General features: G+C 37.0%; 1 protein-coding gene across 1 annotated transcript; it reads right to left on the bottom strand.

Annotated features, from left to right (window-relative positions):
- Positions 1–65,296: 65,296 nt before the first annotated feature.
- TMEM168 (transmembrane protein 168) lies at positions 65,297–124,521 on the bottom strand. Its single transcript, XM_043969023.1, has 5 exons — positions 124,297–124,521; positions 114,662–115,914; positions 80,040–80,182; positions 74,254–74,528; positions 65,297–68,940 (listed from the first exon to the last, which is right to left on the bottom strand). Exons 2-5 carry the CDS (start codon positions 115,787–115,789, stop codon positions 68,384–68,386), a joined length of 2,103 nt encoding a protein of 700 aa, XP_043824958.1. The 5' UTR covers positions 115,790–115,914; positions 124,297–124,521; the 3' UTR covers positions 65,297–68,383.
- Positions 124,522–144,179: the final 19,658 nt, after the last annotated feature.

The following is a 144,179-nucleotide window of genomic DNA, read 5'->3' as shown; positions in this document are numbered from 1 at the left end:
TGCAAGCAGTCACAAAGAAACAATTCACATATTGTGGAGTCAATCAGGATAACACAAGATTTAGCAGCTTCTATATTAAAGGATTGGAGGACTTGGAATATGATGTTCCAGAGGGTAAAGGAACTGGTATTGCAACCAAGAATCACCTGCCCAGCAAAATGGAATATAATTGCAGGGTGGGGAATTGGTGGGGAAAGGACAGTCAATGAAAGAGAGGACTTTCAGGCATTCTTGATGAAAACATTTGAATAGAAAATTTGACTTTGAGAAACATTAAAAGGTAAACAGGAAAAAAGGAATCATAAGGGATTTTTAAAAGGTTAAACTGTTTACATTCTTACATGGGAAGATGGTCCTTCTAACTCTCATTATTAGGTCTGTTGGATGGAACATATATAGACAGAAGGCACAGGTGTGGGTTGAATATGAAGCGATGATAACTAAAAATAACAAAATTAAAGGGTGAGAGAAGAATGCACTGGGGGCAAGGGAAACGTGGAATGGGGTAAATTATCTCACAAAAAAGAAGAAATAAAAAGCTTATATAGTGGAGGGGAAGATGGGGGAGTAAGGGAGAGTGAATAAACCTTACTCATCAGAATTGGCTCAAAGAGGAAATAACATACACACTCAATTGGATATAGAAATCTATTTTACCATGCAGGAAAGTAGGAGGGGAAAAAGATAAGGGGGAAGGGGAAATGATAGAAGGGAGGGCAGATTGGGGGAGGGAGTAGTCAGAAGCAAAACACTTTTGAGGAGGGACAGGGTGAAAGGAGATAGAGAATAGAATAAATGGTGTGGGAAGAGAATAGGATGGAGAGAAATATAGCAATAGTAACTGTGAAAAGAAATGATGAGCAGGATGCTCTCAGAAAAACCTGGAAAGACTTATATGAACTTATACAAAATGAAATGTACTGTTACAAAGTAACATCAAGGTTATAAGATGATCAGCTGTGAACGACTTGGCTATTTTCAGCAATGTGATGATACAGGACAACTTGGAAAGGTTTATGATAAAAAATTCTATCCATCCCCAGAGAAAAAGCTAGTGATGTCTGAATGCAGATTGAAACATACTTTTCTTTTACTTAGTTTTTCTGCTTTCTTTCACAACATGACTAATATGAAAATGTTTTGGATGAATACACATGTATAACATGTTGAATTGCTTGCCTTCTCAAAGTGGGGGTGGAATGGAGGAAGGGAAATAATTTAGAACATAAAGTTTGAAAAATTGATGTTAAAATCATTTTACATGCTAGTGGGGGAAATAAAATGCTAAATAAATAAAAACATTTTAAAAAGAGTTTTTAGAGTTATAATTACACTCAAAAGGTTAAAAAAACTTACAAGTCACTTCCCAGTTAAATTTTGATAGTTCACAAGGGTTTGAACATGTAAAATATATGTATAGGACCATATCATGTCAACTTCTTATTTGTTAATGGTTTTTCTCCAACAGGAATCATTTAATTTTAAAATCTTGTTGAGCATTTGCAGAAAACATCACAAAAGAATGAAGTGATTAACTTAAATATCCATTGTCATTTTTCTCACTTTTTTCTCAATTATATGTAAAAAATGTAATATTCACTTTTTTAAAATTTTGAGTTCCAAATTCTCTTTCTTCATCTGTTCCCTGTCCCCTTCTTGAGAAGACAAGAAGTTTGATACAAATCATGCATGTGAAGTCATGCAAAACATGTTTCCATATATGCCAATGTTACAAAAGAAAACAGTAAAAACACAAGCAGAAATGAAAAATGGGGTTTAAAAATATGCTTCAATCCGCATAAAATACATAGACTTGATCAGTTCTTTCTCTGGAGGTGGATAGCATTTTTCATCATAAATCCTTTAAAATTGTCTTGGATTACTGCAGAACTGAAAATAGCTAAGTCATTCACAGTTCTTCTTCATACAGAATTTCTATTACTATGTACAAGGTTCTCCTGGTTTTGATCACATCATTTTGCATCAGTTCATATAAGTCTTCCCAGGTTTTCCTGAAAGTATCCTGCTTGTCATTTCTTCTACCACAATGGTATTCCATCACAATAATATACTACTACAATTTATATAGTTATTCCTGAATTTATAAGTATCCCCTCAATTTCCAATTCTTTGCTACCACAAAAAGAGCTGTTATAAGGTGTTTTTTGGTACACATAAGTCATTTGCTTTTTTTCTTTGATCTCTTTGGGATACAGTGGTATTGCTGGGTCAAAGGGTATCCACAGCTTTATAGCCCTTTGGGCATAGTTTCAATTTCTCTCCAGAATGGTTGGATCAATTCACAACTCCACCAAGGGTACATTAATGTCCCCATTTTTTCATATCCCCTCCAACATTTATCATTTTCCTTTTCTGTCATATTAGTCAATCTGATGGGTGTGAGGTGGTACCTCAGAGTTATTTTAATCTGCATTTCTCTAATCATAGTGATTTAGAGCATTTTCATATGACCATAAATAGCTTTGATTCCTTTTTTTTCTGAAAACTACTTGTTTTCATATCTGATGGCCATTTAACTATTGGGGAATTATTCATATTCTTCTAAATTTGACTCTGTTCTCCATATATTTGAGAAATGGGGCCTTTATCAGAGAAACTTGCTATAAAACTTTCCCCATTTTCCTGCTTTCCTTCTAATATTGGCATCATTGGTTTTCTTTGTGCAAAACCTTTTTAATTTAATACAGTGAAAATTATCCATTTTATATCTCCTAATACTTTCTGTCTTTTGGTTGGCCATAAATTCTTCCCTTATTCCTATATTTGACGAGTAAAATTTTTCATGCTTCCTGAATTTGCTTATGATATCACTCATTATGTCTAATCATGTACCCATTTTGACTATATTTTACTATATGGTGTAAGATGCTGGTCTATACCTAATTTTTGCTTTCCAGATTTCTTGGAAAGTGTTGTCAAATAGTGAGTTCTTGTACCAAAAGCTTGGATCTTTAAGTTTATTAAACAAGAGATTACTATGGTCATTTATTACTGTGTATTGTGTATCTAATCTATTCCACTGATTCACCACTCTATTTGTTAGCTAGTACCAGATTGTTTTTATGATTACCACTTTGCAATACAATTTGAGGTTTGCTACTATGAGGCCACTTTCCTTCACATGTTTTTCTTATTGATTTCATTGATATTCTTGACTTTCTGTCCTTTCAGATAAATCTTATTATTTTCCCTAGCTCTATAAAACAATTTTAGTAGTCTAATTGGTATAGCACTGAATAAGTAAGTTAATTTAGGCAGAATTGTCATGTTTACCATACTAGCTCGGCCTACCCATGAGCAACTAATATTTCTTCAGTTCATATCTGACTTTATTTGTTTGAAGTGTTTTATAATTGTTTCATGTAGTTTCTGGGACTCCCAAGTATTTTATATTGTCCACAGTTATTTTAGATAGAATTTTTCTTCTTGATGGACTTTGTTGGTAACAAATAGAAATGCTGATGATTTATGTGGGTTTATTTTATATCCTGAAACTTTGCTGAAGTTGTTGTGTCAAATAGCTTTTTAGTTGATTTCTAGGATTCTCTAAGTATACTATCATATTATCTGCAAAGAATGATAGTTTTGTTTCATCATTGTCTATTCTAATTCCTTCATTTCTTTTTAGTTAGCATTTCTAGTACAATATTGAATTAAAGTGGTGATAATAGGCATCCTTGCTTCACCCCTGATCTCACTGGGAAGGTTTCTAGCTTATTCCCATTACAGATAATTATTTCTGGTGGTTTTAGATAAAAACTACTTATCATTTTAAGGAAATTACCATTTATTCCTTTGCTCCCTATTGTTTGTAAAAGGAATAAATATTCTATTTTGTCAAAAGCTTTTTTTGCATCTATTGAGACAATCATATGATTTTTGTTGTTTTTGTTATTGATATGGTCAATTATGCTGATAGTTTTTCTTTTTTCTTTTTTTTTTTTTTAGTGAGGCAATTTGGGTTAAGTGACTTGCCCAGGGTCACACAGCTAGTAAGTGTTATGTGTCTGAGGCCGGATTTGAACTCAGGTACTCCTGACTCCAGGGCTGGTGCTGTATCCACTGTACCACCTAGCTGCCCCCTAGTTTTTCTAATATTAAACTGCATTCCAGGCATAAATCCCACCTGGTAATAGCGTATGATCTTTCTGATATATTGCTATAATTTCCTTGCTAGTATTTCATTTAAAGTTTTTACATAAATATTAATTAGGGAAATTGGTATATAGTTTTCTTTTTCTGTTTTTGCTCTTCCCGGTTTAGCTATCCATACAATATTTATATCATAAAAGGAATTTGGTAGTACTTCTTTTGCCTATTTTTCCAAATAGTTTATATAGTATTGGAATTAATTATTCTTTAAATGTTTGGTGTAGGAATATTTTAACTGACTGGGGATAATTTGGGGGGACGAATCTGACTGGAAGACTAATCTGCAGCCTCTTGACTCACTGGCTAGCTGATTGCTATTAATTTAATACGAGCTGTTTATAAAGTTCCATCACACCGCTCCACAACCAAAAATGATAAGCAAAAGATTAAGAAACCTCTTCCATTTTAACAGCAGAGGGTTTATTTATGAGATACAATTTAAAATTAAGAATACAGGGAAATAAAATGTACAACCTGACTGTGTTCTGGAGCTTCTCTTTCCACCTGCTGTGCCTGGAAATTTTTTAGCCTCCTCCTGTGTACCAATGGACCTTCTTCTAGCATTCTCCTAGTGCTCCAGTGATCCCCAGTCTCCTTGCTTTCTCCAACCTGTACCCTGTGCTGACCCCTTCTGTGCTCTCCGCTGCCTCCTCTTCCTCTGGCGCCCCCATGTTCTGTCTCTCTGCTCTGTCAGTCCATCCCCCACCCAGTCCTCTGGTGTCCCCCTTTCTGTCTAACTCCCCTGTATATATATCTTCCTTCTAACCCCTCAAATCTCAGGCTCCCTGTGCCCCCACATACACCAAGCTAATCAGCCAGCCACACTAGGGCTGCGGCTGGGGGGGCTGCTCGAGCATCCCGTGAGTACCACACCCAGGCTCCAGGGGCCCGTGCCCTGTGCTGTGTGCCCAGGGACCTCTGCACAGGCTATGCCAGAGGCCGGCCTGGGAGCCCAGGATCTCTCAGATAGATCCACTCAGGGTGGAGGGAGCTGGGGCTTTTTCCCCCAGCTGTCTGACCTGGTGTCTTGTACAGCCCATGGGGCTTTTTTGGCTCAGCTGAAGCAGAGGGGGAGGGGCACGAGACCCTTCCACAGAGAGAAGAAAAACTTGAGGGCCTAAGGCTTTCTAATCTCAGCCCAAAGGTAGGGACCCCAAATCAAAATAAATTTCCACATTGGTAAAGTTTACTTGTGAATCCATATGGTTTTGGGGATTTTTTCTTAATGGACTTCACTTATGACTCGTTTAATTTCTTTTTCTAAATGTGATTATTTAGGTATTCTATTTCCCCTTCTGTTAATCTAGGCAATTTGTATTTTTGTAGATATTCAGCCATTTCATTTAAATTGTCAGATTTATTGACATATAATTGGGCAAAATAGCTCCTCTTAATTACTTTAATTTTATCTTCATTGGTGATGAATTCACCCTTTTCATTTTTGATACTGATAATTTGGTTCTCTTCTTTTTTAAAACCAGATTAACTAATGCTCTTAATTTATTTATTAGTTAAATTATTTTCATACTTTCAATTTTATTAATCTCACCTTTGATTTTCAGAGTTTTTAATTTGGTGTTTAATTAGGATTTTAAAATTTGTTCTTTTTCTAGTTTTTTTAGTTACACACCCAATTCATTGATTTGTTCTTTCTCTATTTTATTGATGTACACATTTAGAGATAATAATTTTTCCCCTAAGCACTTCTTTGGCTACATCCCATAAATTTTGGTATGCTGTCTCATTGTTGTCTTTCTTTATTTATCATGTCTATGATTTGTTCTTTGTTTCTTGTAAACAACACATGGTTGGATTCTGGTTTTTAATCCATTCTGCTATCCACTTCTGTTTTATGGGTGAGTTCCCCTCATTCCCATTCCCAGTTATGATTACTATGTATTTTCCTCCATTCTATTTTTTGCCTGTTTCACCTTCTCTCTCTCTCTCTCTCTCTCTCTCTCTCTCTCTCTCTCTCTCTCTCTCTCCCTGTTCCTGCTCAAAAGTCTATTTTGCTTCTGACTGTTGTCTCCCTTAATTTGCCTTCTCTTCTATCACCTTCTCCACCTTCTCCTCCTCCCTTCCTACTTCCTTGTATAGTAGGATAAATTTCTATATCTGAGTGTGTATGTTATTCCTTCTCTGAGCCAATTCTGATAAAGAGTAAGGTTCAAACATTGCCTACCACCCTAACACCCGTCTTCCCCTCCATCATACAAGGTTTTACTTTTGTTCCTCTTTTATGTGAGATAATTTCCCTCATTCTATCTCTCCCTTACCCCTTCTTCCAGGGCATCCCTCTTTTTTTACCCCTTAATTTATTTTTTTTTAATCATCCCATCATAGTCAACTCATACTATGTGTAAGCATATTCCTTCCAACTGCCCTAATAACAATAAAGTTTTTGAGACTTACAAGTAACATATTTCCATGTAGGAAAGTAAACACTTTAATTTTATTGAATCCCTTATGATTTCTCTTCTCTGTTTACCTTTTTGTGCTTTTCACTTGTTGGCATTTTTTTTTAATTCATGTTGATTATACCACTAACTCACCTTGACTACAACATATTATCTTCTAAATTTGTCATAAAGTCTTAAAGGGATACATGAAAGGAAAAGGTCAAAGAATAACATAATATACGAATAGTGAAACTGAAGTTCAGGACATCTGTGGAAAAGAAACATAGTTGTAAATATAGGAGTTCTGTCATACCTCAGTAGAAGTTAATGTAATGAGGTTCAAAATCTAATCATATGCAAAAGTAATTCCTATATAAACAACCTTCTCATTACTATGCCCCTTTCAGCATGATTAGAGATTATACCTTGAATTACCTTCTAGTTAGAATTATTCATTTCAACAAATCATTATGTCCAAAGCTTTAGGGTCATTTATTTATTTGTTTGTTTGTTTATATATTTATTTCTTTATTTATTCATTCATTCATTCCTTTGTTTGTTTGTTTTCTTCACCACCTCTGATCCCTGCATGAAGTAGCTTAGGAATGTGTTCTAGTAGGAGAAATAAGGCATGTACACAAATAATTGTAGTACAAAATAGAACATGATTTGTGAGTAGAAGACACAAACCACTTGTGACAGGAAGGGAAGATAAGATCTACCTATGGGTAGAACTGGATGAGGCTTCTTTAGAGTTATATTGAAGAATGGTTAGAATCTTGAGAGTTAAAGGGAGAGAATTCTAGGCCTAATAGAATATAAGCTCCCTGAGGGTAGAAATAATCTCATTTTTGGTTTTGTGTCTTTAGTACCTACCACAAAGCCTAATGAGTAGTGAATGTTGAGCAGACGTTGCATTATCTTGGGAACTGAACTGGGAAATCATGTTATTCAAAGAGCAGTCCAATTTGGCTAAAGCATAAGGGTACATGAAGGTGACTTAGTGTGAGATAAATATTGAGGGACTTGAATCCTAGCCTAAAGCGATTATACTTTATTCATTAGAATGAAACCAATAGAACTTTGATCACAGATTAATAGAGTTAAAGCTAGAAAGAACATTAGAGTTAATCTAACTCAATTTCATAATTTTTCAGGTGAGGAAAAAGACCCAGAGATATTATTAAGGGCCTGGCCCAAGATAGAGACAGGATTTGAACCCAAGTTTTTTGATCTATGACTCTTTCCCCCAAATCCACACTGTCTCAGTGAAAAGTTTTGAACAGTAGAGCTACTATGAATAGCATTTGATTCTTTTGGTTAGGGCAAAAATATATGGAGTTAAAAAGTAAAATTCTTTTAAAAATATTTTAGAGGGTTTTAAAAAAAGCAGATGTTTTTCTTATCTATTTCTTACAGATTCCTATGGTCCCTCAATGTTCCTCATACTGTAACATCACTGAATCTATTGAAAGGATATTCACCCTCTTTCACAAATTTACCAAGTATGTATGCTTCTCACGACTGGAAATAGATACTTAAGTAGGGAAGAAACCTAGGTATGGAAAACTTTAAAAGAGGAAAATTATTAATTTAATTATGACTAATAATACCAAGAATAATTGGAAGAAATCTATAAAATCAAGTTTAGACTATGATTATGTGCCCTATTCAATCTCAATGGAAATCTCATTGGAAAATTCAAACAAGATAGTATATAAACAAAACAATCAGTTAATTAGTTAAATTTCTCACTTTTTCTAAACTGTTGTTTTGGTGTTACATAAACACAACCTGTGATGAAAACGGCGAAGTTATGAATTGTAATAATAAAGCAAACATTAGATGGGGAAAGGAGGAAGCTATTTCAAAACTTTTCCCTTGCAACTGGTTGAATAACCTTGTTTTTTTCATTCCTAGTTTCTATAATCACCATGACCATAAAATTCACTATGCTAGAGACTGAAAATCAATTTTCAATTTACAAGCTTACCAACTAGATTATTAAACTACACTGGCCTTAATCTATTTGATTGTTCATTTGTTCCTAAATTAAGATTCTTTGCAATTAATTCTATGCACAATTTATCCTTAATGGTACATAATTAGGTTGGAGAGATTTTAGATAACAGAACTATGAGAACTAAAATTTTTATTTAGCCTATTTGGTAAGGGGCAAAGGCATAATTCCTCTTTTCCCATTGCCCAAGGTACATGTAAACTTTATGTAGCTCCTTCATAGGTGAGGAAGAGTGGAGATCTGGACAGTTCACCATTAGCAAAAGGTAAAGATGTTTCTCAAATTTTTGAAAGCCCCATGTTTCTAGCTACAACATTGCTTAGTAAAAATAACAGCTAATGCAATTGACTATCAACAGCCTAAAAGAACACAATGGTAATCCTCTGGGTGTAATTCTTTTAAAGAAAGTTTTATTTGCCTACAGTCCAGATATGCATGGCTTTCAGATAATCTAATACAGTAGAGAGAATACTAGACACGGAGTCAGGAGAGACCTAGGTTCAAATTCTAACACTTATTAGGTATGATCATTGGCCAGTCATTTAAAGTCTCTGAACTTTGGTTTATTCATCTGCAAAAAGAGAATAATAGTATCTGTAGTATTTACCTAACAGAGTTGAGAATCAAATAAGATGTGTAATAAATATTAAAGAGCTTTATAAGTGCTAGCTATTATTATTGTATAGTGAGAAAACAGATGTAATGTACATCTTTCTTCTACTCTTCTACTTTAGCTAGTTAAGTTTGAGGAGTCTATAGCCATAGATTCAAGTGTCATAAAAGCCATGTAGTTTTTCTAAGGTCTACAACCTCAAACTTAACTTAGTTATCACCCTATGAGTACACACAGCAGTAACTAGGAGAAAAGCTGTGGATAAATCAATGCAAACCCATCACTTCTTAGAAAACAACTCAAAGTAAATATCTGGCTGATGAAAGAAGTTGGTCAATAATACAGTTTTCTTATATGATGAACGTGTTTTAGTATCACTATTCTACCAGCATCCAGTCCCACAAATTGTGGAAAATAACTTTGAAATCAAGCTAAACTGATTTCTTAATGTAATCAAGATAGAATGAAATACAGTAAGAGTTTTTGAATGTCATAAAAATACATTGTAAGATTCTATGTCTGAATATATAACATTTTAAAAACTAGGTTGTCTACTATCTGCGACATATTTTTGAATACATTAGTTATTATAACTTTAACTAGGAAATAGTTACATTGAATCTCAAAGCTGGAGAAAGAAGAGGCTGGCACATCAAAAGAGCTACAACATTGGTCTCTGTTGCTATTAAGTTAGAAGTCAAATTTGGATGTCCCATTAAAAGAAAGGATCAGGGAGGCAGCTAGGTGGCGCAGTGGATAGAGCAGCGGCCCTGGAGTCAGGAGTACCTGAGTTCAAATCCGGCCTCAGACACTTAACACTTACTAGTTGTGTGACCCTGGGCAAGTCACTTAACCCCAATTGCCTCACTTAAAAAAAAAAAAGAAAGAAAGGATCAGGGAAAGATGTTTACCTCAGTTATTTAAGCAATTCCATGAATAATAAATTCAAATCCCAACCAAACTGTTCACATAGATGAATGGTATAGTAGCTTTTCTTTTTTGGTACTGCATTGTCATCTTAGTATATGTGGCTAACATTTAACTAAAAAATCTAAAAGACTGGAGAAATCTGATAACATTCGACTTGAGCAAACTAGTTTTCAAAAAGTACAATTAAAAATGATCATTTTATAACTTTTGTAGTGCATATAAGAAAGTAAATAAGATCCAGCTAAGTATGTGGTACAATGGAAAGAACACTAGAGAGGACACAGGTTCAAATCTGGCCTCTTCCATTTACTGTTTATGTTGTCTTGGGCAAATTACTTAACCTCTTTAGACCTCTGTTCCCTCACATGTAAAATGAAGAAGTAGACCTTTGTCATTAAAGATATCTTCTAGTTCTAAATCTATGATTCTATGATCTCTGCCTCATTTGTAGATCTTGTTCAGCCTTTTACTTGGTCAACAGAAAATACCTTATCAAAAATTAGCTAATGCCAAGATTAATTTTCTTTTTGCATTTAATTTTAATGTTATCTTTTTTCTCAATTACATAGCAAGAAATTTTTTTAGCATTGACTTTTTAAAAATTTTGAGTTCTATATTTTTCCCTCCCTCCTTTTCCCATCTCCTCTTTGAAAATGCAAACAATTAAACATACAAAGTGTTGTAAAATATTTCCATATTACCCACATTGTAAAAGAAAAGAGACCAAAAAGGAAAAAAAATAATAAAGTGATGCTTTGATCTGCATTCATATTCCATCAATTCTTTACCTGGAGATAGCATTTTTCATCATAAATCCTTCAGAATTGTCTTGGATTGTTGTATTCCTGAAAATAGTTAAGTCATTCACAGTTCTTCATCATACAGAATTTCTATCACTATGTATGGTGTTCTCCTGGTTCTGCTCATTTTACTTTGAATCAGTTCAAGTGAGTCTTCCCAGGTTTCTCTAAAAGCATCCTGCTTGTTATTTCTTCTAGCACAATAGTATTCCATCACAATCATATACAACTACAACTTGTTCGGTTATTCTTCAATTGATGGGCATCCCCTCAATTTCCAATTCTTTGCAACCACAAAACATAAAAATATCTTCCCTTTTCCTTTGATCTCTTTGGGATACAGACCTAGTAATTATATTGCTGGGTCAAAGGGTATCCACAGTTTTATAGCCATTTGGACATAGTTCCAAATTTCTCTCCAGAATGGTTGGATCAGTTCACAACTCCACCAAGGGTGCATTAGTGTCACTGTCTGCTCCAACATTTATCATTTTCCTTTTCTATCATATTAGTTAATCTGATAAGTATGATGTGGTACCTCAGAGTTGTTTTAAAATGCATTTCTGTAATGATAGTGATTTAGAGCATTTTTATATGACCATAAATAGCCTTGATTTCTTCTGAAAACTGTCTGTTCATATCCTTTGACCATTTTTCATTTGGAGAATGACTCATATTCTTATAAATTTGACTCCATATCTATGTACTTGAGAAATGGGGCCTTTATCAGACAAAAGCTATAAAAATATTTTCCTAGTTTCCCACTTTTCTTCTAATCTTGGCTGTATTAGTTTTGTTTGTGCAAAATCTTTTTATTTTAATGTAATCAAAATTATCCATTTTATATCCACCAACAAAAATCTCCATTCTTGTGGTTTTATAGGTGGAAAGACATGGACCACTTGTAATTCTGTAACTTATAGTCTTAGAGAGTTAACTTGTAGCATTGAGAGTTTAAGTGATTTGCCTTTAGCCACATAGCTAGTGTGCATCGAAGGTAGCACTTGAACCCAGATAAATCTCTCTTACTCCAAGACCCACTCTTTTGCCATATTTATATGCCTAATCAGGAACACTGAATAGCTACTCTACAATTATTTAGGTCATCTGTTATCTTTTAAAAGAGTGGTCTGTAGTTTTCATATGTAATCCTACATGTATCTAGGTAGGATAATTTCCAGATATTTCATGCATTTTATAGTTATTTTAAATGGAATTTTTCTTGCCATTTCCTTCTAATTTTGTATAGTATTTTATAGGAATACTAATAATTTTGTGGGTTTTTTAATACTATTCCCATTAAAGCTAACAATCATCTCAATTAGTTTTTTCACTAATTCCCTGGAATTTTCTAAGTAGCATATTATCCATAAAATCACAGGTACAAACCAAAAAAAAAATTATTTATATATATATTTATTCATTTTCTTTGAATTCTCTGTTTTCCTGGTACACAATTGAATGTAGTAGTTTCTAGTAACTTTATTTATTCTCTTGCTTGTTGTAAATTCACCTGGTTCATTTTGCATTTTGGTAATTTATTGGTTTTTAAATTGGTTTAACTAGCCAACCAATTCTTAGTTTAGTTTATCAGATTTATACTCAAAATATTCATATAAATCTATGATCTCCTTGATTCAGAAGTTGCCTCCAATGATGTAGATATCTATGCTTGCACATCCTGTGCAACTTTTGTCCTATAAGTTTTCCACAGGGGGTCCACCCAATGTCATTGACGATCTTTCAGTTATGTCATTAGAGACAAGATAATTTCTATGAATTTGGTATCTACTTCATAATATTCCTCACAAATCAATTCCTTGATTCCTTTGCAGTTGTCACCTTTAGGATGGATCTCTTCTATTTATACATGGTCCAATCTAGATGATTTTCTTACTTCTCAGTACCATTTCTACCTTCCCTATAAAGTATATCTCTTAAGAGTGGGGGGGGGGGTGCAGCTAGGTGGCACAGTGGATAAAGCACTGGCCCAGGATTCAGGAGTACCTGAGTTCAAATCCGGCCTCAGACACTTGACACTTACTAGCTGTGTGACCCTGGGCAAGTCACTTAACCCCCATTGCCCCGCAAAAAAAAAAAAAGAGTGTGTGTGTGTGTGCACATATGTGTGTGTGCATGTGATGTTAGGGTTCAATTGCAGTAGTTCCATTGCCGTTAATGGAGAAATTTATTTTGATGATTTTTATACATCTTTTCTATTGTTCTTCTGTTTCTTGTCCTTTCATTTTTGCCCTTGAATACTCCCAGAATTCTTTTGTTTAGGCAAAGGTCTTATCAAACTTTCTATGAACTGGTTTTATCCTCCACTGTTTCACTCTCCTTTATGAGATGGTAGTACTTGTAATAATCCATCATCTTTCCTGGTAAAAATTTTACAAGCAAATTTATATTCTAACCAATGCTGTCTTTAGCAAGCCATCTTGAACTCTCTTTAGCAACTAAGTCAGGTGTTAGCTGACTAAAATAGATTTGAGATTCTTTTCATAGTCTTATTGAAGCAATTAACTTATTTAAGTTTAACATTTATACAAAATTATATAATTGGAGTAATTTCTGTTGTACATTTCCCATTTTTGGCTTCCTCTTTAACTCATGGTTGTTTCAGTGTTATACTGTTTCTTTTTCTCATCATTTTTCTTGTTGCTTTTTTGTAATTCTGATCTTAGCTCTGATAAATTGACAATATGACCTTATATAGACAGCTAACTCAGAAATAACTCCCTCGTCAGAAATAAATATTTTCCCAACTGTTAAGATATAATCTATTTCATTTTTGTGACATTATTTGGTGCTCTCTATATTCAATATTTACTCATTCTTTTCTCAAAAAAGTTTTATAGTAAAAATGTTATTACTATTTAGTAATGACAGTTTCTTATTTATGTTTTTATCCTTTGCTTATATTTTCTTTGTAGATTATTATTTCTTTGCATTACTTGTTTGTATACTGTGTGTTTATTTTTTCTGCATTTTTAGACTTGTTTATGATTCTTGTATGCCCTACTACATAATCTATCTTTCAAAGACATTGTGAGATGCTAAGAAATAATTTATTATTTTGTTTAAGAGAAATTAATATTCTTTTATATTTCCATTCATTCCATAGGTCATTTAAAACCAATTTTTCCAACACTGTTCAGCTTATTATGTTTTCCTTCTTATTTATCTTTGTTTGATTTATCCATCTCTGATAGAAGAATGTTAAAGTCTTCTGCTAGTATTGTATTACTAACAATGTCCCTTTTTTGCCATTCACATAGCTTTCCTTTTAAGAACATAAGTTTTGTGCCATTTGCCATATTTATTATTGTTGTTTTTCATTCATTTCAGTTATGTCAAACTCTTCATGACCCTATATATACACACACATATATACATGTATATATACATATATATAATATGTATAAAACCCATATGTGTATATGTATGTATGTGTGTACATATATATATATATATGTATGTATGTATATATATATATATATGTGGGGTTTTCTTGGCAAAGATATTGACTGCTAGTTTTGTTCTATACCTTTTCCTAGGCTCATTCTTCTGTATACTACCCTATTCTCAGCAGCTCACTTTCTTCTGTCCTTAGGCTGACTTCAAGGGTAGCTGAATCCACAGGCCCCTATCCATTAAGGGGATGGGGGAGACCCTTCCAGGATACTGCCATGGTGTTATTTTCAAAGGCTTGTGCTGAAAAAATGCAGTAGTCTTGAGAAAGTTAGGGCTTTAGCCTAAAGGCCATATGATCACCAAGAGTGGGCAAAAACACTTGGAGCTAGAGTACCCGTAGCAGTGGTTCAGTGAGGTAGTCTTTAGTTATTTTTTTCTGTAGTAATTACCTTGTGGCTAAACTTGTTTTATTTCTCCTATTTTTGACTTTGATGTTGAATTTTGGGGTGCCTTGTTGAGTTGAGCCAGTAGTGGAGAAGCTAAACCCTCAGCTACTTTTCATTTTGCCATCTGCCCAAGATTTCCCTCAACAAAAATTTATCAAAATTCACTAGGGATAAAGTCTGCAGATTTTGACTTAAAGCACTAAAATTGTTACCTGACCCACTATAACTAAATTATTCCTTTGTGGCTTATCCACTTGGTGAGATATCTGTGGTAAATTTTCATTAAAGACTGGACATCTTTTAAGCACACCTAGCATATTTCTTCAAACATAATTTGCAGTATGTTCTAGGAGTATAAACTCATTTTGATATTACACTAATGAAAACATAAGTAAAAACTAAATCTATACTAAATGTGTGTATATATTATACATATGCATGCCTTATAGTTATCGAATTATTTTATATTATCTGAAATGTGAGATTACTTTCAACATCTATTAACATGGATGTTCTAGGAACTTGACAGATGTATATGACAAAGCATAGAAATTTTCAGAAAAATAAACAAATAGTAACATTACAGTAATTGACAACCCCAAAATCTATTCATTGAGATTTGACCAAAATAATGATACAGATAACTTAGGACTATTCACTTCCACATATATTTCTTAGGTGCTTATTATGTGCACTTATCTTGATAAAAAATTACATTCAATCAAACAACTAAGTATTCTGAGGTATAGAATATTAAAAATATGATAAAGGATAAAGACAGTCTCTAGTTTAGGAATAAATAATATTATTAAATTTCCTTTGTGATTTAATTATTAGTATTCAGAAGGAACTATTCCCCTAGAAACAAAGTTACAATGGTGATTATGTCCATACTTTAGATCTACTAACATAGTGTATTTAACTTCCAGGGCAGCTAAAAAAGTATTATTAATAGTAGCTCTGGGGCAGCTAGGTGGTACAGTGGATAAAGCACCAGCCTTGGAGTCAGGAGTACCTGAGTTCAAATTCAGCTTCAGACACTTAACACTTACTAGCTGTGTGACCTTGGGCAAGTCACTTAACCCCAATTGCCTCACTAAAAAAAAAAGAAATAGTAGCTCTGAATTTTCCTATAGTCTATAAGCCCTGGTATGTTCTAAGTCATGAACTCAGAGCTTACTCATTCTAATTAATGAGTTGGAAGAGAATGGCTAGTGAGATAATCCAGTAGTTGTGCTGTTTTCTTGGAAGTATCAGGTTTCATTGGAAGCTTTCTCCACTAGCATGGTTTTTTGGTTTTTCTTTTTTTTTTTTAATTTGGTCATTTTTTTTTAGATCAAAATTTTCTCTTTCCCCCAAGTCCCTTTGCACCCATTAAAAAGGCAAGAAAATCAAAAATCATTACAAATACGTATAGACATGCAAAACAAATTTCCATATTAACCATGTTCCGAGAAAAAAAAAGCAAAGAGAAATAAAAGAAAATTTTCTAGTCTGCACTCTGAGTTCATTAGTTCTCTCTCTAGAGAGGGGCAGCATGTTTTATGGTTGGTCATTGTGTTGATCAGAGTTACTAAGTCTGTAAGAGTTATGTTTTCTAAATTATTTGCTAAGCTGTACTTTTCTAAAATTATTTGCTACTTATATATTAATGGCTATTGCACCAGTTTTGGCAGCAAGTATTTATTATTAATTAGCATTTCATATTAGTAAAGTATTGACTGTGTTTCTCCCTAGCTTTTCCACTAGCCTCAGGTGTACAGGCCTAAATTACATACCCCTAAGAGACAGCATTCTGAGCCAAGAAGGCAAACAGAAAGAGAAAGAGAGAACAAAAAGAAAGGCTGACCCTGGTGTAGCCAGGAATTGTATCCTCCTTAGATAGAAGTGGGTCACCATACATTGATCTAAGCTTATTGGTTATAGCCTCATTCAGTTCCATTGATTGATGTGACTTGGGGGTGGTCTAGAGGGGGCAAATTCCTGAGTATAGTTATGTTTCTTCCCCTAGCTAAACAAAAGAAGAAATCTGTATTTCCTTTGTTCCCCTGGGTTCATCCCAGGAACTGAACTTTCTGGGGTGAGAGGGAGAGAGAAAACAACTAAACTAATATCTGGACCTTTCCTGGAAATCCATTATTAATAATTATTTTCTCACAGAGTTTATTATATTTACAATATTGCTATTACTGTATAAATTGTTCTTCAGGTTCTGCTCACTTCATTTTGTATCAGTTCATACAAGCTTTTCCAGATTTTTCTGAAACCACTCCCTTTGTCATTTCCTATAGCACAGTAGTATTCCATTCTATTCATCATATACCATAACTTGTTCAGCCATACCCCAGATGATGGGCCTCTCTCCTCAGTCTCCAATTCTTTGGCACAATAAAAAGAGTTGCTATAAATATTTTTGTATGTGTGGGACCTTTTCCTTTGTCTTTGATCTCTCTGGTATGGACTTTGTAGCAGTATCTCTGGGTTGAAGGATATGATATGTACAGTGTAGTACATTTGGGGCATGATTCCAAATTGCTTTCTTGAATGATTGGACTGCTTCACAGCTCCACCGATAGTACATTAGTATACCTATTTTCCCAGATCTCCTCCAGCATTTGTCATTTTCTTTTAATTTTTTTGGTCAGCTTAGCCAATCTGATTGGTTATTTTAATTTGCCTCTAATTACCAGTGATTTAGAACTTTTTTTCACTTGACTATTGAAAGCTTTGATTTCTTCCTCTGAAAACTCCCTATTCATATCTCTTGAACATTTATCAATTGAGGAATAGCTCTATTCTTATAAATTTTATCCCATTCCATATATATTTTTGAAATAAGACCTTCATCAGAGAAACTATTTTGGATTGTTCTGAATTTGATATTCTAAATATGATTTGTTTTTTATGTTTATATTTGTGTATTTATATGTATGTTATATGAATGCTTGAGTCAGATCAGTGTTTCTATTTTATTTTCATAAAATTTGGCAATTCTGTTTTATTAAATATCTCCTAAAGATCTAACAAAGGCAAATCAGGCAATATAATAATAAACTTAGGGCTGAGGAACAAATTATAAATCCAAAAATCATCACTAGGTATCAGTACATATGCATTCAAATTTCTACCTAATAAATTGTAAAATATACACTATATAAAATGAAAGTTTAATTATAATAAAAATCATTATACACTAAGAAAAAATAAAAATGTCTAACTAATCTCTAAGAATAATTGTTGAACACATACTGAATAATTATTCTAGTAACTAGAGAACAAGCATTACAATTAGCATTAGGCAATTTCTAAACAAACATTGAAATGTAATTCCATGTGAAAAATGATCATTACTTCCCTAGGAAGAAATATTTCACAGAAAGTGAGAAAAGTTCCTAGAATGCCTTCTATAGCATCCCTGCAAAGAGCTCCTAGTAGTCATTTGAGGAGATCAGCAACATCATCTAACTCTTCTTTAAGGTAAAAAAAAAAAATCCTTCATTTAAAATAAGATGGACTTGGTCAATACAGAAGAAAGTGATTCATTCAGATCTTAGCAAATGTAATTTTATCATAATAAAAAGCTTTCTACACTAAAGTCCTATACTTTAATGCTTCATTGTGGCATGGAAGTAACTGTGTTCTCAAAGTCTATACCAGTAGAGATCTGGTAACAGCTTAGTGATATCTTTTTTTTTTTTTTTGTGGGGCAATGAAGGTTAAGTGACTTGCCCAGGGTCACACAGCCAGTAAGTGTCAAGTGTCTGAGGCCGGACTTGAACTTGGGTCCTCCTGAATCCAGGGCCAGTGCTTTATTTACTACGCCACCTGGCTGCCTCCACTACATCAACTTTTAATGACCATCTACTAAATTGTAGAGGATTCTAGCTGCTTTGGTAGAAGGAATACACACACTGATGAAATCACAGGATTTTTTTTAAGTACTTGTGTACGAATTTAAAATCGTTCGGTTTTGCTTGGTTTCTATTGTTTTTAAATAACTGAAAAAAATTCAAAAGCAATACTTAACTTTCATAAAGTCTACCACCACTTTCTGCTCTGTAAGGATGTAGTCAGCCTCATGGATTTTCTCAGTTCCTTTGGCTTCTACACCCAAGAAATGAGCTCTGAAATACTCTTTTGTTGCTTTCTCTGTAGAGTCTCAATAAGATTTTCAGCACTCCCAGCAACCGAAAAGCAGACCTAATCAACTATGACTCATACCAATTTTAGCACCCATCCCACCATTTTCATCAAGCCTTTCCTTGTTTTTATCTCAGCACTCATTTCTCTAAACTTCATTTTCCTTATCTATAAAATGAGGGGGTTGGAATGGATGATCTCTAAGGTTCCCTTTTAGTTATAAATTGTGTTATTCTGCAATTAGGATTATTCACATATTCACTATTCCTTTGTTAGCTCCTCACTAAAGATTATTCAATAGCCTAGCATCCCTCTTCCACACAATACACTTAAGGGGCAGTTCTGATTACCTGCAACTGAAAGTGTTGTAATTATGATTTTTACTCTTCAGTCATTTGAAGATACACCAGTGGCTATGAAACTCCAAGGAGAAGAGCAGGTGAGTTAAACTCCTCACACTTCTCTAACTAGTTATTCTAATTACAAAATATAAGGATACATTTCAGGGGCCAGTTTCTTGAAAGTGGATAAAAATAAATCTGTTTCTCATTTTTTTTTTTACTGATTAGATCCATTATGGTTCTGCACAAAGAGGAAGGAACTCAGATATGCATTTTCCAGAAATTTTGAAGAGTGGCTTGTAAGAACAGTGCCATGCTGGTGACATCCAAGTCTTCCTTTCAGGAATAATAATGTTTTCCTTCTAAAATAGTAAAATGAATGCACAGTGCTTTACCTTGGCATATTATGCTATGGTATCATTGAAGCTGATATAGTTTGATTTCCAGCTTACCTCTGGTGTGGATCACTGAAAGAAACAATATAGCCAGGTCATCAGTCAAAACTGTGTAATGAGAATATTACCAGGAGTTGCTGACTGCCTTTTTTTTTCTAGTGTGTGACTGCTGGAAAAGGAATGTAATATTCCCATCCATGAGTATAGGAAGCACACTTCTGATGATCCCACTGGGCTATACTCAGTGCATTGTAGGACTGAGCTACGCAAAATAACCTGTTTTGCACTGGGGACCTAGGAGAAGAGGAAGAAGAAATAGTAGGCAATTTTGATAAAGCAAAAAAACCCCACAAAAATATCAAATGCCCATGCTATTATGACCTACCTAAGTTTAATTGGTATCTTAAGCTGCTGGGCCCAAGGAGGGTTGAGGACTTGTGTTATTCAATGTTCTTATCATTGATTCAGCTGAAATTATATTTGGTGTGCTTGTTAGATTTGGAGATGACATGAAACTGGAAAGGATAATTTAAACTGTAGGGGTCAAGATCCCCCAAAGATCTCAAACAGAATAATAGGCTAGTTTCCTGAGGATAAAGATAAATTCTATAAATAGGTCCAAAAATATCTTCATAAACACCGAATGGAGGAGATGTGAGTAGACAACAGTTCATGTGAAAAAGATCTGGGAATTTTATCAGACTTTATCAGCTTTAAGAGAAATTCTCATTTATTAAGCATTTACTATGTGCCAAGCATTATACTAAATGTTAGGGATACAAAAATGAAAATGAAACAGTTCCTGCCCTCGTGGAGCTTAGAATCTATTGAGGGAGACTTACATAGGCTTATATTTGCTATAGAGACAAAACAGGTAAAGTCAATTTGGTGGAGACAGCTAGGTGGTGCAGTGGCTAAACCACTGGTCCTGGATTCAGGAGGACCTGAGTTCAAATCTGCCTTTAGACACTTGACACCTAGCTGTGTGACCCTGGGCAAGTCACTTAACTCCAATTACCTCACCAAAAAAAAAGAAAAAAAAAAAGATGAAAACTATTGAGGGCAGCTAGATGGCGCCGTGGATAGAGCCCCGGCCCTGGAGTCAGGAGTACCTGAGTTCAAATCCGACCTCAGACACTTAACTAGACTTACCAGCTGTGTGACCCTGGGCAAGTCACTTAACCCCAATTGCCTCACTAAAAAAAAAAAAAAAGAAAGAAAGAAAAGATAATTTGGTGGAGATGGGTAGAAGGAATCAGCAGCTAGAAGAATAAGAAAAGGCTTCACATAGAAAGTGTTGCTTGAATTGAACTTTGAAGGAAATTAGGGAGTCTTTGAAGTGGACATGAGGAAGAGGATTAATCTGTACAAATGCTTGGAGTAGGGGGCTATGTGTCATGTATGAGGCATAATAAAAAGGCCAATTTGTCTGGACTATAGAATGTATTATGGAGAATATGGTGTAATAAGGCTGGAAAAGTAGATTGGGGCCACATTTTGAAGAGCCTTAAATGGCAAACACAGGTTTATATTTGATCCCTGAGGCAATGAGGAATACTGAAATATATTGAGTAGGTAAGTGACAAAAATATCTATTCTTAAGGAAAATCACAACAACTATTTTGAAATAAGGAGAAAGAGTCTTGAGATAGGATGGCCAAATAGAAGGCTTTGGCAGTAAGCCAGGCAAGAGAAAAGACACTGAGCTAAGGTGGTGTCCATAAGTAGAGAGAAGAGGATGAATATAAGAAATATTGTGGACAAGATTTGGCAACTGATTGAATATGTAGGATAAATGAGTAAGAAACTGAGGAGGGCAATGAGGCTGTGAACTTCAGTGACTAGAAAGTTGGTGTTGCCTTAACAAAAACAGGGAAATTTGGGAGAGGAGTGTGTTTGAGGGTGAAGTCAGCAGTGTTACATGACAAAAAAAGAAAACCCACTAATGTTATTTTAGGCTGTATTAAGATAAGCATAGTGTTAATAATGAGAAAGGTAAGAGTCCTACTTTACTCTGCCCTAGTTAGAAAACATCAGCAATTTTGTGTTCAGCTAAGGCAATACATTACAGGAATAGCCTTGACAAGTGGAAGCATGTCATGAAAAAGGCATCCAGGTTGGTGAGGAATTTGATACTATGCCATATATGTACTATGCCCTTCATTCAAGAGATAGAGGATGTTTATCCTGGAGAAGAGATGATTGAGGACATAATAACTGTCTTAAATATAAAAAACCATCTTGTGGAAGGGGCAGGTACAGTGGATAGAGGGCAGAGCCTGAAGTCAGGAAGACCTGAGTTCAAATCTGACCTCAGACACTTACCTGGTCCTGGGCAAGTAACTTAAGCCTGTTTGCCTCAGTTTCCTCATCTATAAAATGAGTTGGAGAAGGAAAATGGCATACTGCTCCAGTATCTTTGCCAAGAAAACCCCAAATGAAGTCATGAAGAGTCAGGCACAACTGAAACAACTGAGCAACAACATGTGGAAGAGAAATTAAACTTGTTCTGCTTGGCCCCAAAGGGCAGACCTAGGAGCAATAGGTAGAAATTGCAAAGAAGTAGATATCTGCTTGATACGAGGAAAAACTTCCAAACAATTATAACTGCCCCAAAGTGTACCAGACCACCTCAGGAGGAACCTCAGTTTTCCTCCTATGGAGGTTTTCAAACAAAAGCTGAACAATCACTTGTCATCAGTAGAAAGGGACTTTTATTTAAATATGATTCAGATTAGATGGCTTCCTTGATTCTATCTAGTGCTGAGATTTTATGATTCTGGGATTCTCCAGGTAAGATTTGCCACTGTTGGGGCAGCTAGGTGGCACAGTGGATAGAGCACTGGCCCTGGATTCAGGAGTTCCTGAGTTCAAATCTGGCCTCAGACATTTGACACTTACTAGCTGTGTGACCTTGGGCAAGTCACTTAAGCCCCATTGCCCTGCAAAAAAAAAAAAAAAGGTTTGCCACTGTTCAGAGGTAGATACATGTTCAGAGTTAGGGGGAGGAAGCTGGAGCAAAAATATGATGAGTAAAGATACAATATACCATGGCACCAAACCAAAATTGGAACCAGGGGTTACTGGGAACACCACCAAAGCATAAGCCAGAAGAGAGATGTCAGGAATGTCACAGCTAGTCAGACGGTTGATTGAGTAGTCAGGAGTAGGACTGAAAAGAAATGAAGGGCCAAGAGTAAATTCATGTCAAAATAGTTGGATCTGTATCAACAGTTCAAGTGCAAGCGTTCTCTTAATAGTCACGGTGAAATGAGGTGGGCTGTTGTACACAAAATATGTTTCATTATGACTTTCTTTTAAGGGTTTCACTTGGGCCTCAGAGTTCATCTAGTTCAACCTGCACCTAAGCAGGAATCCCCTGTGCAGCACTTCTGACAAATGGTCATTCACTCTGTATTTGAAGACTCCCACGTTTGGACAGCTTTCATTATTTCTGTCTACCCACCTGAAATTTCTCTCTCTGAAACTTTCACCTTATAACTAATACCTTTCTAACCTATCAGAAGATACCAACTGCTTAAGATTTTTAAGTATCCCAAAGATTATTAACTGTGAAGCATGAAGCAGTAACAGAACAAACACTTAATCTTGACACAAGGAAAAACTTCCAAACAATTATAACTGCCCCAAAGTGTACTGGACCACCTCAGGAGGAACCTCAGTTTTCCTCCTATGGAGGTTTTCAAACAAAAGCTGAACAATAAATGTCTTTACATATCAACAAGCATTTATTTGTTGAGTGCCTTTAGTGTGCTAGACCCTTGTTAGGTTGTAGGTATACAAAGAAAAAAATCAATTAACACCTGTCCTCAAGAGTCTTATTCTCTTGGAATCATTAGCCAGCCTGACTTAGACTGCAGTGGTTGATCAACCCCCGAATCATTCCTTGTCTTTACCAAGTCTCAGGGTACCTCTTCCCTCATGATTGGTTCATGCTCCCTCCTACAATTTAGTGGCTTGTCAGAAAACAACAAGCAGGCAAATCACGTGGAACAGCTAGACCTAGTCCAGAGTATACAAATAGGACTCCCATTTCTCACTGCTATAGCAAAAAACCCCAAAAGCTCATCTCTTTGATTTCATCTTTAGGTTGTGAAACTAAGTGTAGAAGAACATCCAAAGAAATCTCGGATATTTCACTGTGTCACTCAACTTCCATGTCACTTCATTTTCTCTAACATACACACAGACTTAAAAAATCTTTGCTTTGCATGCCATCACAGTACTGCTGTTTAGGGGAAGGTTAATATCAGTAAGCTCCACAGTATTATTAAGTTTATCAAATATCAGAATATCTTGTCTCTAAGTCATAATGTTTTAATCTATTACTCTTTTCAGTACATCTCAGAACAACTTTTTTCCAACATGCATATCCACAAAGGTTATAATTAAATTCTTACTCAGCTCTCTTTTCTTTAGGGCATTAGTCCTCTTAATATTTTTCAAAGCCCTATTTTTATTGTTCAATTATTTTTGTTGCTTCCCACTGAGTCTCTTATAATAGTGTCTAAATTTTTTCTTTCTGCTTGTCTTTAAAAATTATTCAAAAGAAAAATGTGATTTTTACCCTAATCCCATAATCAAGGTCACTGAATTCTTGCCTGGAGCAGAAAACTAGATGGCATTTTTGGCATGGCCAGGTTCCTCTATTGCTTTTTCTCTATTTTTGTTCTTTATTTTAATTCAGGAACACTTGATCTCATCTACAGTTTTCTCTAGACTTGTTTTCTTGTTCTTATTTTTTGTATTGCATTTCCTAACCTTCAAATATTATCTTACTGTAAAGAAATGACCAAATGAAGAAAAGACTATTTTGCCTATTTTTCTAACACAACTCATGGTTCCATATTCTGCCATCAATGGTGGGAGAAAATCTATGATATCATTATGTGTATAAGGTATTTTTTTTCCATTGGAAATCTAGGATCTAATTCCATTCAATTTAACCAATCTAGAAAGTCACCACCTACTCTCATTAACTCAAGAATGAAGGGGGGGGCAGCTAGGTGGCACAATGGATAGAGCACTGGCCCTGGATTCAGGAGGACCTGAGTTCAAATCCAGCCTCAGACACTTGACACTTACTAGCTGTGTGACCCTGGGCAAGTCACTTAACCCCCATTGCCCTCCCCCCCCCCAAAAAAAAAAGAAGAGTGAAGGGAAGGTATCTGAAAATATTATCAAAGCTACACAAGGAGGTGATTGAATGCATATGGTCTAGGGACAGATTTCCAGGGTTTCTTGCCCTCAGGGAATCTTTCTTATCTCACCTCTGTCTATAAGTAGAGCCAAGGAGCCTCCAAGAAGGAATTTGATAGGTCTATTGGGAGCTCAGGGTTGAATAACAGAAAATTCAACATGGACTGGGACCTGAGCTGACAAGCAGAATGTGATCTAAAGAAGAAAAGCAACATGGTCATGGTTGCCATGTCATGGAATCCCAAAGTCATACATATCTAAAGAGAACCAGATATCGATCTAGAGAAACTGTCTACACCATAACTGTCAAAACTAGCCATTATAGTTTGTGCAATGGTTTGCAGATTTGCTTCAACAAACTAACCAGGGGAGAAAGAATGGAGGGCATGAGAGTTCTTTTAGTGCTTAGTCATCAAATTCTCCTAAAAGGTGAATATGATAAGCAACTGAAAGGAGGCTAAAGGAAAGAAATCTTTTAAATCCTTATAGAGATGGGTCTTTTTTTTTTCTCAGTCAGAGGACAAATACAGAATTTTCCATGGTCAATGAATCTAGATTATGGGAGAATATTATAAGTTTATTGCCAGCCTGAAACCCAGGGAAATAAAGTTTAGAACTATTTGAATGCTGCTTGTATACAGAGTTGGGACTTCTACCCATGTTAACTAAGGGTTGAGGAAGGTAATTCAGAAAGACTGTAATAGACAATCTTTCATTTATGCAGAAGAGTGGGACTAGACCATGTCATTTGGCTGGCGAAGAAGGAAAGACTAGCTTCCAAGCTTAATATAGGCAAGAAAATAGAAAAACTTAGGACAATGTTTTAAATCTTTATTTCCATGAAAATCCAGAGTTAGTAAGACCCAAGTAAATTTGCAAACTTTCACTTTTAATTGTCCAAATTGTCTTTAGATTTCCCTGTAATGTTTAGTGGTAAAACTTAACAAAGCAAACAAAACACCTAATGGAAGGTCACATGCCTATTTAAGGAGTCGGGAAAGAGATAAAGGAAAGGCCTTCTTTCATTCTCTACCATAGACAAATCTGAATTAAAAGGGCACCTAGCTTTGAAGAGGTGAACCACACTCTGGGGATCCAGCAGGGGGTGCTAGTGAGCCTGCTCTTTGAGTTTACTGGTTGAAAATACTGGGAGTTACAAAGCAATATTTATAAAATCTTATGCTTCGTTTCAGGTTCAGAAAGGAACTATCAATGAGAATAGTAATAATTTTAATGCTAAAGATAAATGAAAGCTAGTTCATTGGGGAATTAAATTAAATGAATAAAGAATTAGAGGACTGCCATTTAAATTAACTTTAGCATCTAGGAACCTTATCTGTTAAATTGGCAAGCATCTGCTGTTATACAAATAATCTGCTTGAAGAAAAAATGGTTTTAACAGCAAAATCACATCTTTCTATTTATTCCCATGCATCTGCTTGCCATGGTCTTAAAAAAAAATGTACTGGATATACATAAATGTGAAATCAGTTAAATAATTCTATTAATGTTTTGAATACTGCTTCTAAAAGTGATTATAGATTGAGATACTCAGACTGGTGGTTTCCTTGAGGGAAAAGGTAGCATCATTAGAATAGTAATCAAAATACATTGTCTTATGACCTCTAAATACCTTTAAAATATTATGTTAGAATATTATTTTGATTTCTAATTAACTGAAAATATCTAAAATATGCAAAGATAATTGAGTGGAATAAAAAACTTTAAAGATTCTGTCAAGTCAAAGGTTTCTTACTTTAAGACCCAACTCAGAACTCCTTTCCCGAAACCTTCACTCCCACCCTGAGATTAAAGTGAGTTCTCTTTCAAATTTCTCATAGAACTACCTGAATCTCTCCTTCACATTTATCTACTCTCCTTTGTATCATAATTATTTCTTTACATGTCCATTCTGTCCATTAGATTGCAAGCATATTGAGAGAAAGGCCTATGCTATATCTCTAACACCAAGCATAGTCGGGACTTAATAAATTTTTTTAAATTAAATTGAAACCCGCATGTACTTTCATTTGCTTTGAAACCAGTACACTATTTTTCTCTTATCTAAAATGGGCTTCCAGCCAGTAAACTCATTATGATATTTTTAACATGAGTTATAAGGGATAAAAAACACAAAATGGATTAATACCCCATCCACACTAAGCTCTTTAAACTTTTTTTTACTCTTCCTCATTACTTATTGTTAAAAATAGAAATTCCATGACTTTTCAATTAAGATGGCAGAGTGAAATGCTGAGAGCCACCAGGTCCTTTTTTTTTCCTTTGGCCAGGTCCTTTTAAAAAAAAAAAAAAAAAACAAAGAAACATGGCTTTAAAACCACACACAAAAATAAGTAAAAATCAATTAAAATTGAAAATGAACAAAGGGAAGAAAATGCTAAGGCAATTAAAAAAAGAAATACAGTGAAACAATGGAAACAGCCAAAGTATCAGAAGTGAGAAAAAGAGAAAAAGAAGCAACTCAAAATGTCCTGACAAATTCTCCATTGGAAAATGACACGGTTGAAGAAATAATACAAAAATTAACACTGGTAAGAAAATCACAAGACCAAGAAAGACATGATTGGAGAAATTAAAATACAGCCTAATACTAATTAAAAAGCAAGAGCCATGAATCTAGAATTATCTACTACTCCAAACTCAGTACAATATTGAATGCAAGAGATAAGCATTTAAGATTAGATTGAACAATTTGCAATATGACATGCCTTTCAAGGGAGGCTTTGATCAATAACCAAGCCTCCAAGGTGAAAAGATAAGAATAGAAGTTGTAAGGGCAAAGATTTTGGATAGATTTAAGGAAAAACTTTGTGGGAAGCTATTCAGTCTGGGAAGGTTCTGAGTGTCTTATCTCTGGAAGTCATAAAAGCAGAGGCTTAATCATCACTTGTTACTGATACTGCCTGGGGATTCCTGTTCAGGTACAGATTGAAACAGCTAATTTCTGACACCTCTCCATCTCTCTTTTTTTTTTTTCAGATACTGTATTATATTACATCCTTTAAGCATCACTTTTCTTGCAACAGGCCTGTGAAGCTTTTAATAGAGTTACTTTTATGCCATTTTACAGAAGAGGAGACTGAGGCCCAGGTTAAATAACTTGTTCATAGTCATACAGTTAGGTGACAAAGCTACCACTTAAAGAAAGTCTCATGACTCTTGAGTGTAATACTTTTTTTCACTGTTATCAAAGACACATATAGAAGTGTCCAGCACATAAACTAGAGACAGATTTCCATCGCTTCTTGACCCCAGGTTGTCAGCATCTTATGATACTTTTGTGAAACCTTCAGGCTCTTCTCTGTTTCCTGATAACCTGTCCATTCTCATAGATGATTTTCATGCAGACTAATGAGCAAGAACAACAAATTCACTGAACCCCTGTATTTCTCTATACTTAGTGAATTAAATCAGATTTTTCGCTTGCTCTTTAAATTATTTGTTCATCTTATTAATGTAAGCTACTTCAGTTATAAACTAAATCAAACTCATTGTTCATTCAAATAACATTGATTTTTTTGTTTAATATTGCACTTATTAAATTTGGAACTCAAAACTTTAAATAAAATGTTCATTTAAAATTAAAATTAAATTAATTTTTAAAATTTTTATTATACTTATTAGTAATTCAATATTTTTCCTTTCATCTTTTTCTTCCTAATTTATGTTATATTTATGTATATATGTTCTATATATACACACATATATATGCATACACATACGTGTTTGTGTGTGTGTGTGTGTGTGTGTGTGTGTGTGTATAAACTCACAAAAGGGTTGCCTCTTTTCCAATCTATTCCTTCTCTTTCCCCCTTTGTGAGGTCTGGGTCCAGTGGAGAAGGCCACTGGCATGATGTATAATGTCTGAAAAGAGAACTGGATCTGGAGTTACAATGCCAGGGTTGAAGCTCTTCCACTTATAGTTGTGTCACTTTTCATAAATCACTTTAACTCTCTGAGTTGAAATTTATCCATTTATAAAATGGGAATAATACTTGGAATTCCCCCACTGAATGGTTGTTGAGGAAAATGCTTTGAAAAATGCAAAGTGCTCCAAAAATGTTTTATTATTAACCATTTTAAATTGTGATAATAATTATGTTCTCTTCTGAATCTATTACAGGATGATATAATCTGATTAACCTGGGCTTCCTCCCCATAGGGAAGAGGTGGAAACTCAGAGAAACAGCTAGAATGACTGATGAATGTATTAAATACTGCACCTGACACGAAGAATACTATTAACCCCTGTGTTAACCCTCATCTGTCCTACACCTAACTAGTGGAATGAAAGGTTGCTATTTGGGTCTGATTACACTAGATTGGTGCCATTTGTAAAGAAGTCCAGCTCTCTTTGTCTTCTAAGGGGAAAAAAAAAGGAAAGAAAGCAAAACAAACAAACATACAAAACAAACAAACAAAAACCCCAACAACTTACCAGACATTAAGCTCCGCAGACAATCTTGAAATTTCTGAGCTGGACTGGACTGGGCTAGGCTGGGATAGTTTCCTGAGACTGGAGAGAGCTGTTTTATCCTTTGGAACTAGCACCAGTAACGAGAGCCTGGTGGTATTGTGAAGCATTCTGCCTCATGCTTCATCTGTATGCCTTGTCCACTAGTCACCTTGTATACAGTAAATAAACTCCATGATTAAAATGACTCAGTGTGAGGCTCTGTTTCTGTACTTTCAAATTAAAGACTCGATTTGGTAGAAAAATTTTTCATAAGCAAAACTTTTATCATCTAAACTTAAGGTTCCAAACTTTTTTTGATGTCATGAACAACCCCTTTTTGGTTTCATTAAGTCTATGGACCCTTTCTCAGAATAATCTTTTTTTAAGAGCATTAAATACATAGTATTTCAAAGGAAACCAACTCTGTTGATATACATTTATCAAGATAATTTTAAAAACAATATTATGGACCTCAAATTAAGAACCCTGGGACTCTAAACCCATATACCTTGTCCTGTTATAAAATGTTGCCTCATGATTGCTCACAACAAAATAAGCATTTCTCGGTAGTACCGAAAAAATGAGATGGTTAGATAAGGGTTGTTAATGATGGCATCACATAAATACAGGTTAGGATATGTCCCTTATCTGTGATACAAAACCAGCCTAAGGTACTAGTGACATTAGGGCTGAGAGTGATTTTTTTTCTTGGTGGATGGATTGTAGTTAAGGACAAGGATACAAAGCAACAGAACTGTTAGCAATGTCTAATCAACTATTTAATATTGTAGAGGAAAAGGGGCACCTAGGTGGTGCAGTGGATAAAGCACCAGCCCTGGAGTCAGGAGGACCTGAGTTCAAATCTGGCCTCAGACACTTGACACTAGCTGTGTGACCCTGGGCAAGTCACTTAACCCCAACTGCCTCACCAAAAAATTAGCAAAAAAATATTGTAGAGGAAAAAGGTACAAGGTGGTATTGTACTTGAGGATCAGTAGGCCCAAGTGAACATGAGTGCAACAGCAGTTGCTTACTGATATTTTAGGGTCTATTGCATTTTTTCATTGCTTCCTTTTTCCCTTTCACTGACTCAGCTGTTCTGCTTTTCTTTGTTTTTATTTATCCTCTTCCCTCTTGTGGCTATTAGCTTCTCTCCTTTTTCCTTTTCCTTTGCTCATCCATTTGTTGCTCTTCTTTTTCCCCCTCTTGAAAAATTTCCTCTCTCTCACACATTCTTACCTTGCCTTAATATGGAATTATGACACCTTTCAAAGTACTTTTTGTGGTAATTGGATTGTTTATGCTCCCTGTTAATTAAAAACTCATAAATTTACCCTTTCATATGAGTATCTTAAAAAGAAAAACCTGAATTAAAAAAATTCCAGGTGAATGTCATTTTCTAAAGTCAGAAGCTGACAAGTAATTTTTAAAAAATTACCTGGTGTAAATTGTTACAGCTGACACAAATCATGTTTTCCATAGGTTAGCTCATTTTGTCCTCATATCCCTGCAAAGGAAAGCACTAAAGGTAACATCCTCATTTTTATAAATGGGGAAACCAAGGCCCATGCTAAGCAATTTACCCAAGGTAATCCAGTCAGTAAGTGTCAGAATCAGAATTTGAACCCAGATCTCTCCTGACTCCAAGATCATCACTTTCTAAAATACCACATAAGTATATTAGGAATAGTATGTAGGCTCTTCAGTGAATGTCAAGTGGTGATAGGGTTTGGGTTTGGTTTTGTTTGGATTTGGGGGGTTTTTTTGCCTTTTTCTGTATTCCTGGCACTTAGCATAGTTCCTGGCACATTGTAAATACCTAATGTTGGTTGACTGACTTCAGTAATTAATTGATATTTAGCCAAAACATTGTTATGTCAAATCCTTCCCCTAATTCCTGTGGTTTCAGTGTTTTAATATATATATGCATTGTTTATGCATGGTCTTCTGATATAAAATGTACACATGTTGATTGAATTATACCTTTATCACTAAAGAATGACTTCTGCCAGCTAGTAACTAGAATGTCTAGGACTATCTATTGCTTGTGCATAGCACAGCAACAACTTCATAATGAAATCAGAAATTCATGGAAGCATAAACACAGCTGTTTATGCCCATAAAGCAAATGGCTTATAAGGGAAAACATAATCAGTACTATAGAGTGTTTTATCAATTACATTAGCAGCAGAGAAGTAGAAATCACCCATATTTGACAGGACATTCTAAAACATTTGCTTAAGACATTTTTATAGTGCAAAAACAATGGTATATGATAAAGAAATCCATTTATTAAATAACCTTGAAAAATCTCCTAAAAATAAAAATATAATTTCCTATTTAATGATATTCAGGTTTTCAAATTTGAAATTCACTTCTTTATGTTAAATTAATTTTCTCTTTACTAATTAAAGCCAAAGAAATGTAAACATAATTTACCATGTATCAATTTATTTCAGGTAATTCTTTTACTGGAACAGATACTCACTGTTCTAAGATAGAGGTGTCAAACATGTGGCCCACAACACTGCAATTCATCATCACTTTCAGTGAGAAGAATGAGCCTTCCTCTGTGACCACTAAACCAGTTCCCCTCTAAAGTCTCAGCTTCCTCCTCTGTAAAATGAGAGAGCTGGGTTAGATGCTCTGAGAAGTCTCTTCTACTTCTAATGTGATATTCTGAGGGGAAGGAGACAGACTGACTTCAAGACTTCTTCCACCCCTTCCCAAAAAGTATTTAACTGTTTGCTGTGTTACCACTCTAGCCCAACCTCACCTCAATAAGACTTCCCAGGATGAAGAACCAACTGATTCTTCTTGATAACCAGGTACTAGGGCTGGTTTAAATAGTTTATCAATATCATTTTCTCTGGTTGAGGACAGAGGCAGGCAGCCTCCCCAATAATGACCTTATGGTATTCTGGGGTATTTGTCCTCACCTCTCCCACAACCAATCTTTTGTGCCTCTTGCCATCAGCACAAAAATTTCCACTTGTGTGTGATAGGATCATTATCTACTAGGGTTCCCTTCTTTCCTTCCTCCCCACCCCCAAATGGTTTAGGCTGCTTTTCCACAGAGTGGCAGCCAAACTTTCCCAGGGCATAATTGACCCAGGGAGCCAAGACTCAAGCTTGCCCTCCCTTGACAAGAATAGCTTCTGATCGTATTGATATGACTTCCCATCTACCTAAAGTCGAAACCCTTCAAATCTGACAGATGTCCTAAGCAGATGAATTTCCATATGGAAACAAAGGGGACTATGTCTAACCAAGCTAAGTGCTGAAGTGTCCTTGTTATTAAATATCCTTTCTACACCATGGCCAAATAAGCCTCCTTTGGCTAACGGTTGAATGACCTACAAGTCCCTCATTTTGTCCTAATATTGAACCCAAAGTAAGAGAGTCGAGCAGGCTTTCCCCCTAACATCATGTATATGATTATTACCCCCAATTACAGATGAGAAAATTTTGCATGACAGAATACTTAATCCATGAGCCTAGATTACAACTTTTTACTGATAAGGATCATTCTGGCAAGGGAAGGAATCTGGGAATGCTTGGTTGATCTGGGGTAGGTAAGGAACAGTTACCACTTCCAACTGAGGTAGTTTGCAACAGTACATACGCTTTTACCAAAAGGTGTGCTCATTCTCTTTGTGTTAAGTTCTAGGGTTACCCAATTTGAAAGTGAGTTGATTATATTTGGAAGGTAAAGAGTTTACATCTGCCTGCAATTGTTAATTACATCCTCCACCCTCCTCCCCACCCCCAATAAAGGGTTATTAAGATGGTCTCTTGATCATGGTAATCATTGTTTGACTTGACAGGGTGAGATCCAGCTACTGGATGTTTTGTGACAAAGTAAATCACCAAAGAGCAAAATATCGATTGTGCAGAGAACAGAATGTGGATGGAGAGTTAAAGTCACAGAAGATATTGTAAGTAGCTATCTGTGTGGTCTAAAACAAGTTATCTAACTCCTGTGTACTTTGGCTTTCTTGTCTACATAATGGGGACTTTGTAGGTCAGAGGGTGAGCAATAACAGTATTATTGCCTGAGAGAGTCTAAGCAAGTAGCTTAGTGAGTGTCCAGGCATGAATCTCCTTCAGGGTGATTTGTATACTTTAAGATCTTTAGAAGGTGGGTTTTGCACCTGGGATGAGCTCTGATTTTTTTCATGGATATATAGAAAGTGAATCCTGGGGCCAGGTGGAGGTCTACATGTTCTCATTGTCTCATCCTCAAACCCTGAGGATCTGCATAGCTGTGAGTCAAGATGTCACCCCCTTCAGCAGTATCAATATTGAGGGAAACAAGAGAGTCCTTATTCTGGTGCTATCTGTTGTAATGGAAAAAGTACTGATTTGGAGTCTGGGGACCTAGGTGCAAATTCTACCTCTAGTACTTATTACCTATGAAATTGTCCAAATCATTTGACCTCTTTGAACCTCAGTTTCTTCATTAAAAATTCAAATTGAAGGGGCAGCTAGGTGGCGCAGTGGACAAAGCACTGGCCCTGGATCCAGGAGGACCTGAGTTCAAATCCAGCCTCAGACACTTGACACAAAAGCTGTGTGACCCTGTGCAAGTCACTTAGCTCCCAATGTCCCCCATATACACACACACAAAAATTCAAATTGAACATTATACACACATGCATACCACACACATACATATATACCTATCTATGCACACATACGTATATGTGTGTGTGTGTGTGTGTGTGTGTGTGTGTGTATACAGACACATATTAGGTGCCTTTGATTCATTACTCCAACATCTGGGATTAGTAAACTAGGTTCAGCTTTGTTGGGCAGTGGGCTAATGCTTAAGCTCAGCATATGTGGTTACTATAGCTCATACCCAGGCCTCCCTTTTGGGAGGATAGAGAATGGCTTACATTTCATCGCACAGAAAGTACAGAAAACACAAAATTAAGAAAGTCAGTCATAAACAAGCAGTGATTATGTTCCCACTATGCACCAGGCAATGTATCAATTGTCATTTACGTACCTGTGTTTCAGGGGCAGAGTCATTGGCATTATCAGAACTAGATAGAAACCTGGTATTCAAAATGACAACCCTATTTGTTGCAACTGAGCCAGCCCAGATGGCTTATCTCTTAGGTAAATTCAGGAACACTGTATTGGAATTTAATATATTAATTCCTTTAATGAGAAGGATAATCTGATCTTCAAAAAATGCCAGCAATTTAAAAGGAAATTCAAAAAAATATTTGGGGGGCAGCTAGGTGGCGCAGTGGATGGAGCACCGACCCTAGAGTCAGGAGAACCTGAATTCAAATTCAGCCTCAGACACTTAACACTTACTAGCTGTATGACCCTGGGCAAGTCACTTAACCCCAATTGCCCCACCAAAAAAAAAATTGGTTATCCACGTGGGACTTCATATGATAATACTGTAGAGATAATGAGTATTGGGCAGTCCCCTACTGGAATACCTGTACGAATCCCAGAATTTGATAACAATTTGGAGTTAGATTTCATCAATACTGATGAAATTAGGACTTCAAACTAAATAGCCGAGTTAAATGACCACCTTCAGTGGTTTCCCCAATGACGATACAAACTCCTAAGTCTGACACTTAAGGCTTCCTATTTATTTATATCAAACCTTCTTAAACTATAGGTCTAGACCTCATATACTGAATGTGGGGGGGGGGGTCACAAAAAATTTGGCAACAGTAGAAGTTTATATATACTTATTTTAGAAAGCTATGTATGTACCCAGGGTAAAAATTTCTTGGGCAAAATGCCATGAGTTGGGGGCAGCTAGGTGGTGCAGTGGATAGAGCACCAGCCCTCGATTCAGGAGGACCTGAGTTCAAATCTGATCTCAAACACTTGACACGCACTAGCTGTGTGACCCTGGACAAGTCACTTAACCCTCATTGGTCCGCAAAAAGAAAGGAAAAAAAAAAAACCTTGAAAAAGTCATGAGTGGAAAAAGTTTAAGAAGCCCCAATTTATATTAGACTTTCTCCTGAAATAAACTCCATCTTCATCTATACCTCTCAGAATTCTTGTTTTCCTTTAAAGCTAAAGTTTGATGCCACCTCAACAAAGCCTTCTCTTAGCCCTCTTCCAGTTATGCTCATTCATTCATCGATTTGCTTTTTATTATGCTTGTTTGCATGCGTGTGGCATTTGAGTCCATTTAGATATTGCCCAGGGAGTGCCATATTTCATATAAATTGTTTTTGACATTATAATGTTGGTTATATGTTTTAAATAGGGAATAGTTCTCTATCTAGCAATCATACTCTAGTGTTCTCGTTATACTTGGTTCTATTGTAGGTATTTAAATTTTTTTAAGTGATATCTGTGAAGGCTTTGTATAAAGTACTGTTGTTGTTCAGTTGTTTCAGTTGTGTCTGACTCTTCGTGACCCTATTTGGAGTTTTCTTGTCTAAGACACTGGAGTAGTCTACCATTTCCTTCTCTGGCCCATTTTACATAAGAGGAAACTGAGGCAAACTGGGCAAAGTGACTTGCCCAGGGTCACACAGCTAGGTAGTATTTGAGGCTGGATTTGAATATAGATGTTTGTGACACTGGGCCCAATACTCTCTCCACTGGGTGACCTAGCTGCCCCTTGTACAAAGTATACAAACACATAATTGGCCTACATTTGGAGGGGTCTTGTTTTTTGGTAGTAGATATTCGATGTCTTCTGTTAAAAAAAAAAAAAGGTGGGATCAAGCTTACATCTGAGAAGAAGTTGATAAAGTGTCTTGCCTGTAATTCATGTGCCACTGTAAAATGTTTAGTCAATAATTATGGATTTTATGTGTGTCCACTGCTTCAAAGTTTTACAGAAAAGCCAAAGTTTCAGTCACCACTCTTGAAATAACTGTTCATTCATTGATTATATTAATGTTAACCAAGCTTTCTGTTTATCATTTGATCTCATTGGCATCATCATTTGGAATTCTTGTGACCATATAGACCAGACATATTCCTTTGAGAATTCTGTTTCAACTAGTTTTCTTCTCAAGCTAGTAAAGTTGTTGATTCATGTTGAATTATTTTTTATTCTTTGTATTGTTTTGACTTCTTAATTTCCTTAAAATTTTGACTTTTACTTTGAGTTGCTGATTAAGGGACTTGAGAATTTCAAAAATGCTTTTGATTTCTGGATTTTTCCAACTTGTTTCTTTTTTTGTTGTCTTTAATTGGGCAATGTGGGTATTCGCATTTCCTGTTGTGCTTATTTGCTAGATGTATATGTAATTTCCTTCCTGCAGGTTTTCATTTGCTCTCTTTCAACTGGCTTCTTCCATGATGAAATACACATCCTTAAGGCATTCCTTGATAAAACCACCTTCCCTCCTAGGGTTCTTATTGTGGCAATGTGAGAAATACATATTGCTTTATTCAGGTCCTGAAATGTTTATGCTTTCTGTCTCACTTAATGGAAGAATATATTCATTCATGATAGCAAATCCCAGTTTTAAAAAATTACTGTTTTCATTATTATTGTTCCTATTATCATCTCCCTCCAATAGGGAAAGGACAAGCAAGTACAAGCTAGGGAATAGATGTAGTAGGGGGTTAACTAACTGGGCTCAAGCCTGGGGCAGAAGATGGTATTAACTTTAATATCCTACGCACTTTATCCTTTTTTCCCCCAGGGCAATGAGGATTAAGTGACTTGCCCAGGGTCACACAGCTAATAAGTGTCAAGTGTCTGAGGCTGGATTTGAACTCGGGTCCTGCTGAATCCAGGGCAGGTGCTCTATCCACTGCACCACCAAGCTGCCCCCTATTCTACACACTTAAAAATAAATAAATACATAAATACATAAATAAAAACCCTTCCTGTAGGGCTACAAATGGAGTGGGACAGCCATTGTGATGTTATGTGGAAAATGTGATATAAAGACTGTATGTGGAAGTTGTCTGGGTTTTGTGTTTTCCTTTGTTTTAGTGGGAGAAAAGTATCTCCATCCTTGAGATAATGGGATAATAATTTACATCTTGAAGTGTAAGGGACCCTAGAGGCTGAGAAAATAAAATTGATATTGTTTCCATTTTTGTCATGGAATCTTTTCTGGTATCATGGCCAACATTTTGTATACTGCCTAAGTCATGTTTCTTTGTCTCTGACTTAAGTTCATAAATTGAGCTTTTTCTCTCTGAGCTCGTTAAGTTTAGAAGTTCAGTTTTCTTGCTAGTCTCTGTTCTACTTGTATAGGAGAGTTCCAGGAATGATGTGCTTTCCATTTCATTGGGTTTCTTCCCCCACCCCCTTTATGCTAGCTATTCTTTCCTGGTGAAATAATGAATATATTAATAATATTTGATCCTGCTGCTGATGGTCAGATTCATCTACTGAACCTCATTCACCATCTGGTCATCTAATGAGAAGATGTACAGAATATGTCTCCAGTTTTTATCTTATAACAATAAAAAACCAAAACATTTTGCCTTCATTGTGGGTTTGTTTTTGTAAACAGATAATGCAATTTATTTTATAATGTAATTGTCTGGTTTAGGGAACAGTTTCGACTGTGATGAAAATTTATATTTATTACTGAGCCAAGTTATGCATTCCGGTAGGCATATTTTTTTCTAGACAATGTAATAGAAAGATGAATGGAATCAATGGATTATATTTTGGAATTAAAAATACTGCTAGAAGATATGTATCCCAATCAATTTAGCAAATTTGCATTTGTAGCAGCTGTCAGATTATAAAGAAATCCTAAGTCTCATTTTATTCATAAGAAATCAAGTGTGAAATGGGTAGAATCAAAGTTCATCAGGTCAATAATATATCAAGGATGCTGGTAGTATCTACTCTCATTTGGAACAAATTACATGATGTATTAAGGAAACTCCACAATAAATGGTCTACATGTCCAGGTGACATCCTTATAACTAATGTTTTTATAACTTTCATTTCACTATTCAATTAGCATGCATTTATTAAGCACCTGTTTTATGCCAGGCACTAGTTAGTTTATGATTATCATTAAGCACCTACCATGTGCCTGGTATTGTTCTAAGTTCTAGGGATACAAAGAAAGGCAAAAGATAGTCCCTGCCATCCAGAAGCTCACAATCTAATGGATACAAATATAAAAGTGATACTGTCCCTTCTCTCTTACATTCTACTGAGAGAATACAATTTATTCACAGAAATAGAAAATATATAGAAAACTCATTAAAATAAGTTTTGAGGGAGGGATGGTAACAATTTGGAAAGAGCCCTTGAAAGAGGTAGCCTAGTTACCTGGCCCAGACCAGGTGAACTTCATCCTCTGGAATGACAAGAATTGATAGATATGATTCCTGAGCTAGTCTCAGTGATCCATGAATGAAGAAGGGCACCTGTTGTCAAGATATTTTTATAAAAGAGGCAGGGGAGACAGGGGAAGAATCTGTATGCTATGGGTCAGTGAATTTTATTTTCCTTCCTGAGAAAATTTTGGAATGGATTTTTTTTTTTTTTAGTGAGGCAATTGGGGTTAAGTGACTTGCCCAGGGTTACACAGCTAGTAAGTGTTAAGTGTCTGAGGCCGGATTTGAACTCGGGTACTCCTGACTCCAGGGCCAGTGCTCTATCCACTGTGCCATCTAGCTGCCCCTAGAATGGATTATTAAAGAGACATTTGTGGTTAAGCAGTAGTTTTGAAAAAGAAGAGTTGGGGGCTCAGGGGGAGTCTCTAGTGGGTGACAAATTTAATTTGACTCAACCACGTGATATGGCAGCCAAAAAAAATCTAATTCGATTTTTTTGCCTGCATTTGGGACAGGGCAGAGATTCCAGGAATAAGGAGGCTACAGTCCTGCTGTAGTCTGCCCTGGTTAGACCACAACTATAATACTGTAGTCAGTTCTGGGCATCACAGTGTAGGAAGGACACTGAAATGGAGGGTACCCAGAGGAGGGCAACCAGGATGGCCGAGGTCCTTGAGTTCATGCCAGGTGAGGATGAGATAAGCAACTGTGGGGCTGTTTGGTCTGGGGAAAAAAAGAACAATTATCTTCAAGTATTTGAAGGCCTACCTTGTGAAAGAAACCATATTTGACCTAGAGGAAAGGACAGAACCAGGAGCAACAGGTGGGAATTGCAAAGAGGAAAATTTAGGCTTGATGTCAGGGTAAACTTCACAACCATCAGGGCGGTCTCAGAGTTGAAAGTGGTCATCGTTTCTTCCTCATCGGAAGCCGTGAAACAGACTGGATGACTTTTTACTGAGTGTGTTGCATTGGTACAAACTGGAATCCATGCCACTCAGATAATTTGCAACTCTGAATTTCTGTGACTGATTCTTTTCCCCACTTACTGCTCATCCTTTGTCTCTGTTCCTTCTGTGTACAAAAGCACACAGTAAAATGTTTGCTAAGTCCCTTGCTCTTTGTATTTTCCCCTAATTACCTCAGCACCCCCATAAAATTATATATTCAGCTATGGTGGTTTTTTCTGTGTGACCCAAACTTCAATAGTCTCACAATAACAGGAATAATGTCACAATATTTTTAGGAGGGAATAAAATCTTGAAAAAGAAGCAGTTTCACTTTCATTCTAGGGAATGGCCTAATAAATTGTCAAAACCAGAAGGAGACTTTGTGAGTTATACCAAGGAAAGAATGGAGAAACTTTCTCAAGAGACTTAGAGTTAACTGTCCTTTTCAAAAAAAAAAAAAAAGATTGAAGACACATTTCCTGAGAGACTTGAGTTTTAGCTCTTATATTGTGAAGATGATATCCTAAAGAGAATTTCTTAGAGACTGCCAACCTGAGAAATGGATGGGACTTTTTCTAGAGTTCAGAAGTCAACAGTTGGGGCAGCTAGGTGGCGCAGTGGATAGAGCACCAGCCCTGGATTCAGGAAGACCCGAGTTCAAATCCGGCCTCAGACACTTAATACTTAGTAGTTGTGTGACCCTGGGCAAGTCACTTAACCCCAATTGCCTCACACACACACACAAAAAGTCAACAGTTGTAATTGATAGCTATAGGTAATTTTAGCTTTGATCTTTTTCACTGTGATGCATAGTTGAAATATTTAAATACTTCACAGTTGTTTCTTGTTAATAAATTGTACATCTAGCAACTTTAATTTTTTTAAGCCCATGAGCCTATGAGACTAGAGATTTTGAGAGAGGAAAAGAAAGGAAAAAGATGTATCTTTGGTTTATTTTATTAACTGAGGTGGGTAATCAGAACTAATAAATAAATGAGAAAAATTGTGCATTTCTATTAATTATGAAGAAATATAAGAATGCTGCTTCATTGCCTTAGAATCCTGGAATGAGACTTAATAAAGAAATGAATCAGTAGCAGTTCTCAAGACAGGGGCCACATGTGAGAAAGGGATGTTATCTGCAAGCACGGTATCTGTTAATGACAAAAAGGAGAAAATAATTAGATACCAGATAACATACGGAATCTGATACTTTAACATTTATATTTCTTTTTCTTAAGGCTTCTAGTTGTTTTTTAATTGTAAAAGAGCTCAGAAAAAAATCTACATTTTTGGAATATTTTGAATTTCAGTTAATTTTTTTTAAAATAAGTTTTATTGATATTTTCTGTTTTTTTTTTATCACCATAGTATTCCATGCATTCTTCCTCTCCCCTTTCTTGAGAGCCATCCTAAATGAGTGGTTTCTTTTATAGAGGGGAAAAAGGTCAACAAAAATTATTAATACATTGAAAATATATGCAGGGGCAGCTAGGTGGTGCAGTGGATAAAGCACCAGCCTTGGATTCAGGAGGACCTGAGTTCAAATCCAGCCTCAGACACTTGACACTTAACTAGCTGTGTAACCCTGGGCAAGTCACTTAACCCTCATGGCCCTCAAAAAAACAAAAACAAAAAAACAAAAAAAAAAAGAAAAGAAAATATATGCAACCTCCCACCTCCACAAAAGTGTACATTGGAGGTTATCTTCTTTTTTTTTTTTTTTTTTTTTTTTTAGTGAGGCAATTGGGGTTAAGTGACTTGCCCAGGGTCACACAGCTAGTAAGTGTTAAGTGTCTGAGGCCTCATTTGAACTCAGGTACTCCTGAATCCAGGGCCGGTGCTCTATCCACTGCACCACCTAGCTGCCCCATGGAGGTTATCTTCTAAATCTCTTCATTCAAGTTCCACTTGATATTTATAATTTTGTTGCATTTACTTTTGATTTTCTGGTGTCATTCTTTCCATTTACACTGTTGTAGTAACTGTGTATATTGTATTCTTGGCTATTCCTACTTCACTTTGCATCAGTTCATATGGATCTTTCCACACTTCTCTGTATTCATCACGTACATCATTTCTTACAACACAGTTATGTTCTTTTACATCTATGTACCATGATTTATTTGGCCATTTCCCAGTCAATGCATATCTACTTTTTTTCCAGTTCTTAGCTATCACAAAAAGTGCTGCTATAGATATTTTGGAGTGGATGGGGACTTTTTTTTAATGGCTTCTTTGTAGTATAAGCCCAATAACAGAGGCTTTGGTTCAAAAGATATGGATATTTTAGTCACTTTATTTCCATAATTCCAAAATTCTTGCATAATTTCACAGCTCTACCAATAGTATATTAGTGTGCCAATATTCCCACAATGCCTCCAACATTGACTGTTGCCATGGTTTGTTTGATTTTGTAATTTTTACCAATTTGCAAAGTGTGAGGTAAAAGCTAAAGATTGTTTTGACTTGCATTTCTCTCATTATTAGTGACTTGGAGTATTTTTCATGTGGTTATGAATACTTTGCAGTTCATTTGGGAATTGTTCATATCCTTTGACCACTATCAATTAGAAAATGGCTATTGATATCATATTTATCAGTTGCTTATTTTTTTAGATACTAAACCCTTAGAGAAACTTGATATAAATTTTTTCCTATTAGACTACTTTGTTTCTTATCCTAGATGCATTTATGTTGGCCATGCAGAAGTTTTACAGTTTCAAGTTATCAAAGTTATTTATTTTATCTTTTATAATTCCCTCTATATTTTGGTTGAGAAAACATCTTTTACCTGTAGCTGCAAGGAGTATGTGATGTGTTTCTTTTCTAAAGTATTATCTCTAACATTAAGGTCACATATCCATTTGGGATATATCATGAAGATGTAAGATGTTGGTTTCCAGTTTCTAGTAGAACATTGAGTGATTGAATTCTTTTTTTTTCTTTCTGAATCTCCCTTGTCTAGTCTTTTCTATTGATTTTTCTCTGTTTACTTTAACCAATATCAGACGTTTTAGCTAACTGAAATTTTATAATATAGTTTGGGGTCTGGAAATGCTATTCCCCCTTTGTCCTTATTTCTTTTCATCATTTTCCTTGATATTCTAGATCTTTTGTTTTTTCCAAATGAAGTTTGTAATTTTATCAAACTCTCAAAGTATCTACTTGGTAATTTGATTGGTATAGCATTAAACATGTTAATTAATTTTGGTAATATTTTAATTTTTCATTATATTGGCATGACCTAGCCATGAGCACTGGATATTCTTCCAGCTATTTAGGTTGTTCTTTATATCTTTAAGTTGTTCTTTGTAATTAATCCTAAACAAGTCTTCGTATGGTTTAAGAGGTTGATTCCCAGATATTTTTTTTCATTTTGTAGTTATTTGGAATGGTATTTCCCCTTCTATTATTGCTTCCTGTGTTTGTTATTATTATATAGAAATGCTATTGATTTTTGAGTATTTATTTTGCAGCCTGTAACTTTGCTGAAGGTATCATCTCAATTACTCTCTTTGTTGATTCCCCAGGGCTTTCCAAGTAAACCATCACATCATCACCAAATGGAGAGTTTCATTTCATCTTTACCTATCATTATTCCTTTACTTACTTTGTCTTGTTACTATTGTTAGCATTTCCATAACTATATCAAATAATAGTGGAGGAAATGGGCATATTTGTTTCATTCCCATTTTATTGGAAAAGGTTCTAATGTATCCTCATTGCATATGATGGTTGCTTTTGATTTTAAATAGATACTTTTTATGATTTTTTAAAGGTGCCTTTATGCACCTTTATGCATAAAAGTATCATCCTTTCTCAAAGGTATTTTTCTGCATCTACTGAGATGAACATATGGTTTTGGATGTTCTGTTTTTTAATATGATTAATTATGTTTGCTTTCCTAATTTTGAGCCATCCTTGCATCCTTGGTACAAATCCCACTTGATCATAATGAAAGATTTCTTATAAAAATTGCTGTAGTCCGGTGAGATGTTATTTAAAAGTCTTTAATCAATGTTTAAAAATTATATTGGACTATAGTTTTCTTTCTACATTTATCTTTCACTGGCTTATGTATTAGTACTATATTGGTTTCCTAAAAGAATTCTGGTAGGGCACTTTCTTAAATTTTTGAGAATAATTTGTGAAGTATAGGCAGTGACAGTTCTTTAAAAGTTTGATAGAATTCTCCTGTGAATCTGTTAGGTCCATGAGCTTTTTTCTTTTTTTCTTTGGTAGTCCCTTTACAACTAGATTTATTTCCTTTTCTGAGAGCAGGTTATTTATTCTGGTATTCTGATAGAATATCTTCAAAAATACAAAATATTCATACTATTTCTTTTGTGTTCTTGGTTTTCATACCACATAACTCTGCATAATATGTTCTGAGTAGTCTTGTTATTGTTTCTGGTTTTGCTGTGATTTCACATTACTCAACTGCTATTTTATTGATTTGATTTTCTGGTCTCTTTTTAATCAGATTAGCTAAAGGTTTGCCCATTTTAGCAGTCTTTTCAAAGAAACAGCTTTTAGTTTTATTTATTATTTCTATGTTTTTTCTTTCCAATGTATCTATTCCTTTCCTATTTTGTGCTTATTTTAAGCTTATTTGCTAATTTTCTAATTTTTAAAAATAAAAATTCAGTTCATTAATTTTTTTCTTCCTCTATTTTGTTAATATATAATTGTAATGATAGTATTCACACACACACACACACACTCAGGACTGCTTTAGGTGCATCTGAGAAATTTTGCTATGTTGTTTCATTTTTATCATGTTCTTCTACATAGTTACTGATTTTTTTTCCTATAATTTGTTCTCTGAACCATTTATTATTCAAGATTTCATTGTTAATTCTCCATTTGGGTCTATATCATTTACTTGTACCAGTTTCTATTCTTAGTGAATTATGGTCTCTAAAGGATATGTTGATAATTTCTATTGTTTGCAATGTCTCCAAGACCTAGTATATAGTCATTTTTTGGAAAAGTTCCAAGAGGGGGAAGAGAAATATGTATATTCTTTTGCTATCCCATTTAAAAGACATTATAGGTCATTTAACATTAATCCTCCAGAAATTTGTTTAGTTTCATACTTACCTTTTGCTTATCATTCTTATCCTATTATTATAATACGTTATATATATGTTTATAATACATTATGTATATATATATTTAAAACTGATAGAGGAATATTGAAGTTTCCTGTTACTATTGTATTATTGTCTATGTCTTTTTGAAGTTCAGATAAAGTTTCCTTTATGAATTGGGATGCTAAAGCATTTGGAGCATATCATTTTATTACTGGTTTTGGCAAGTGGTGTATGGTTCCTTTCAACACAATAGTTTCCTTGTTGTCCCTTTTTATACTTTGTTTTTTGCTTTGTCTGATAGCATGATTGCAATACCTGCTTTATTGGATTCATTTGATGCATAATAAAATGTTTTCCATTCTCCCCAGTTTTATTTTGTTTATGTCTTTATTTTTTAAATGTGTTTCTTTAAGCAACAGATTGCTTTTGTATCTAATTTGTCACTTTTCCATTTTACTGGATAGTTCAGGTTTATATTTTCCTTCTTTTGTCTTTGAAGTTTTTTTTTAATATAGTTATGATCCCCCCTTCTCCTATAAACACAGCATTATGTTCCTTCAATTATTTTGCTTTAATCTTTTTTTTTAAGGTGTCCCCATTCCCACTGGCTCTCTTCCTCTCCCTCCCTGATCCCCTCTTCTTATTTGTTATCTCTTTCCCATTAGGGTTTTGTTTATTTGTTCCTCTCTCCTACTTTTATCTGGTGGTTATATATTTCTTCTCCTTTTTTCTTCTGAGTCATGTAGATTCCCCCTCCCTCTCTTCCCCTTCAGTTAGCTCTATTCATTAGTTTTATGTCATTTTTGTGCACCTTTCAAAAAATGATTTTTCTCACTCTCTTCATTATTCATCTTCCTTTTCTGTATACTCTAGACTCTCATTCTCTTCATGACCCCTATAATCATCAGGTCTCTCTCTTTTCTCTGTATTCTTTATATAATCAAAGCTTCCAGGGTATCCATTCTATGCTCTGCCCTTTAGGTGCTTAATTACCCTCATAGGTTCCCCATTTTCCATTGTACCTCACACTCAAGACAATGCAAATTATCATAGGTGTCAGAGAAGACACTGCCTCATGGTGAGTCCCTTTCCTCCCACCCCTCACTGATTTATACCCTCTCTTGTTGACCTTTTTTCCCCATATACTTTCCTGGAAATCTTCCTGTGTTCATGTTCTTGCACTCCTCCAGGTGCTGGTTGCCCCCCTCAGAACAAGTAGACTTTTCAGGCACCAAATCCCCTAAGTTTTATCCAGTGTAAAGGTCCTCATCTCCCTTCACCTATAGGAGTATTTATTGATAGAGCCTCCTCTCACTTCCAAAGAAAGACATCCTTCCTTTACTCAAATCCTTTTTCAATCTTTTCCCTTTCTTCATCCACTTTCATATCAGTTCTCTTTCTAAGAACACAGAGGGGAAGGTGACTTCCCCTCATTACTAGCCCTTGATTTGACCCCAGCTCATCACTTACTCCTCTCTATCCCCTTTTCCTCTGTCCCTCCTTTCACATATCCTCCCATGTTGTAATGTAGCTTCACAAAAGGAACATTTATGAGGCAGCTAGGTGGCGCAGTGGATAAAGCACCGGCCCTGGATTCAGGAGGACCCAAGTTCAAATCCAGCCTCAGATACTTAACACTTACTAGCTGTATGACCTGGGCAACTCGAGTAATCCTCATTGCCCTGGGGGTAAAAAAACAACCCCAAAACATAATGCTCCTGTCTGCCTCTTCTCTGTTACCTTTGGCAGATTTCTACCTTCACCCCTGTCTCCTTGTATACTTCTAGAAAGAAGTCTTTCTATTGTTACTCTTTTGCTGTTGTTATCTTCTTTTATTCCTTCTTGCAATTCTCTTGTTTGAGGTATTGAAGAAGCAAATAATATATCTTTTGTTCTCCTTCTTTCTAAAATGTTTCAAACTCTTCATAATTATGGAATTTCCATCTGTTTCCCTAAATGGTTAAGCTCAGCTTTGCTGAATAGTCATCCTGGGTTGCATCCTGATCTCCAATAGTGTTCAGAATGCATTCCATTCCGTCCTCCTTTTTCTAATGAAAGCAGAATACTTCTGCGTTATTCACATAGCCTCTCCTTTGTATTTAACAGCCTTTCTTTTGATGGCTTGAATAACTTATTTCTGAACTGAATTGTTAAATCTAACCACTAAGTATCTTGGGGTTTGCAGCTTTGGGGGTTTTTCTGGAGGTGATCTTTGAATTCTTTCAAGTAGGTTTTCATTTTCTATGTTCAGAAATTCTGGGCAGTTCTCTTCGGTTATTTCCTTCATTATGGTGTTAAGGGTTTTTGTCCTTTCATGTTCTTGTGCAAGTGCAAGAACATGATTGTTGGCTTGTCTCTCTCCAACCTGAATCTGAAGTCCATATATTTTGCTTGTATATTTGCTTGAAAATGTATGTGTGTGTATATATCTGTGTAGGCATTCTTTTTAAAGTTTTTTATGTATTCTTGTATTTTGCTTCTCTTCTTCTAGGTTATTTTCACAAGTGTATTTGCATTTCCAATCTATTGGTCTCTCTTTGGTTTTGTTGGTAAGGCTTGCCATTCCAGATTCAAGTTTTTCTATTCTGTTCGTGATTTTTTTCTGTTTAGGACACAAATTCTGCTCTCATAATTCTCATTTCTCTTCTAAACCACTCAGGAATAGAGTGTTGTGATTCCACATTCTCCTCAAATTTGAGAGGGCCCTCTGTTGCATCAAGTTTTAAATTGTTTTCCCTAATTTTACAGTATATATTCATAGATGCCTGAACTCACTTATGAGATTTGGAGGCCACCTTTTCTTCTGTTGTTACTGTTTTTCCTGTTGATTTATCTGTTTATGTTCAAGGTTGTTGAGATTTCTTCTTCCTGAAATCTTTGGTACTTTAAACCTCTTCTCCTCTTTTGCCACCCCCCACCCTTATTTTCCTTATCACTCACCTCCTTACTCCTTCCATTCTGATTGTGGTTTCCCTGTGATGGAATCTCAAAGCATCTCAGTCTCCTCTCGCCCTGAGGAATCCATACTTCACCAGCCTTGGTCTCTGCTCTAGTTGATTTTTGGGTTGTCAGAAGTGACCCCAAGTGGATGCAGTGCTCCTTCCCTCAGGCTTGGTGTAGTGGTGCACAGCCCTCACACACGTATAGTGTCTGTCCTTGGAACCTTTCCCACTCTTTCTGTTGCTTAGTTCTCTGGCCCCACACCAGCAGATCAGAGTTTGAAGCCCTCAACAGGATGTTGCTCCTAAAGGGTTGTGGTCCATCTGGCTGTCAAGGCCTGAGCAAATTTCTGCAGCCTGGAACAAGGATATCTATAGCACTATGGAAAGAGGGAGAGTGGACTGGGGTGCAGAGCTAGGTTTTGATATAAACCTGTCATGTCCTTGGTTCTGCTAGGGCAGCCTTGCTGCCAATAGTATGGAGGTGGGTGGTGGGTGTTCTAGATATGGAAATAGCTGAAACTGATTTCTCTTTGGCACATAATTTCTGTTCTGGAGAGGTTTGAGAGGTAGTGGGGATTGGAAAGACAATATCTAGCCTGCCATCTTGTTGCTCAGGTAACCCAGAAGTCAGAATTGCTGTCGAGTCATTTCAATTGTGTCTGATTCTTCATGACCCCATTTGGGGTTTTCTTGGCAGAGATACTAGAGAGGTTTACCATTTCCTTCTCTAGCTTATTTCACAGATGAGGAAACTGAGACAAACAAGGTTAAGTGACTTGCCCAGAATCACACAACTAGTAAATGTCTGGGGCTGCATTTGAACTCAGTTAGATGTGTCTTCTGACTTTGGGCCCAGTGTTCTATTCACTGCATCATCTAGCTGCCCCAAGAAATCAAATGAACCCAGAGGAGAGAAGAGCCCCACTAAAAAATGATTTGTTAAATACTAGCACTTCACATTAGCTAGCCAATCACCCAGTAATAGCCTAAGGAAACTGAACAAGGAGGAGTTTATTTTATAAAATAAATTAGTATTGCTATCTTTTGTTTTTATATCTCCTAAATGTCTTCCAGTATCCCTCCCTCTTCCTGCTCCCAGAGAGCCATTCCATATAACAAAGAATATTTTTATGCTTTTTTTTTTTTCGGGGCAATGGGGGTTAAGTGACTTGCCCAAGGTCACACAGCTAGTAAGTGTCAAGTGTCTGAGGCCGCATTTGAACTCAGGAACTCCTGACTCCAGGGCCGGTGCTTTATCCACTGTGCCACCTAGCCGCCCCTACAAAGAATATTTTTAAAGAAAAAAAAAAGGAGGAAGTAAAAGAAAATAACAGCCAAAAAACCCAGAACAATAAATACATCAAAAAAGTTTGAAAATATATTCAATATTCCTTTTCTGTGTATCTCCCACTTTTGCTAAGGATGGTGGAGAGATGTCTTCTTTTATCTCTTCTTTACAACCCAGGGTTTGTTCTTTGTAATTCTATACCCTTTCTTTCAGTTGCGTGGTTGCTATTCTTTCCATTTACATTGTTATAGTTAGAGGGTAACCAATAGGCCTCAAACTTTCAATGAGTTAGGGAGATGTCTACCCCAATCCCCAAGAAGACTTCCCCCAGGCAAAATGGGCAGTTGAGAACATTTTGTTCCAACAACCATGAGCAGGTCTATGGAGTCTGGTCAGATATGATTAGAGCTTGGTCAGACACAGAAGACGCTGTGGTCATCCATTGCAGTCATCTACTGCATCCCAGGCTATCACTAGTCATCTTGACTTTTGTCCTGCCACTGGACTTTGAAGACTCTGGGAGAGAGTGAGGCTGAGGACAGTGCAAGCTGCCTCACTTAAATCCAATTCACCCAAAAGTCTAGACATCTATCACATTATGATGTCATTGGTCCTTTTGAAAATGAAGAATGAACAGCAGTTATTGCCTCTGCTTATTTTACTACATCAGTTCATGTAAATCCATGCTTCTTTGTATTTATCATATTTGTTATTTCTTACAGCATGATAATATTCTATTGTGAGGTACATACCTGAAGGAAGTTATTTTGTGGTAGCAAAGAATTGGAAACAAAATGCCCATTGACATGGGGCTTAGGATAAGTCAGAAGCTTCTCTTGTGAGAAGGAAAACCAAAGATGAATAGATAACAGGACAGCCATATTGAGGAATCAAGGGACTTTTTCTTTTTTTTAAATCAAGGGACTTTTAAAATTTAGATTATCCACTGCGCCACCTAGCTGCCCCTGGTCAAAGCACCTGCCCTGGATTCAGGAGTACCTGAGTTCAAATCCGGCCTCAGACACTTGACACTTACTAGCTGTGTGACCCTGGGCAAGTCACTTAGCCCCCATAGCCCGCAAAAAAAAAAAAAAAGTTTATATTGACCAACTAGATATCAGGACAGACACACCTAAGAAGTAAGGGGAGATAAGATTTTATAGCAGGAAAGTCTGTTAGGCATGGCTACTACCTGACTAGAGCTAGGAGTCAGAGATAACCCCAAAGGTCAGGACCATCATTCCAAAAAATCCCCCTCCAGTCTCTGGAATAAGACAAGCATCCAGGCTGGACCATCCAGCACCCCACCCTAAAAAGGAACTTCCCACTTTCAGGTGGACATCCCATCTATCCTCTAGAAAAGCTTTTGCCTTCCTTCTGTTCTGGGAGGAGAATGTTTCTAAACTCTCCTCCTCCTCTTAAGGCAAAGTCTTGGACTTTCCTCTTGGTAACCTACCCTAGCGCCAAATTAAAAAAAAAAAAATTTTAATTCAAATTGGACTGTGTGTGAGAGTGTAATTATTTATTGAGGAATACTTAAGGATCCTCACCTTTTCCCCCATTACACCCATCAATTGGAGAGTGACTAAACAAATTGTAGTAGAAGAGTTAAATTTTGATAGAGAAGAAAATCTGAAATGTGGGTAGTGCCCTTAAATTTAGACCCAGATGAGAGCATTATATCCCCTGAAAAGCTACAGAGTAATAAAAAGGTGCTAGATTCTGTGTCCTACTCAGGAAGGAGGTGCTAAAAGAAAAGTGGAGCAACACTGAAAATAAATGGCTTATTGCAGAATTGTTTAGGAAGAAATGGATATTTTCTCTTAATATTTTGTATGACATACAATATGCAATATCTATTTTACTTAAACTGATATTTTCTCTTGACAATATATTCTGTTGCTGTAGATAAACATCAATATTAACTATCAACAGTTAATATTTGAGTAATCAAAAGGAAGAAAGAAATAAGGTTTGGGTTTTTTTGTTATTGTCATCATATGTCCCTTTAGGTCATAATTTAATTTTTTTTCAATTAAACAGGCATTTATTCAGTGCTTACTATGTGCTAAGTATTAGAGATGCAAATACTAAAGTGAAAACAAGGGCCTGATCTCAAGGGGCTTACATTCTACTAAATGGGGGGGAGGACTTTACAGTTTAGATTACTGGAGACAGAAACCCATGGGAGATGGAAAAAGTTTTATTTCTTATTTATGGTCCTGGGTAGAAGACCTCTTGATTTTTTATTTTTGTTCTTGTTGAGTTAAAAAAAAAAATGAAGGCAGTTAGGTGGCTCAGTAGATAGAGCACTGGACTTGGAATCAGGAAGACCTGAGTTCAAATATGGCCTCATAGCCTAGTTGTGTGACCCTGGGCCAGTCATTTAATCTCTGTTTTCCTTGATCCACCAGAGAAGGAAATGGCAAAACACTTCAGTATCTTTGCCAAGAAAATCCCATGGATAGTACTGGCATGGTACAGTCAGTCCATGGGGTCACACAAAGAGTCAGACACAACTGAGCAATAACAAAAGTTGTATGTGATTTCTTTTTTGGTCTAAATACTTTGCATGGAAGCTTAGGGTGACCCTTTTCTTTTCACTATGGGAACTTATTAGAGGTTTGTATAAACTTAGAGCTTTGCTTCTACAATAGAGGTTGCGTGGGCACCTAGGTGGCGCAGTGGATAAAGCACTGGCCCTGTATTCAGGAATACCTGAGTTCAAATCCAGCCTCAGACACTTGACACTTACTAGCTATGTGACCCTGGGCAAGTCACTTAACTCCCATTGCCCCTCAAAAAAACCTCCAAAAAACACAAATAATTCCTTTGGGGGCAGCTAGGTGGCACAGTGGATAGAGCACCGGCCCTGGAGTCAGGAGTACCTGAGTTCAAATCCGGCCTCAGACACTTAACACTTACCAGCTGTGTGACCCTGGACAAGTCACTTAACCCCAATTGCCTCACTAAAAAAAAAAAATAGAGGTTACGTTTGTAAAATATGGTTTCTATTGCAACAGAAAATATGTAAATGGATATGACTTTAAAAAACCCCCCACAAAACAGGCTAAAGAAACCAGCAGAAAATAAAGAAAATAATTAAAATGAAGCTTTGGCTTTCAGTACTTTAGTGAAAATAATTTTCTAAATTAAATGTGTGATGATTAAAAATGAGACATAGTTTCTGGATAATTTAATCATTTTCTTAATAGGCTGGCAGGTTATTAATAAAAGGATGGTCTATGGAATTCTCTCTCAGATCAAGACCCCTAATGGCAGGGGGTCACAGTTTATATACTCTTCTAATTGTAGAAGGTCCATCACATAGTAATCAAATCTAATTGGTTGGCAGGATTGGAGAGGTATGCTATATTAAAATGGAATCTGGGGATAAATGACATGGGTCACTCCAATCTTGTTAGAAGAAGAAGAAGACGACAGACCCCACCCAAGCTGACGGGGGTACAATGGTTTCTACTTTTAGGTGTGTTTTGGTACAGGCTAAATCTCACCAATAAAGTCCTTCAACTATCTAGATAACCAGATCTGTCTCCACCTAAGACTCCTTGACCCAGAAGAATCCCCTTTTCAAGGAAAACTGGACCTTGGAGTGGGGACAGGGAAAGAAAGAACTAAGAAAGAAGGGGAGAATCACTGGGTTCCCCCCCCCCAAGATATCAGTTATAATTATTTCTCATGAATTAATGAATGAGTGGATGGATGGATGGATGAATAAGAAAGTATATTATTAAGCTCTTACTAGGGAGCAAAAACTGTCATCAGTCAGTAAACATTATTAAGCAGGTAGATGGTACATAGGATAGAGTGCTGGGCCTAGAGTCAGGGAGATCTGAGTTCAAATTTGACCTTATTCATGAACTGTGTGACCCTGGGCACAGACTTAATTGCTGTCTGCCTTAGTTTTCTTAGCTGTAAAATGGGGGAAATAATAGCATTTAACTCACAGAACTTTTGTGAAGTTCAAATGAGATATTTGTAAAGTTAGAACAGTGCCTGGCATGTAGTAGGCACTTAATAAATGCCTCTTCCCTTCCCTTCTTCCCCACTTGCTATGTATCAAACATTATACTAATTGCTGGGGATACAAAGAAAGGGAAGGAGAGAAGGGAGGGAAGAAAAAGAGGGAAGTAAAGAAGAAGAGAAAGAAAGTAAAATATAGATTCAGAGAGGCATAGTTAAGGAGGGAGTGCATTCTAGGCATGGATAATAGTTTATGTCAACATCCTGAAGTGGGAGATGGAACACTGACATCAAGGAATAGTTAGTCTAATTTTACTGCAATACAGAGTACATGAAATTGAGGTAATATACTATGCCCTTAGAAACTGTATTTTTGAACTGAATTGGAATCATATTGTGGAAAACTTTAAATGCTACCTTTGAGAGTTTATATTAGGGGGCAGCTAGGTGGTGCAGTGGATAGAGCACCAGCCCTAGATTCAGGAGTACCTGAGTTCAAATCCGGCCTCAGACACTTAACACTTACTAGCTGTGTGACCCTGGGCAAGTCACAACCCCAATTGCCTCACTAAAAAAAATAAATAAAATAAAAAAAATGAAACGAAATGAAAAAAAAGAGAGAGAGAGTTTATATTAGATCTCAGAAGTAATAGGGAGACAAAGGACTCATGATGTAGCATGTTATCTGCCTCCAGAGAAAGAATTGATGGTGTCTGAATACAGACCAAAGCCAAGTCCCCTAATCCTATTTTATGCTAACACAGTTCATTCCTAATGGAAAAGATCATAGTGTGGGGACCAGTTTTTAATTGGGGAGTGTTAGCTAAGTGGCTTACCGCAATATTGGGGCAAGGAAGGAGACCGGCAGCCTCCCTCAAAACAGAACAAGATTTATTTGAACAAGAACGAACTTAAAAACAAAACAAAACAAAAAAACACAAACAGGATCAGTAGAATCAAGGGAAAGGAAATAAAATGGGGAAAGGGAAATTATACAACCTCAAAAGATACCACCACCAGGAATCAACTGAGAATATGCAGCAGAACTCCTGTTGTTCCAGCGTCCAGCTAAAATGCCCAATTCTCCTCCCCCAATCCCAGAAAAACCCACACACAGCCCCAGCCAATGGCATGGTCGCTCTGACAGTCACATGACTGCCCTCACTAGGCTTCCAATCATTATAATTTTGCCAGGCCCATGTAGGCGAGTGGTGATGACCTGAGGTGCCAGCTCCATGGCAACAGCTACAACCAGTGGGTGGAGCACTGTGTGGTTTGCGGAGCCCTAGGCCAGTGCGCCGGGAGGCATAAAAACCTCAAATAACAATTCTTTACAATAGTAGGCAGTTAATAAATGCTTCTTCTACTTCTTCCTCTTCCTCTTCCTCTTCCTCTTCTTCTTCTTCTAAATAGATGCTTCTTGATGGATTGGATGGTTGATTGTCTTTGGTAGATTCTCAAAGCTCACCCAAATCTTTCAGTATAGAAGAACAAAATTTTACTAGATGAATAAACAATTCCATTCTGATGGCCAATTCAAAAGCATCCCCAATCCAACTATGATTAGTTTTTAACTTGGTTCTTGTAGTTTCAATAAGATGGTTTACCTTTACAGGTTGGTTCCAAGTCTGAGTTTACTTAGAAAGGTCTATAAAACCCTACCATCCCTCCCTTGAGGGATGGATGTTTCCTAAAACAGCTATTGCTGGGAGCTGGGGGCGGGAGGGAGGAGTCATTGAAATGATTCACCTTAGCCTCCTAAACAGGAGCTTCTAGAGTCCACTTTAGTTAATGAGCCAATTTAGTTCACTTCAATCTTGCTTTGCTTTGACAGAGGTGATTTTCAAATTTTCTGTAGATCAGCAATAAATGTATTGCAAATGTATCGTCCGGATCCTCATCCCCACACAATCCCACCAGTCATTCCCCATGTTACATCTGAGATCTTTGAATGGAAGAGTCCATTCAAATAGAGCAAGAGAAAATGGACTCTTTCTGATTTTTCTGACAGCCTAATTCATGCATGACACATTGGCAAATTTCTAGATGGCAAATTACAATTGTTCCTTTGACATATGATATTCAGTAATTTATATTCCAAAAAACTAGCTTTCCTTTTCTCCTCTATGGGCCTTTGTTTCTGCATGGTGTTATAAGAAAATAATTAATAATGAATTTCTTGGGGGGAACCCAGAGATCAGTTTCAGTTCTTTCTCCCCCTGCCCTGCCCATCCCCAACTCCAGAAAGTCTGGTTCTTGAGGAACTTCAGCAAATCTTGTATAGGACAAACCCAAGGGAACAAAAGAAGTTGAGATTGATTCTTTTTTTTTTTTTTTTTTTTTGATGGGGCAGTGGGTTTTGTCTAGCTCGGTGAACTCATAGGATCAAACCACACCTAGATATTGCACTTTTGCATACTCTTCCCTTATTTCAATTTTAATTTAGACCACCCTCAAGTCATGTCAATCAACAGAGTTGAATGATGCTAACCGATTAACTTTGATCAATGTATAATGACCCACCTCTATAAAGAGGGTAGAATGCTTGGCCACGCCAGGATTGGGCTCTCTTTGCCCTCTTTATCTGCTCTCTTTGCTCTGAATGCTTTCTCTTGGTGTGCGCTCTTCCTCTTAGGACTATGTAGGTATGAAGGCCTGAGACAATGAAAAGTTAGGGAGACATGTGGTCAACATTTTACTGATATATAATATTCATGAATGATAAATACTTACTGCCCAAACTGGTGTAATAGCCATTAAGATAAAAATAGCAATTAATGTATAAAATACAGTTATAGCAATACTTAAAAAAAAAAAAACATGGCAGCAGCTAGGTGGCGCAGTGGATAGAGCACCGGCCCTGGAGTCAGGAGGACCTGAGTTCAAATCTGACCTCAGACACTTGACACTTACTAGCTGTGTGACCTTGGGCAAGTCACTTAACCCTCATTGCCCTACAAAAACAAAACAAAAACACACACACAGTTGGCAAACACATTTCAAATGAGAAATTGTCAAGAGAAACCCAATTAAAGATGCCATCAGATAAATATATGACCAGAAAAAAAGGTGAACTGGAGTAGGAGTGAAGGATAACCAATGGAAAGCTTACATGCTCATTTGTTAGATAGGATGATGGCAAGAGTTTTAGAGGAAGGAATGATTGTTCTTTTGTGTCTGACTTTGTGATCCCCATGGACTATGCATGCCACTACTGTCCATGGGGTTTTCTTATCAAAGATACTGGAGTGGTTTGCCATTTCCTTCACCAGTGGATTTAGGCAAAAAGAGGTTAAGTGACTTGCCTAGGGTCATATAGCTAGTAAGTATCTGAGGCCATATTTGAATTCAGGTCTTCTTGATTCCAAGCCCAGCACTTTATCCTACTGAAACACCTAGCTGCCTCCAGAGGAAGAGAAGACTGACTAAGTCACAGGGTGGGTGGGCCTAGATGGATTATGAGTACACATGTCAGTGAGATCAGAAATCTATTGAAGATGCAAGAATTAGATGCTAAATTTTTCTTTGAGATGCTTGATAGAGCTGTGACAGTGGGAATTTTCCCTTTGCTAATTCAACTGATGAAACAAATTAAAATTATATAATGAATGTTAGAAGTTTGTAAATGATAAACATAAGCATGAAAAGTCAATCCTGGATAGTAGTGGGCATAAAGTTAATGGGGTGGTTTATGTTTTCTGGTAACTTTCCCACCTTTTGCATGGCATGGATTTTTCATGAAAGACAGCCTGTTAATCTGTTTTGTCTTCAGTAGTGGTAGTTATTTCCCTTAACTCTCTAATAATATTGGGGCAGAGGGGGTGTCACAGATATTCCTGCATTATATTAGATCATAGGAAAACATATACAAGAAATGAAAGAGTATTATTTTGTGCACTTGTCAAAGGATATTAGAAAATTTCAGAAAATTAAATTGAATTTAACTCAATTATAAATGACCTGAAGGAAAATAGTTCAAGCAAAGTACTGCTTTTTCCCATCATGTTCAAAAGAGTTAACATATTTGTTCTAAGTAGATATTATAGCACTCATATTTTGGAAAAGCATAAAAATAGATTGGATGTCATTTAAACGCAATATGGCTAGAAGATAACCATCCTGTTGGAAGACTCATAGCCAATACCAAGTTCTTACTGGGAAGTAGCTACAGGAGAATTGATTAGCAGGTTTGATGTGCTTTGGCATAAATTTGATTTTATTTAGAAATACAACTCACACTGCAACTACTCTTGGCTGGAAATAAAAGTGTAAATTAGAATGCCTTCCAATGTAATTATACTGTCTTCTAATATAAATCATTTCAGAAATGAAAACATCATTTTCAAGTAGAAGAGAGTATTCATTTCAAGCTGAATTAAAGAGAAGGTCATGAAGAAAGCTGAAAGCCATATTTTATGTTGACAACATGGGACAGTATGCAAAGAGTGCTACTCCACCATAAAACCTAGCTTCCAGTGTTAACAGTAGTATGCTGGAGTATAGATTCAGGTTGGTGCCCTTGTTCTAAGGGTCTCTTTCCTACAGCTTGTGACTTGAGTAATTCTAGAAGAAGGGAGAACAAAACAACTACCCACCCACCCCAAATATAAATTCCTTATTCTCATTCTTCTTCTATACACACAGAACTTAAGCAGCATTTGTAAAAATCATGCTGGGATAAGATGTATTGAAAGCCTGATTCATTACAGCTTATTAGAGATGGCCACTTGGGACATAGTAAATTGAACTGATTGAATCAGTTGTTTCCCATTATATGGTAATCATATGGATGTGACCTCAGAAGGCTCATATTTGCAGTTGGCTGTTTTTCTTTACTATACAATTCAATTCAATAAACACTAAGTGCTTATTATGTGCAAGGCACTAGGTAGATGGGGATACAAAGAAAAAAAATGTCACAATTGATCTCTCTAAAGGGCATGTCTGAATTTGTCTCTTCCCTAATTCAATCAATTTCACTGGCTCTTTGTTGCTTCCAGGATCAAAAATAAAATTACCTGTTTGACTTTTAAATTCCTTTATAACCTGGACCCTTCTGGTTGCCATGGAGGGGGGCTGGCCCCACCCCACCCCACCCCACCCACCTTATCCACATGCTGGTCAAGCACTCTTTGATCTAGCAACAACACTGGTCTCCTAGCTGTGTATATACAATATACCCCCAGGAATAATAATTATTATTTTTATTATTTTGAATCAGCATCTATACAAGTGCCTTGCACATAATAAACATTTAATATTTGTTGAATTGAGTTCTGATTTAATGTTAAGCCTGTAGTCTTTTTGGTGCATTGAGGAAAAAAAATTTTTAACATTTGATTAACATTAATATCCTAACATACCTTATAAAACTTTCATTGAAGAAATTACACATCCTGTTACCCAATATTCCCTATAAAGAAGACCTATGAGATAAATTCCTTGCATTTCAGGAAAGATTTTGCTTCTGTAGGCACATTTTTATACTTTCTTTGTCAGTGTATATCATATAATCTAATATGTTTGCCTTTTTTATCTTAAGGCGCAGGAGACAAAGTTAATTTTAGTGCTCAACAGCAGCAATTGGCTCATTTTATGTCCTTGGTGGTATCTATTCTCTTTGATCTTCTTAGTTACTGTCTGTTCTGTTTCTGTCTTGAATTGTCACATTTTCCTTTATTTTTTAACTTTACAAACCTATTCATCCTCTTGAAAGTTGGACACTAAATTAAGTCATCTTTTTCTTTAACACACACACACACACACACACACACACAGAAATGGCAAAATGTCCACAGAAAATTAGTTACTGGGAATGTGAAAATTTATGAGTCCTGTTTTTGTCTACCTTCACTTTAAGAAGCTCAAATGCCAATGTAGAAAGGGAAAAGATAATCCATCCTACATTTTTACTGTAAAACCACAAATTTAAAACATTCTAATCAGAATTTTAACTTGTTTCTCAATTATACATTTTATCCATTAACAGATGAGTACCTGAAGTGAGAGAAATTAAAATACTTTCTTTCATATGTAGCAAATATTGCTTTAAAGTTTGGTGAATAATAACTATGAGAGGTGGGGTTATATGGTTCCATTAGTGTCAAATCCAAATAGAAAGGTGGGGGAGGCACTAAACCCTACAAAAGGATCCTGGCCAGTTGCATACTGACTTAAAAACTACATACTAACATCATCTGTGTCCTATTGTATTTTAATTTATTTCATTAAATATTTCCCAGTCACATTTTGGGCTGCATCAAGTGTTGGTAGCAATGCAAATAGCCACCAGCCTTGGGTTTAGAAAGGTTTAAATACTACCGCTTAACACATACTTAGTGACCATGGGCAGAATTTAATTTCCCAGTGCCCCAAGGAACTTCAAGACTCTAAATTACAACAGGGAACATTGACAAATGACTGTGGTCCCTGTTGCTGGAGGCTGGTGGATTGCTTAAGTTTGAGCAGTTCTGAACTGCAGGAAGGCTACTTTGAATTGAGTGTTCACACTAAGTCCAGCACCAATATGGTGAAGGACCAACCAGGCTACCAAAGGAGAGGTAAACTGGCCCAGGTCAGAAACACTGATGAGGTTAAAGTTGCTGAGCTAATTAATATTGGAATTAGGTCTGCACTTCCAGCCTGGGCGAGATAGGGAGACCTAGTCTCAAAACAAAACCTAAATTACAAATGAGTTGTTATTGTGCATTGGAAGGAATTACAGATGAAATCACAAGTCTGGACAAAAAAAATCTTGTATTTGTATTCTGGGCAAAGCACTTTCATATATGATTATTTTATTTAGTCCTCACAACCCCATGAAATAGGCAGAGAAGGAATTTTGATCCTTATTTTTATATGAAAAACTGAGCCTGAGACAGTTTGTCACTTGTCCAAGGCTAATAGGAGGACTAGACCTCAGTACTTGTCTGACTCTTTCTAGTACATAAAATCAGTGATATAAGCTAGGTGATGCAGTGGATAGGGCACTGGCCTTGAATTCAGAAGGACCTGAGTTCAAATCTCACCCTAGACACTGCTGTGTGACCCTGGACAAGTCACTCATCCAGGGCTATCTTCAGTCATCCGGATATATATCTTGCCACTGGACCAAGATGATTCTGGAGAAAAGTGTGATGTTGGTGACCTTGCACAGCCCTTCTTCACTTAAATCCAATTCAGTGTGTGTCATGACATCACCCTGATGTCATGGTCTTCTTTGAGAACAAAGGATAAACAACAAAAACAACAAGCTAATGATACTTACTTTCACCTTAGTGTCAGTCTAAAAAAATTAGTCACAGCTGTTGAATATTACTAATTTTTTCAAATATGCTGCTATTGTTCCGTCATTTCTGACTCTTGGTGACCTCACTAGGCCTTTCTATTCTCCACTATCTCACAAAGTCTGTCCAAGCTCATGTTTGTTGCTTCCATGACACTATCTATTTATCTCATCCTCTACTCATCCCTTTTCCCTTTGCCTTCAATCTTTCTCAATATTAGAATTTTTTTCCAATGAGCTCTTCTCATTATGTGGCCAAAATATTTAAGCTTCAATTTCAGTATTTCACCTTCCAGTGAATAGTCTGAGTTCATTTCTTTAAGCATCGACTGATTTGATCTCCTTGCTGTCCAATGGATTCCCAAGTCTTCTCTAGCACAATTTGAAACCATCAATTCTGTGGCACTCAGCTTTCCTGATACTCCAATTCCCCCATTACTACTGGAAAAGCCATAGCTTTGACTATACAGACCTTTGTTGGCAAGGTGATTTTTAGTATGCTGTACACATTTGCCATAGCTTTCCTTCCAAGGAGAAAGTATCTTTTAATTTCATAGCTGTAGTCACCATCTGCAATGATCTTTGAGCCCAAAAATATAAAATCTGACACTGCTTCCATTTCTTTTTCTCTTTGCCAGGAAGTGATGGGACCAGTTGCCAAGATCTTCATTTTTTTTATGTTATGCATCAAGCCAGCTTTTATACTCTACTCTTTCACCCTCATCAAGAGGTTTTTTAATTCTTCTTCACTTTGACATTAGAGTGGTATCTTCTACTTGTCTGAGATTGTTGATATTTCTCCCAGCAGCTTTAATTCCGGCTTTTGATTCATCCAGCCTGGCATTTCACATGATGTACTCACATAAGTTTAAAAAAAATTAGGCGACAATATACAGCCTTGTCATACTCTTTCTAATCTTAAACCAATCATGTTCAGTTCTCACTATTGCTTCTTAGCCCACATACAGGTTCCTCAGGAAACAAGGAAGATGATGTGGTATTTCCATCTCTTTGAGGACTTGCCACATTTCAAATATGTTTTATATAAAATATTAATTAGGTCAGAAGCATGGGCATTTGATCTGAAAAGTAATAAATTCTAAGAAGCACTTAATATTTTTCTACTTCACTGAATCAATAGTTTATAAGGAATAATATAGTCATAACAATTTCCTTTTCTTTCAGATTATCCTATTCTCTAAAATTTTAGGTTTCCTTTTAAATTTACCTAGTTCTGTTGAAGAAACCAGTTTTCCTAATTACCCATGTTCAGAACCATCAGTCATCCTTGGTTCTTTCTTTCTCTTCATCCCCAACATTTAATCAGTTGATAAATCTTAATTGTCCCTCCACATCTCATAACAGCCCTCTTTCTATTCCCTCTATTACTTTGCTAGTTGAGTTCACCTTTCAGCTGTACCATTACAAAAGCCTCATGACTGGTCTTTTTTTCTAGTTTCTCCTCCCTACATACCATCCTTTACTTAGTTGTCAAAATATACTCCCTAAGCCTCAGGTCTGGCCATGAAACTCTCCTGCTCAAGGATCTTCAGGGACCCTCTATTGTCTTTATGATCAAATAAAAACTTGGCCTAACATGTAAAGTCAACCACAAAAGAATCCTAATTTATAGAAATTTCATACTACTATTCTTTATATGTGTATATTCCAGCCACATTAGCTGTTCATTGGTTTAGCATTCTATCTCCAATGCCATGTGAATTTTGATTTTGTACATTTTGAAGTACTAGTGAGCATATCTAGGTGGGAGTATGCATTTTGAGATGAAGATCTGAAGCTTGGTAGAAGGGTCAAATTTGACAACTATTTGTATAGAGATGAGATGAGAATGAATGAGATTACCAAAGCATAATGTAACCCCGTGAGGACAATGACTGTCTCATTTTTATCTTTTTATCCCCAATGCCTTGCGTGTAGTTGGCAATTAATGTTTGTTAAAGTCAATTGAAGGGAGTTTGGAGTATAGGGAGAAGCCCAAGGCCAGAACCCTGGGGAAGAACTGTATTAACAATTTATGAACAAGGAGCTTACCAGAGGATGCCAAGAAAGAAATGTGAAGCAGTTTGGAGGAGAACCAGAAATAGTATCTTGGAAGCAATGAGAATACTATATCTAAAAAAGAGTGACTAGTGGCATTAAAAGGTATAGAGAAAGACTAAGACAAAGCCTTTGGATGTGGTGATAAGGTCGTTATTATTTACAATATGTATCTGCAATATGTATTCTAATAGTTGTTGCTGATACCTTCAAAACCTGAATATAAAATAAAAGCTTTGGTCTTTGGTACCTTACCAACTAGAGTTTTAGAAAGCAGGACACATGTAAACACACACACACACACACACACACACACACACACACACACCCCTCATTTAACATGATTAAATTTGATTTTAACTAAATTGCTTAATAAACACTTTCAGGCAATTAACTGGTCAACATTCAGTTTGGAATCCAGAATCCTCCTAATTTACCCAATTTTGATAGCTCAAATGCCATTTGCTCAGTCAGAAGCCTCATTTAATCATTCTTTTGGGGCTAAAGTTGTATGTATTTTCAAGTCAGATTATAGTATCAGTTTGCTAAGTTTAGGGCTAGAAGAAACCTTGAAAATTATCTAGTTCAACTGCCTCATTTTACAAATGAGGAAACTGTGACGGAGATCAAATGACTTGCCAAGGGTAATACAACCAGTATCCGGGGTAAGATTTGAATTTAGGTCTTCCTGACTGAGTATAGCACTCTATCATGCTTTACATATATGCATAGGGCAGCTAGGTGGCACAGTGGATAAAGCACCAGCCCCTGGATTCAGGAGGACCTGAGTTCAAATCCACCCTCAGACACTTGACATGTACTAGCTGTGTGACCCTGGGCAAGTCACTTAACCCTGATTGCCCCACAATCCCCCCCCAATACATATATGCATGTATGCACATATGCTATAGAACTTTTTTGAGAAAGGAATCAAACTTTTGCCCCACTGGGCCTCATATAGCACTTGGCTTGTGTCTCAAGTATTTTCCTGTAATATAGATATTAATGTAAGGTCAATAAAAATAGGAACTACTTTGGTTAATTTTAATTTTTTTCTCTCTTAGCATCTAACAGTGTCTTGCAAACAGCAGGTACTCAAGGTTTGTTGAATTACGTGGGAAAATAACCCTAATGTTTCTCAACCCCAAAGGTTGGAAAACACTGCCTTACAAATTGTGATTCTATACCATAGCATTTCTCAGTGATGAAATGCTAGGGCTAACACTATATTTCCAAATTTAATTACATCTCTGTAAATACAGTAGCTTCCGTGTTAATTGGGATAGCTGCCCAACTGGCATGTTTCTGTTCCTACCAGGATGGGTCAAAGTTTCTATTGTACCACAACAGATACTTTAGTTATTGAGTAACTCTGAAGTAGATGAATGCCTCTAGGCTTTGTGTACATCAAGTATATATTTTATATATATATATATGTGTGTGTGTGTGTGTATATACACATATATACATATATGTATGCCAATTTGAGACATATATCCACATACACATATGTATGCAGATATATATGTCTCAAATTGGTAAACCTTTTAAAGAGTCAATTTGGTGAAGGGTAGAGGCCTCAATGTGTCAAACATGATGAGAACTTTAGTTGTATTATGGATCTAAATAGTATTTGACCAGTTGTTTGAATTGAGGATATCAGTCTTTTCTACACATAGAATAACTCTTTGTGCACACCACCTGAAGCACTAAATGTGACCTTCTTGCCAATTGGTGTGTGGGAGACCTTATGGCACTGTCACAGGGACAAAGTTTAAAATCCAGGGAACTGGGCAGCCAGATGGCGCAGTGGTTAAAGCGCTGGCCCTGGTTTCAGGAGTACCTGAGTTCAAATCTGGCCTCAGACACTTGACACTTAATAGCTGTGTGACCCTGGGCAAGTCACTTAACCCCCATTGCCCTGCAAAAAAAAATCCAGGGAACTTTGGCTCATTTTGGCATGCACTTTGCTCATATCACTGTACGGGGAAGGAATGTGAAAAAACTAAGGGGTTTATGTATAAACAGCTCAGTATATCTGAAACCCAAACCTTTGAACTATATGTTAGCAAAAATGTTTAAACTTTGGAGCTAATTAAAAACACTTAACTGGACCATGGGTGGCCCAGATCAGAATCTATCACTGTGAAAGGAGAGATTCAGAATCTGGATATTAGAAAGTACAATTCACATCCAGGCTTTGCCCTGCTTATTAGGCCCACTTTCCCTTTTGCTCTTTCTTGAAAGAGCAATTTTCATTCTGAAAAAGCACTTTTGGCTACATAAAGATTTTAGAACTACTGTAAAATCCTACTATTTTATAAAAGACTTTGTCTGAAAGACTGGTTTTAGATTAGATCACTTAAAGCTAAAGTATTCTTGTCCTTCCACAACATTAAGGATGAATATTTTGCCTTAACATAACAGATTAAAACCTTTGCATTTTCCTTGCCATTCTTCGTATGTTCTATAACACCCACCCACCCCCACACACACGCACAATCAATATTTTAACTTGCAGAACACAAACTTAATGAACTCTCACTTTAATCCAACTATTAGGTAATTGTAGAAGTTCTTTTAAAAACAAAATTAAGCAATTTATGTTAAGAAACTTCACTTTGGTGGTTCTATGCTCCACCCCGAAAATATTAAATGTCTTGTACATCCAATCATTGGTGTACCAAAACAAATCTCAATATGGTCGGTTCTGTGGAAACCTATTCAGTTATTAATCTATATTTTGTGGATGAAAGCAATTTACCAGATTTTCGGCTTTGTACCCATCGCTTCTGTGTCACGTAAGAAATGACATTGTGAGTTTAGACTCACGATTTGATCCATGTGGAAGAAACACCCAGTGTGAAAACTACCTTTACCAATGTAGGGCGACAACTGTCATTAATGTAACTAAATGTTATGGTTATAGGTTATACACACAAAAAATATTAGTTAATCTGGTCAATTCAAATAAAAAGAAAATTTGTCAGACTAGTTATTAGGTATCATGTAAATATAAAAAACTTGGTGGTTTGCCTGAATTCCCTTTCTAGTCAGTTGTGTAGACTTAGTCAAAAAGATAAATAAGAGTGGATTTTTATTTCCTACATATGAAACTGTAGCTTATTTTTTGACAGTCATTTTCAATACAATAAGCTTCCCATGGTCGAAATTTCAACAATGTATAAAAGAGCTGAATAAATACAATAGTGACTTTCCATACTTACATTGGTTTCATCATTCACTTCTACTTATTACAGTCATTCAACAAACAAGACTGGATGCTAGTAGTCTTCTTATATAGTTAATGCTAGTTTGAAGAAATGTAATATTAAAACATCACTTTTAAACATCAAACTCTCAATATGAAAGAATATATATAAGGAAGTATCCAAAACAGCAAATGTATTTTAGAGCAAAAGCATTACAAACAAAACAAAAATCCATTTAATAAATAGATTCCAATAAGGATATTTTACTCCAAACACAAATCCACCCATTAACAACAAAAAAAAAATTCATTTTTGCTACTAATATAATCTTAAGAAAATGCTGGTCATAAAAATGGGCTTTAGAAATAGAAGTTTATCATAGTATCATGTACATAATAAGAATAACTTATAAAGCTATTAAACAATGATCTAAGCAATTCAAGGAGGAAGGTTTTTGATCTGGGGGAAACAACTTTTTTTGAAAGAATGATTGCACATAAATGATTAAAACATAAGTCATGACTCTGCACATAGGGGAAAGAACCCACACTCTTATTTATTATATCTTCATACTGCATACTTTTAAAAATTGGCCGCAGAAATACTTTTATGGTTCGGGAAAGGCACAAACTTTGAGGAAACAAATGAAACCAAATTCATTTTCCATTGAATAAATACATCCAAATTATCTGTTTCTTTTTGGTAAATGTGAAAAATCATGCCTCTTACTACAAATAATTCCTCTCTAAACATGTGGTATGACCAAAGTAATGAGACTGTGGCTAATAAAGGCATTCCACCATACTCCCTACACATAAATGTGAAAATCAGTTTCATTACAGTTATACCGTGTAAAATGCCAAATAGGAGATAAACTATTTCATTTTTCCTAGAACTCCCAATCTGGCTACTGTCGTTTAATAAATCATGTGCACAATTCATTGGCAGCTAGGATAGCAACCTCAAGAGAAGCCTTCACAAATTCAAAGCTAAGTTGGCCTTAACATGGTCGTTTTCATTTTTACTTTGGTAGGTATAGGTCTCAAAATGCAACCTTTATTAATTTTTTAGCATTTACACACAGCTTAAGCCACATTTTCCCCAGAGTTCCTTCCTGGCCCCATTTTTCCTTCAAAAAAAAAAATTACTGTCCTATCAGAAATGGTTAAAAGAGAACATGCATCAAAAATAATTATAAAGCTTTGTAGTCCTAAACATTTTCTTTTTTCAAATTTCTCTTTTAGAACCAATAATATTATTACATAGATTGAGAAAAAAGACTATAATTAACTATGTCCCTCTCTAAATTAAAACAAAGAAAGCAATGTGCTAATGCAGCCTCTTCTAGGAAATTTGAAAAAATTCATTAATTTAACTCTTTTTGGAGCTACAGGCTTTTAATGCCTATAAAGTTTAAATTCTTACCTTTCAGATTACACTATTTAATTCACTAAGTTCTTAGCAAAATAAGTTAATTTATGGGTCATATGTTAACATACATTACTTAAAATGCTGGACAGATTCACTATTATGTATGTTATATAAACCAGAATTTGGTAGACTGGAGCAAAACATTGTGGACAGTGGGATGCACTTATCCATGACCCTTTAGCAATTTATTAGTAACTAGATTCTCAATCTTCAGCAGGTAGAAAGAGGTAGACATAAAGTAAAGGTTCAATTCTCTATCAAATTGAAAAAAAAAAACTGGCTTAATTCTGAGGAGCTACAGTAACTTAAAGAAGTGCTAATAACCCCCCAAATTCAATCCTATTCATTTTGCAGATAGAAATCTAAAATTTGAAAGTTTTTGAGTAAGAGTGGAGAGTGAACCATCCCTTAGGAATACACTGATCACAGACTTATTTAAATGTAGAAAACATTGTTGTGGTTAAAAATTTCTTATATTATTACATTTCAAACAACTTAATATTAAATACTTTTACATAATGCATCGTGTATAACAATAGAAAACCAGTTTAAACTAGACAATTTAAATTTTTTTACCAGGTGAAAAATAACAAATTTAATAGAAGAACATGAGCACTTATGAGCCAGAATATCCTTTTTTGCTTAATATATTCTGACTTAAATTAGACAACTCCCTGAAAGAAGACACTGAGTTTTTGTTTGGAAGGTGTATGCATTTAACACTTTCCATCATTAAGAAAATGTTAAATGACCCTGAGATAGGACTATAAAATTGCCCAGTCTTTTTATTCAGATGCTACCAACAATGCATGCAAAAGTAATTTCTATTTAGCCTTTAGCCTATTGTTGTACCTACATGGATTACAGCTAATCTGACTAGTTTTGGATTCTATGCTGTTTTGCTAATCCTGTAATGGTCACAGCAAAGGCAACTGAAGGCACTGGCCTGCATGCTTTGCATATTTGTACCTTAAAATTCATTATAGGAAGGATCCTTTCTATTTACAATGGGCTTGAGGGCCTTCCAATGGTCTCAACTCAGTCTATAATACTATTCAGAGCAAGAGATTTTTTTTTTATAGCCAGTTTTTTTTTTTTCAAAATAGTAACCAAACAAGTCTGTTTTACATGCTCTAGTTTCTTCCTAGAAAATAAGGCATTTTTATTCTTCACTGATTATTTCAGAGCAGTCTTGTTTTGTTTTTTTCCAATATATATGAACATGCAACCTTTCTTCAAATTGCATGGTCATATTTAGTAGATCTTAGACATTTACAGAGAATTTTGGTTACAAATGTTATTCTTCAAACACACACTTTTTAGTTTAAAATAATACAGTTCCCAACACCTTGCATATACTGCAATTGCTTAAGAAAACAGTGCAACTATAAAGTAGCAAGATATTACCCCCACACAAAAAAATAACATATAAAAAGTGGCAAGTTAGTCATATTTAATAGTAAAAGACTCTGTCATGTTCCATCTTTGGTTCCTAATTACGATTTGACAAGTTTGAAGCCTTGTCCTGTGTCCAGCACAGCAGGCAGAAACCACCTCATTTTTAACCTTTTCAAGCACCTAAAACAAGCTTTGCAGATCCAGAAAAGGTTTAGGCTGTCACTGTCACACAGCCAGTTTGCCAAATGCACCAGAGGATACGTAACACGAGGAAAATATAACATCCAGTGCTTGGCAACATCACTTCCTGTTGGCAAATGTAGAGTATAGTCACTCCACCTTTTTGACACGCCATACGCAGCTTTCACGGCACGCCCCTTTTCAGTCCAGCTGATGTTGCTATTAGCATTACAGTTGTATTCCACCCAGTCTCTTGTAAAGTCACCAAGCTGTGCAGGGTCACCTTCTTCAAGGTCTACCACCTTGCTCATCTCTGCTCCCTGCACTGCAATATATTGATCATTAATTTTTTTCACTTCTTTAATCCATGGTATTGAGTTCTCACTATCTAGTACAATAATAAGTCGGGAACAGAAAGAACCATTCTTTTCTCTCCACCATCCCAAAAGCGTGTCAAGCCTTAATGTGTCTCCACCTACAATAAAGAAAATCCAACAGTCAGACTGTATCCGAAAATACCTGCATTAAGAAAACGGGATGGGATATTGAGGAAGGTCTGTGATAAGACTAACATTTACCAGAGTTTCCCTGATGCAGTTTCCTTCCCCTCCACCCACAACATGGAGTAAGCCCAGGATCCTCTTTCAACAAGGATTAGATTTCTCTAAAAGGAAACAAATCTGTTGCAGGGACTTTATTGGCTCCAGTTCCCCCACCACACCTTCCTGGTCATCTAAAGGCATAAAAAGTCCCAGGTGCAATAGTTGAGGTGCTCTGACTTGGTGGTTTTCTGAAGATCATGAAAGTCACAATGTTCCTCACCATATTTCCTATGCTCATGACCAGAAGGATTTTCATATTGAGACAGTGATGCATCCAGAGAAGCTAAGTGTCACTATATGTTGTGTTGGGGCAAAGGAAAACTTCTTTTGCTAACTGTTTGATGATTTGCATGTGCTTCCTTTCATCCCAGAACAGAACCTGAACTAAAAGAGGGCTGGTATTAAAGCTGCTTCCAAGAAGGTCACACGATTAATTACTGGCAGAGATGGAATTAGCGTCCAGTGCTTTTGCTACTCATTTTATTTAAACTTCAGATTAATAAACTCCAAATTCTCAGAATTAAATATGCAATCTAAAACTAAAGACTTCCTTTACAGGAGACATTTTAAAAACCAGATTTTAAACCAGTTTTTTTTTAAAAAGAAAAAAAAATGTAGATTGTATTAAAAATAGATGTGCTGAGATAGCCAAGAAACTTGTTTTATAAACTTGAATGTGGCTTATTTATTTTAAAAGGATGATGTTTATGAGAAAATGATTCTTTTGTTATCCTCATTTTTTGCCTACTCTTTCAAAGCCCAGTCTCTCATGGACATTTCTGACCTTGCCCCCAAATTCATCCCACCCAGACCATCTTATCTAGGTAGAATTCTTACCATAAGCCCACCACTGTTCAAGTAGGACTGAGTGAAGTGCAGATTATTTTGTATAGCTTGCTGGAGTCAGAATGATCTGAGTGTGTTAACATGATCAAAGTCGTGTCCCCCAGTCCCTCATTAGAAAAAGCCCACCTCTCATTATAATATTCATTCTCTCATTAGTTGTTAGCCAATCAGAGTTGATTTTTACCCTCAGGGACACCCCCCCCCTTTTCCAAAGGTATTTAAACATTCAACTATCTCCATGCCAAGTCTTTGGTTATGAGAGAAAACAGCCTCAATATATTATTTGCTAGTCTAATTAATAAATTGATTATTAATTACCCAGACATTGTCTCATGGAATTTTCATCTACATCATTTAATAAGGAAAATCAATCACATTATAGTTAACTAAAAAAATTACCTTCATCTGTCCTAATTTTTGGTGGGTAAGGACTGAAGGACTATACTATACTATAGGTACTATGAATGGTTTTTATCTTTAAAGCTGTTCTAGCCCAGAAGAATAGCAGATAACCAGACAAATGTGCTAAGAAGGACATCTAGAGCAGAGGTGTCAAATACGTAGGCAGCCCTTACAACATTCTTGTGGAATCAGATTAAAATTTAATTGGGAAATATTTAACAAGATAAATAAAAATACAACAAAGATAATATTAATACCTGATTTTCTAAGTCAATATGTGGCCTGCAGGGATCCTTAAGTATGGTTTAATGGCCTCTGTTTCTATTCGAGTTTGACAATACTGGTGTAAGGTATTTAAATTTCAAAGTTTACTAAGTAGTTTCACAATTATCCTTCATTTAACCTGGTACATAGGCACTCAGTCAACTAGGGAAACCACTGGTTTGATTTTTTCCTGATTTCTCCATTCTTCCTTCCAGATAGCTAGATGTTGATAGAGGAAAGTCATAAAAATATACAGATTTATCCCACTATGCCAATAATTCTCGCCCTAAGTGGACCCGATACTGTTGCTCAGAAATGCCTCAATTCAGGAGTCACTGATTTTTTCACTGTTTTTCACATCCCCAAAGCAACTATTTCAAATATTTTTCTCCTTTAAACCACATGCTCACCAGATGATCATAGATGATGTACCTACACTGTCAGTGGAAAAAGCTGACACTATCCAATAAGAAAGAAGTCTCTTTGTTCAACTCATCTCCCTCGATGCTTCAAAACTTTTCAATATCTTTACCCACTTTTTTTCCCCACAGATGAGGTGTCACTACTCCTTGCCAAAGTGAGTTCAGTAACTTTTTCCTTAATGTAATTCCTTGCCATTTTTTTGAGAAACTTGTTCCATCAATCAAGTGATCCAAGTACAACAAGGTAAATTAATCTCACAAGGATGTAAAACTTGGTGGGATGAAATCCATGATCAGAATGTGTCTCAAGGTAGGGAAGAGAAAATGGGAAGAGGGGAAGATAACATTGTCTTTTAAGAAGGGATACACACATGTGAGAAAATTCAGGAACCAGAGGGGAGATGCATGGTGCATAGCATATGGATAAAGATCAATGGAGAGTGAAACAAGAATGATGATGTTATCAGATTTTACTTCAGTCAACCTAGAATAAAGAGAGTGAGTTCAGGAAACATTTAAAGCATGGCAGACAGGCATCACATAGTTGTGACGAGAGACTTCAACTGTACAACATCTGCTAGTGCTTTCTCTCTGCCAAAAGCAGAGCAGTGAACATCTTATTTTAGCTTAATTATAACTTGTCCTTCAAAAGGAGGAGGAACTAACATGGAGAAATCCTGTTCTGGGTCTGAATCCCACTAACAGGAAGGAACTGACTGCTAGAGTGGAGAAGGTGGTATCCTTTAGGGGATAGGACCATTCCCTCCTAGAGGTTGTAATGCATAAGGAGAGAAAAGCCACAGGTATTACCTGATATGCGTTATAAATTTTCAGAAAAGCAGGAAGAGGTAGAATGTAGACTGAAACTGTACAAGTGGAGTCAGTCTAAGAGGGACAGGAAACTCAGGAATCAAATTGGGAAGACATAAAAAGAAACAACAGATGACCCCCAAATAACTAAGATTTTAAAAGATGTAAAGAAGTTAGTACAGTAGGTACAGAGTCAGTCTCAAAGTAAGAAAGACATGGGTCTATATCTGGCCTTTGACATAAAACTCAAAGAAAAGAGATGTTTGATTTTTATTAGAGCAAAGCTTTTGATAAAGTACCTCATTCTGTCCTTGGAAGAAAATGGAGAGATGTGGACTAGGTAATACTAGAAATAAGTGGATTTAGAAATGAGTGGATGGCTAGACTCAGAGTATTTGCTAATAGTTTATAATGGTTCAGAAGGAAACAGGTGTCCAGTGAAATACCTAAGGGCCTCCACTTGGTCCTCTGCTGTTTAACATTTTTATCACTGACTTGAATCAAGAAATAGATGGCATGCTTATCAAATTTGCAAATGATAAAGCTGGGATGATTCTGGATGATCAAGATAGGACCTAAAATAATCCCGTCAGGCTAGAAAATTGGATTGAATTTCATAAGAAGAAATTTAATAGGGATAAATGTAAGGTTTTACACTGGGGTCCAAGATATCAGTTTTGTAAGTATAGGATTGGGGAGCTATAGCTAGAAAGCAGTTTAAATGAAAAAAATCTGAGGGTCTGATGTGTCAAAAATGTAATAAAGCTGACAGAAAAGTTAATTTGATCTTGAGCTGTATTCGGAGACAGCTTCCATAAACTGGAATATAATGATAGTACTACTGTAGCTGTCCCTGGTCAGACTATATCTGCCCATCAGTTGATCAACAAGCAGTACTGGGCATTGTGCTTAATGCTGGGGGTACAAAGAAAGGCGAAGATATATGTCTCTGCCTTCAAAGAACTGAAATTTTAATATGGAAGACAAAAACATGCAAATTACTATTTACAAATAAGAGGTATATAGAGTAGATGAAGATAATTTTCAATCCTGTGTTTAGTTCTGGGTACCACATTTTAAACAGAACATTAAGAAGCCAAAGAGTATGAAGAGGAAAACAATTAGGATGGTGATAGAGCATGAGTTTATGCTATCTGGGGGCTGGCTGAAGAAAATAGGGACATTTACCTGGAGAAAAGAAGGCTCAGGAAAGACATGTTTGATGTCTTCAAGTATTTCATATGGAAAAAGGGCTTATGCTTGTTCCCCCATCTGGCTCAGAAGGCAGACCCAAGGAAGAAGGTATTTTTAGTGGATTCCAGGAAAGGTTTCTTGATAATAAGAGCTGTCTCAAAATGAATGGGTTGCTTTGGGTGCAAGCTGTGATAGGATGTCCCACTCTTGGATATGTTGCAATGGGATTTTTTTTTTTTCTGGTGGGCTGGACTAGGTGGCTACTGGGGCTCCTTCCAGCTCCGAAATTCCATATGACCTGTTTCTTATGAATTTTTAAATCTTCCTTCTTTCCATAAAAATACACAGGACTCAACAATCCTGAAAAATCTATCCCAGATCAACATTCTCAATGGCAAAAAAACCTGGGCTTAATTAAACATCATATTATTAACATGTTTTAAAAAAACACGTTTTTATTACATCTCCCTCAGACAATAATTTAGACAGAGAAAACATTTTAAACTCTCATAATTCACTTCAGGGGGTTCAGCCAGATGATCATTAAGGTAGCTTCCAACTTCAAAATTCTCAAGATTCTATGTATCTACAAATGTGTTTCATTTTTTATGTTTAGTTAATTAACACCATCAAAAATCATATTTTAGAGCTCAGAGGGATGTTACAGGTTAAGGTTAAGTCCAATTCCTCATATTAAAGATGAACTGAGGCCCCTAACGGTTACCTCACTTATTTATAGTTAGTGATACAGCCTGGACTAGAATCCAAGATTCTTTATTTATGCAAGTCAATATTCTTGCAACCATGTCACCCTTCCTGAATTAAGACTGAACACTTTTTTCACTGAATTATTTGAAGTAAAGAATAAAACAACAAAACAAAGAACTAAAAAACCTATGTTCTTCTTCATAGACAAAGACTTTAAAATACTTTATTTGTAGAAGTTTATTGCTTTTTAAAATACTCTGTAGGATTAATGTTGAAAATCTATATATTAAAGGAAAATCAAATCACTGATTCTAAAATAGTAAGATTCTTTTCCCTCAAACTGATAAGTAATATAACTCTCTCTTTAATTAAGAATACTTTTCTGTAATAGCAATTAAAGTTATCCCTAATAAATGGATCCAGAACTCTGGGATTTCATGGTCACGCATGCTAAATGTTCAGCCAGTAATTAAGAGGAACCTTGAGGTCTGGATTGATAGAAATATTTCCAACATTTTCAAAAGGTCTAAAGTGAATTACCTGCTAAAGCCCATTCTCCTGTACCATGAGTGTGACCACTGTAATACAAAACATAAGTGTCATGTCTGGGTCCATCTGTAGTCCGAAGTTCAAGGAAAGCTTTGAGCTTGGAATGTAAAGTATCCAAAGAAAATCCACTTGTGGAATAGTCACAGCCATATGTTTCAATCATATGATAAGCAAAAAATCGCTGAATGGCATTGAGCATGCCAGTAGACCTCAAGTTCAGCTCCTGAACATGCTCTGGTGGAAGAAGTGTTGGCTGACCATCAGGACTATAGGGAAAAAAATAAAATAAAACAGAAGGAGAAATTAAATTGGAAGGCTGCTAAAGATCATCTGGGCCAGAAGTTCTTAACCATTTTTGTCACAGACCCCTTTAGCAATCTGGTTAAGTCTATGGGTCCCTTGTAAGAATAATATTTTTAAATGCATAAAATAAAATGCCTATGAAACCAATTATATTGAAATGTAGTTATCAAAAGAAAAAATTTCGGGGGTGGCTAGGTGGCGCAGTGGATAGAGCACCGGCCCTGGAGTCAGGAGGACCTGAGTTCAAATCCGGCTTCAGACACTTGACATTTACTAGCTGTGTGACCCTGGGCAAGTCACTTAACCCCAATTTCCTCACTAAAAAAAACCACAACAACAACAACAAAAGAAAAAATTTCAACCCAAGTTCATGGGCCCCAGATTAAGAACCCTTGATCTAAACCAACCCCTTCACACCAATGTGTTAATTCTAAAACTATCCCTTTCTTGCCACTCCCAAAACTAAGTATCAAGGTAGATAAGAGAATTCCAAACAAGAGGGTTTTTTTAATATTACCAATGTAATTCAATATTGTTGAAATGTTAATATGAAAGACACTAAAGATGTAAAGATGAAGTAATGGCAGCCACTGCTTTAAACTGGGGAAATCAGAATACGAGTTCTAAATTGTCTCTGAAACAACAGACTCTCTATAAAGAGACACAGCTCTCAATAGCATCTCATTTACAACTGTTGGCCAAAAAAATGCAGTTAATAATATTTCTTAGAAAAATATTATTTTGGGGGCAGCTAGGTGGCGCAGTGGATAAAGCACCGGCCCTGGATTCAGGAGGACCTGAGTTCAAATCCAGCCTCAGACACTTGACACTTACTAGCTGTGTGACCCTAGGAAAAAAACGTATAACTCTCATTGCCCCACCCAAAAAAAAAAGAAAAAAAAAGATTATTTTGATACATATTTTGAGGTAAAATCCATTTAAAAATTGATAGGGATCAGTAAAGAGGATTTATACATTCTTTAGTTAAAATCTCAGAATAAGAGGCAGCTAGGGGCAGCTAGGTAGCGCAGTGGATAAAGCACCGGCCCTGGATTCAGGAGTACCTGAGTTCAAATCCGGCCTCAGACACTTGACACTTACTTGCTGTGTGACCCTGGGCAAGTCACTTAACCCCCATTGCCCCGCGCAAAAAAATAAATAAATAAATAATAATAATAAGAGGCAGCTAGGTGATGCAGTGGATAAAGCACTGGCCCTGGATTCAGGAGTACCTGAGTTCAAATCCAGCCTCAGACACTTGACACTAGCTGTGTAACCCTGGGCAAATCACTTAACCCCAATTGCCTCACTAAAAAATTAAAAAATAAAATAAAATAAAATCTCAGAATAAAAATTAATGAACATTTAAATTATCTACTTAATTTTCATATTTAACATAGGTCTTCATAAAGGATTATTAACTTTAAACAAACTCAGATTTAAGGGAGGAATATATTTGGAAATGGAAAGATATTGGAAATTTGGTGATACAAAAGATATTGACTTTTTAAAAAAAAAACTTTGATTTCAAAGTCAATGTAGAAGAAGATACAAGCCTTAGGACATATTTCCAAATCTAGAAACAAGTTCAAGAAAATATCATTATGAAAGAAAAGCATAACATAGCAATAAATGAACCAAAAGCAGAAGCATTCTATCCTAAGAGATAATAAGTGAATGAGTGGTTCATAAAATGTGTTCCTGAAGCCCCTAAAGGCCTACACCACCCCTAAAGGTGATTTATTTAGTTGAGAACTCTAAAACTCAATTTAGGAGACCAGTCTTCATAACTAAATCAAAAAGACTAGGTTGTATCTTAAGATCTCAAAAAATAATGATGAATTTATTTGATTCTAGAAAAGGAAGAAGTTAAGTGACTTGCCAAGGTTAAATATAAAAGGGAGGATTTGGCCTTTAGATTCCACCTCACACCTATCAACTGGCACAACTGACAAAAAAAAAAAGGAAAATGACAAATGTTGGACAAATGTTGGAGGGGCCAGGGGAAAACAGGCACAGTAATGCACTGTTGGTGAAGCTGTGAAGAGATACTGTCACTCTGGAAAGCAATTTGAAACTATGCTGCAAAATTTAACAAACTCCTACTAGGTCAATACTCCAAAGAGATAAAATAAAGGGAAAATATGTTCAAAAATATTTATAATCAGGCAACTAGTATTTACTAAGCACCACTACAGTCAGGCATCAGGCTACACAGCACTGGTAATAATAGAGAACTGGAAACTAAGTAGGTGTCCAATGGGCTGAACAAATTTTGGTATATGAATGATATAGTGGAAAAAACCCCAATATATTTGAAGTCTGAGAACCTGGATTCAAATAATAGTTGTGTTAGTTGTTATCTGTATGAACTTGGGTAAGTAGCTTCAACTTTCTGGGCCTCAGTCTCCTCCCTTGTAAAATAAGGAGTTTGGATTAGATGGTTTGAGGTCCCTCTGGGCAGTATGTAGCTCAATGGGTACAGCACTGGGCTTGGAGTTAAAAAAAAAACCAACAGAATTCAAACCTGATCTAAGATACTTAACAGCTGTGTGACCCTGGGCATGCCACTTAACTCTTGCCTAAAACCGGAGAAAGAAATGGCAAACCACTGTAGTATCTTTGCCAAGAAAACCCCAGGGACAGTTGGTCCCTAGGTCATGAAGAGTCAGACACAAGTGAACAATGAGGTCCTTCTAAATTGATTATGCTATCATTTTTATCTTTGTGCTACCTGACCCATGACAGTATATAGTTCCTTACTACTACCTCTTGTCTAGACTATTTTTAATAGTCTTCTGAATGGTCTTTACTCTCTCTTCTATCGAATGCATCTTTCATATTAATCCTAGATTAATCCTAATTATGCATAAATCTGATCTTGTCATGCCTCTGCTCAAAATTGCTCAGTGGCTTCAAACTTCTTATCTTGGCATTTAAAGTCTTCTGCAATTAAATCCCATTCTACTTTTCCAGGCTTAACTCATCTTACTCCCCACCATGTATTTACTGTACACTAAATTCAAACTAGGCAATTTGCCATTCTCTGTACAGGTACCACATTTTCCTACTTTTTCGTCTTAGCTCTCACACTACTTAGAAAGTCTTCCTACTTGTTCCTAACCTCTACCAATTGAATTCCCATTCAATCTTTATTGCCTAGCTTAAATGCTATGCTGTCCATGGAAGCTTAGTCTAATCAGTGATGACCTTCTCTATCCCATGGACTTTATATAACACTCTGTGCTTCTCTTAAGTACTTATATATTACCTTATTGTCTTTTATTATAACAGCCCATGACTCAGAACCTAAGAAGCTTAGAAATAACAATGCTTCCAGCCCAGTACCCTCAAACATCCTGGGAAGCAACTCCTATGGAAATGAGGCCTAGCAATTACTCCTGCAGTTGCTACAGCCACAGCTACTGAAAACACAGAAAAGTAAATTCTTTCTACCAAAGTCCTTGGTACCATTAAATGGCTCACATCAGAAAGTGATAAGATTTTTTTCAGTGGAAATGTTTAAGAAGAGGCATTAAGATCTACTTTGCCACTATGGCCTAAGGACCATGGAGCTTTTTTCCATGTGACTTGCAGCTGAGACCTTCCATATGTGCTGATTCTCACATTAGAACATGAGCTCCTTGAAAGCAAAGGCTTGCTTTTCTATTTGTATCACCAGCACTTAGCAGAATGCTTTGCATGCTGTACTTTGCACTTATAAAAATAATGAATAAAGCATTTTAACTATCACATTTCCCCATTATACTATAAACTCTTTGAACAATGCACTTAATAAACAGTGGCAATGGAAAAATCACTAGATTTGAAATCAAGGAACCTCAGTTGTTTCATCTGTAAAATGAGAGCACTTCAAAAATCCCACCCCCAGTTCTAAGACTATGACCTCAGATCCCATGAAATGAAAATGGCTATAAACTATATGACAGAGCTATTAGAACTGAAGTATGGGGGCAGCTAGGTGGCACAGTGGATAGAGCACCGGCCCTGGATTCAGGATGACCTGAGTTCAAATCCGGCCTCAGACACAACACTTACTAGCTGTGTGACCCTGGGCAAGTCACTTAACCCTGACTGCCTCACTTAAAAAAAAAAACAAAAAAACCCAAAAAACCCCAAAGAACTGAAGTATGAATTTTGGGGCAAAAAATGCACCACTTGTTACTGATAGATTATAGTTTGTTTCTATTATTCCCAACTCAAAACACTGCTGTGAGGCTCAAATGAGATGAGGTATATAAAGTGCTTTTTTTAAAAAAAAAATTTTTTAAGTGCTATAAAATATCCATTATTATTATACTTCAAGTTATTAAAGTTTGAAGCCTAAATAAAAGCTATATAACCATCCTTTACATCTCAATGTGTCTCAAAAATATAGTTCTTAGTTAATATGTGAATCCTCTAATTTCCTTAAAAGGAAAAGAAATATAAGATTTCTTAGCTAAAATATCTAAAACACTCCATTGCTAGAAGTGTCCATATGAATGGTAACTATAATAGAAAATTTTATTATGTGCAAACTAACATTTCCATATACATTTTATTTATCTAGCGTTAAAATTTCCTTTCTGGATGGTTAAAAAAAAGCCCTCCATCATTTGTTATAGGGTATACATTTTGAGCCTTGTATCTCAAAGATGAACCTCTACAATTAAAAAAAAATTCTTTAAAAAGGGAAAATATTTAATAAAACCTTTTGGAAGCTGAGTTCTTTTAATGGATTAAAAGAATTTAGTTTTAAAGGTGTGTCTCTTCCCCACTTAAGTGGAAGGGAGATATAAGTTATGCAGTAAAAACTTCTTGGTTTAAAAAAAAAAAAAGAACTTCTTGGTAACAAAAAAACCCTATTTTCTTGTCAATAAAAGCACTTGTAACATATATAAGCAAAATCGAGGCAACACTTAAATAAAATACATTAAAAACAGTTATTTTGGGTTACAAAATACAAAACAAAACAAAAACAAAAACCCCACCAAACCCATGTCACAATAGCTATAGAACAAATTATCAACATCGCGGATAACTGATTAGTAATGTAGCCATTTAAATAAGAAATTCCTTTGTAATAAACTCTGAGAAATTATTAATCTTTTCTACTTTGGAGGCCCAAAATATTAAATAAATCAAAGATTTTTAACCTGTGGTCCATGAATGAAAAAGATGTTTTTTATAATGATATTTACTTTATGCATTTAAAAAACATTATTTTGAGAAGTCCATAGGCTTCACTAAATGACAAAGGGGTCCATGCCCCAAAAAAAGGTTAAGAACTCATAAAATAATTTTAAATATGCCATGCTTACTTACAGCAAATGTTTTTGGTAATATTTTTATGGCAAGAGTAAAAATGCAATGCATTGTCATGCTTACATTTTTTAAAAAAGGTTATCAAAATTGATTTAAATTTAATATGTAGTCATAAATATTCTAGTGACTGTCCTAGATCACTGTACCTGCAGAAGTTGGTGGGAATCACAACAGCATATCCAACACATGTTCCTCCTAAACAATTACCCAGTTCGTGGAAGAGCCCATGAGCCATGGACTCCAATGGTAAAACGATAAGAAACATGCTCAAGAAGAGTCCATTTGTTGGCTAGAGGAAACAAACAAAAAGGCCATTTATCAAATACGTTTGTCTTTACATTTCCATTAAATAACCTATCCCGTTCCTGCTAACAAAAAACCCCAAAACCTCTCAAAACTTTTCTTTCTTTCTTTTTTTTTTTTTGCAGGGTAATAAGGGTTAAGTGACTTGCCCAGGGTCACACAGCTAGTAAGGGTCAAGTGTCTGAGGCCGCATTTGAACTCGGGTCCTCCTGAATTCAGGGCCAGTGCTTTATCCATTGCACCACCTAGATGCCCCTCAGAACTTTTTAATCTAGACCCTTCATTTAAATTCTAGCTCTACTAGCTGTGTGACCTAGGATAAATCACTTTAACTTTCTGGGCCTCAGTTTTCTCATTTGCAAAATAAGGACTGGACCATAAACTTTATGATGTCTTTACAAGAATATAAATCCTATGCTGCTAAAATACAGTGTGAGGAAAAATTATCTTGCCATATGACTGGCAGATGTTGAACCTAACTGTCCAGAAATAGCCATTATTTCATCTGTAAAATGAGAAGTGTCTAGCATCTTTTCCAACTCTACATCAATTATCTGATAATCTATGAATCCCATGATAGTAAACGTCCACTGGATAGAACACATACCTTGATAATTATGGTCTTGATGGCAGTACTTATAATTAGACTCTCTAAAAGGGTATTATTCTTATAGAAATTATAATTTTGGGTAAAATTTCTAAATTCCTATCAATAGAGGAAAATCCTAGGAAATTTTAGCTGTTATAGCATGCAAAATATATGCAGCACTCGTTAATGTATTTTCAAACAGAGTAGTCACACACTAAAGCATATCTATCTGAGGGAGGAAACATAAATTATATGTGTATTTTTAAATCACTTCATAGTAATCCTAAAAATCAGATTAATCGGGGGCAGCTAGATGGCGCAGTGGATAGAGCACCGGCCCTGGAGTCAGGAGTACCTGAGTTCAAATCCGGCCTCAGATACTTAACACTTACTAGCTGTGTGACCCTGGGCAAGTCACTTAACCCCAATTGCCTCACTAAAAAAAAAAAAATCAGATTAATCTTAGATATGGGAAACCAGGAAAAGAATTTCAGAACTGCAGTCTTTTTTATTTCAAAAGTTACTGATAGGGTTTTTTTGCTAGTTCAAGGGTATAATGCAAGTGTTTCCTTTTTAAGTGTTAAAGAGTGTGAATACTCTCTTAATCAACAATATTGGAATTCATTTTGACATTAACCTCTTTATTCCTTTTTTTGCCCTTATTGCTTTTGAAATGACCATCATCTTTCCCTGTTAAGACTTAGAGCTATCCTTGACTCTTCTTCCCTCACATCCCCACCTCCCATATGCAATCAAGTATTAAGTCTTAGTCTACTTCTACCTCTTTTCAACCTGGGAAAAACTCAGACCAATTAGATAATCAATTGATGAAGTGAGGCTTTTTTCAGGGTGGAGGAATTGTCATTCAGGACAACACACTGCCTTCTTTAGACTGGGAGGCCCACTGAGGAAGGGGAAAAAGGAGCTTTTATAAGGCATAGTCATGGGAAATAGCAGGAGGGCATATATTGGAGACACAAAACAGCCAAGCTGAAGGAGGGGAATATTAAGGATTTCTAGAAACAAAGTTGTAGAAATAGCCTTGGGTTAGATTTATTTGTTAGGTGGTCCAGGAGCAAGGATTGTGGGAAACTACTGGGGCATGTGTAGGTTTTCTTGGGGGCAGTTAGTGCTAGTCAATGCAAGGTTGGGACCCCAGAGTTTCCCCAGAGTCTGATACTCTGCTACACCTCTCACAATGAAGTCCTTCTTTCCCCTGGGCTCCACCACCACTCTAATTCAGGTTTTCATCACCTCTAAGCTGGACCACTGCAACAGCCTCTCGCCTTTCTAATCCATTTCCTCCACTTGCCAACTTGATTTTCCTAAATCACTGGTTATGGTACTGCCCATGCAGAAATCTTTAGGGGCTCCATACTGCCACTAGGATAAAATACAAACTTCTCAGCCTGGACTTTAAAGCTCTCAATAATATGGGTCCCACTAACCTTCCAGTCTCCATATTACACACTCTCTCCTTCATACACTCCTCTTTCCAATCAAATTGAATTACTAACTTTCTGTCTACACAACATTCCACAGCCTATTCCCATGCCTTGGCACAGACTTTTACCATGTCAGTAACATACTCCCTACTCTCCCTTCCTAAAATTCCTATATTCTTTTAAAGCACAGCTTAGGTGCTACCTCCCACAAGTCTTTTCCTTATTTATTTTTTTCCTCCATTTTGTGAATGTTCTTTTTCTCTTCAAATTATTTTGCATGACTTGCTATCCACTACTGCTGGGTTTTGTATGGAAGAAGCATGCCCAGTAAAATGTAAGTTCCTTGAGGGCAGGGACATTTTTGTTTTTATCTTTGTATCCCCAGCTGTAATAAATGTTTATTTGTTGAAATGAACAGAAATTATGAAAAGTCTTGATGACAGGGGAAGCTGCTCAAAATATAAAGGACAAATTGAATATACATTAAAGAGTGACCTATAGAATATTTCTTATATTTTTTTGTAAATTAAAATCCTCAATTATTACCATTTCTTAAAAAAATGTTTTCTAAAATAAATTGTCAAAGGCTATTATTACTTACATTATGTGGGTTTACTACACAATTTGTGTAACTTCTATTTACATTCCTTTCTTCTTGCTCTTTGGAGAAAGGAGTTACACATACATACACACAACCTGCCTACATACTGGGGAATGACTACATAAAGTATGGTACGCTGATGTCATGACATATTACTACATCTTTAAGAAGCCCAACAAATATGAAGAATTTAAAGAAGTATGGGAGACTGAGAAGAATGAGTGCAGAGTAAAATAAATGGGATCAAGAAAACAATATACAGTGGGGCAGCTAGGTGGTGCAGTGGATAGAGCACTGGCCCTGGATTCAGGAGTACCTGAGTTCAAATCCAGCCTCAGACACTTGACACTTACTAGCTGTGTGACCTTGGGCAAGTCACTTAAACCCCCATTGCCCCACAAAAAAAAAAAAAAAAAAAGAAAAGAAAAGAAAAGAAAAAGAAAACAATATACAGCAAGCATGATAACATTATAAAAAGAAAGAACAAAAAAAGAAACTGAAGACTATGTAAGCATAAAGAACAGGCTTGACTCCAGATAAAATGCAGCTCCTCTTCTCTTGAAAGAAGTGAGAGAATATGGGTATGATGACATATAATGTGAGATCAGATGGGTGTATTAGTTTGCTGAACTGCCTTTTTCCCCTCTTTTTATTTTTTGTTATAAAGGATGGATCACTAGGTGTGGTGGAGGGATAGGTTTGGAAATTAATGTGCCATAAAAAACCGCTATCAATAAAAACTTAAAAGAACAGCTACAATATGAATAGCTTCTACTTGTTTCATAATTTATGTTGTTTTTTCTATAGATCCTTTGGACATCATCCAACTTAATGTCACTAAGACCTGTAAGTAAAGGAATGTATATGTTGTGTTGTAGTTGTATGTGGGAATTTACATGTTGTCTGGAGGTGCTTTCATATTATTTGCATTTTCAGTCAGCACAGCAAATGATATAATTTTCCCTATTTTCTTTCTGTAAGGTTTTACATATCATGCAATATGAGGAATATAAAATAATATTGTTAAACAGAATGGGTTTTGGTATGTTTTCTAAAAAAAAAAAAAATTTATAAAAGTTGTGACCATAAAGACTATATTTCAATGATGCTGTCATTGCTTAGCACATTTTTGCAACTCCTCTTTGAGAAGCTATCTTCTGTTACTTCCCCTATTTAAAAACCTTAGGCTGAATTCCCCATTTCTTATAGGACAAAATATAACTTCCTGCACTGGCATTAACCAGTCTTTAGGATTATTTCATCCTATTTCCTTTGATGTGCTGGCTCTATGCGTCAGCCAAAGCAGGCAGATGACAGTTGCCTGACTGCATCCAGCCCTCTCCTATCTTCATGTATTGTGCATACATGAATGCAATCTTTAGAACTTAAATTAGGGCAGCGAGGTGGCCCAGTAGATAGAACACTGACCCTAGAGTCAGGAGGACCTGAGTTCAAATCCAGCTTCAGACACTTGATGCTTACTAGCTTTGTGACTATGGGCAAGTCACTGTAAGGGCCTCAAATTCTAGCTGTGATGTCTAAAATCTAATGAGGGGTTGCCTTAAATTAGAAGCTTTAGCAAGAGTTTAGACTTTTAAGTATTTATTAAAGTGCATTAGAAGTTAGTGAAGAGGGGGCAGCTATGTGACACAGTGGATGGAGCACTGGCCCTGAAGTCAGGAGTACCTAAGTTCAAATCTGGCCTCAGACACTTAACACTTAATAGCTGTGTGACCCTGGGCAAGTCACTTAACCCCAATTGCCTCCAAAAAAAAAAAAGTTAGTGAAGAGAGAGAGAGATTGAGAACTGATTCCTCATAGCATGGAAAAGTCTACTTTAGATCTATTTGGTATAGCCAGAGAGAAAAACTTGCCTTTCCCTAACAGCCCACATGAAGTTCCTGTGAAGCAGGAAATAGGGCCGTCCACACACACAGCTCCAAAATAATTGGCTGGTAACACTGACTGACAGGACCCACAGGTGGCAGACATCACTTCCTGATGCTGATCTGACCTTCGAAACCCCAGAAAGGTCACATCCGGATGCCAAAGTTACTTGGTTTCTTTTCAGGCCAGAGCTCACAATGTCCCTCCCAGCAGGGGGTATCATTTCAATTCTCACATCACTTAACCCCAATTGCCTCAAACATCCAGGGCCATCTCCAGTTGTTGTGATATACATCTTGCCACTGGACCCAGATGGCTCTGGAGGAACCATCTGGAGAGGTTGTTTGAACAGCTCAGCCTCACTTAAATCTAATTCACTGCCAGTCATGACATCATTTCCTGATGTCGTGGTCCTCTTTGAGAACAAAGGACAACAACAACAAGACAAACACAACTCACACAAATACACTGACCATAAAGTTGGAGAATCTGGATTCAAGTCCCTGCACTGGTACTCCTCATTTACCTTGTGATCTTGGGTAAGGCACGTCAATGAGGTCCCTATAAGACTGAAATCTATTATTCGATGGAATAAACCCCCATTGCCCCTCAAAAAAAAAACAAAAACAAAAACAAAAAACTATAACTTTTCTATCTTACTGCTTATTTTCCACAGAAAATACTATTGATGTGTCTATTTCATAGAAAAGACTACCCCACCCACAGATTACCTTAACCTAAAAAATTTGTTTAAAAAAAAAATTTTTTTTAATCTTTAAAAGTGTAACTGTGTTAACACTGGTTTTACTTTCCTAATCCTAATAAATATATATAGAATAACAACAGTTACTACTGTGTAATGCAATTGCTTTAATTTTAAAAATATATTACATATATATAAAGAAATTAGAGGTAAATTTTAAAATCCAAAAAATATGAAGTCATTCATAATATACTTGTGACCTACAGAAAAGTTCAAATTGTTCATCTATTTTGTAGGTCACTCAAATGGGATGACTGATTAAGTAATTTAAAATTCTAGTTTCAGTGTTAATTGATGAAAGTATCTAATAATAACAGCTAGTACTGGTGAATACAAGATTATATTCCTCAGCAGTAATGAATAAAAAGTAAGATTTTCAGGGGTTTATTGTTCATAATTTTAGATAACTATATGGGCTACTTTTATTACTAATGATTTTAGCAGCCTTAAAACTGAAATTTAATGCAGATTTTCCAATGTCTTTAAAAGTATTATAGGTTCATACGTTGCTTTGAAAAAGTACAATAAAACATTGACAGCACTAGGATAGGATTTCATTTTTGAAAAAATAACATGTATCATATATCAAACTTATTTTATAAAGTTAGAAAATAGCAGTGCTCTAGAAAAAGAAAAAAAAGAAAAACATTCTGCCTATTAGGAGGCTCCTTATGAAAGGATGTGCTATAAGTTCTTTGGTTTTGAAAAATCACTTGCTACATTTGAAGCATATTTTTTAAAAATTATGGAAATTAGGCAAAAAACAGCAGGTTATCACTTTAGGTTATTTCTGAGTTAGTAAGCCAGAAATGGTACCACACATTCCATTAAGATAAAACAAATAAACCAAAGAGAGGATAGCTTGGCATAACCTAATATTCAAAGACCTGATGGTCATATCCTTAGTTGAACAGATGGCAAACACATCTAGGAGGAGCCAACATAGATTAAGGTTATTTCATCTGCTTGTTCATTTTCAGAAAGCCTGAATATTACTGGTATGTAAAGCGCTGAACCACAGCCTCAGCCTAGAATTCATCTGCAACCTTAATATGCCCATTCTATTTTAAGTAACCACTCTATTGTTACAGACAAGACAGAGAGCCTGATGATAAAGATGAGAAGAATTATCTCTGGATGTTTTTCTCTAGAATTAGCCTTCCATTTTAGTCAGACCACTATAAATCATTAGAACATGTCTGAGTTTCAGGGAGTGGCACACAATGAGTGAAAGAGTAGATAATGAGCTACCTTACATCTGTAAGTAACAACCTTTGTCCAAATATGGGCAATATATGTTAGTACTTTATTTAGAAATTCTTCTTAAGGCTAATATATTTAATTGTCTTTCTATTTTTCCATCTAGCATAAATACCTATACAGTATGCAAAAGTGGTTAGCGGGGACCTTATAAGTCAAACTGATATTTACTGCTCATTTAGAGTCTACAAAACGAATCATCAAAAGGCTTTGAAAATAAATTGAATTCAAGAATCCTGGAGCTGAAAAAAGCCTTAAAGAGATCATTTAGTTCAGTCTCCTTTATGCTTCATTAATCCCCTCTATCTATCCCTGACAAATAGCTATCCAGGCTCAGTCTAAAAATCTCCAGCAACAATACTTTCTAAATTTATTTACAAATTTTAGTGTCATACCAATTAAGCTACAAAGGGGAAACTTTATAAAAGCTAACTAAAATAATAACAAAATTTATTTGGAGTAACAAAAGTTCTAAAATCTCAAAGGAAAAAAGGGAGAAAAGTAACAATGAAAGGGGACATAATATTTGGACACAGTAATAATCAACAAAAAAATACTTGGTACTGGTTAAAAAATAGAGAAGTAGACCAGTGAACAGACTAATAAGAAAGAATCAGAAATACATGAACTTCCTGATAAACCTCAAAGCACAAATTACTTCGGGAACAAGAACTGCTGAGAAAACTGGAAAAAGCTTAAAGCATATTTCACCACAAGCTCAAAATCCATATAAGACATATACACAAAATATTTATAGGAGTACTTTCTATAATAACAGACTGTTAAACAAAGTAGCTGCTCAATGACTGAAGAATATAAAACTGGTTCAAGACTATAGTTAAACATTGCTGCACCAATTTAAAAAAAAAGTATACTATGAAGAATTCAGAAAAGCACAGTAAGACTAACAACAGAGAAAAGTAAGCAGAACCAGGAAAACAATATATACAATGACTGCAACAATGAAACAGAAAAAACATAAAAGGAAGTAGTCCTCAGAGAACAGTTGAGAAAATCAGTCTCTGAACTCTTAACTACACCCATGAGGGACTTTAGGTATGGAATAGTGTGCATACTTCTAACATGGTTTATATGTTCTTTAGTTTTGCTGAACTACTTTATTTCACCTATCTTTTAAAATTTTTCTTACAAGGGATAAAATTCTGAGGAGTGATGGGAAAGGATTTGTTTGGAAATTAATGGGATATAAAAATAAAAGTTAATATAGGCTAAATTTTTTTTTTAAAGAAAACAAGTGACAGGGTATCACTTATAAAATCAATCCATTCCATTTCCAGCTAGCTCTAATTGCTAGTAAGTTCTCTGTTGAACATCTAAACTCCTTCAAATTATTCCTAGTTTTGCTGACTAGGTACAACCAAAATAAGTCTCTTTTTTCTTTCCACATGACAATCCTTCAAATATTGGAAAACTGTTACCATATCCCTTCTAAGTTCAAGTTTTAAGAAAATGTATTCAAACTATAAACTAGACATCAATATGTAGAGAGTGTTCCTAAGTATACCATAAGAGACCACATTCCCACTACTATCAACCAGAGCATGACATTTCTTGGGCAATTTGAAAAGGATTAGATTTTTTATTTGGGGAGTACTGAAAGAGACCCCAAAATGAAACTTCTCAGGAATAATATAGCCAAATTCCAGAGCTCCCAGGTGAAGAAGAAAATATTGCAGGCACCCAGAAAGAAACAATTCAAGTATTGTGGAACCACAGTCAGGATAACACAAGATTTAGAAGCTTCTACATTTAAGGATAGGAGGGCTTGGAATATAATATTCCAGAGGGCAAAGGAACCAGTATAACAAGCAAGAATCACCTACCCAGAAAAACTGTGTATAATCCTTGAGGGGAAAAAAATGGGAATTCAATCAAAGAGAGGACTTTCAGGCATTCTTGATGAAAAGACCTGAGCTGAATAGAAAATTTGATTTTCAAATACAAGACCCTAGAGAAGCATAAAAAGGTAAACATGAAAAAGAAATCATAAAGGATATTAAAAGGTTAAACTGTTTACATTCCTATATGGGAAGATGATACTTGTAACTCATAAGAACTTTTTCATTTTTAGGGCAGATAGATGGAGTATATTTAGACAGGACACACAGTATGAGTTGAACATAAAGGGAAATTAAGGGATGAGAGGAATGCACTGGGAGAAAGGGAAAGGAAGACGTGGAATGGGGTAAAGTATCTCATTAAAGAAGCTAGAAAAAGCTTATACAGGGGAGGTGCTGGGGAGTGAGTTGAACCGTACTCTCATCAGAATTGGCTCAAAGAGGGAATAACACACACACTCAATTGGGTATAGTAATCTATCTTATCCTGCAGGAAAGCAGAGGGGGAGAGGAGGGCAGATTGGGGGAGGGGGCAATCAGAAGCAAAATACCTTTGAGGAAGGAAAGGATGAAAGGAGACAGAGAACAGAGTAAATGACATGGGGAGGGAGTGGGATGGAGGGAAATTCAGTTAGCAATAATAACTGTGAAATGATGAGCAGGATGCTCTCAGAAAAACCTGGAAAGACTTACATGAGCTGATGCAAAGTAAGATATACTATATACAAAGTAACAGCAATATTGTACAAGGATCAGCTGTGAATGATTTGGCTATTCTCAGCGATGTAATGATCCAAGACAACTCTGAAGGACTTATAAAAAACGCGATCCATCTCCAGAGAAAGAACTGATAGTATCTGAATACAGATTGAAGCATATATTTTTTTTAAAGTTTTGGAACACAAAGTTTTTAAAAATGGACATTAAAATTGTTTTTACATGTAATTGGGCGAAAAAATAAAATTCTAAATAAATGGGAAAAAAAAACATTCAAAAAATATAAGAAGAATAAAGCGCCAGCCCTGGATTCAGGATGGCCTGAGTTCAAATCCGGCCTCAGACACTTGACAGTTAGTAGCTGTGTGACCCTGGGCAAGTCACTTAACCCTCATTGCCCTGAAAAAAAGAAGAAGAAGAGCTGGGGTAGGAGAAAGGCAGAGTTGGGACAACTAAGGGCAGTGATACTGAAAAAGAAAATAAGTGTCAGTGAATCATTAAAAATGCACATTAAAAAGCACAAGAAAGTTCAGAAGAGGATCAGACAAGGAAGGCAATATCGGAACTACCATATTAAATATGATAGATATATCTATATAAAGGATAAGGCCCAGGACCTTCCCTTTTCTTGAATAAAGGCAATTTTAAGAAAGTTTATATATTTTAAAGAGTTTTCTTAATTCAAAAGTTGTTTTTTTTAAAAGCCTTACAGGGCAACTAGGTGGCACAGTGGATAGAGCACCAATCCTTGAGTCTGGAGGACCTGAGTTCAAATCAGGCCTCAGACACTTAACACTTACTAGCTGTATGACCCTGGGTAAGTCACTTAACCCTAACTGCCTCACCAAAAAAAAAAAAAAAAGCCTTATTCTTGTTTCTGAATAAAGGGTTTTTTTTAGGAGGTTGGGGTAATAATAATAATAACTCACATTTATGTTGTACTTCAAAGTTTACAATAATTGTGTTAAGTATTATAGTGAATCAGGTCATACCATATAAAACACTCCTGTTTGTGTGGCCTCAAAAGAGAGAACAGGAAATTTGAAAACATATTCCCTTTTGACTAATGTTAGAATGGCTGCCCAAAAGGGAAACGGGTTGCCTTATTCTACAGCTATTCCACCAAAATCCTGAAGTTTACATTGAACCAATCATAGATCAAGAAATTCAAAGAAAAACTAGAGTGACATCTTCAATTCAAGAATTGGAGGGAAAAAATTAGCCAGACACCAATGGGTAACAGAAAAGAGGTCTTCTCAAGCAAAGTGGGTACCAACACAACCAGAAATGAGACATATGTATATAGCATGTGAAGCTTTGTGCCTAAGAATAGTAAGAATGGAGGGCTCCCTTAAGAAGGGCTCACAGTAGACAGAAAGCACCAAGAAGTGGGCAACATGATTCTAACCAATATCATGAAGCCACCATAGACTAGCCCAGAGATCAAGCCAGGATAGACTAGCCCAGGGTCAAGACTAGCTTTAAGGTCAATAACACTCCATCTTTACTTGCCAGAGAGGGTCCTGACTATCCAACCCAATTCCAGGGAAATATTCAGGAACCAAAGTTATAAAATGAATAAATCAGAGAAAATACAAACTAATATAAAAAATTATTGCCAGTCTAACTCCAATATGAGTGAAACCAAAAGTAAAAAAATGGATTTGGCACAAGAACTACATGAATACCTTGAAGAAATAAAATACAATACAAACAACAGAAAAATGTAAGATACCAGATATAAAAAACATCTGACCTGGAAATTAGGTCAAGGAGAGATAATTTAAGAATCACTGGATCCTTGGGAAACCATGAAAAAAAAATTCAATATGTTATAAATATAAACTGGCCAACTCTATTAGAACCAGAAGACAAAGTCAAGGCATAAGAAATCTACCTACTATCTCTCTCTTTTTTTTGGGGGGGGGGGGGGTTAGTGAGGCAATTGGGGTTAAGTGACTTGCCCAGGGTCACACAGCTAGTAAGTGTTAAGTGTCTGAGGCCGGATTTGAACAAAGGTACTCCTGAATCCAGGGCTGGTGCTCTATCCACTGTGCCACCTAGCTGCCCCTACCTACTATCTCTTAAAGAAAAGTCCCAGTAATGTTATAGCCAAAATCCAGAGAGCAAAATCCACAGAAAAACTACTGCAAGTGATACGGGCCTGGAATCAGTCTGAAGGAGTTCTTCCTATGAGAAACAAAATCTGAGATGCAGCAGATCTAGGATTAATCAAAGGAAGCTTTTCCTGTAAAAAAAAAAAACAACCACTTGATAAGGGTGTTGGTGGGCCTAGGTCAGACTGAGGATGCTTTTCCTGTGGAAAACAAAACTTGGTAAGCGGGGGTAGACACATCAATACTACTAAGGAAAGGGGTGGGGGGGCGCATTACAGTAAATAGCAGGAAGCCAAATGATATTCAGGTGTGCTTACTATATGACTAGGACCAGGAAATGGCGATGACCCCAGAGTTCAGGAAATGTGATACCCACTATTTCATGTATCCCCTGCCCCCAAAGACTGTAACTTTCCAGTTTCAAGGATCCTCCTTCCCTTTACCCCCCCCCCACCACCACCACCCCGCCCCCATGTATCCTCTATAAAGGCATTCCCTCTGGCTCATTTGAGGAAAATGTCTTAAACCTTCTCCTCCCCAAGAGGCTAAAAGTCTTAGACTTTGCTCCTGGCCAAATTCCCTTGTGCCAAATAAAAACTTTACTATTATTTCTGATTGGAACGTGTACAGAGGTATGTCTAAGAATCCAATTCACCCATGACAAGTATTCAAACTTCTTTCTTCATATGAAAGTTGGCAGATACTGTTATTATCTTAGAAAAAGGGAGTAACTGCCAAGATACAAAAGAACTATATGAACACAATAAACCAATACTTTTCACACAAATAAAAGCAGATCTAAATAACTGGAGAAATAATGATTGCAGATGAGGTCAAGCCAATAAAATAAAAATGACAATACTACCTAAATTACTTTACTAATTCAATGCCCGGCCAATCAAACTACCAAAGAACTACTTTATAGAGCTAGAAAAAAACAACAAAATTCATCTGGAGGAACAAAAGGTCAAAAATATCAAGGGAATAAATGGGGGAAAAAAGAGGACTAGTAGTACCACTTCTTAAATTATTTTAGAAAGCTATAATCATCAAAACAGTTTGGTTGTTTTTCAGTTGTTTTCAGTCATGTCTGACTCTTCAAGACCTCCTCTGAGGTTTTCTTGGCAAAGATACACAGAGAAGTTTGCCATTCCCCTCTCTAACTCATTTTACAGATGAGGAAAGTGAGGTAAACAGGGTTAAGTGACATGTCCAGGTATTGTGGGAATGTAGTGGGACCCCAAGAAACCTAAAGATCCCAACACCCAAGGAATCCTTTGAATTACCAATGGAAAAACAGCTGTCTCTCAATTTAGGAATAAGGTATGGCTGAGCAAAATCCTGGTAAAAGGATAAACCCAAGGTCTACAAGATGATAATGCAAGATATGTATAAGTGCTGCATATCTTACTGATGCCCCATTATTCCAAAATCCTCTCTGTTTGCATTTTCCTCCTAGTTGCTTTGAAATTCCCTCCCCTTTGTTATATAAACCTACAAAAGACCAGGGCTTCTCTTAGTCCAGTGGGACAGTCACTATATTGATCTGTTCCCAGCCATATATTCCTTTCTTCTAATAAATCTCTTTTTATTTTACAAGATTCAAGATAAGCCTCCAATTCTTTGGTTGACCAACCCCCCCCCCCATCCAGATCACAAGTCCCCCCAACACAGGTTCCCATATCTATTAAGTGTCCACATCTAATAAGTGTCTGAGGCCAGATTTGAACTCATGTAGACGAGTCTTCTGACTCCCAGCCCAGTGTTCTATCCACAGCATCACAGAGTTCAAAAGAGACAGGTTGAGCACAACCCTGGTACAATGATAACACGTCATAAGGTGAATCTGGGTGATACGGGGGGGGGGGAAGGGGGGAATGGGGTAAGGGGTTTAGGTAGGGATTGGGGTTCTTAGGAATTCCTCTTTAAAGAATTACACCCTCTTGCACACAAAAGTAGTTAGAATAAGGTGATAATTTATTTAGGAGCAAGGGAAGGGAAGGGTGCGGGGAGGGAAACCATGAAAGAAATCCTTGGACTTTTCATGGGGAGATTGGCATAAAGCACATGACTCAGAGGTACCAAATCTCCTCGAACAGGAGACTGGAAGGTACTTTTATAGAGGACTGATGGGGGTGGACCATCTGCCTGTGAAAAGTTCCTTTAGTGAAAGAGGACCATCCCCCACTGGTGGTAGCTGGGGGAATTGGGTGAGGGGTGGCTACAGATCCCTCTTCAGGACACAAAGGCCGCAGCCACACCCAAATTTATCTCCCCAGGGTAAGGGAGACCAGAATGAAGGGTAGGAATCCCAAGCTAGCTCAGTCCGATTTGGTTCAGCTTATCTCTCTAGGCGTTATCTGTCCTCTGGTTTAGTTTCTCAAGGAGAAGCTTCCTTGATGTGCCCCAGAGAACTTCTGGGGTGCTCTGCGCCCCATGACATGGGGACAAATTTGGCCTTTTCTGCGCATGTCTCTCTCTGTTTCCCATGATTAGTTTCAAAATATCTTCATTTTTCATTTATTTTTAGTCTAAGTTTCTATAGCCTGTCAATTCTTTTATTGTTATAGTCTTAGGCCTTCACGATCTAGCTCCCTCTGTTCCGTTATGGGCACTGATTTCTGTAGGTAAGAGAACCTAGCATCCTGACTTGTACGTTATTCATTAACTGGGGTCTAACTCCCTTTTGGAGCTAATATCTGAATTAAAGCTTGGGTCTTAGGTTTGTAACGACTGGAATGATGCCACCTGCTGGAGACTTACAGTAGAAGAGCTCCACGATGAGGTGAAGGTCTTTGAGGGCAAGACCATGAGTCTTTTCTTTGGTGTCAGGAAGTGACGTTTGCTGGTGGGAGGAGGAAGGGGGAGCCTGGCGCTCTGACTGAGGCTTTTTCCTGTGGATGCTGGCGAAGAGTGGAGCTAGAAATGCACTCTTAATAGATAGATGAATGTAGGCCTTTCTCTCTCTCTTTACCAAATTCTTATTCTCCTTAATAAATGCTTAAAAGTCTAACTCTTGCTAAAGCTTATAATTTATTGGCAACCACTCATTAGATATTTTAGACAGACTAGCTAGAATTTTAGCCTTAACAGATGGCTGACCACGAAGAGGAAAGCTGAAACCTCCATCTTCTGATCTTCCGGTTGGGTAAGAAATTCCCCCTACCCTGTCCCTTTAAACTGCTAAGTACCGACTGTTTTCCCCTTAAATTTTTTCAAATGGACCTTTTCAACTCCCTAATTACCCTATTTTTTATTTTAGTCTGTTTAACCAGACAAATGGGAGATAAGATCATGTTAATGCTTTGTTTTTGTGGATTTTCTATTTTTATTTTTATTTTTGTTAGAGGAGCCAGCAAGGTGCTCACACAAGGGAATATAAATATCCCCGCCTCTCCCAGCCATGCTTTTTCAGAGAAAGCTCGGACTCCTGCATTTTTTTTTTCAAATTCTAATGCTAAGAGATTCTCTAACTTAACAGGTTTTTCTGTTAACCTTTTTTTCACCTCCTATATCACTAATAGGTGTATACCCCAAAGAAATCAAAGTGATGTGGGATGGAATTAAGGTCAAAAGGAAAAGGGCTTATACGTATAAAAACATTTATAGCAGCAATTTTTGTGGTGGCAAAGAATGGGGAACTAAAAGGCTGTCAATCACCTGGGGAATATCTGAAGAAGCTATGGTATGAATATGATGAAATACTATTATGCTATAATAAATTATTTCAAAAAGACCTGGAAACACCTATATGAATTGATGCAGAGTGAATAGAGCAGAACCAGGGGGATAATTTATACAATAAGAGAAACATTATAAAAATAATCAACTTTGAAAGACATTAGTAAATGACCAACACAATGGCCCACTGCAATCTCAGAGGACTCATAATAAAAAAATGCTATCCACTTACAGATAGAGAACTGAGGGATTCAGAGGGCAGACGGAAACATATATTTTTCCCCTTGAACATGGCTAATGCAGAAACTTGTTTCACGTGACTTCATAGTTGTAATGGGTTTTGTATTTCTTGCCTTCTCAACAGATAAGAGAAGAAGGACTGGGAGAGAATATGGAACTAAAAACAAATAAAGCTGAATTAAAAAAAAAAAAAAGAAAGGGAAGTAAACTCTACTTGGGGATTCTAGAAACATAAGGTTTCTTTGCCTTCCCTGGGTAACTGAAGCAAGTACTAAAGTGTTATGGGAATACAGTGGGACCCCAAGAAACCTAAAAATCCCAACCCCCCAAGACAAAGGGAAAATAGCTTTCTCCTAATTTCAGGAATGAGGTATGATAGGGCATGGCCCTAGTATGCTGATGAGCAATTCTAAGGTCTACAAGGTGATATGCAAGATATGGATGGATGTTGCACAGGCAACTGATATCGCTATCAAAGACACCCTTTTAGTTATCTGGCCCCAGTTTATTTTGCTTTTTTTGTTTCTTCTTGCTTTGTAATCCCCTCCCAGTTCTTTATAATGCCCTTCCCTCCCTTTTGCTTTGTAAAGATACAAAAGACCAGTCTTCACTTACTCCAGTTAGACAGTCATGAAGGTGATCTTTTCCCAGCCATGTTTCTCTCTCCTAATAAATTCTTTTTATTTTACAAGATTCATGATGAGTCTCCAGTTCTTTGGGTGAGCTATCCTCGGCCCCCCCCCCCCCCAACGGAAGTGATATGGTTTCTTCAGGGTCTCTCAAGTGGGTTGCTACAAAAAAAACATTAAACCCCCAGAGAAGGTCAGTGAGTATACTTGACAATATAAGAACTATTAAGTATTACCTAAAACATTTCTGGAATCTGTTGTCTAGACATCTTATATCTTATGCCCCTGTTGTCTAGACATAATGAGAAATAGCAATGCGACACTGAGTATTTTCTGTTTTCCTTTCTACTTTTCTGTGCATCCACTCTAAATACCTCAGAAATGCCTGCACTTCTACAATAAAACCAATATAAAAATTCTATAGTATAAGGTTTTCTCATTGACAGGTTTAAAAAGAAACCATAAAATAAGGGGGAAAGCAGTGTAGTCAATGAACACAGACTAAACTGCAGGAAACAACAGCTGTAATGGAATATTTTAAATTTAAAATGAGGTTCTAAGAGAAACACAGAAGAAGTTAATAGGAAAGCTTCAGCTTTTTAATGTAAATTACTTGGAATGATACTACCGAATACATTACTAAACTAAACAGACAACAATAACTATTCATTGGCAAAGACACGTAGAGCTATAGAAGTAAATCTAGTTCTAGAAGAGAAAAGTTCTGAGTTCTAATTGTACTCTGGGACTAAAATAGGTCAACATTGCTGTGCTTTTCTAATTAAAAAGTGAGATTATTTACCAAATAAGTCTTAAGAGTAGTATGAAGAAAAACTAATGTAAAACTTTTGACAAATTTAACTTTCTCTAAAAAGGCCAAATAGACATAAAATGCTACATACTCCATTGTTAATACTGATTCTCTCAAGTTTCTTACTAGGTCCCTTTAATCCAAGTTTACAACATTCACTTAATACTTTTAAATAGACTTGTCTGATATCCACTGTTATTGTTTCTTTTACACTATTCTCAATATCTAACACATTTCTTCTCTTTTAAAGTTTTCTTTAAATCTCATCTCCATTAAGTAATTTATAATTAAATGCTATTTCTCACTACTCCTATCTAGGTGTCCCCATAGTTAGAGGACCAGGTCTGGAGTTAGGAAGACCAGAGTTAAAATCCAGCCAGACACTTAACTGTGTGACCTTGGGAAAGTCATTTAACCCATCTGCCTCAGTTTCCTCATCTATAAAATGGATTTAATAATAGCACTTCCCTCCCAGGGTTGTGAAGTTCAAATGAAATAATATGTGTGAAACACCCAGCACATGGCCAGGCATAGACAAACACAATTTATCAAGAACTAACTGATCTTCACTGTGAGAAATAGCACTTCAAAAAAACTTCCGGAACTCAGAGTTGGAGGTGTGTCAAAAAGCTCGTTTATTTTCACTCTCATAAGAATGGGCCCGCCTCTGCTAGCCAGAGGCTTACAGGTCCCTCCCCCTAGGGTTAAAATCAAATACAGCATCCCCACCCCTCCACATAGGTTCTTCTTGTGGGAACTTTCCAAGAGAAGCCCTCAATTTGAATTAACCCCCATTTGTGGATGTTAGCATTTGAGTACCAGCTTCAATTCTAATCCACTCTCCCAGCCAAATCTGAATCCACTCCCCAGACATTAAATCTCCTGTAATAGTCTTTCCATACAGCTCCAATCCACTGAAAGGAGCCCACCTTTTTCCCCATTCACAAATACTCCATATGCAGGCCAATGAATTGCCTGGGGCTGACCAATCTTTGTCAATTCCAGATTCTGGACTGTTTTATGGCTTTCCTAAAGCACAGGTTTACTTCCAGAACTTTAGATTATTATGCAAAAATATTCATTTACATTAAGTAGTTTCTATCCCTGAAAAAGGTAACTTTTCCCAATGGCAGTCTGTTCTGTTACCCTATATAAACCCTGTCCTCAGTCCCCATCCTTGGGTATTCCTAGCAATCTGCTCTGAGTTACCCTCTACCCTGAATAAGACCTTGATTCTGTTATACTGGTTGTTTCATTAATTTTCAGGTTGACAGTAGTAATAAGTAAAAAAACTGATTTATCCACTAACATTTTCTTTTGACACTACTTTATGAGCTGTCTTCTCTTTCCTTCTCCCTTGCTTACTTAGTGCCTGCTATAAAGTAGAATGACTCCTCTGGAGTCAGAGGAACTGAGACTTGCTCTGCGACCCAGGGCAAATCACTTACCCTCATCTGTAAAAAGAGGATAACACCACCACCTACCTCACAGAGTTGTAAGGATCAAAATGTTATGGGCCTATTTTCTGGGGTACATCAAAGAACCTTCTCCTTGAAAAACTAAATCAAAGGACAGGCACCCTAAAGAGATAAGTGGTACCCGATCCAGATTGAGCTAGCTCCAGGACCACCACCCTTCATTCCAGTCTCCCCCACCCCTGGGGAGATAAGATTAGGTGTGGCTGCTGCCTTTGTGCCAGGAGGAGGAGAGAGATGGCTTGAGAGATTTGAAGCCACCCCTCACCCACCACCAGTGGGGGATGGTCCTCCCCCAATGAGGGAACTTTCTACAATCAGATGATCACCCCCATCAGTCCTCAATAAAAGTATCTGCCTGTCTCCTGCTCAAGGAGATAGGTATCTCACAGCCATGCCTCTGTGCTATCCCTTCTCCCCAAGAGAAGTCCAAGGATTTCTCTCTTGGTTTCCCTTCCTTAGCCCCTAAATAAACTATTATCTTATTCTATTGGATTTGCGTGAAAGAGGGTGTAATTCTTTAAAGAGGAATTTCTAAGGACCCCTACCCCAAACCTCTACCCCTATCCCAAACTCTAATCACAAACCCTCACTCTATTTTCCCCATGACAAAATGATGTACAGTACATGCATAGCACTTTGCAAATCTTAAGGCACTATATATAGCAACAGACCATGTTGTCGGTCCCACAGGGATGAGCCTGGCTAAATTCAGAAAGGATCATTATCCCAAGATTGGCCAACAGATGACTGTTTTGGCTACAGCAACTCAAGAAAATGATCTCCTTAAGTGTGGAGAGGGTTCAATACTCATTTGTGCAACTAGCACTGCCATACACATTTGTTATTCAGTCATTGCATTCATGTCTGATGCTTCATGACCCCATTTGGGGTTTTCTTGGCAAAGATACTAGAGTGGTTTGCCATTTCCTTCTCCAGCTCATTTTACAGATGAGCAAAGTGAGGTAAATAGGGTCACACAGCTAGTGAGTGTCTGAGGACATAACTGAACTCAGGAAGATGAGTCTTGATGACTTTAGGCCCAGCACTGGCTCCACTAGCTGCCCTGACCACACACACAGAAGTAACTTAATAAACACTTTCTAATTTTAAATATATCAAGTACTATGTACTACAATGCATGATTATGCATAATTCATTACCACTATAAACTTGGTATATAAGTCCTAATAGCTGTGTTTGAAGTACACTAGTTAGGAAGCAGTACTTTATTTAGAACATGAGGCTTTAGGTACTAGCACCGGATAGTAAGGAATATGAAGTCTTGCCCTCAAGGAGTTTGTTTAAAAATCTAATTAGAATGACAGAGACAAGTACAAATAACTATGAAGACAGCCAGTTAAAGTTAAAGCTTGCAGCTAGCCCATACAAATCCACCTACCACCTTCTTCCAAACAACTGAGTTTAAAAAAAAAAAGTTGTAAATGCTTATTATTAATGGAACGTGTTTATTGTTATGTGTTTAACTACACCGTCCCTAAGAAGATTAAAGTGCTTTGAAGACCCAGGAACTCTGATCAATGCAAAGATCTCTAGACAGAAAGGTGATAGAATCAAAGTATAGAGAATGAGGCAAATACTGGATGTCAGAAAGCTTTAACAACTTAAAGGTGCACTGTCTTTTGGGACATGGCAAATGTATAGATCTTTTTTGTATAGCTATCTTATTTGTGACAAGAACTGTGTTCTTTTTTTCACAGGGGGCAAAGTCCAAAGAGAAAGGAAAAAGAAAAGCAGATCACTGAAGCATTTTTTAAAAATGTACAGAAACCAAAAAGGAAACACAAACAGGTCAGCTTTTGAAAATAACATGTTGAATTTATTATCTATATTGCTATTTTAAAAGCAAGCTATAAATAATAAAGATTTATATTTTTACATATAATCATCTTTATGTCCTTTTTTTTTTCTTCTATTAGAAGCAGTTGATACAGTTGATAAGAGGGCTGGGCCTGGAGTCAGGAAGTCTTGACTTTAAATCAAGTCTCAGACGCTAATTAGCTGTGTAACTCTCAGCAAATCTCTTAAGCTCTGTTTGCCTCAGTTTCCTCAACTGTAAAAAGAGGAAAATAACAGCACCTATCTTGCAGGGTTCTTGTGAAGATCGTATGAGAAAATATTTTTAAGTGCTTAGCATAGTACCTGACATAGTAGGTGCTATATAAATGCTTATTCCCTTCCTCATATTTATAAAGATAGTTCATGGGTAGGGGTTTGGGGTTGTCTGTTGAGCTTAAAAAAACAAAAGGTGAAAAACAAACATAGTTAATACTGACATGGGCCTCAGGATGACCAGATAGCAGGACAGAAATATGGAGGAGTTAAAGGACTATTAAAGTTTAGCTCAGCCAATTAGATAACAAGACAGACACACCTAAGAAATAAAGGGAGATAAAATCCTATAGAAAAGGAAAGTCAATTAGGTGTGGCTACTAAGTGACTGGAGCCAGTAAATAACTTCAGATAACTTCAGAAGTCAGAACCATCATTTCTAAAAAGAAAATAAGAATTCCCCTAGACTCTCAGGAATGACAATCATCCAAGTTTTCCCCATCCCACCCTCAAAAGGAAATTTCCATTTTCAGGTGTCACCCCATCTAGCCTCCATAAAAACTTTTGCCTTCCTTCTGCTTTGGGAGAAAGATGTTTCTAAGCCTCCCCAGGGGTAAAGTCTTAGACTTATTAACCCATGGTTACTTTCTCTAGCACCAAATAAAAGACCATTTTAATTCTAACTGGATTAAAATGTAATTCTTTACAGAGGAATACCCAACAACCTCCACCTTTTCTCTGTGACAATACCTAGAATTAATTATTTCACTACAGTTTTTGTATACTAAATAAATAGCTTCAAAGAGGGTTTTTGTTAGGTTTTTTAATGATAAAGTACTTAAGGATAGAAAATATGTTGTGTTCAGCTAGAAATAAAGTAGACTTCTGAATGACTGGTGATAATAATGCCCTCCTGAGCAAAGGAACAAATGAATATAAAGAATTCTATGCATTTGAAAATGTTGAACAATTTTAATCCTTCCAAAGCATTAATAAGCCTGAATCTTGCTGAGACATGATGCCTAATAGTATTTTGAAAATTAAGCATTTAAATTTTTAATTGTCTTAAAAGCAAGTCACTATAAAATCTTCTGCAGCCTAAAAAGCTATGACTCTTAACGTTTCCTCTAGAAAAGGCACACTTTCCTAGATTTCTAGAAAATTTCTAGATTCTGAAAAGGCAGAAAGCTAATCTGGAACACAATATTACTCAGGCATAACAAATGTTTTGTATAGTGGGAAAACTACTTTTTGGCTCTTATAAATCACAATCTTAAGATAAAAATATGTGAATGTATAATTTTGGACAATATGGGAAATGTATTTGCTTCATCAGAAATTTATGAAATGCCTACTATATGTAAAATGCAATGCTAAGCATTAGAGAAGACACAAAGATATACAAATATATACATACATATGTATATGATGAAAAGATCCTGGGATCTTAACTTTATTCATAAAAACACTATATTTTTGATGCATCTAAAATTCCTTTTCCTGTGCCTGTTTATTTAAAAAAATATATTAAAAATTATTAAAAAGGATATGGCTTGGGCAGCTAGGTGGCACAGTGGATAGAGCACTGGCCCAGGATTCAGGAGAACCTGAGTTCAAATCCGGGCCTCAGACATTTGACATTTACTAGCTGTGTGACCCTGGGCAAGTCACTTAACCCTCATTGCCCCACAAAAAACAACAACAAAAAATATCCTAAAAAAAAAAAAAAAGGATATGGCTCAGGGGCAGCTAGGTGGCACAGTGAATAAAGCACTGGCCCTGGGTTCAGGAGGACCTGAGTTCAAATCCAGCCTCACACACTTGACACTTACTAGCTATGTGACCTTGGGCAAGTCACTTGACCCTCATTGCCCTGGAAAAAAAAAAAAAAGGATATGGCCCTAGAAAACCAAATCCAGTGTTTTGAAAAGACCTAGGCAGGCTTCATCTGTTACGATGAAAGGATATTTCTTCCAAGCACTCATCACAGATTTCCTTTGTTTTTACTGGTCCACTTCCTAGTACTCCTACCCTGACCCCACTGCCATCCCTTTGAAATGACACTATAAATATCTCATATCGATGGATATTTAAGTATTTTCTCCCTGTAAAAATGTGAACACCCTGGGAGCAGGAACCACATTTTTGCCTTTCTTTGTATCTATATTACTTAGCACAGTGCCTGACACAACAAATGCTAGTTGACTGATAGAGATTCCTCCAAGACTGTAAGGTCTATAATGATGAAGATCTCTTTTTTCTCCTCCTCAGTGCTTAGCACTGTGTAGGCACTGCACAGAGTAGACATTTAATAAATTTAAAATAACAATAACATTAAGAATAATAATGAGCTAGGATTTTCATAGAAGTTTAAAGTTTGCAAAGCTCTTTACAACTATTACCTCATTTTAACCTCACAACCTTAGGAGGGAGGTACTATACTATTATTATCTTCATTTTTACAGAGAAGGAAACTGAGGCAGAGGTTAAGTGATTTAAGCAGCTCACACAGTTAAGTGTCTGAGGCTAGATTTGAACCCAAATCTAACTGATTCCAGGTCCATCATTCTATCCATGGCCACCTAGCTTCCTCCACCTAGATATCTCATTGGCCTAGAACTTAAGTCATATAATAACATGGGGGTTTTTTTGTTTTGTTTTTGGTGAGGCAATTGGGGTTAAGTGACTTGCCCAGGGTCACACAGCTAGTAAGTGTCAAGTGTCTGGGGCTGAATCCGAACTCAGGTCCTCCTGACTCCAGGGTTGGTGCTCTATCCACTGCGCCACCTAGCTGCCCCTCATACAATAACATGTAAAATAACTAAATTCAGTAAAATCATTTGTGGGTACTGAATAAGATTATTTTAAGGTATTAGCTTCCTGGTTTTACAATTATGGACAATTCTCTCACAACAGCCATAGGAAAGGATACCGAAAAAGTAAACAGGAGGGACAAATAACACTATGCCAGAACCTTCTGCCATAGGTAGTTACTCTGGGCCTCAATTAAAAGAGCAATTTATATTATCATCAACTACCATTCATATGACATTCCCAACTGAACCTTTGGGCATATTTACATATCCAAATACAAAGTTAAAACTAATAATAGAATCTGAAAACCAACACTTTGGCAAAGATGTAACAAACAGATGGATCTTAGTACCTCATGCTGTTGGCAAGCATATATAAACACACCAGGGACTGAAATTCCAAAGGCATGGACAATCTACCAAATGTCCAGCCTTAGTAGGGACTTTTAGTTAATTAAGCTATTTCATCTATACTGTTTTAGCAGATCCATGTCCCATATGTTAAACATTAGTATATGCAGTGAAATAAATGCCCAATACATATGTGCTTTCAGACAGGCATCTAAAAACATGCTTTAAAAGTGGAATTCCAGCAAAGAATTTTAAAAGTTAATAACTTAAAAACAGCAGGTGACAAAGAATGGGGAGAAACACAATCTGTGCTGGTAGCAATACCCACACATATAGAATCAGATATCCCCGAAATATTACATTTCCCAGCATGTGAATTCAGGTGGGTCCTCACTGTGGCAAGGCAATCCTCTACACCTCTCAAATTGAATCATTTTCTCATTCACCACCACAGCTTTTCTACTCCTTTCTCAACCCAGTTGAGAACTTTTCCTCATATTTTGTTGCTTCTCCTCATCTCACATCATTCAGAGACCTTTTGCACCTCTCTCCTCCTTTACCTGTTTCACATGAAAAAGTAGCCCTTCTCCTTGCCAAGCAAACATGCATAATTGCATCCCATTTTTTCCAGCAGATTTCCCCTCTATCCTCTCTACTCTGTCACTAATCTTCAGCTTCTATAGGCTGCTTCATGTCTCTCCCTCATCCTCAGAAAACCCTGACTTGGTCCATCCAGTCTCATTAGCTATTATCCTAAATCTCTCCTATTTGTGGCTAAACTCTTTGAGAAGGCTGCCTACAAAAGCTTCCACTTCCTTTTGTCTCCTCTAAACTCTCTGTAACCTCACTTTTCTCCAAAGTTATTAAAGATCTGTTAACAGCCAGATCTAATTGGCTTTTCCCAATCCTTATCAATCCAGAACTCTCTACAGCCTTTGACAATGATCTCTCCAGGTCATCTAATTTCTTCTCTTTGTCTCCTTTGCTAGAAAGTCATCCTTATTATTGTACTAACCATAAATGTTCCATCAGGCTCCATTCCGGGGCCTCTTCTTTTCTCTCTCTTTACTATTTCATTTAGTGAACTCACCAGCTCAACTATATATTCGACTATCATTCCTATTGGTTCAACCCTAACCTCTCTCTCAGCCAGTAGTCTAGCATCTCTAACTTACCGGACATCAAGAACTGGATATCCCAGAAGTGTCTTAAACTCAGCATGTCCAAAACTGAACCTCATTATCTTTTCCCTCAACCCTCCAGTTGCCTTCCTAATTATCCTATTAGTGTTCAGGGCATCACCATTCTCCCAGTCACTCAAGCTGGAAAACCTAGCTCTCTCACAAGCATGCCTGCTGGTTGCTCTCCCCTGCCTCAAGTCTCTCCTCATCCCAGGCCATCCTCCACTCAGCTATCAGACTGATCTCCCTAAAGCACAGGTCTGATCACATCACCACCACCATGACCAGCCCCTATCAGTAAACTCCAGTGGCTCCCTTTTGCCTCCAGGATCAAATATGAAATCCTCTATTGGGCTCGTGGCCAGTCTTCTCCAACCTTCCCCTCCCCCTGCACATGCTCTATGCTATCCAGTGACACCAGGATCCTTGCTGTTCCTCACACAAGATGCTCCATCTCCTGACTGTGTATTTTCACTAACTCCCCTCCTGCCTAGAAGGATGCCCTTTCTTATCTCTTCCTCCTGGCTTTTTTCAAGTCTCTGCTAAAGCCTGACTTTCTACAAGAAACCTTTCCCAGTCCTCCTCAATTTTAGTGCCTGCCTTTGGAGACTATCCACAATTGGGTGTGTGGGTGTGTGGGTGTATCTTGTTTGTATATAGTTGTTTACATGTTATTTCCCCCATTAGACTATGAGTTCCTTGAGAGCAGGACTGGTTTTTGCCTGTCTGTATTCCCCAGCACTTCGCACAATGTCTGACACACAGTAAGTGCTTGATAAATGCTTGCTGATTGACTAAATTAGAATGTGGAAAGATCTGAACATTTGCTATCTGAATGGCATAGGGAGTATTCCCAAAACAGAACAATCCAATACTGTCCAAAGATCCTCTAGATCCTGATATTATAGAATGAAGTCAATGTGGCCCAAGGATATCAGTCACCTTAATTAGTGAAGATTAAATACTGACCTGGGATGCTCTGCTGGAATAAGTTGTTGTTATTATTCCCTCAAGTGCCTTGTCTTTTGTGATGGTAATTTTAAAAAAAGACCCAAGAATTCCAGGACTTTAAGGAAAATCTTTCCCCTTTTTGTCTTAAGTCTCCTAATTTTCCTAAGATGATGGATTTCTACTTGGTCAACTGGAGTGCCTTGTTTAGCTCCAACATACAGAGCTTCAAATGTCAAAACAGGATCCATTAACAACAAAACAAAGTCTGCTGCCACCCAAATTCACTAGGCTGGTCACAGGAATTATAGAGGTGTAAAGGCTTTTGAATGTCTAATCCTCTTATTTTATGAATAAGGAAGCTGAGATCCAAATAAATTAAATGACTTCTCCAAAATCATGAAACTGATAAGTGTTATAAAACATGGCTAGAACCATGTGTTTTCTCCTATAACAAGGGTAGTGGTAGTGGTGGCAGTAGCAGTAGTAGTAACTATAGTTAAAATATTTGCCAACATTTTTGTTGTTTTATCTTTTTTTGTGTGGTAGTGGTGAAGAAGGGAACTTTTTTTTATTCCCAGTACTTAGCATACTGTCAATCACTCACCTTACATTTATTAAGTGCCTGCTATGTACCAGGAACTGGTGAGTTCCCAAGGAGCTCCCAATCTAAGGAGGGCTGAGAAATGTTTCTTTTAGAAGGCAGGACTTCAGTTGAGACTTTATGAAAGCCAGGAGGCAGAGATGAGGAGAGAGCATTCCGGGTGTGTGTGTGTGTGGGGGGGAACAATAAAATGTCTTAAGTCAGGAGATGCATTATTGTGTTTGAGGAATGGCAAGGAGATCAGTGTCACTGGAGTATGTGAAGGAGAGTATGGTGTGTAAGACAACTAGAAAGGTAGGAAGGGGCAGTAGGTATTAGGCACTTAAATGCTTGTAGACTTGACTTGATTTTAGTTTTCAAAACACTTTTCTAAATACACAGGATGAATACCTTCACAGCTCCAGGATAGCAAATTCAAAAAAGATCCACAAAATAGGAATAAGAGCCACAAGATAGCTATGAAAACTTATGTAATTCAAAGATATGGTGTAATGTTCATTTCAATTCACAGTCTAGTGTAATGGGAAGAAAAGTGTCCTGTTATGCAGTAATTAGAATTTGGGGGTAGGATTTAAAATGGAGCCAAGTCATCCCTGGAACCAAATGGAAAAGGTATAAAAATCACCAAGCACCAAGCAGCTAGGTGGCACAGTGGATAGGGCACTGGCCCTGGAGTCAGGAGTACCTGAGTTCAAATCCTACCTCAGACGTTTGACACTTAATAGCTGTGTGACCCTGGGCAAGTCACTTAACCCCAATTGCCTCACCAAAAAAACCCCCAAAAAACCCCAAATCACCAAGCACTATAAAAAGTAACTAGCTGTCAGCTTACTGATTGTTTACATGTGCCCAATATGGAAAAGAGGTAGCAGATAAAAGATATAATAGAATATAATAGATAATAGATAGAAAGCTGGCCTCAGACTCAGGAAGACCTTTTTTCCTGTCCCTCCTATTATACATACTAATTGTGTGGTCTTGCTTGACCTCTCAGCACACCAAACTCCAGCAGTGAAAGCAAGATAGGAGGCACAGCTCGATATGCACTGTTAGAGAAAGGCTTGCATGGGGAGTTCTCTACATTGAGGAAATCAGAAATCCAGTTAAAACAAAACAAAACCACTGGGTGGAAACAAATTGGTGGAAAGAACATTAGGTGGGTTTCTCAGCAACACTTGGACAATACTCTCATCAGAAACAACTTCAAATTGAAACAAGGATTAACGAGGGAAGATTTCCTTTGTTCACATTACTAAAATTAATTATTCATTAACATTTAAGAGAAATGTCTTGACATTAGTTAAGAAGATTAAACTAATTTGGATTGTCAGTTTATAAAAAATTCAGTAACAATATAACAGGATTAACAGTGTTATCTTTCTAAAATAGGTTCTTTCTTTGCTTGTCTCTCTACAGTTCTGAGATGTTTTCATAACTCTTAAGTATTTTAAGAGCAAGTTCTATGTAGGCTTTTCAAGTCTTCTTAGGATGCCATGCCTGTGTTTAACTTTTTTATACTTAAAAGGAAAAGCAAGCTATACAGAAGACACAGTTTCATGTATAATTCTCTTTTTCTATTCTACTTTGTATACAGAAATACTCATTTTATTTGGTGTTTATTAAGCTCACAGTAAAAACAAATTTAAAAAATTGTTTTGATTCTATACTTACACCTGTGTGACTAGGTAATAAACCTAAGAAATAAACAGGCTTACTTAAAGTATGGGTAGGAATAGGCCCTTCGATATACTCATTTTTTTTTTCTTAAGGTCAAAAAATTCTGCTAATTTGGCACAACAATTGTTCATATTTTCTACTTACAAACTATGAAATAGCCTAGTTGGGGCAAGGGTTAAGAGAAAAATCTTCTGGATTACTGTCACTAACTTAACTGCTATAACACCAATTCTCCAAATATATATTTACCGGTCTCCCACCTACCAGCTGTTCTAGAATCTTTTCACAACTTTTGACCCCTTTTGTTCTATCTCATTGTCAGCTACTCTTCCCAGCAAACACTAATTGTTCCAACTGACTCAGCTTTAGTTATTAAATTTTCTCTTTTCTTCCTAGTGGCTCTGATTAGTCATTTCCAAACATGCCCCCCACCACTAGGAACCTTTCTTTGAAACAAAGGGGAAAAAAACAAAACAATAAAGCAAAACCAACTGACTGTGACCTCTCTGACAGGATATACATTTTATACAGTGTCCTCCACTTCTCCAATACAAGATAGGAGATGTATTTCCTCAACTAATCTCCAAGACAGGATTGGTCATTGTAATTACAAAGTCCGAACTGTTTTTCTAAAAGTCAGTGTATAGCAGTGGACAGCTGTAGCTTAACTAATTCTAATCCAGGTGAATGGTTCCCTCTACTTTAGTACCACAATTTTAAGAATCCAGACCCTATTCCTTCAGAAAATGCTCACAATTATATAAAACATGTTATATTTAATTAGACTTCTCCACAATTTACATATTTATAAATATTAATTTAATTAGTATTATTATTTCCATTTTTTGTTTTTATAAATACTGGTGTAAAGAGTTGACTTTTAATAGATCCACAACAGGTAGTTGCTCTGCCAGTATGAAAACTTCACCAGAAAGAGGCTGTCTGAGTGATGTGGCACCAAGCTCCCTGATAGACAGCCCTTGTTCCAAGATAGAACATCCTAATTAATAACTGGCCAGGACCTACATACTCCACCTCAGCTAAAATCCTACTTTCTGCAAGAAGCCTTTCCCAATCCCCTTTGAAATTAATTCCAATTTATGCTGCATATATCTTGTTTATACATAGTTGCTTGGAATTTTGTTTCACCCATCTAAGTGCCTTGAGAGCTGGGGCTGTTTTTGCTTTTCTTTGTGTCCCCAGCACTGAGCACAGGACCTGGCAGAAGGTAGGTGCTCATTAAATGCTTATTGTTTGGGGGCCAGTTAGGTGGCAGAATGGATAAAGCGCTGGGCCCTGGATTCAGGAGGACCTAAATTCAAATCTGGCCTCAGACACTTGACACTTACTAGCTGTGTGACCCTGGGAAAGTCACTTAACCCTCACTGCCCCTCAAAAAAACCAAACAAATGCTTACCACTTTGATTTAATTTCAGAAGTGGGGGTTCTGTCTTGAAGTAAGACTCTTGATTCAAGTTGTGACACATGATGGTTATGTGATCTTCAGCAAGAGATTCAATATCTCAAAAGCCTCAGTAATGCTCAGAGACTATAAACTGACAATCTAAATGGATGGAAAGAGTTTTCAAACTCCAAATTCCCCACATCAGCTAAATTAAGATGAAAAATTACTTTTGTCATCAATTTTTGCCTGGAATATTAGGTACTACAGTTTTTGTTAAACTAGATAAAATCTCTTCCCAGATACCAGTGAAGATGCCAGAGGTCTGGGAAGTAGACAGTAAGCAAAGCACTGACCCTTTTCTTTGGGATGCTTTCAGGACTGACTGGTTTGTGGGAGAGTGACAAGTTCCAGTCCTGTTCAACTGAAGATGAGAAATATAATCTTAAGGAAGTTGGTGAACAGTATTAAGACAAGAGTCTCTACTACCACTAAAGAAGAGTAACCCCTTTTACATAGGATATGTCTGTTTCCTACCTCCCTCAAGCATTAGGACTCTTCAAATTCTCCCTTTGAATTCCATGGTAGGAAGAAATGACCTGTGATGTGACACTGCATCTAATCAACCTAGGAGACCCTTCTGTTTTGTCTTTCCTTGAGTACAAATGATATGAACAGAAATCCTGAGATGGATGTTCCTAGTCTTGGCATCAACTTCATCAGCTGAGAGTTCCTGAGTTCCTAGCAGAAAGGACTTATTAGAGTAGAAAATGACCACTTCCAAAAGAATACTACAGATGAAATGCCAAGCCACGTCCTGGCTTGCCAAAAATTATGAACCTTTTGTGATTTGTTCCAGCATTACAGATGTCAGTTACTGTACTAGGCACTGTGGATACAAAGATAGGTCAAAACCAGTCCTGCTCTCAAGAAACTCACAGTCTAATGGGGAAAACAACTATATAAAAATAAGATACATACTCTCCACCCCCCCCCCCCAATTGTGGATAGTCTCCAAAGGCAGGTACTAAAATTGAGGAGGACTGGGAAAGGTTTCTTGTAGAAAGTCAGGCTTTAACAGAGACTTGAAAGAAGCCAGGAGGAAGAGATAGAAAGGGTATCATTCTAGGCAGGAGGGGAGTTAGTGAAAATACACAGTCAGGAGATGGAGCATCTTGTGTGAGGAACAGCAAGGATCCTGGTGTCACTGGATAGCATAGAGCATGTGCAGGGGAAGGGGAAGGTTGGAGAAGACTGGCCACGAGCCCAATAGAGGATTTCATATTTGATCCTGGAGGCAAAAGGGAGCCACTGGAGTTTACTGATAGGGGCTGGTCATGGTGGTGGTGATGTGATCAGACCTGTGCTTTAGGGAGATCAGTCTGATAGCTGAGTGGAGGATGGCCTGGGATGAGGAGAGACTTGAGGCAGGGGAGAGCAACCAGCAGGCTATTGCAATTATTCTGGCCAGAAGTGGAGTAACAGTGTCAAAGGAGAGAAGAGGGCAGAAACAAGAGATGTATTGAAGACTGGACTGACAGGATTGGCAACAGATTGGAAATGGATGGGTGTGTGTGTGTGTGTGTGTGTGTGTGTGTGTCTGAGAGAGAGGGAGAGAGCGCGCAAGCGCGCGTGCTAGGTTTGCAAGCTTAAATGACTGGGAGAATGGTGATAAACTGAAGAGTAATAGGAAAATTAAGAAGGGAGCTGGGGGTTAACATAAGCAGTTCAGTTTTGGATATAGATACACCGAGTTTAAGATGTGAAGTTAAAGTGAAATATATGTTCAGTAGTCCTATAAAGTGTTTCATGTTTTAAATATCAACTTCTCCAGGAAAGTAGAATAGGAATGATAGGTTACTTTTTCATGTTCTAAGTACCTGTCAAAGTGTTGTGTGCTTATGAGTCTTTTGTGTTGTAAACACTTCTTTGTAGTGGAGGAGATAAAAAGCTATCTTTTACATGATCTGTTTTTTATATCGAATACTTTTCTAGAAGGGATTCTATAAAAATCCCTTTTGGGAAAGCCAATGGAAATAAGCTATGCTTAAAGTTTGCTTTAGAGACTTTAGAGTTCAGTTACTCTGGTACATAAGTGTAAGAAGCCAAAAAGTTCAAGAAGAGCCTGATGCTCTCTTTTAGAGGTCAGACTTGCCCAGAACTAAATCTAGTTAGTATGAGCCCAGAACTGGGGTCCCTTAGGGGAAGAAAGAATCACTCTCATGGATCTTTACATGTCACTAATTTTTTCCAGGTTTAACTAGTGAAACATTTCTTCCTATAGTTGACAATTTTACTACCACACTCTCTGTCCTGGAAATTTATTGATCCTCTTTCCTCCTTTGGTTATCAATGGCACTCTCCTTTCCTGGTTCTCCTATCTAATTGCTCCTCAGTTTTCTTCTCTGGTTCCTTTTTCTCCTTCAGCCCACAAATTACATATGGGCATCCCCCAAAGCTCTTTCCATTGGGGCCTTTTTTATAGTCTTCTCCATCTCAACTACCTTTTCGGCTTCAATGATCTCTTCCAAGTAAATGGATTTGAAATCTATTTATGCATCTACTTGTTTCCTTTAGCACACCCCCCCCCCCTCGTTTTCCAGCTGTTGGCTGAACATCTTCATATGTTACTGACATCTCAAACATGTGACCAAAACTAAACTTGTTTTCTGCCCTGAAACTCAACCCTCTTTCTAACTTCTTTAAGCTATAATACTATTACTCTTAACTTATCAAGCTGAATAACCTGTCACCTTTCTTAAAACAGCTGTCATGTCCTTTTTTTTTTTTTGGGTGGGGGTGAGGCAATTGGGGTTAAGTGACTTGCCCAGGGTCATATAGCTAGTAAGTGTCAAGTGTCAAGTGTCTGAGGCCAGATCTGAACTCATACCCTCCTGACTCCAGGGCTGGTGCTCTATCTACTGCGCCGCCTAGCTGCCCCAGTCATGTCCTTTTGTTCTACAACCGCATTCCCTTTTTCCAACTCACCACCCTAGTTCACACCTTCATGACCTCCCTCACCTGCAATCTTAAAATTGCCTCCTCACTGTTCTTTTTACTTCTGTTCATTCCTCTCTCTCAATAAATCCTGCACGCTGCTGCCAAAAATATGTTCTTAATTTATAGAACTGATTATTTGGCTCTTGTGTTCAAAAACTTTCAAAGACTTCTCCATTGCCTACAGGATAAAATACAAACTCTTTATCCTAGCGTTCAAAGTCTTACACAATTTTGCTTCAACTCTTCACAGATTCTATATAATTAACTTTCACTTAATACAGAAAAATCTTCATGACAAAAAGTATGCAAAGCACCTGAAACTAAAGGAAGGTATTTTTGTTAAATTTCCTCTTGTATCCAAAAATTAATTTTAAGTTTTCCTGTTAATGATGGTAGTGAGTCACCACAGGAGCTACTGGGCAATATTAGACTGACCACTTGAAAGTTTCTCATGGGAAATATTGAGAAACAAACATCAGCACAAAGAATAATTCCTTTAAGAGTATCTATGATATGGGGGCAGCTAGATGGCGCAGTGGTTAAAGCGCTGGCCCTGGATTCAGGAGTACCTGAGTTCAAATCCAGCCTCAGACATGACACTTACTAGCTGTGTGACCCTGGGCAAGTCACTTAACCCCCACTGCCCCGCAAAAAAAAAAAAAAAAAGAGTATCTATGATATATCACCAAAATGATCTTATATTCTGATTTGATATTTCACCACAGCAAATGTTTTTGACACAGGACTATGTATAGCAGTATAGAGTAGAAATTTATGTTACCTTCCTCTCCCATTAGAATGTGTTTTTGCCCATGGCACAGTGCTTGGCAAATAGCAAGTACTCAATAAATGCTTACTGACTGATTAATGCAGCACATAGTAGGTACCTAATGTGTACTGAATTGAAATGAAATGTCCTGCTTCAGGGAAAATCCAAGCATGCAGTCATGTTACATTAAGGTAGTAAGTTTTTGGCCCAAGAAGAAATAGTAACAGTATTTCTCCTACTGAAACTTTTATAGAAGAACATTGCTGGTTGTTTCCTGAAAAACATGCTGAATTACACGGTCAAGATTTGCTCCTTCAATTCTAACACTAAGGTTAGGTTACAGAAAGTCAGGAACTTTCTTTTCTTTTCCTTTTTTCCCCTTTTCAGGGCAATGAGGGTTAAGTGACTTGCCCAGGGCCACACACAGCTAGTAAGTGTCAAGTGTCTGAGGTCACATTTGAACTCAGGTCCTCCTGAATCCAGGGCCGGTGCTTTATCCACTGTGCCACCTAGCTACCCCCCAGAAAGTCAGGAACTTTCGATCTACAATTCTTAATTAACTTTGTATATTATCACTACCTGCTTGGGTTATAATAGCCTTGTAACTTTTTCCACAATAATCTATCCTTCACATTATTGAAGTACTAACCATAATAATAATTACTATTTATATAGTAATACAGACATGGTTTCACTTGAGCATCACAATTCTTTATACATTACCCCATTTTACAAAGGAAAACTAGGTTTGGGGGTGACATACTGATGGCACATATCTAAAAAGTGGCAGAGATGAGATTCAAGGCCAGATTTGTTGACAGCAACTTTCCTGACTCCTTACTCTACTCACTACAATCTAAGAGTCTTTACTATATCAGGAAACAATATCAAAACCCTTCAACTGTTTCCTAGTGCCTACTAAATAAAGTTCAAAACCCTTAGGACATCAGGGCAGCTAGGTGGCACAGTGGATAGAACACCAGCCCTGGAGTCAGGAGAACCTGAGTTCAAATCTGGCCTCAGACCCATGACACTTACTAGCTGTGTGACCCTGGGCAAGTCACTTAACCCCAATTGCCTTACAAAACAAACAAACAAAAGACCAAAAAAAAAAAAAGCCCTTATGACTGCTGCCCAACACCAGAGCAATATTGTGCCAACTTGTTTTTGCAACCTTATTTTATACTACTTCTTTCCATGTAGTATATATTCCAATCACACTGGAACACTTCCACCCTACCTTCTCCTTTATGTGCCCATGCAGTATTCTCCTCTTTCCTCTTTGACTGCTGAATTCCTCCAACTCAAAAACCACCTTCTACAAGAAACATTCTCTGTGCCAGTTAGTATCACTAAGTACATACCTGTTCCATACAGTTATCATGCGTTATACTTGCTTACGTATGCATCATAGCTTCCTACTAGAATGAGGGCAGGAATTCTATAATTTGACATTTTTGTAGAAGATGAATATTTATTTTATTGAAATTTAACTGTTGAAACTATCATTTTTATCAATATCACATTAAAAATGTAATTATACAAGAAAAAAGGTAGATAAATATTAACTTACCTGCCAGGATACTGCACCCAAAATTGCTGTTGCAACAAGACTAAAAAACACTAGTTGCTCTGAAATTAAGCAAAAATGTCGCATTCCTTTAGATGTCATTACTCTATCAAGGCTATTATTATCTGCCCTGTGAGCGTAACAGACTTTATGACAGTCATTTAATTTGGTATGGAACCCCCAAAGAGTTATAAGAAAAATAATATGGCAAATCATCCAGAAAATTCCAAAAATGGAAAACCCTGGTATTACAAAATACCAGAGATAAGGGTTCCCAAGTTTAAATGCTGAAAGAATAAAAAAAGTAAGTTCAATCAAGCCAATGGAAATGACGGAAAATCTTCGACAAATTCTTCCACGATACAAGTAGGGTTTCCATCTCTCAGTAACTGAAAGTCCACTAAAATAAATGTCAAGGAAAGGATCAGTAACTAGACAGATAAAAAAACATGCAAAGGCAACTGGATTCTGAGGTGTTTCCAATGAAGAAAAAAACAGTAAGATGCTAAAAACCACCAAATTTGGAATTGCTAGGAATGACTTCATTCTTAGGTCAATAATCAGCATCGCCAAACCTACAACAAGCAAGATGACACTCATAGACTTTTCCACCAGCATAGTGGTACTAGCGATAGCAAATCCAACCAGCTCCAGGAATTCAACTGTGGTCAGTAAAGTTGGTCGGTGACGGATACAGCCACAAATTCTCTCCACCAAAGCACATAATATCCTCAATACTATGGAAGTCAGGAGCAAATACTTAGTCACTTCTTCTTTCACATCTTTTTTAAAAGCTGTATTATCTAGGAAACATAGGAGACCAAGCAAGAATCCAAACCAAAGGTTGGAGAGGCTTAAACTTGCTGCTTCCATTGAAAAATAATAATAGAGAATGCTGGCGATCCCAAGAACAAAAAGGCCAAGTATAAAAATGACCAGAATTAGGGAATCTGCTGTCTTTTCCCATCTTACATAAAGACCTAGGCATATTGCTACCAATAAGTTGATTCTGGCTAAGTAGCCCAGATATCGAACTGAAGAATGCATGTTCACTTCTCTATTTACTTCTTCCAGTCTTGTCACTGCTGCATAGAGACAATGACTAATACAGTAACGCAGCGATCGACACATGTAAACTGACAATTAAGGCTCTTTCTCCACACTATAAAAATTGTTTGCACTGCATCCAGGAAATCCAGGACATCTGTAAGCTCCTACTTCGCCCGTTCCTGAGATGAAATCTTATTTTTGAAGACCTAAAGAAAAAAAAAGATATGTATTAATTTAAAATTTATCTTCAAAGCAGTTCTTCCAGTAACGTAAGTAAAAATGAATTGCTGTTTCTCCTGTAATATAATTTAGCATCTATGTATATTTATCACAAAGGAAATATTATTAAATTTGTGTCAGCACTCTCCTCCAGCAAAGTGTTACTTTGATGCCTCATCAGGGTGTGGAGGTGACCCTGAGCTCCCGAAGGCTCTAACAATAAAGTACAAATTCTGCAAAGTCAATAAATCAGCAAGCATTTATTCAGCATTTGCTATGTGCTAGGCACTGTGCTGAGTTCTAGGGACAGAAATACAAAAATGTAACAATATTTCCCTGAAGGAATTTATGCTGTAACAGAAGAAACGATCAGTATATAATTACTTATATGCAAAGTAAATTAGGTACAATGCAGGTGGAGGAAGCACTAGCAGCTGGGAGACTCAGGAAAGGCCTTGTAGAAGGTTGCACTTAAGCTGAGTTTTGAAAGAAACCAGGGATTCTGGAGAACAGCGGGAAAAGCTTCATGTAAGGTCAAGGTCCACTCAAAGGCCATTTGAGAACCAGACTCTCTAAGTTTGGAGTAGCTCATCAGCAGGTTGCCTGCAATATTATGAATTCTTTGGCCACAGAAACTCCTGAAGATCATAAGCTAAGGATTGGAGGGATCTGAAATCAGCATGGAGGGAGTATCTGGACCAACAAAATCCTTGATGATGATGGCTAACATTTATGCACAGTTTTAAGGTTTGTAAAGTACTTTGCATATGTTATCTACTGTTAGCCTCCTTTTACAGAAAAGAAATTGTACTAACAGCAGGTGAGTGCTATATCCAGGGTCTTACTGCTAGAAAGTATCTGAGGCAGGTTCTGAACAACACTCTATCAAGAACCAATCTCAAAATACTGCCTTGAAATACTGAGGTATATGGTAGTACTCAATACAAAGAGAATAGGTATTAAAGTGATACACAAACGTTGGCTATTGTTATTACAATAGATAGCTAGTATTTACACAAGGCTCTAAGGTTCGAAAAGCCCTTTATAAATATTATTTCCTTTTATCCTTACAATAACTGAGAGAGGTAGATGCTATTATTATCCCCATTTCACAGATGAGAAAAATTAATCAGGCAGAAGTCAAATGACTTGCCCAGGGTAATTAAGCTATTAAGTGTTTAATGCTGGATTTGAACTTGGCTCCACCATGTCAACTAAGCCAATTTTATTTAAATAAAAAGTTCTGCCGGTATGTAATTATATTACTGACACTCACCATTAGCAGGGCAGGAGCTGTGATCTTTCTACCAGTGGTAGTGATGAATTGCCCTCACCTTATACTTTTACTATCTGGTATTCCCTAGTACCAACAGTATATACCTGGAAGTCATTTTCCTAGCTTAGGGTGCAATTAATGGCTATGAAACAGAATAAAATGTTTAAAGAAAGACTGACATCAATATTACTTCTAATTTCACAAATGATTTAATGTTTTTTGAATTGAAACATATTATATTAATAGCAGCTCCTCTTACTTAAAATCACCCTATATTGTTTTCGTGAGGTCTCTCAAATTCTATGCAATTGTAGACTCTAAAAATAAGATTTTAAGTCAACAAAAATACAAAAGAATGAAGTTTTAATATACTGAACATATTAATTCCATAAATTTGTTCTATAATTATCTTTACAGTTCTGACTTTACCACAACAATCTCCTTCAATCACTAAAGCCATTTTCCCACTTTAAATGAACAACTCTGTGGCAATGTCTCCAAGCTACCTAAATCATTTCTGTAATACAACACTTTAAATTTCTATTTCCCAAAAGAATTTTCAGCATCATCATTATTAATTTTTTCAATACAAAATTAAATATTATAACCTGAAATACCTTATAAGCTATAATTCAAATCGACTAGCTTTTAACTTAGGACGGGTAATTGAAAAATAATTTAAACATCTGTTAGCAATTTTTAAAAACCATGATTGTTTCACAGGAACAAACTGATGATAAATAGGATACTTTTTTGACTTACGGTGACAATAAACCTACAGAGACCACTACCAGTTAAGTTTAAGGGAGGAAATCCTCCAAGAATCTAGTTTATGATAAGCCTATCTGAAATTGTGTAATAAGATGGACACAAAAAAGAAACAGCAGGTCATCATGCAATTAGCAACACTGAGTTAGCCATTTGGCTGAGAGAAACATGCCCACCATGTGACATAATCTGCTAAACCCGGATTGGTCTCATCTGTCATCTTTGGATGCCAACTATAAAACATTCATGGAAATGACACACTTGTCCAAGAAGGAATTGCAGATGTCTCTCAAATAATCATTCTTTAATTACTTTGCTTTTGTATGTTCAATTAAGATTTTAAGAGGCTAAATATTTATCTAAAAGTTGCCATTTTATTTGTTTCAGTAACAAGATGAGTTGAGCTTTTAGTTTTCTAAATACACTACTTCGAACAATCCCCTAATTATATATTAATGCTTTAGTCTTTTTCTTGACAGATAAATGAAAACACGATGAAATCTTTGTTTTTCTTTGATTAATAGCAACAAATATGAGGCAGTATGGTAGAGTGGGCAGAGTTGTCCTTGGAGTCAATAAGACTCACGTTCACATATGGCCTCTCAATCATATTTGGATATGTGACCTTGGGCAAATCACTCAACCACTGAGTTGACCCAGTCAAGTCACCAAGACTATATACTATAGCGCAAAACTTCTCAAATTGTGGGCTGAGACCCCAGATGGGGGTCAAGAACAATTTGGCAGCAGTAAAAGGTTATGTATACCTATTGTATATACCTACACACCCGGGGTGGTGAGTGGAAAAAGTTTAAGAAGCCCTGGCCTAAAACCTGGTTCAGCTTTCACTAGCAAAGGGAGTTTCCTCTCTGGAAGTTCCCCTGCATCAACAAAAACATATATCCAGACACAAATGCACAAATGCACACATACACATGGGTATGGCGAAGTTCTCCAGATATTATTGCTCTCAAGATGACACTGTATTGATTTACATCAAAATCTATACCATTACAGGGTCCCCAACATGACAGTCACAACCATTTAAAAGTCTGGCCTAATGAAGGAAAAAACAAGTAGATGAAGTGTGCCTATCAAATGCAGCTGGATGAACTTAACTAAACCATCACTACATATGTCTTACATAGTGAAATGAACCTGAAATTGAATAGGAGTTTGATAATGGCCTGGATTAATTCTGGGAAACTGAATTGAAGGTATAGCACCTTCAATGACTCCAGGATTCCCCTGAAATAAAATTCAGTTTTTGGACAACGATATTCTTCCGATAATGCTACATGGCTTGAAATCACAGAATACCATAATCTCCAAAGAATCAAAATTGCAGGCCAACCGAAAGGCGATGGATAAATTTATATTTAGCTTAGGCTACAATATATTAGCAATGCTTTGCATACAGTAAGGTATATTGGAAAGAATGCTAGATATAGAATCAGAGGTTCCAAGTACAGATCCTGGCTCAGCCACTTGGGCAAGTCATTCATTGTATCCCAGTTTCTTCATCTGAAAATGAGGGAACTGTACGACACAATCCCTTCTAGCTCTCAATCCTGTAAATTGGGCCCTCCTCATCTTTTGGCCAGATTATTGTAAGAGCTTCCCAACTGGTCTTCCTACCTCCAGATGTTCCCCTTCTCTAATCCATCCATAAAGCTGCCAGATATTCCTAAAGCATAGGTCTCACGAAGTCACTCTTTCCCCAAGAATCTCCACTGGCTCCCAGCTCCCTCTGGGATGAAATACAAGCTTTCCTGCTTGGCATTTAAAGGCCTTTACAATTTGGTTCTGACCCACCTTTCCAAACATGGTACCCTCCTTCACACACCCTATATTCTGGTCAAACCAGCCCACTTGTTGTTCTCCCAACAAGCACTCATTCCACTTCTGTTTACTAATTCCACCACACCCAGAATGGACTCCCTCCCTCCTCAACACCGCCTCACAGCATCCCTAGCTTCCTTTAAGGCTTAGCTAAAGTGCCACCTCCTGTCTTTGGGTTATCTTTATTGCCCCAGTTGTGAGTGTTCTCTCCCTTCCATCTCCTCCTCCACCACTCCATTTTTTATTTATTTTTTTTTTTTCTGTTTATCTTACTGCATACTTCTTTTGGGCATACTTGTCTAGGTTGTATTTTGTTTTTTCTCCTTCCAATAAAATAGAAGTTCCTTAACAACAGAGACTGGAACATGGTAGATGTTTCATAAATGCTTGTGAAATGATTTTATAATAAATAACAGATAAGCAGTGTATGCTGCACTAATACCTATTTAATAATATAAGAAGTCCCTTGAATGTCAGATGGATTCCATCCTCTCACCCTGATGGAAAAGTAATGGAAAGATACTGACAAGAGCACAGGATGACAAAGTATTTATGAGCCACAATTTGTACCACTGTAGAAAACTGCCACCTTCAAGTCATGACAGATGTACTAAACAAAGAAAAAATTGCATCTATGTTTACTCATTCATTCATATAAACACTTGCCATTTAACATTTCTGTCAATGACTTGGATAAAAGTATATATGGTATGTTCACCAAATCTGGACATGATAGCAAACTGGGAGGAATGCAAGAGAGAGGATCCAAAAGGTTCTTGAGAGGTTAAAGCATGGGATGAATCTAATATGATGATACTGAATAGTGATCAATGTAAAGTCTTAGACTTGGGTAAAAAGTTCAACTTCACAAGAATAAGAGAAAAGAGAAATGATTAGAAAGCAATTCAGAAAAAGATCTAGGGGTTTTAGTTAACCGAAAGCTCAATGAGTCAGCACTGTGATGTAAGACTAAAAAAAGCTAATGTATTCTTGGGCTGCATTAAAAGTCTAGGCATATGGGGGCGGCTAGGTGGTGCAGTGGATAAAGCACTGGCCCTGGATTCAGGAGTACCTGAGTTCGAATCCAGCCTCAGACACTTGACACTTACTAGCTGTGTGACCCTGGGCAAGTCACTTAACCCCCATTGCCCTGAAGAAAAAAAAAAAGTCTAGGCATGGGGGTCAGCTAGGTGACACAGTGGATAAAGCACCAACCCTGGATTCAAGAGGACCTGAGTTCAAATCCAGCCTCAGACACTTGACACTTACTAGCTGTGTGACTATGGGCAAGTCACTTAACCCTCACAGCTGGGGGGTGGGGGGTGGGAAGAGTCTAGGAATGAATTCCAGAAGGTGGGAGGGGAAAGTGCCACTGTACTTCATACTTGGCCTTCATCAAACTCCATCTGCAGTCTTGTGTTCAGATCTGAGCACCACAGTTTAAGAAAGACAATAATTAGCTGGAAAAAGTCCAGAAGAGGACAACCGGTATGGTTAAGGCCCTTAAGCCTATAGGCATGTTTAGCCTGTGAAAGAGAAGTTTCAGGGGGCATATGATAGTTATTTTCAAGTATCTGAAAGGCTGATCTATAAAGAAGGGATTAGATTTGTTCTGTTTGGCTCCACAGGGCAGAACAAGGAATAATGGTGGAAACTGCAAAGAGAGATGAAACATGCAACCTATCTTCTTCCTAAGAGGTCTGTCTCCTGGGAGAGAGGTGAAAGGTTTAAGATGCAGAACAAAATAGATGTTTTTGGATATAGGCAATGTGGGAATCTGTTTTGCTTTACTATCTCTATTTCTTACTTCCTTTGTTTTTATGGGGGGATCTTGTGAGAGGAAGAAAACTAAATGCATATTAACTGAAAAGTAAAGTAAAGGAGCAGCTAAGTGGCATAGTGGATAAAGCACCAGCCCTGGATTCAGGAGGACCTGAGTTCAAAACTGGCCTCAGACACTTGACACTTACAAGCTGTGTGACCCTGAGCAAGTCACTTAACCCTCATTGCCCAGCAAAAAAAAAGAAAGAAAAGTAAAGTAAAATAAAAATTAGAATAAAAAGTAAGATGCTGAATAATACACTGAATTTCATTAGGGGGGAAAATGACTCAGAAACCTGTATCGCTAAGGATCCCAAGGTTATAGAAATAACTGATAGACACGCAAAAGAGGAAAGGATGCTGAGTGGTGGCTGCAAAAAGACAGGATGGAAGTGCCAGTGAAGAGCAAAGGGTATGCTACTCCTTCCTCCTATGGGCCCAAGTTTTCAGGGGTCACAAAGGATGGAGCTGCTAATACTAAAAAAGGTGGCTGTGGATGCAGTGTCTCCAGGAGGAATCCATGTTTCCTAGGGCATGAAAGAAAGACAGAGGATGTGGGGAAGCTATTACAAACATAATTAAATGGCCATGGAGAATGTTGCACATTGTTGTGGTGGGAAATATCATATCTTTCTTCATAAGTCTGTAGTGGTGAATGTTCAGTCATTCTGATTTCTGAATAAAACCTCTGCTTGTAAGGAAAAAAAAAAGAGAAAAGAAATTGCAAAGAGGCAAATTTAGATTTGCCAGAAATTCCTAACAATTAGAGCTGTCCAAAAGTACAGTGGACTGCCTCAGGAGGTGGTGAGTACCTCCTGGTTGGAGGTCTTTAAGCTGAGGTCAGACAGCCACTTGGCAGGTATGTTATAGTGGATATTGCTTCTGTCTGTATGTTGAGCTAGAGGCCTGCTGAGGTCATTTACAACTCTCAGAATCTGTGATTATGTGTGGTGTGTTGGACTAGGTGCCAGGGCTCTAATGAGAAAACTCAGCTCCCGGGATAAATTTGAGGATGGGGAACTGGGAGAGGATAGAAGAGAGGGAGGGAAGAAAAGAGACAACCTCCAGACAGAATATCCTGGGCCTCTGCTGGGGGCTAAGAATGAAAGAAAGGCCCTGAGATGCTGTCCCACTACAGGTATAGTTTTGGAGGGATATGAGGCAACAATCTTTTCCCTCACAATCTCCAATTTTGGCTGCCAGCAAGAACCCACCCCTAATCACAGCATCCATCACCTGAAGGCCCCTAAAACCTGGGATGCAAAGATGAAAAACCCCAAAGTTATTGCTCTAAGATACTGGTTTTCAAAGTGTGGTTCATACTCATGAGAACCTTTCAGGGGTCCAAAAGGTCAAAATTACTTTCTTACCAATACTAAAATGTTATTCACCTGTTAAAATACTCTTTTCCCTTTTCCAATTACATAACTGTGTGAGGCTGGATTTTTTTTTCATGCACTTCAATCAAAACAACATATTGCAACAGAACGAATGCAGAAGCAGCTATGAGAATTCAGCTGTCCAGACATTCAAGAAACTTATAAAAATGAGTAAATAATGCCACTCTCACATCTTTTGTTTTGGAAAGTTATTTTTCATAAAAATAGGCTATCTGTGTTAACATGTAAAAGTTTAATTATGGCTATTTTAAAAAATGTCTTAAATCAGTATTTTTAAAAAATTATCAATTTCAATTTTTAATATGGTAAATATAGACATAACCTACTTACACAAAAGTTCTTAGGGTTCCTCAATAATTTTTAATAGTGGGTCCTAAGACAAAAAATTTTAAGCATCTCTACCCTAAGATTTGTATGTGCTGTGTGTGTGTGTGTGTGTGTGTGTGTGTGTGTGTGTGTGTGTTAGTGGCAGGGAAGCTTCCTCAGTGCCTAGGAGGTGTTTCAATTTACCCCCATCCCTGAGGCAATTCTCTTGGGTCAAAGTTCCCCATCCTGATAACTTTTGCATCTCAGTGTACAAAGTGCTCCAGAGTCCTGGGGCAATTTAAGCTAGAAAAGCTTTGGGGACAAAGCGCTAAGGGGAAGTGAACCCAAATGTCATACAGTTTGTGTACTGAGAGCAACACGGGAAAACACCAGCTTTTTTCCCCTTGATTTGTTTTTTTTTTTTTGGTTTGGGGTTTTTTTTTGGGGGGGGGGCGGGACGTGAAGGGGACTGACCACCCTCCCAGATGAAATGAGCGGCTGCAAGGTTGCTTGTTCCCAAAGGGACAGGGGAAAAAGTTCTCTCCCTCCTCCGCGGACCAGCAGGCCCGGATCTCAAACTTGCAGAGTTGTCGATCACGTGCAACAGCACTTTCTCAGCAAGCGCTATCCGTGTTAACTCCATTTCCCAGACGCAGAAACTGAGGCTAAGTGGCAGCGCCAACGGAATGGAGACCGGCTCTGGCTCCCCATCCCAGGGCTCTCCCCTCCGGCGCCTCGCGGCCTCGGTCCATCGGGGGCCGGACCTCCCCGGGGCCGATACGCCGGGCCCCGGCCCTCCGCCCTCCGCGCTGGTGGTGGGGTGTCCCCACGATGCGCCAGCCGGGGCCCACGGGCTTCTGAGGCAGGCCCGGGGGAGACGACGCCGCCGCCGCCTCCTGAGGCGCGTCTCAGAGAGGAGCCGGGGCTGCCCGGGACCCCCCCTCGCCTCCTCCTACCTGGCTCTGCCTGGGCTGTCCTCCTCACTCGCCAGGGCCTGGACGTCTTGGCGTTCGGGGGGCGTAAGGAGGTGGGCCCCGGGTGGGGCTTGCGCCGTGGAGGGCGGGAGCCGGGCCTGCAGCGGGAGAGAAACTAACACAGGCCGGACTGTTGGAAAACTTTCCCCATTACCAGCGGAGCGGCGGTAGCCGCGGCCATGTTCCCGCCGCCGGCTCAGCGGGCGGTACGGAGCGCGGACGGGGTCAAACGGCGTGGCGCCTCCTTCCAACTCCGCTCGGCGAGCCTCCCCGGGCCCGGCCCGGCATCGCTGCTCGTGCCCTGCACCTCCGCGTCCCGCCCCGCGCGCACCCCAGGGCCTCTGTCCGCTCGCGCCAGTGCTGGGACGGCCTGTTTTATCAGGCCTCTGGGTAGATGTGGTGACTGCCTCGGAAGCAGCTCCACCAGGATACCACCAAGGAAAAAGCCCCCAGCTGCCTTCCACTCACTACTTACCGGCTCTGTGACCTTGGGCTCAATCATTTCACCTTCTTCCGTCACATAATAACACGAAGGGCTCGCCAAGAGAGCTTTCTTTTTTTTTGCTTTCTCTTTTAAAGCCTGGGTAAGGGCCTAGGATTTGTTGGCCTCTGGGAGCCAAAGCATACCAGCCGCGGTTCAGCAATTTAGCTTCTTAAGAGATGCCTGCGGCCCAGAGGCGATAAGTGATTTTATCTCCGGTAAAATCTTGAAGCGTCGGGGGTGGGACTTAAAAACCGAGGTCTTCCTGAACTAGAGGCCAATTCTCCATCCACTAGGCAGACTGGCCTCCCTTACATCTCCTCCATCTAAATTTAAAATTCCTTTAGGGTTTTGACTTGCCTGGAAAGCAGACGCTTGGTCCTGATCCCTGCCTTTTAGAGTCCTTTTGGTGTCCTTAAGGGGCCACCTTCTTGGCACTTTCCCGATTTCCCTACCTTCCCTCTTCAAAGAGCCTTGTATTCCCGTTGTAGAATATTCTTGGTGGGGCAAAGAAGAAAGCATAGAAACAAAATTTCATCCGACATAATTACAACGAGACAACAGTGCCTATTGCATAGTAGGCATTGGATGGATGGATGGATGGATGGATGGATGGATGGATGGATGGATGGATGGATGGATGGATGGATGGATGGATGGATATATCAAAAGTTTTGGTTGCAGCTAAAGCATCCCTTATGGGGAACGTTTATATTTGTAAATGCTTTCATCAAGGGAAAGAGAACAGATCTGTAAATGAGACAATAAAAGCAACAAATCAAAAAGGCCCGACTAAATACTAAATTAGAAATTTTGAAAATCAGAGATTAACAAAATTGAAAGCAAAAAAAAAAAATCACATTGAGTTGATAAGTAAAAACAAGAATTGCTTTTTTAAAAAAACTAATTAAATGAACAGTTAGCTAGCCAGGTAAAAAGAGAAAGGAAAACCTAATTGTTGTATCAAAATGAAGGCAAATTTACAATTGATGAAGGAAGGTATCAGAAACGTTAAGCTCAATTATATGCCAGGAAGACTGATAATATAGGTGAAATGGGTAATTATTTACAAAAATATAAAATAACTATGTTAATGGAACAAGAAAGAGATTATTTAAATAACCCAATATTAGAAAGAGAAATTGAATAAGGCATAAAAACTCTCCCAAAAAAGACAGCAAGACCAGATAGATTTAAAAATGAAATCTATCAAACATTCAAAGAACAATTGATTCCAATGTTGCACAAATTGTTTGCAAGGATAGGTAAAGAAGGGATCCTACTAAACTCATTCAATAATGCATATATGATCTTAATACATAAACCAGTGAGAGACAAAATAGTAAAAGAACACTATCCTAAATTTTCCAAAATTAATATTGATTCAAAAATCTTAGGTAAAATATTACAAAGAGTTTATAATACCATATTTCTTAAAATGATGCACGATGAGCAGGATATATTTATGCCAGGAATGTGAGGCTCATTTGTAATTTTTTTAAATGCATGCAATTAAATCAATAAATGCCCCAAAAGCAACACTAAGAAGTATAGAAATAAATGGATCTTTCCTAAATTTCTTAAATTCTTTATATAAACCATGAACCAGCATTATAAATAATGGTGAAAGGCTAAGGTCACTTTTTAAAATTCAATTTTATTTTATTTTCAATTCCAGATGCTCTGCCTCTTCCCTCTTCATCCCCTCCCCTTTGAGAAGGAAAAATAAATCAAACAAATAGTAGGCTCATTTCCAATAAGGGGTAAATCAAGGATGTCCATTATTATCAACTATTATTTAGCACATTGCTAGAAATTCTAGTTATAGCAATAATACAAGATAAATGGAGGAAATAAGCATGCGTAAAGTAGAAACAGAACTATCACTTTTTGCAGACTATATGATGGTATTTAAAGGTCAGCTAAAATTAACTGAAACATTAACTTCAGCAAAGTTGTAGGATTATAAAATATAAAATAAACCCATATAAATCATGAACATTTCTGTATATTACAAACAAAACCCAGCAAGAAGAGATAAAAAGAAAAATACTTAAAATAACTACAGAACATATAAAGTATTTAGGAGTTTACCTACCATGACACACACAGGAACTTTAAATATACAGGTACAACATACTTGACAGAAATAAAGACAGACCTAAATAACTGGAAAAAGATTATATTTTCTAAATGTACAAAAGAGAATATAAGGAAGGCTGGAAGGTAACAGATAAGCAGGATAGCTTTGAAGTTACATACTGATTTTATTATATACTTAAAAGAAAAACAAGTTGTAATGTAATATAGACTCATAGATTCATGTATAATCTTATCTACCTTGTATATGAAAATGCTCACTTTATTTCATGTTAAGTTCAGGACAAAAAGTAAAAATTTAAAAATGTATTCCCTTTTTTATCATCCATCTCTCCTATTAGCATATAATTTTATCTTTATATCCTTAGTGACTAATACAGTACTTGGCACACAGCAGATGCTTAATAAATGCTGATTGGTTGATTGATTATGATTTTATCCATGCTGGCTTTCTTTCCAATAAATGAAGAATGAAACTTATCCATTCCATACCTACTCCTTCCTATATAAATTGCCTATAGCTGGTAGGTCCTCCAAGAGGACTCTACCCTCTGTATTTGGGACTTTCTGATAGATAGATAGATAGATAGATAGATAGATAGATAGATAGATAGATAGATAGATAGATAGATAGATAGATAGATAGATAAGTAAATAAATAAACAAATAAATAAACATACAAATAAATAAATAAATAAACATTTATTTATTTGTTCATTCATTCATTCATTCACTTATTTATTTAGGCAGGGCAATGGGAGTTAAGTGACTTGCCCAGGGTCACACAGCTAGTAAGTGTCAAGTGTCTGAGGCCAGCTTTGAACTCAGGTACTCCTGAATCCAGGGCTGTGCTTTATCCACTGCACCACCTAGCTGCCCCCTATATTTCTTGACATTAAATGGATACTAGTGAAGAATGTAGGTTGTCAGCTATACTTCCTTGCATCCTGATGAGCTCTTTTTTCTTCAAGCCAAACATCTTTCTTATGCCATCTTTTACCCCCCCATTCCCCTGGGCATTGTGCAGGATTCTCCTGTACCATGTTGCAGTCAGTTCATGTCTGTTAGGCACTTTTCTTTTGCCCTCTGGGTAGAACCATAGCTTTCACTCATAGGAGACATTCCATGATTCAGAGCCATATATCTAGTAGCTAATAAAGCTAATATTTATATATTGATTTAAGGATTGCAAAATTAGCCAAAGAATATTATTATACAAAAGATAAGGCTTTGTTTTCATGGAGGAACCTATGGCCAATTGGGGGTCAACAAGGAGTTCCCCAAAAGCATTCTAGTTCACTCTCCTCCTGTTCATTTGCCTCCATACTTTTACTCATGACAATCTATTCATCCTTTCTGATAATCTAAGTGGACTCATTAGAGTTGCTAAGATGAGGGTGTAGGCAAGGTACCACCAACCCTATCAATGTCCTCTGGTTCTAAGCCTGGAACAGTTTAGAAATCAGATCCTTGATCAAGAAATCCCTAGTTATACCACTTAATACAAGGAACGGAAGTATATAAACATGTATGTGTCATGGGACACACAAGTGCACACACGTGTACTGGCTATTTGGGTATATAAGAAGAAGATAAGATGATTAGAGTGGAGTTAGAGTTTATTTGAAGGAAAAAGGAAATAGGAAATGGTTCACTTATATCAAAAAGTTTTTATTGAATACCCATTCATTGAGCTGCGTGGTTGAACAGAAAGAGGAACATATTTGCAGTCTGAGGACCTGAGTTCAAATATTAGGTCCTTTACTTACCATATGACCTCCAGTAAGTTTCTTAACCTCTGTAGGTTTCACTTATCTGTAAAACAGAAGGGGTATATACTAGAGGACTCTTCCAGCTCTTAACCTAGGGTCTTATGTGTCCAGCACTATCTTGAGTAGAGTGTTAAATATGATATATTAGGTTTTTCTGCTTATAAGTCTAGTGCTAATACTAGATTGCAGGAACAATGTCTCATTTAAAGTACTTCATTCAGCACACATTTATTAAGCTCCAACTATGTGCAAGGAACCACACCAGTTTCTAGGAATACAAAGACAAAAGCCAAATAAATAGTCTAGCAAGAAATAAGATGAAGGGCAGCTAGAAGGAGCAGTGGATGGAACACCGGCCCTGGATTCAGGAGTACCTGAGTTCAAATCCAGCCTCAGATGCTTACTAGCTGTGTGACCCTGGGCAAGTCACTTAACCCCAATCGCCTCCCTAAAAATTAAAAAAAATATATGATGAATATGAGAAATTCAGAGAAATATGGGAAGATTACTCATCTGTGCAGATGGAAGTAAGAATCACCATGACTAAAATAGTAAACATGAAAAGAATACTGGATGGCAACTAAACTCTAAGTGACTGTAATGATCAATCTTGTTCCCAATAAACAGAAAATAAAATATACCTCCGTCCTCACCAAAAAAATGTGAGGGACTATAACAGGAGGAAGTTGCAAGTTCTGTCAGACATGGTCGCTACATCAGTTCACAGGATCATATATTTATACCTAGAAGGAACCTTAGAGGTCATCTAATTTAACCCTCTTTTTTTGCACATGAGGAACTGAGCCCCAGGGTATAACCATGGTCATATAGCTGTATATGGTATATATCCATGATTTGGACCCCGGTGCTCTGACTCTAAATCTAGCCCTCTTTCCACTTCACTATGCTACTTGTTTTTTTTTGTTGTTGTTGTAAGAGAAGGTCTCACACTAGGGGAGGAGTGACTAAGATATAAAAACAAAATTTGGCCATAAAACTTATTTTAAAATAAAAAACAAGTCAACTTGACACTACAGGGAGCTTTCAGGGATGAAGCAAAAAAATGGTAGAATTTATGTGAATTAACATTAAACAGACAATGGGAAAAGTATCTGCAAAGGTCTGTCCAACTTAGCATCTTATTTTGGAATTGGCAATTGGGAAGGTGGGGCAGCTAGGTGGAAAGTGGATATAGAATGCCAGTCCTGTTATGAGGAAAATTCATCTTCATGAGTTCAAATCTGGCCTAAGATACTTCCTAGTTGTGTGACCCTGGGCAAGTCACTTAACCCTGTTTACCTCAGTTTCCTCATTTGTAAAAGAGAAAGAAATGGCAAACCATGTTAGTATCTTTGCCAAGAAAATCCCAAAATGGGGTCATGAAGAGTTGTGATGTAGGAGGTGAAAAAAAAAAAGGTTAACAGAAAAACTTAAGACCCAAGCTTTAATTCAGACATTAGTTCCAAAAGGGAGTTAGACCCCAGTTAATGGATAATTTACAAGTCAGCATACTAGGTTCCCGTACCCACAGTGATCAGTACCCATAACAGGACCAAAATGGGTCAGGTCAAATAGCAATAAAGGAAATGACAAGGGTATAGAAATTCTAAAGAAAAATGATTATATTTTGAAACTAGCCATGTGAATCAGAAAGAGACATGCGCAGAAAAGGCCAAATTTGTCTCCAGATTCACCTTAAGACGTGTAAACCCCCAAAACACACCTCCACTGAAAAAGGTACCAGCCTCTAGGGTTGGCTTAAACCGCAGGAACTCCAAATTAGGATAGGCCCTCCCTTGTACCTCCCAAGGTAGAGAATATTATAATGAGTAGGACAAGCCCTCCCCTGTACCTCCCCAAGGTGGAGATTATTATAATGAGACTGATAATCAATTTATCCATATTATAAATATAACTGTCTTTTCTTTCACTATTAGAGAGAGCTACCTTTCCACTATTCTGGTTCTCTCCCTGTGGTCACCCACAGTATTGCAATAAAACTTGGGAAACTGAGTCACTGAGTCTTGTAATTCTTTTGGGATGACTCATGATCAATTTGACCCCAAATTCTATCCCAGATCAGTTGGACACAACTGAAATGAATCAACAATAAAAACTTAAGGAATACAGAAATATCACCCTCTACCCTTCTTTCACATTACTACAGTTTCTGAAACCCAGTAGAAAATCTCTTGGGGACCCTTCCATTCCTGCTTCCTTGCTAGCTCATTTCATGTTTTGGGGTAAGAGTAGAAATTCAGAGATCTCAGGAGCAAGAGGGTTGGAACATTGCAGTGCAGTAAAAAAAAAAAAACAACAACCAACCAAACAAACAAAACAAAACACTGACTCTAGAGTCAAAGGACCTGCTTCAAATTATACATTTGCTGCTTACCAGCTGTCATTTAACCTCTTGAGACCTCAGTTTCCTGTTTGAAGGGAGTTGGACTGGAGGTCCCTTCTAGCTCTAGGTCTATGATTCTATGAACCCTGAAATTGTGGTACAGAAAATGTGGTGGGTGGTGCAGGTGAAGACCTCATAACTCCACAGCACACTCCACTGGGTGAATGAAGCTGGAAGTGATAGACAACATTAAAAGCATAAAGGAAGGCATGGCTGAGCAGTTCCCTGTTCCTGAGTATGGGTGGGTTAGTATATGTCTACATCAACATTTTCTGATTTCCAGTCACAGGGTTAAATGAAATTTCCCTGCTTTGCTCTTCTTACCATTATTCCTCTGTAATTTCTTTTTTCTTTTTTTTCTTTTCTTTTTTTTTTTTTTAGTGAGGCAATTGGGGTTAAGTGACTTGCCCAGGGTCACACAGCTAGTAAGTGTTAAGTGTCTGAGGCCGGATTTGAACTCAGGTACTCCTGACTCCAAGGCCAGTGCTCTATCCACTGCACCATCTAGCTGCCCCTCCTCTGTAATTTCTTAATTCTATTAGCACTAACCACTGCTTGATACTGTCTGGCACTCAAAAAGTCCTTTCACTGAAGTGAAATCAGAAATGTGAATACCAAATCCCAGTTCTAAGACAGCCAGATCGAGTTAGGGTCCCAATTAATGGGAAACAATGAAAAGTTCCTAAATAATTCCCCCTTATTCAAATGAGATAATATTTGTTAAAAAAACAAACAAACCTTAGCACAGTGCCTAGCACATGGTAGATACTTAATAAATGCTTGTTCCCTTCCCTCCTTTATGAACAGGCAGAGGACCTAGGTGCAGCTGCCTATCTGGCTTCTGCCTAAAGCTGCTTTTACTGAAATTAGAACTGTCAGGGCAAAATCCTGACATCTGGCAAGTCTACCTGAGCAGCTGGATATAGGACAGTCACCAGGGGACCATTGAAGTGACAGGAGATTTCAGCCTGTGGTTATTAATGACAGTATAATGATCATAATAACCAGAACATCCATTCTTTTCCACCTGCTTCCATGCAGGCAAGACCTGCACACTCAACATAAGCAGTAACTCCACACAGGGTTATTTCACCCACAGGAGATATTTCAGACCAGGAACACCTGTTGAAAATGTATAATCATGCTAATAAAATCAAGAAGAGAAATTCTGAAGCATCAATGCAAGCAAAATCAGGATGATTCTATTACAGGGATAGATACAGATCTCTCCGGCAAGGAGTAACATAAGCCAGAGGGATTCAGGAGTTCTGAGGTCCATGAAATAATAATAATAATAATTATTATTATTATTATTTTTGCAGAGCAATGAGAGTTAAGTGACTTGCCCAGGGTCACACAGGTAGTAAATGTCAAGTGTCTGAGGCCGGATTTGAACTCAGGTCCTCCTGAATCCAGGGCTGGTGTTCTATCTACTATGAAATTATTTTTAAAAAATATTTTCTGGGGCAGCTAGGTGGTGCAGTGGATAGAGTGCCAGCCCTGGAGTCAAGAGGACCTGAGTTCAAATCCGGCCTCAGACACTTAACACTAGCTGTGTGACCCTGGGTAAGTCACTTAACCCCAATTGCCTCACCCCCCCCCAAAAAAAAATTCCTAACTACCTCAGTATAATTGGCTTCCTTTTCAGTTCTATTTTATTTTATACTTCTAAAAACAATATTCTGTCAAAAGGTTCATAAACTTCACCATACTGCCAAAGTGTTCTGGTGACACATATAAAAAGCTTTAGAATCCCTGGATTAAAGGGCAAGTGACACAACAGGGAAAACAAAGATCCTTTTTAAAAAATCCCTTCTTTCTTCCAGTCTTTTTGTTATGTTCCTCTGACCCATTCAGAGTCAGTTATTTGTTCTTGGTGTTCAGTTTAATAAAACCTCCATGGAAATTCTCCTGAACTTCTGGGGCAGCTTCTCCCCGCCCCACCCCCCATGAGGAAAGCAACAAAATGGTAGAAAGGACAGTTGTCTTTGCCCAACCTCCACCCCCAATTCCACTGCACTGTCAATGAGTAATGAGATGGGGAGGGGGAGGAGAGGGAGGAAAGGAGTTGGAACAGTTTTTATTTCACTAGATTTTCCTAATCTGACTGCTTGTTACTTGTGGCTGGTACAGGTATTTTTGCCTGTTTACTCATGCTGTTCTCCTCAAAGTGAAGAGGATACCTAGAGTTCTCCTTGCTTCATTCTCTGCAGCTATACTTTTGGGGGAGCTCATTGATGCCTTTCTTCATCATGTCAGCCCTGGGGGCTTCCCCCTCTCTGAGGCCACATAGCCTTATGAAAGGGCCTCAGCGCTTGGTGTATATGTGTGTTTGTTTTCTGTTTTTGCTGTTCAGATTGGAGCCTCTGATCTTGTGAATTTCAAAAGGTCAAGAAAATAGGACACAGAATCCAAGAGTGACACTGCGTTTTGCATCTAGCCCAATAAAAATGCCCCACTAAAGAGTGAATTTTAGGTATGACCTCTATCACCCAGCCTAGGTACCTAGGACCCATCTGGCAATCAAGCCATATCTGGACAGGAACTTGGCAGGACCAATATTATGTAGGAATTAAGCTGAATATATCCATAGGTGTTGGGGTAAAATGTTTGCTTACTGAGAGAGAGTAAGAGGGAAAGGGAGATGGAGACAGAGAGGAAGAATAGCCTCTAATGTGAAATAGATAGATGAATATATCTGAATATATAAATATATCTGGGTGAGTCTAGGAAATTCAATACTGGTCAACAATGTTTACAGGATAGAGGAACCAGGCCATGGAGGTAATGTTGCAAAGCCAACTCCTTTTTTTCAACATTTCTGTGTCAAGAAGAGAGCTTTAACTGCTCTTTATTGTTTCCTTCAAAAAAACTCCCTAAACCTGAAGCTATAGTGGCCAATTAATTCACCTCTCTTGTAAACACTTTATGCTTTGATTCTTAAATGAGGAAATTTCTTGATGAGACAATCTTACAATATTCCCACATTTGAGAGGATCCCTAGAATTCACTTCTATAAATGTTGCCCCCTTTGTGTGTGTGTGTTTGTGTGTGTAGGATAAGGGAACTAAAGTGAAAATTTCCTTTAATGCTTTGATGAATGTTTGATCTTGATGTAGTCCTATGTTAAAAGCAAGCTAAGCAAATATTAATACAAGACTGAAATATCACTTGACTCCATAGGATCATAGATTTAGAACTGGAAGGGACCTTAGAAATAATTAAGTCCAGCTACCCTCATTACCAAACTCCACTATTTTTATAACCCTAAGTTATCAACAATATTCATTTCCTTCTCTATACTCACCCAATCACTATTCTACTTCAACCCCTTCTTACCTCTTCTTTTGACTATTCAACAGTTCCTTTACAGGTCTCTCTGCTCCAAATATCTCCCCTCTCCAATCCATCCTGTATCTAGTTATCAAATTAATATTTCTAATTCATTGGTTTCACCGCATCATTCCCTTGTTAAAAAATCTCCAAAAGCTCCCTATTACCTATTCATAGTCTGAATCCTACCTAAATTTCCAGACATTTCATATTAAGTCCTAGTCACATATTCCATATTCCAGTCAAACTGCCATACTAGCTGATACCTAACCTAGACAACTATGCTTTTGCACAGGTTACCACTTGAAATTCACTCCTACCTACTGGTAGAAAAATTCCTAGCTTCATTCAAAGCTCATTCAATAGCTTTATTCAAAGCAAAGGTACTACCTCCTACTCAGGTTTTTTTTTTTTCTGATTTCTCCAATCATTAGTGTTCTCTCCCACTTGAAATTATTTTGTATTTACTATTACTGTATGTGTTATAATCTTCCAGAAAAAATATAAGCTCCATGAGGGTAGAAGTTATTTGTATCCCTAGCATCTAGCATGGTGTTTTGCCCACAACAGGTACTTAAAAATGGTTTTTTAATTGAACAAGAAAATATTTACCTGTATAAAAATATTCATAACCATCAATATTTGTAATAGCAAAAACATTGTATGCAATCAAATAGTTTCCCCACACTTGAGGAAAGGCTAAACAAATTATGACATGTGAATATAATAGAATATTAGTATGCTATAAGGTACAATGAATATGATGACTTCAAAGAAACAGGAGAAGGCTTGTATGAAGTGATAAAGAATGAACAAAGCAGAACCAAACAACACTACCACCAACACAACTCATCTTGATACATCTTTGTAAATGAAGACAACTTTAACCAGAAACAAAATTCATATCAAAATTATCGGGAAACTTTTATACTAACATGTAAAACATACACCTGTCTTTGAAAAAATGTTAAGTTGCCAAGGAACGAATTTGTATGTAACTACCTGTTATAATCACTCTTTCATATTGTTTTATTTACTGAAATGTTTTCAGGTATGTTGTCTGGAATTCAACTGGTAGTAGCATAAGGTGTTGAAGTAACATTTATCATTAAAAATAAAGCAAGTTAAGAGCTTAGAAATGGAATAGATTGAAACAATCTAAACCAAGAAATGAAGGTAAATGGAGATGTCAGAAGAGGGAAATGGTATAAATTAAAAGCTAAATATGCAATATCTGCAATAATTGTTCTCTTTGCAAACTGTGTGGACATGTAAGAGTGTATTAATTCCAGAAAAGATAGTGGTGTTAAACTTCAGCTTTCCTACTGCTATTGAATTCAGAAATGCACCACCATGGAGAAAACCAAACTGGGTATGGTCATTTAATGTTTATTAAAAAGGACTTTATCTCTGTCTTTGTGATGATACTTAGCAGAGTATCCATAACTGAATAAAGAACATCTCCTTTATGTTACCTCCTTCAGCAGACACAATATTTTAGACTAGTTGTAACCAACAAATACCTATTGTATCATAAATATTTGTCATTTATTTGGTGACAGTAGGAAAAAATTTAATGGATGAAAGTGTTCTGATGACTTCTATGGTGACTGGGACAACATTAAGTTTAGTCTTTAAGGGACAGGAAAGAGAAGTTAATGTATTAGGAGCCTAATCCACCTTCTCTTCCCATCCATAATGTCTTGAATCAACCAGTAGTATAAATGATGCTAGTAATTCATGTTGATCACTATTGTATTCAATATTCATATATAGCTCCATCAAAGGTAGAAATATGGTAGTAGGGACAACACAGTCAAAAGGAATGAACAGAAGGTTGCCAGCCTACAGGCATGTGACATTTAAAGAGACAAAATAGAAAAATTCTGAAAGAGTTGGGTGATTTATAGGTAGGTATGAAAGAGGGTGTGTACCTTCATTATACACATTTGCTAGAGGTTGGTGCACCAAGAGTGAGGAGAATCTAAGGCAGGAGGAGTGTGTGTGTGTGTGTGTGTGTGTGTGTGTGTGTGTGTGTGTAATCCTTTGGGCATCCATGGATCCCATGTTAAGAACCCCTGATCTAAGCTTGGGCCAAAGAAGAAATGATAAAACACCTGAGTAGTCCCAGTATGAAATCTTAGAAATTGGTGTTTGAAACTTTGAACAAAGCGAGGAAAGTTGTTTTCCGAATTCAAAATACAAAAAGTAGCTGGGAGTCAGGGTTGAAACATGAGAAAGAAGAGATCATTAAAGATGATTTGACTAAGAATCTAAGTAAGCTCAGGGACAGGGGCTGTTTCATTTTTGTCTTTGTATTCCTAGAACCTAGGACAGTGCCCAGCAGGCATTTACTGAAGCCTTGATTGACGGAAAAGACAAAAGCAGAGGAATAAGAATGACATCTCCTTTGCACCTACTGGGTAATAATCAGTATTTACTGAATTGAAGCAGTGACCATATACAAAAATCCTATGACATTTAGGTGGACTAGTTTCCAAATTTTCTATTAATAATGGTAATGCTGCTTTATATTTGAATAGCACTTCAGTTTACAAAGTGCCTTCACATATATTATTTCACTTGATCTTCATTACAAAGCTGTAGGTAGATAGGGGAAGCATCTCCATTTCATCACTGAAGCTAAAAGCATCAGTGATACAAAAGTGATATACACAAGGTTTTAAGAGGCAAAGCTAGGACTTGAATTCCAAGTTCAGAATTCCTTCAATTATAGAAGTACACAATTGTGTTTATAATGGCAAATTTATGGGCATTAGGCCTTGTATTACATTCATATGATGCTTAAATTATATGTCTTTTCCTCAAGATTTTAATTTCCTAGAGTGCAGAGACTATGTTATTCATATTTCTTTATAGAGTTCCCTCACCCAGCCTATCTCCATCCAAGAGTCCAAGTATAGTGATCAATACTTTGTTGAAAGGTATGATGAGATTAACTTTGTTTTGTTTCATATTTGCCAATGGTCAGAAAAGAAAACTGATGACTCCAGGAAGGATTTTAGAACACACATCACTATTAATAAAAACAAAACAGGGGGCAGCTAGGTGGCGCAGTGGATAAAGCACTGGCCCTGGATTCAGGAGGACCTGAGTTCAAATCCGGCCTCAGACATTTAACACTTACTAGCTGTATGACCCTGGGCAAGTCACTTAACCCTCACTGCCTCGCAAAAACCAAAAACCAACAAAAAAACCACCACACCATAAAACAAAACACCAAAGTGGCAAATCAACAGTAATCATCTTCATGAACAATACATATATGAATAGCGCACACACACATGCAATCTCAACATTCATTTATCATTGTGTTTGTTCATATTTGAATTTTATACCTTCCTGTGGAAAACCAACTTGGTTTCTAAAAGTATCATTATCCATCCATAATCATAAGATCTTTACAATGACTATGTAACTAAAATGGTGTTTGCACTTAAACCTTACTAGTGTTATTAGCATCACTCAAGAACTATGATGCCTTAACACAAAGGTGTGACTAATGGTAAGGATTTCAGTCATTTGGGTTGACTTCTCTAATCTATTTTTGGCAATGGTTCTTTGGACCCCTTTGTAGTACACTACTATCTTGCAATGACTCTGAATGTAACATTTTAGTTCAAGAATTCCTAATGACTCAATAAAAGAAACTCTTAAAAAGATTTTACAAGAGGAATTATTTTTTATTTTGAATGGAGGTGTAGGTCTTATGAGCAAACCATGGAATAAAGTTAAAACAATTTTTAAAAATCTTTTTGGTAGGGCTGAAAGTCTTAAGTGTTTATAAAACATTATCTTTGCTTGGATTTGCCTTCCTCTGACACTTTGGATGCAACTGAATCTATTTAAAAACATAATAATTTATGGGAAACCTTGAGGAATCTGGCTATACTTGCATATTTTTATTCTTTTTGCTTAGCAGCAGCTGGTGGAAATTGCTAACGGGTGGCATCTCTAGACTCAGGACAGATGTACTCACATTGCCTTTATTCATTTGTATTCAGGACAGCAGTCCCATACAAGATGACTGACTCATGGCATACCCTTGATTCTTGTCCACAAAACATATTCTCCATCTTCTAATTATATGACTTCATACTCTAGGTCAAAAGAGACAATGGACTCATGAAATATTAGAAATAGAAGAGTTTACTTGTTATAGAGTCCAACTTCCTCATTTTACATAATGATGCAACTGAGGACAAGAGAGGCAGGGACTTGCTTATAACAAGGCTGACAAGTGGAAATGTAGAGAATGACATTTTTACACCCTATGGTGCATGCCTTTAGGACACTGGGTTAGGGGATTGCAATCTGCACACACACATATATGTATGTGTATACACACATATATGAAGTAAAGCTGAGGGCAAGTGATACTAGGACTTCACATATATTGGGTTGGGGGGGGGGTTGTTTTTTACAAAATCTTTGTGGAGTAGTAGTGCAAGTTGTATCATGTTAATTTTAAAGTTTTAAAGTTAAGGAAGCAGGCTCTCAAAGGTTACATGACTTGCCCCAATTCAATACAGCCACAAACCCAAGTTCATATATTGAGTCCAATGTGGTAGGGAACAGCACACTGTTATGTCCTTTCCTCCCCAACATTCAAAGCCATTTTTCTCCCTGGGAAGGAAAATTTATATGCAACCTCAGACAGCAGGCAGCTACTTGGCAGTGTTTTGCCTGCTAGGCAATGATTCCCCAAATCATTTTTATGGTACATAGTATTATGACAAATCCATGCCAGCCTTGCAGCTGCTTAGCCATTAAAAACTAGGCATGGAGATCGATCAATACCAATGTTTGGGACCTAGCTCCTTCCAGTTATTTTTCCTTTAATCTAAAAAAAAATATGAAAATCTGTGGACACTGTTCAGCGTTTTCAATATTGATGGACCTATCTTGAAAATTCTGATTATAACAGGAAAATTTAGCAGATCCATTCCTATTTTTTTTTAATTATACAGAGATCCTTTTTGAACTTAGTATCACTGAATTTCAGTTCAAAAGGACCTCAGAGGTTACTCAGTCCAACTCATACTTTAATAATATCTACCAAGTGGCCTTCCAGCTTTCTCCTGAAGATCTTTGTGAAGAGGGAATATTCCTCCTTGGGCAATTCATTTCACTTTTAGATAGTTCTAACCATGAGAACTCACACCTGTCTCCCTCTGCAAAATCCACCCAGTGCTATTAGTTTTGCCTTCTATTAGTTGTGCCAAGCACAAGAGTAATCCCTCTAGCACAAGATGCCTTCTAATGTCTTTTCTTCAAAACAATTCCTTTAATACATCCAAATATCATGTGATCTTGAGGCCCTTCATCATCCTGGCTGTCTTTGAGTACTCTTCTGGCTTATCAATGTTCTTCCCTAAAATGTTCCCAGAAATGGTAAAGAAAAAAAAACCCAACAAATCAAATTCTCCTAGATGCAGTCTGAGTAGGGAAGAATAAAAAGGCTATCAAATCACTAACCTTGGATATTGTATTTCTCTTTATTGTAGCCCCAAACTGCACTAGCTTTCTGGAGCTATATCCTATCTTCTTGACAGGCCTTATCCCTTTGGATTCATTAAATGTTAGGCATTAACATCCCTGGATATCATTTAAATGAATGAACTTGTTTTGTATTTGGGAAGATGATTTTTTTTTAACCCAAGGGTGACTTCCCTACTTATATTTGCCCCTATTAAGTTAAACTTGATTAGACATAGCCCAATGTTCTAACTTGTCATCTCTTTGAATCCTGTCATCTAGCATGTTAGCTATCTTTCCCAGTGGCATGTCACTTGCAAATTTAGCAGGATGATTCTAAGTCACTTAATTTTTTTTTTTGGGGGGGGGGGGAAGGACCTGTGATTTCATCAATGTTGGTAGACTCCAATCAAGAGCTTCCTCCAACCAGTATAGATCAGCATCTTCTCTGCAATTTAGTATTAAGAGAATTGCCTGGGGCACTGGGAGATTATGACTTGCCCCAAATCACAGCCAAATACATGACAAAGGTTGGACTTGAATCTGGGACTTCCTTATTCCATGGAAGGCTACACACTACCAAATATTCCCTTATTTTATTTGGTCATTCATAAAAATATTTAATAGTATAAAGCTATGAAGCGAACCATGGTTCATCCCAGTAGAGACTTTCTGAGCTGACACTGAGCCACTGACTACCACTTTTTGGGTGCAGCCCTTCAAGCAGGTCTGAATCCACCTATTTGTACAACTTAGCTCACATCTTTTCACTCATTTACAAGAATGGCATGAGGTTGTCGGTTCTTTGCTAAAACTCTAAATTAACCACATCTACAGCATTTTTCTGTCCCATGTTTGTGAGATGCATTTTTTTCTTTTTGGATGGGGCAATGAGGGTTAAGGGACTTGCCCAGGGTCACATAGTTAAGTGTCAAGTGTCTGAGGCTGGATTTGAACTCAGGTCCTCCTGAATCCAGGGCCGGTGCTTTATCCACTGTACCACCTAGCTGCCCCCTATGTGAGATGCATTCTTGATGAACTTGGTAATCACTGCTTCCTTTCCTAGATGTTCACTAACCATCTGTTTAATAATAATATACTTTAGAATTTGGCAGTCAATCTCATAGGCCTATTTTGTAATATTTATTCTTTAAGTGAAAATTGAGACATTTGTCCTCTAGTTCTCTGGAACCTTTCCCACTCCACTATCTTTCAAAGATCATCAATGAATATCTGAGGGTTCTTTCGGGAACCTGGGCCTGGAAACTTGCAAGAGCAACCAAGGTACTGTATTAGTATCTCCTAACATTTCTTGGATTTCACTTCCTTATTAGCCATTTTCATACTTCATAGTTCAGGGAAGCTGACCAGGCAGAAAAAAAACTGGAGCAGGAATCAAGTAGTTGTAGTCTCCTTTCCATCAACCATGACCATTGTACTAATCATCTCAGGGCTTCTATATAGAAACTGAGATAATGTAGATGAACACAAAGTAGTATTTATTAAGCTTCATGTGCCAGGCACTGGATTAAGAGCTTTGCAAACTTTTAAGGTGATAAATAATTGTCACTTATGCTGTGACTCTCTTCTTTCGCTTAATATGCCTTTAAGTGGAGAACCCAAAAAAGGAATTAGCTATTCTGCATTTGGCATAGAGCTTCAAAAGTTGTCTGGGTCAGTTAAGTACTTCATCAAATTCTTATCATTTCTTCATGCCCAAATGTAAAGGTTTCCTGATGCTTAATCGGTCATGGTAGTGGGGAGTGTACTCTGATATTTATTTCTCCCTTTTAAGTTAAACTGAAGTTCCCCAACATTGCTATACTGTGTCTCCAGGACAGGCTTGTGGTCCATTCTCCCAACTCATCTGTTTTCTTTTTATTTTCACGTGGACAACAGTAGAATCAGGATACTATCACTTGTTTTTGCTTCTATTTATCCTGACCCCAAAGCAGTCTACCATGCTTCCCCATTGTCTTCAGGATTTCCTCAACTGAGTCTGCCTTTTTAATTTGATACAAAGCAATTCCTAGTCCCTTATAGCTGTCATGAGTTCCATGCTACTAAGACTTAGTAAGGACTGTGAGATCATGTTTTCCTCCTTTTGTTATAATCTTTTAGACTATCTTGTAATTCATACTTTGTATACATGTGAATAGACACAGGAGACTGGATTTCATTGCTGGTTCCTTTATTAGATTTTTGTCTTTGAATTTTCTAATGTTTCTGTATTTTCCCTATAGGATCTAGTATTGTAGATAGGAGTGCAATTTTGTTCTTTTCCAATTTAAATCTCCTTTATTAGATCTATAAAACTTTTGAAAAAAAAATGTGTGGAAATATAGGTAGATAGACAGATCACTAGTCAGGGAAATAAGCCTCAGTTTCTTCTTCTATAATGCTTGTACTATATAATTCACTGAGCTATGAAATGATAAAGAAAATAAAACTTTGAAAACTAAATCACTATATAAACATTGCCAACATCATTAACAATAAAAGTTACTAAGAATGTGCTATGAAAGTACAAGATATAGACTAACTTTCTAACTCTCAAATCAGTAATGATGAAAGGGAAATTAAGATAGACTGAAGTGAAAATAAGGAAGTCAAGCAATGTTTATGGTAATGTTCATTATAAAAGCAATGGAAACCAACTGTAAACATCAGCTATTTTTTTAAACAAGCATTTGTTTTTGTTACTGCTTGTTCACTGAAAAAAGGAATGTATAACAAAATTAATTTTGAATTACATTCTAAAGTTATGAATTCAAAACAACCTGATTTGAAATTTATTTGGACAAGAACCTATTATTGAACCTGTGTTTAAAGCTAAAAGGAAAATGGATTGCAGAGATGTGCATCTCTACATAAGTCAAACAGGGATAAACCTAATACTTGAACTTCAGTGAAAAGAGAAGTGAGAACTCTAAAATAAATGTCACTTAACTAATATGTTGTCTCCGATATTCTATGTATCACAATGAACTAACAATTCTCAAAGAAGTTTTTTGGTCTCTTTTTGGGGGAGAGGGGAACTTACTCTTACGCTATAGTAAACTGTCATGAGAATGGGGTTAATTATTGTTCACATTTACATTACAAATTGTATGTGTGTGTTTAAAGCAACTACAAATTTTCAGGAACATGTAAATTATTTCGAGAGTAACCCACAGACATCATGGCTCTAAAGCTAGAAGGAACCAAAGAGATCATCCTAGTTAAACCTCACTTTATAGAGGAAACAGCTCTTGGGAGGTTAGGTGACTTGCCCAAGGTCACAAATAGTAAGCACCAGAGCCTTCAAATCATGAGTATTATTTACTGAATTAAAAAAAAAAGTAAAATGTCTAATCTGTATCCCACAAATTAAAAACAAATGCAAAATGTACTATAGAAAATACTGGGCTGAAGGCATGAGATCCTGGTTCTAGTCCAGGGGTTCTTACTGCGATCCAGAGAACCCCTAAAAGGTCTGTGTTTAGATTTCAGGGGCTCATGAATTAGGGAAAATAAAAATGTGAATTTTCCCATTCTAACTTGTAGCTGAAATTTAGCATTTCCCTGAATTATTTAATAACATTTTCTGAAAAGAGATTGATTGGTTCTACCAGCTTGCCAAAGCAGTCCACGACACACAAAAAAGGTTAAGAAAGTGTTCTAATCCAAGCTTTGAAATAAGCAAGTTGAATCAATCAGGTCTGTCTAATTTGACCTCTTGTGGCAGCCAGATCCATTTTTGGGAGATCCTTAATATTATGAAGTTCTTCCTTCTATTCAGCCAAAATCTGTCTATATTGGACCTGGTTCTGCTTAGAATAAAACAAATCCCTCTTCTGTATGGTAACATTTCAGTGGTTTAAGCCAATGATCATATTCCCACTAGAGCTAATTATCATCAATTCCTTCATAGTGAAGTGTCTACCAATTAGATGCTTAGTGTAATGCCTCATGGAGTGGAGATCACTGTTTAGTGCTTAAAAGTTATATCAGTGTTGCATAAGCTCTGGTAGGTCCCAATAAGCTGGAAAAGGTATTCAAGTATCTATCTGCCTGGTGGACTATGTGTTTTTTGCCCATGGACTAATCTAAATTTAGATTTAACTTCTGTTAACCAACCTATTGGTTGGCTGTAAGTGATGAATTTTTCATCCAAGGCAATTTGTAAAGATGCATTTTGTAGAGATGTACATCTCCACAATTAATTTCCCTACTAAACTTAGACTGTCTATTCAAAGGAAAACCCACACTGGTGAAATCACAGATTTTTGCCATA

The sequence above is a fragment of the Dromiciops gliroides genome, chromosome 5, assembly GCF_019393635.1.
Source record: "Dromiciops gliroides isolate mDroGli1 chromosome 5, mDroGli1.pri, whole genome shotgun sequence".
NCBI lineage: Eukaryota > Metazoa > Chordata > Mammalia > Microbiotheria > Microbiotheriidae > Dromiciops > Dromiciops gliroides.
The sequence above is the reverse complement of the archived record's forward strand: the minus strand, read 5'-3'. Positions and strand labels throughout refer to the sequence as shown.

Excerpts from the sequence above, each read along its gene's own strand:
- TMEM168 (XM_043969023.1), bottom strand. The coding sequence starts at position 115,789 with ATGTGTCGATCGCTGCGTTACTGTATTAGTCATTGTCTCTATGCAGCA. Across the intron at positions 80,183-114,661 it reads TGGGTGCAGTATCCTGGCAG|CCAACAAATGGACTCTTCTT; the intron begins GTAAGTTAATAT and ends TGTTTCCTCTAG. Across the intron at positions 68,941-74,253 it reads AGGAGAATGGGCTTTAGCAG|GTGGAGACACATTAAGGCTT; the intron begins GTAATTCACTTT and ends TCTTTATTGTAG.